The sequence below is a fragment of the Schistocerca piceifrons genome, chromosome 2 (genome assembly GCF_021461385.2).
Source record: "Schistocerca piceifrons isolate TAMUIC-IGC-003096 chromosome 2, iqSchPice1.1, whole genome shotgun sequence".
NCBI lineage: Eukaryota > Metazoa > Arthropoda > Insecta > Orthoptera > Acrididae > Schistocerca > Schistocerca piceifrons.
The window spans coordinates 736,667,154-736,811,332 of NC_060139.1; the positions used below are offsets into that span (position 1 = coordinate 736,667,154).

At 40.8% G+C, this 144,179-nt stretch overlaps 1 protein-coding gene across 1 annotated transcript; it reads left to right on the plus strand.

Moving 5' to 3' along the window:
* The first annotated feature begins 23,281 nt into the window (after positions 1–23,281).
* On the plus strand, positions 23,282–99,725 carry LOC124775807. Its single transcript, XM_047250638.1, has 6 exons — positions 23,282–23,345; positions 37,425–37,517; positions 53,999–54,143; positions 79,962–80,095; positions 94,056–94,205; positions 99,580–99,725. Exons 1-6 carry the CDS (start codon positions 23,282–23,284, stop codon positions 99,723–99,725), a joined length of 732 nt encoding a protein of 243 aa, XP_047106594.1.
* Positions 99,726–144,179: the final 44,454 nt, after the last annotated feature.

Consider the following 144,179-nt stretch of genomic DNA (forward strand, 5'->3'; position numbering starts at 1 on the left):
AGTCTAATATGTCCATATCGATTGAACGTGTAACATCTAGGTGTTGATGACCACCCACTTTGCACTTTTTATGATCGCATCTGTCTGGACTGGTTTATCACAGCTCTTTGCTCCTTCCTTTGTTGTGGGGGTCGCTACCAGTTGTAACTTAGCGCTCATGTTTGGAATCCTACAGTCTCTGGCCACATGACTCCTGTGCCCACAGTTGTAACATCTGATTATAACAGGTTGCTTAGAATTTTAAATTCCTTGTGAGCCACCCATGCGCACTGACCCATTTCTTTTATAGACAATAGTGAGCTTTTACTCATGCAGCGCTTCTTTCTCTGTCTGAATCCCATTGCTAGCTAGGACCTGTATGAAGCAAACCCGTCCTAGTGCACATACCAGTTCCAATGCAGCTTGTAGTTGTGCCAGCCTCTAGCTCTTGGGAACGCCTCTCTGAATGATTTTGCTAATTCATCTGTTCGATATGCCTATGATGCAATTGTTGTCAGGCCTGAAATATTTGACATGTGTAAAAATCTATGGTGAACTTATCTGAATAATTCTCATGAGACTGACTTTACTTGATCCCAGTTGTTAGTACCATCCCGGATAATTAGCTTCGCCCTAGCAAATCCCATAATTTTAGATTTGGTTTATTGAAACAGTAATACCTTATCTTCGGTTAGAACTACTTCAAACACCGTTTCCACGTCTTCAATGAACTGTACGTTTGGACCTAGGCCTACTAAATGACTTACTTACTAATACATGAGTGCTACACAGGGAGTCTTAAAACTATTACTGCTGTTACTTGCCTCGGCTCTTTGTGTCAAAGGTATTGTAGTTCTGCTGGTTTCCCTTGTACTTCCTTCTGCAGGTATGTATTCCTCTGATGGGCTCTGCTTCAACCTGTCTGGCCTGTACAAATTCATCACTTTTTTACTAGGCTCTGCGTCTGCTACTTTTGACCTCTTCCACAGAAATTTGACTGTTACTGTAGCTGGTGATGAAGTCTTCAGAGCTTCGAAATCGATCGTAATAAATGAACATCATCAAATACAGCTGTTTAGAATTACATTCAAAATAAAGAGAATAAATAGTTATTGTATGCGATAACTGGATAATAACTCCTCTATTGCAGCTGGTCGATCACTTTACGTTTCTGTATATATGGTTATTATGAGTAAGTTTTCTGGTGTCTAGGACAGGTCAAATGCGTCCTGTATGTTTTGAGCTACTAACACTGCATTTTTACACCACAGACGCTTATACAGCATTTAATAATCTCATTGACAGTCATCTTCTGTTCCAATGTTATATACAGCCAAAGTTGCAAAGTAGTTCTATTTATTACTTGAAGATACTAGTTTCGCGTTTTTATTCATAACCCATTGTCAAATCATCCTGTGAAAAAATAGGCTAAAATTACAATTTGTTATACAAAGTATCAAACAGCCAATGGATGTCACAAAGTACAACGTATAAGTATAAAAATATGTACCATCAAATCAAAATAAATAATACTCCACATAGCAAACAATCATGACAACCGCTATCCAAGGAATGCACTGCAAGTGATCACAGAGCCAGATACAAACAGAGACTGGCAGCCTAACCTAAGTCACAACGAGGAAATTTTCCTCCAGGTGGCCCCCCTATCGGTCGTTAGGGAAGTCTTCATTGCATACCATAATCTTCCTCAATACTCTTCACTTGCTTAGCATGATTTTCCTCAGTACTCTCCTTGTTATCTGATTATAAGGTTCTGCCAGCTGATAGTTCGTTAAAAATGATTTCCCCATAAAATAATGTATCTCACACAACAGGGACCTAAAACAAATCTAAAATCAATTTCTTACTAAGATTTGTATTTCTTAAGTTTTCGTTACAAAAAGATAACATTGGTTATATTGTAAGATTCATTGTGATGTGTCGGCAGCTGGGCCAACACCTTGTAGATCGAGATGGCTGAAAATGCACGCTAGACTAACGCAGACGGGCGTGAAGTACTGGAACAGGCTACGTAATTAATGCTATGAAGAAAAGTACGTAGCTGGATTAATACTTATCTTTAATCAATCATTGTGGTACATCGCTCTTGACTATACACAGGAGACTTTAATTACAATCACTGTAAGGCTAATGGCGCCTTGCTAGTTCATAGCCATTAACTTAGCTGAAGGCTATTCTGTCTCTCGGCTAATGAGAGAGAAAGGCTTCGTACATCTAGTCGCTAGCTAGGTCGTCCGTACAATTGGGACGAGTCCTTGTTCGTATCACGAGACCTGCCTTGTGGTGGCGCTAGGTCTGCGATCACAGTGGCGACACGCGGGTCCGACATGTACTAAATGGACCGCGGCCGATTTAAACTACCACCTAGCAAGTGTGGCGTCTGGCGGTGACACCACACATAGGCTTGTTGATATTGGATGAGTTTTGCAGAAGAGTGTTGTTTCGTTTTCCACTTTATATCTACAGATCATCATCATCATCAGTTTCCTACTATATTAGCAGGTCCTTTGCCTCTCCATTTTCTGCGATTCATTGCTTCCTTCTTAAGGCTGCTGTATGTTGTACCGTTCATCATGTCATCCAGTATCTGAAATCTCTTCCTTATTCGCTTGCTTTACCCTTCTACGTAACCTTCTAAAACTGTTTTTATGAGTCCGTCATTCTTTCTTAATATATGCCCAGTCCAATTTCTTTTTCTTCTTTTTATTACATCTAGTAACTATCTTTTTTCTCGCACTCTTCTCAGTACCTCTTCATTTTTTACTCTGTCCATCCAACTTATTCTTTCCATCCTCCGCCATGTCCACATCTTCAAGAGCCTCCAGCCTTTCTCTGTCTTTTTCCCCAAAGTCTGTGTTTCATCGCCATACAGAAGAACGCTCCATGCAAGACATTTTATGAGTCTTTTCCTGAGTTCTCTTTACAGACTACTGCAGAAAATTCTCCTTTTCTTATGAAATGCCTCTTTTACATTGCTATCCTTGTTTTAATTTCTGTGTTGCACTTCCAGTCGGTGTCTCTCCTGCTTCCAAGATACTTACAATTTTGCACCTGTTCCAATATTTCTCCATTCAGCGTAATTTTTATTTCTTGATTTCCTCCTAGTGCCAATACTTTTGTTTTCTTTGTGTTAATTTTCATTCCATAATTTTTTCCGTTAGCTTCAATGGTGTCCACTAAATCCTGTAATTCTTTTTCCCCTGTGGCGAGAAGGACCATGTCATCAGCAAACCTCAAACAACCTGCTCTTCTTCCTGCAATTTCTACTCCTTTATCATCTAATGAGCATTGGTCAATCATATTTTCGAAGTAAAGGTTGAAAAGAGTAGGTGATAGACAGCATCCCTGTCTTACTCCTTTTCCTAGTCCGATCCAGTATGTACTTTCTCCTATCAGTTTAATTGAGGCTTTTTGATTAATATATAATGAGTTTACAAGTCTTCTGGTTTTCCAGTCCACTCTCTATTCCCTCATTACAGTCGCCAGCTTGTCCCAATCTACAGTCTATTTATGTCACGCAATAATTCTCAGCAGGAGGTTTGTTCTCGTCTATTATGATTGTATATCTCGATCCAATCAAATAAATAGTCTTTATTACTGGCTGTTGTTCTGCAAATTTCATTATTTGGTTCTTGAATGACACACTTATTTTGTTGCTTTTGCGTCCCACACAGCCATTATCTTACTGGAATACAAAGATGTTTACTTGTTAACAATCAGTCTAGACCCACTTTGACATATAAAATTAAGTTCTCTACTAGCAGCATAGTTTCCAAGAAACAGTACTTTACAACAGCGAAAGACAATGTTATTTCCTCTTTTACAAATTTTCCTTTATTTCCAGCGGTACTTTTATGTATTCTCCTGATACTCCCAGAATTGGACATGAGAACTTATCCTTAATAGTGTCATGAACTTCTATAATATTAATAATATATTCCTTCCTGAATCTAAATGGATACGACATTTTCTCCCAAAAATGTCCCCTGCAACAACAACTCTCACAAGCTGTTTCTCAGGTTCCTCACCCTCTACGGCTAGTAACATCTGACGTACGGGTATCGGTTGTTTGAGTGCTACCGTTCGTTTAATATGAGGGCCTAAAGTTCCTTTTTCATGTTCTGGAGCATAATCCCCATAACGTTTAGTATTTTACGTTGATATGTTATGTACGTTCCTGTGAGTTGTAAGGGTGCAAATGCACGTGGTGGTCAATGGCAGTTAGTTATATGTACCCTTACTGCTGAATTGAGAGTGTGACATCGTGTGTGTTTCTGTTTATAGAAATACATACAACGCTAAGAGCTGAATTGCGAAAGACTAGGTTTAAGTACTACTAGTCATAGGCAAGAGGAACTCAGGTTCTGTTTGGAGTGGTGTGGTGATTTAAGTTGGAGATATGCCGGGGGCTCCATACGGCTGCTCGTGACGTCGGACGAGGCACGAGCTCAGTGTCTGCAGAGTGTGATGAAGCTCCATCAATGATGAAGTTCTGTGATCGTGAGGCTTGGTAACTAGGGAGATCTTTGTATAACACAGAACAGAATTTGAGCAGAACCATCGTGAGAGTTTGTTCGTTTTATTACTTGTAAGAAATTATTGTCAATGGAAATGAAATTGATATGTAATTGGGTTAGTAAATGATGTTTGTGAATCTTCAAGCGCCTATTACTACGTAATAGTAATCACTGTCTAGGAAAAGTCTGGTGGAAGGCGGGATCCCTCCGAAACGAGTAAGAAGATCACATCAAGAAGGAGATGTGGCGACCGTGGATTGTGAACCTGTGAACATTGACGGAGACTAACGCTCATAAAAAATACAAACACATGTATGTCGTTTCACAGAAGTAAAGAAGACGAAATAACCAGTCAAACGCTATCCACCGACAAGAATACTGAAAACACAAAAAACAACCCGGGGATAAATATGTGGTACTAATCGGCAAAGTTCCGTTACAACAGCAGTGATAAAAACGGACATCGATAAGGTGATACAGTGAGTACAATTACGACACAAGAAACAGTAAGAATCACATTAAAGTTGTAACTGGATATGTTTTATTCTTTTATACTGCAGAATATCAATTTTCATGATTCAAGAACAATTTAACCATATGGCAAGAATCTCCGACTCGTTGCCACGCATATAAACATTAACGAGTTTATTCGTCGACAATGTGACACATTATAGCCGGTTTGGATCCACGGATTCCTGAATATGAATGAAACAATAGTTCAGTACGTTTCCAGAGCGCCAATTTAAAGCTACACGAAGTCGCTGAATACGTGTACCTCAGATCTCTGCATCTGCACGCAGCATCAGGACCACGCGGTAGCGGGCACCCGTTCCAGCCTTCCGCGTCGACACCTCACAGCGGCGCAGCACGTCATTTAAGACTGCACATCGATATCTACCTTTCCAGCTACAAATACCAGGTGGATCAAAAAGACATATGGTTATTTGTCTGTATGATGATAAAAACGTTGCAGTGGGCGAATTCGGTGCATAACTAGCAATCAGTAACTGAGACATATCCTCCGATCCCTAAAGATCTTTTGAAGTTAAGGCCATACCTGTTTAATACGATAGTACAGTAATAACATCATATCGATATACTAAAGAGTTAGGAAGTGAGTTTAACAACTATGGCTCTCGTAGGAGATCACTGATCAGCCGAAGCGTTGTAACACACATTCGCGCAACCGGTCAACGAAAAGATTTTACAGATGGAATCACGATTTTCACAGATTGCATCGCGTTGTCTTCAGGTTGCAGAAACAATGACAAATCAGATGAATATTAATTTTACGCAATTAGATTTAAGGGTAAACAAAATGGATACCAGGAAACAACAGATGGAATTAAATATCAACAATCTTACGACGCAGATCAGTGGGAGAATGGATAGATTGGAAGCGAGACTCGAACTACGGTTCAAAAACTTTGAAGGAATAGACATATGTTGGAAATTTTAGACGACAAGGTAAGGGGTCGGTTACAACTTACACATTTCGTTAAGACAACACCAGACATGATAAAGGCTCCCAAACGGTACAACTCGTGTTACTAGAGACTAAAACGAATGTGAAAAGATTGACAAATAGGGATACAGAAACGAGATAGTTCTTAATTAATGAAATTATTCATTTACAAACGTTGTAACGCCATAATGAGCAACCTTTTAGAATATTTGTAACAGCTGGATACAACAGAAAGCTAGTCTGTATGTTGGAACAATAATAACATAAAAACAATTAGGGACATTAGACGAGTCCAAACAAACTGCCAGTTTGCGGGACAAAGAGAGCAGAGAAACGAATATAATAACCAACAAAGTAATACATCGACACGTAGGTGGAGTGATGGTAATCGAAGTACTCCTGACAGAGATCAGGACACTCGAGAATTCGTAACAACGTGCAGAGGGAAAACTGATAAGCTTGGAAAGAAAGGCTCGATCTTCTGAAGCTGTTGCAGTCGAGCCATATGATTAGGTATGACGAAGGTGATATGATGATGGATGATTTGACAGATGAGAATCAATGTATAACTAAAAATTACATCCGACAAAAGCTGCGTGCCACAATAGGTGAGGTACCTGTAGATATAATTATAGATTTGGGCAGTGAAATCTGTGTTGGGGACCAGAACTTTTGAATGAGGTATTATCTGATGTACATATTCTTGACGCTGACGGACACCGTACTGAAGTTGATGGGAGTTACAGAAAAAAATAGTGACTCAGTAATGGCAGAAATATTAATTTATTTTTCTACTAGCACATATAAGTTTAGCTACTTAGTGTTCCTTGTATCTGATTTAAACATCCCTACCATTCTGGAAAGAGACTGGCTATTAGACGCTAAAATTATTTGAAACATTCGTATGGATATGCAACTTATCCGTATGGTGACAGTCAGCAACTAGTATCATTACCGTTCGATTCCATGGCACATACTTGCCCTACATAGATGGAAACAATGTCAGTGCAACATATAGTAGCTAATATTAATAAATCATTAGGACATAATGAAGAGGAGGAAGCGATATTATTCAGTTGTTTACCAGTCAGAAGGAGATATTTTCGTTGAAACCAGGAATGAGTAAAGATTTCAAATGCACACTAAAGATAAAATTTCATACTCCATTATGTGAGACAATATAACATAGTTGTTATAGTAACCCACTGGTTGTTGTTAAGAATCCAGTCTGGCTAATGCTTGATGCAAGAACAATAAATAGGATAATAGCACCAGAAAGAGATGGACCACCCATAACAGACATGTTGTTGACAAGATTTGCAGGGGTGAAGTACATTGGTAGCATGGATTTGCCATATGGATGTTGGCAAATTAAACTACATGAGACTCCATGTGAATAACAGCATTTCTGTTTGAGGGTGGATCTTAGCAATTCAAGGTTCTACCATTTGGATCGAACATATCAGTGTTGGTTTTAATAAGAGCTCTTGATGAAGTAATTGAAGTTGATGTTAAAAACAAGATCTTGGTACAAGGAGACGACATCATAATTATACCACAAACCTGAGAGGATCACATATGCACAATAGATAAAGGAATATCTCGATTATATTTGCAGGAAATCTCCGTTTAAGCACGGTTGAGTTTATATTTAGGACATGTGACAAACAGGGACGAAATAAGACCAGACCCACATAAGTCAGATGGGATTAGTAAATATCCACAACCTTCAAACAAACAAAAAAAAAAAACATAACTGCAAGCTTATTTAGGGATAACAGGATTTTACAGACAATTTTTGAACATATCAGTCCAAAATGCATTACATATGACAAAGTTATTGAAACAATATTCAATGTAGCGATGGACACAAGGGTGCACAGCCAAGTTCTTCGCTCTTAGCTGTCAGGGGTAGTGTAGTGTGAGCACCGTTACTGGTGCATCCTGATCTCAGCCAACTGTTTCATTTCACAACAAATGCCTTTGGGTCCAACTGTACCTAGAAACAAGAGTGGGTGTTATAGTTGAATACAAACCTATAGCATATGGAAGCTTTATGCTCAACATACTGAAAGAATTTGTGGTACAATGATAAAGGAGACATTATCAGTAGTATTAGCAGGGTACGAAATTATCGTCCATAGCAATCATAAATCATTAACAGTACTCGCAAACGGTAACTTACTAGACAGTAGGCTCACTAGGTGGGCACTATTATTGCAGGAATTCAATAGTACCAGATGTATTGTTCCAGCTTCCGGTGGGCTTATGACCACAAGAAGACGTGAGAGAATTTGGAATTTTTGTAATATATTAAAAAAAAAAAACAGCGCAGAGAGGGAGATTATAAATTTCGGTCCTAACTGGCAAACAGAACAACACAGAAATCAAGTGCTATTTAAACATAATAAACTGTTAGAAAATTGGTGAGATGAGTTAAACAACAGATGGAAGCTTCACAGAGTGATGCTGTTCCACAAAATCACACTTCGAGTAACTGATTGCTCAGTATTCCGTTCAACCGTACTGAATTAATAACATGGTACATACATACAGATTGTGGTCACTTTGGCCCTAAGAAATGTATCATGCACATTAAGAAGTTGTATTACTTTAAAAACATGTATTGACAAGTTAAAGACATGTTATGAGAATGTGAGAAATCATTAAGCTGAAAAGTGTCTCTGTATTCCTTGTATGTCAACTTGAAGGACCTACCACTCTTGCTACTTACATTATTGTATTCTCGGTGTGTCTGTCCCGTAAGTGTACAGATTATACTCGTATATATCTGTTGCTGTGCACTACATACACTCACAGACTGCATACACCAATTTATTATAGTTTACTTTATCGACTGGACGAATGATGTTCAAGAGCATTATAGAAGACATGGCTAAAACGGAACTAACCACGAATTTTTAATATTGTTATTTGTAGTTGGTCTTACCTTTTATATAAGATTCTTATGGAATAATTTTGATGATGAGGACTTTCTTCTTCGAACCACATCGGTTTTAGTTCTTTTTTATAGTCAAAGTGGACTGTGTCCGCATTTTAACACTAACTTTAATAACCATGACCTCATAAACATTATAAATAAGATCAAAGTTCATTTCTATTGTCCTTTTATGTAGTTGAGAATAAGAACAAATTGGTGACATAGTTTGTCAACCTCTGCGTGAAGAGGAAGGATAATGTTGATGGTAATGATGATGAATTCCTTCGTATTGAGAGGGCTCTGAGCACTATGGGACTTAACATCTGTGGTCATCAGTCCCCTAGAACTTAGAACTACTTAAACCTAACTAACCTAAGGACATCACACACATCCATGCCCGAGGCAGGATTCGAACCTGCGATCGTAGCAGTCGCGCGGTTCCGGACTGAGCGCCTGAACCGCTAGACCACCGCGGCCGGCGCTCTCGTATTGAGAAGTTACATTCTTTTTGTTTCTTCTTTGGAGTTGGATTATGTAAATTCCTTTTCGAACTCAAGTAGTTAAAGATCATAAACCCACTTTTTTAATGAATTGTTTAATTTTTTAACCATTGATTTACTGAAATTTTTGGCATTCCGTAAAGATGCAGGGTGATTATAATTAAAGTTAAACTTTCAAAAAGCAGCAGAAATGACGTCAAATTGCAACGGAATATTATCGGAGAATGGGGAAGACGTATGGCAGAAGAAAAAAATAGTGTGAAAATTGATGGCGCTGTATGTGTCAGAATAAGTAAATGAAAACACCTGTCACGCGCACGACCAATTAAAGTTGGTATAAACACGCCGGGTACATAGCTTTTCCTCCTTTCGCGTCTGCGACGTTCGCCATGTCAGTCTCAATGCAAGATCGCGCTCCTCTTGTAAAGCTGTATTACAAGAATGATGACTGTGCATACGTTGCTCTGCAGAAGTTCTGGACACTGAAGGGTTTGAAAAAAGACGTTGGTCCGGTGACTACCGTGGGTCTGGAGAAAATGGTTTGGAAATTCGAAAAGACGGGTTATTTTGGTGTGCAACCTGGTAGAGGGAGGAAACGGACTGATTCGATGTTAGTGCAAGCAGGGGCCACAGCAATGCAGGAAGAGACGAGTGGTGGTGTGCAAACGTGTGGTTCACGGAGAATTGCCCGAACATTGGACATTCGCTTGAGCACGCTCCGTGAAATCCTACGAAACGTCCTTCTTTGCAGTCCATTCAAGATTACCCTTGTGCACGAGTTGATTCCTATTGACCTGCCACCAAGAGAGAGATTTGCTTTAGAATTTCTTGCTCGCATAGAAGTGGAGAACGATTGGCCATGGAAGATTTTGTGGACAGACGAAGGCCACTTCCATCTGACAGGTTATGTCAATACACAGAATTGTGGAATATGGACAACGGAAAATCCACGTGCAAATCAGCCAATATCACTTCACCCTGAAACGGTCACTGTGTGGTACGGGTTTGCGGCATCATTTATCATAGGGCCATATTTTTTCAAGGGGCAGATGCTTCTGGTCCTGTTACCTGTACCATCACTGGTAAGCACTATTAGTGTCTTTTGCGCAACCACGTCATTCCAGCTCTCCAGCAGCGTGGATGAGTGGACGGGAACATTTTTATGTAAAATGGCGCATCTCTGCACAATTCACATCCAGTTAAGCAGCTGATGAAGCGCCGTTTCGTAAATGCTAGAATTATCAGCCGCCATTGTCCTACAGCCTTGCCGTCCCGATCACCTGCTCTTAATCTTATGACTTCTGGCTGTAGGGCTATCTGAAAGATGTTGTGTTCAGTGTTCCGATTGCAAACTTAGCTGCACTGAAGGCACGCTTTGCGCAACACATTCTGAACCTGACCACAGAAACACTTTGAAAAGTTGTTTCTCGATTTTAACTTCTTGCAGAAAAGGGTGGATAGCATATTGAACATGTTTTGAGCCAGTCACACGGAAATTAATAATGCGATTTGATTTTCAATGACGCTCATTATACGGGTTTTGGCCTCAGGACAATTAAGAACCAATTTTTCCCATACGATGTGATATGACCTTGCTGTGGTGGATGGGCTTACGTAACTAACAGTATCACACCTGTACCCAGCCATGCACACTGAGTAGTACAGTTGATTTAACATCAAACGTACACTTTAGGCATTATTGTATGATTCATATGTCATTTGCAGTCTACAACTATTAAATTATGATTCTTACGGCGCCATCTATTGCTACATTTTGTAATTATTTATTTTTATTCTGCAATACGTTTCCTTCCTTCTCCGATAATATTCTGCTGCAATATGACGTTATTCTGACCAGTGGTGCTGTTTATACAGCGGTTTGAAAGTTTAATTATAATCACTGTGTATATTCAGAAACAGTCTGTAAAATTTATTGTTGTTTATAACATGACTAACTTGTGCTTAATTGAGATTTAAGAAATTGATCACAATTTTGTTCAAGATGAATAATTTGATAGGCTGCTTTTATCAAATATAGATGTAATTTGGTGATGCATTTTATATTCATTTGGTTTGTACATATGATTTCATCCTCCTTCATTACTTATTGAACATTAATTGTTTCATTTATGTCTCTATTACACTAAAGAGCTACAGTAAACTACATTAATTATTATAGTAGTAGCTGCTCACTTTCAGATTTTCCTTCTTCTGCCCAATTTACTTATCATCCTTTTCAAAAGATATTCCCTTCTTCTGGTGAGGACTTTCAGTAGGATACATGTTTTCCATCCCTGTTTATGATGACAACATGTTGAAGTACTGAAGGTTATAATTTAACATTTGAGATGAATCTGTTTGTTTTATTTGTGGTTGTAATGTTTATGGAAACAATATTTCTGATAGTTTAATAGCTCAAGGTTTCCTACAGACATCCCTGTTCCAGATAGTGTCAACCTTTCAGAAGGCTTCTATTTATTTTAAATACATATTTATTTCCTTTTAATATAAATTAAAATATGTTCTGATGTTTGAGTTACTTCTATATCTCCAGGTATTATGAACTCATTTTATAATCCTTTATGTTCAAGGAACATGCAGGAATTGTAAAATCATTTTCAGTCCAAACTATAGTTGAGTGTTATTTTCGGAAAATTGCATTTATTTGTTTGATAACTGATTCTAATTGTTCTAATGGGAAACTTTCTCAAACTGTTTTTTTGACATCTCATTCTTTGTAGCGACCTAGAATGACAAAATTTGACAAGAAGCAAAGGTACATAGCACAAGTGAAGGAAAAAATCCAAAAAATGTTATCTTATAATTATATCACACAAAAAAGAATTTTATACCAATTGTTGTCCACCTGTTAGTACGTCCTCATCTTACGAACTCCTTTCCCTGGGAGCGGGTAGAGGTATCAAGTTGAAATTTACATCAAATGTTGAGGTCTACAGCGCCTTTACGGCGCAAAAAATGTAAGCTTACAAGTCAATGCGATTGCCCCTTTTTCTCAAGAATGGTTAAAGGTATAAGGTTGAAATTTATGTCAAATACTAAGATCTCTGGTTCCCTGACGACATAAAAATTTAAGCTTTCAGTTCAATGCAATCAAAGAATATGGCCATTAATGTTACGTATCTCGATACTCGCAGCTCACTCATGCAAACCAAATGGATACTTCGCAGTGACCCTGAAACTCTGAACAGGATTCGGAAGGTATTAACCCACCATCGTTTTATCCTCAGCGGATACATTCAAGTAGCTCCTCAATTGGCCTCTCAAGGGTTGAACGCACCCCACTTGCCAACAGTGCTCGGCATATTTGGACGATCACCCATCCAGGAGCTAGTCAAGCCCGAAAGTACTTAAATTCGCTGATCTGACGGGAACGTGTGTTAACACTGTGGCAAGGCCATTGGCATAGCATTAAAAATTTCAGGAAGCAAGGTTTCACAGTGCACGTAATGAAAAAATCCGACAGTTGTTGATTTGTAACTATATCATCCAAAAAAGTTTATTCTCTTTTGTTGCACATTTGTCTGCAGACTGTCTGTTTAAACCCCTTCTTCTCAGGAACGGGTGGAGGTATCAAGTTGATATTTGTGTCAAATACTAAGAATTACGGTTACTTTGCGCTATAAAAAATTGAACCTCTAAGTCAATGCAATAAAAAGGCACGGCCGCCTGTTAAGACCCCTGTTTCTCGGGAACGGATAGAGGTATCCATTTGAAATTCATGTCGAATACTAAGGTCTAGGATCCGTTGGTGGTGTAACAAATTTCAGCTTCTAATTCACTGAAATCAAAAGATACAGCTGTTTATGTCATATAGTTTGATACTCGCGAACTTATAAAAACCTATAGTTGAACTATCTATATACATGAGAAAATTTGTGCAGAAACCTCAAGCGTGAATCCTACTAGCACTTTTTTTTGTCCCTTACGTGGTTATGCATCCCTTGATATAGCCGAGACTACAGGTTATCTGGGGAACAAAACGAAACATATACTGATGTGCGTATTTCTCTACTATCTTTGACGGACTTGTGTACTTCTAAGAAGTGAGAACTTCTTGTTCAGTAATATAACGGGATATGTCCATCGACCGTGGTGTCCAGTGGACTGTGGTAATAGTTTCAGCCTACAGTTATTCTGTAGACAGTAAAAGTCAGTGACAGCAATGAGCTACGAATTTTTATATTACATTTTAGCAAGTTATGCTTTATGTATACTATCAGTTCAGATTGAAACAATAATGTTGCAGTGTACAGTCTAACGAAAAGTCACAGAGATCATGAAACATCTGAAATTCATTGTGGAGGAAACAGGTCTCAAATGAGAAGAGAATGAGTGTGTTAACCGATGGAACAATGAAACTGGTAACGTGAAACAGCTACAAATCAGCGTTTATCGGCGAACAAAATGTGTTTGTGACAGTATTACTGAAGTGCCAATTTTAATCTATTGGGCACCATGTCACCTACACGAAGTAACGTTAGAACATATAATGAATGAAGAAGAGAGGGGTTCTTAGCTGAAGATGACGATGAGTGATCCTAATGAAATAAATTCTGTGGAGTCGTGAATATTTGCGTGTGATGTCAGTTTAAGGTATGTGCTACAAAACTTACTGCAATAAAATTGTATAACGTGGAGGTATTATGGGTATCCTCAAAATCCCAGCTGCTATCCAATAGAAGTCAATGGTTATTGCTTCTACAGGAACTATTCAAAGAAAAATATCATTACAACTGTACTTTCCTAATGTTATGATATTCGAAGAAATGTAATAAAATGGCGTTTTCATCTGCATCATTTGTACAACTTGCAATAAACGTAGAAGTCAGAATATGGACGTGGTCCAGTTTTTCTATTTTCTTACTGAAGTGTCCAAAACTGCTTTCAAAAACTGTGCCCCTACTGCTACATGATGAAGGGCATACCTTGCTAGAATATTTCCCTTGAGGTGTTTTTTTTTTTAATTACGAAATCATGTGTTCCCTCTGTTACTGTACTTGTTTTTGCAGTTTCCAGGCGCAACATTCGCCTTATTCTCACTCTCTACGGTTTATGTGGAATATTATGGATGGGATTTTGGTGGCTGTTTAGTGTCATTTTACCGTGGAGTTAAGTATAGCCCATTTATTTTCTGTTTTACGGCTGCATAATTCTGGAAGTATCTTTTGTGTGTCTTGAGTACTTATTGACGTAACGCACGTTACGGCCGGAAAAATTTCCTCGTAACGGTCGTATTACGCTAAATGCATCTGAAGCGATTATAGTCCTTTGTCTAGGTATGTGATAAACGACGTAGCGTCGTGTACTATATTTAGATCATAAAATACTAAATTCTACAAAAGATGGAAGCGAAATAATAGTAAAAGCTTTCGCAGTTTCTTCTGGTCGTCTAACAATGTCACCATTATTTTTATGTTGCGGCCACTACTGCTCTCGCTTCTTATGAAATGTGTGTCATACATCGTCAAACTGACGAAGCTGCGACGAGTAGCGGGCAGACAATGCAGTGTGTGACTTAGTCACGTGCACAGAACAATTATAATGTTGTGATAGGAAAAGTTAGGTTAATAAACAACCGAAGATAGAGGAATCAACAGTATGCAGTCCAGATTTTTCAACGTGTGTACACATTGTGCCAAATTAGACTTCATCCATTTCAGAGTTATTATTACCAGGAGATCATGATCAAGATTGTTTCTTTCCTTCCCTTTCCTTTTTACGCGTCCTCATAGTAATTTATTCTAACCAATTCTTGAGCTGCTAGAAGCGTTATTGTAGCAGCGTGCTAAGCTATAGCAGGCAGCATTGCTGTTGAACAGACCTTGTGAAATCAATGAAAGGAAGTTACTACAAGTCATTTATATAATACTTGGCATCTTTAATTTTGACCAATAGTTATAATAATAACATTGACGCGTCCTGAGAGTTGTCCAACGTGGTGTAAAGCTGGTAGACCCTGTCAGGTGACATGCGGGTCTATTCCCTCTTACTGCAGCTATTTATCATTCAACATTTATGATTCCTTGAAGGTGGAGGGAATAATTTATTTAAGAAATCACCTAGAACAGTCCATGAATACATGAATAGGAACACTCTTTCCTAAGGCGGGGCCGGCCGTGGTAGCCGAGCGGATCTAGGCGCTTTTGCCCGGAATTGCGCTGCTGCTACAGTCGCAGGTTCGAATCCTGCCTCGGGCATGGATGTGTGTTATGTCCTTAGGTTAGTTAGGTTTAAGTAATTCTAAGTCTAAGGGACTGATGACCTCAGATGTTAAGTCCCATAGTGCTTACTGCCATTTGAACCATTTTTGAACCTAAGGGGGGAAGTTAAGCTACGTTATCAAAAAATGGTTTTTAATGGAAAGTGTTACTTCCCATTGACGACTCTGCTCTCGTAAATGCAGCTCAATTTCGATTGTAAATGGAAACATTATGTAGACCAGATAGTAAGTTTTACGTAAATTCTTTTATAGCGAAGATCAGGGCCAAAACTGTTTTTTATTGACCGGTTTTTTAAACTCCTGAAGATGACACTCTTACCTGTCATCTTCTGGAGTTTTAAAAATTTTTAGTTGTGCATCGTATTACATTGTGTGTTCATCATTAATGCCATGTTAATACTTTAGTGGAGAGTATATTGTGCATTCCACACAAATTCATCAAAAATAAAATTACTATACGTATTTGCACTATACGGTATATTTCGAGTGAGAAGGTTCCACAATATGCTGCGCTCGTTATGTAAAATGTACACATTGGCATAAATTTGCACTTTTACTATATATATGTGTGTTTCAACAATTGACAAGCATCAGAGGGGTGATAGATATGCACACATGCAAGTTCCACGAGGTACATTTTAGCTGTGTATATGTTTACTTACGAGAAATCTGTTGGTAATTTTATTTTTGGCGAATCTGTGTGGATGTGCAATACTCTCTGCACTGAAATGTTAACGTGGCATGAGTAATGAATGCACAGTGGAACCTGACAAACAACCAAAAACTTTCCGAAGATCTGAAGATGGCAGTCTTACCTGTCGAAACCGGTCAATGGAAAACAGTTTTGAATGTGATCCTGGCTATAAAACAAAATTCTTTGAAGTGCATACAGATCGCTTCTTCTCATTTCTCATTACGAGAAACTTTATTCAGATAGTGATCTCACTGACCGAAGCTGGTAGCCAACAAAAAGAGGAATCTGCGTATACTGTCGACGAATACTGTTTTCCTGTTTGGAGTAGAAGTAGCCATGTCAACAAAATATATACATCTAAACGATGCAGTTGAGATCGTGAAATGAACTCTTAAATTCACGACAGTAACATGGCTGCCCGTACTTGCCAGTATTGTCCCACGAAATCACAACCAGTGGACATCCATAGTCATGAGAAGAAGGTATATCCGATTATTCAGCCTCCGAGAACTAACCAAAAAAGAAAAAAAAACATGGAGCTCTCTCAACAAAATCACAACTGGCCACACCACGACCAAAGCAACGCTACACAAGAAGGGTACGACCCATGAAGTCCAATGCTACTGTGGGACACTCGAACAAAGAAATTCATGGGTTCCCGGAAAGACTTGCAAATGCAACACCTACAGCAATCAACTGACTGGAGTCCTTGAATATCGAACTGTGACGGTAAATTGCTATCTCCACCTCTTTTTCGCTACTTTCATCATTACCAGTACATACATACTCTATTTACTGTCTGCTTTTACTCTTTCACGTTATGTTATCTTATCTCATACCAATTTTCCTCAGTCTTGTAGTAGGTGGGGAGCGTGATGGTCTAAAGAGAATTTTCCCTGAACTAGTCTTTTCATTGGCCAGCATGCAGATGGCATTTTCTGACATCATTCAGGAATTATATTTTTGTCAGTTACCAGTTTTCTCTTTCTTATATTTGCTAATTTGACATTTAAAACAAAGCTCCTAATTAATAAACAAACAATGAGGACACCATACGTACTATCTGAAATGCACAAGAAAAGTGGAGTACAGGATATGAATTACTGTAAAATCTATTGCATAATAACACATTAGATTGTTATGGAATCTTGTTAAGACTGAAATTAATTTACAGATTTTCAGCAGTTGGTAATCTAGTGCAGAGAGGAGTAAAATAAATGCAACTTTTTACGAATGAACTATTGCATATCCAAGTAATTTTGATCAATTTCTTGTCTTTCCTGAATGTTGTATCATGTTTCTTAATGATGCCATGTCATGCCAGTAACGTCATTGCTTGCATTGGTTTAATGTGCAAATCACACTATACCTGTCGTTTTGCGATTCATCTGTCATTTGTAGCCGAACCCATTTATGTTATGACACTTACAGCGCCATCTAGTGGAAGCATTTTCGTTAGATTTTTTGTTTCCACTTATTCGCTAACATTCCTTTCAAATTTAACGTCATTCTGAGCAGCAATTCTTCTTTTACAGCGTTTGGAAACTGTATTGATTTCCTAAGTGAGTGTAAAAAGAAAACCGAATTGACAGTGCAGTTTTGAGATAGAATAAAGACGAAATATTACCATTACCATTACCATTTCCATTATCATTATCATTGTTGCTACTATTATAGCAAAATAACATAGGATTTTTTTTGCCGAAAAGAGTGAATGGAGGTTTACTCTCACAGAGAAACGTTATATAATTGTAGGAGAATGTTGGCAGCGATGAGCCCAAAGAAAAAACACATATTAAAAACATCTGACACATTTTTAAATAAGAGCAATACTTTTGGGTTACAATGTTTAACTGATGCGCGGTACACAATACAGGCGATATTATTTCGTTGTCTGATTGAAAACGCTCACACCATTTTTTTGTACTGTAATGTTATACATCTCGCGAAATATACTCCGCTTCATTAGACTGTCTGGTACTGCAACTGTATGTATAACATTTGAATTAAAAACAGTCTTGGTAGCAGTTTATTCTTTTATTAACAACGCTATCCACCTTTATGGGGCATCTTCAGATGATCTTAAAATTTTCGTTTTACAAAATTTTAAAAACCAGGAAACGTATCTGTGCTAGACTGAAGCCAACGTCGGATCAGATAACCCCGCAGAGGCCTTAATAAATTTGTACCAGGAAACCACAATGGTGCAGCGGCAGGACCAGACTCACAAAAAAACATTTAAACAGAATACACAGAGATGCCCCTGCAACTACACGGCAGGAGCGTTGAGTGGACAAACTGGCGAACAATACCTGCGATGCCATGCCAGTAACGCCATTGCTTGCATTGGTTTAATGTGCAAATCACACTATACCTGTCTTTTGCGATTCATCTGTCATTTGTAGCCGAACCGATTTATGTTATGACACTTACAGCGCCATCTAGTGGAAGCATTTTCGTTAGATTTTTTGTTTCCACTTATTCGCTAACATTCCTTTCAAATTTAACGTCATTCTGAGCTGCAATTCTTCTTTTACAGCGTTTGGAAACTGGAACTTTAATTATAATTACCCTGTGTATTGTTTCATGCATCAGTTCCATTAGCGACACTAAGAGGTAATTTCAGACGTTGAATAAGGTAAGTCAGGTCTTCTCAAACTGGTGATCAGTACCCTCCCGAGTGTTTCTTGTACATTTTTGGGGCGGCAATGATGTGAAAAAAGCGTTTTTTCGCAATTTTTAATTTTACCCTTTGTCTTCAACAAGATCTGTTGTGTTCGGCGATCTAACAAGATGCTCAGTTTTAATCTCAGTGTTTATATGTTCAGAAGTTCATAAATGGAATTCTGTATAACGTGTTTCAGTGTTTCTATTGTGTTACGATGTACAAAGTTGGAAATTAGTGAGCGAATTGTGACGAGTTACAGGCTGGCATTGTTAAAGAGCCAAAAATAGTCAAAAAGGTCTTATAGCCAGATAAGTGGTTAAATCTCGTAAAGATCAAGATATAAATGATACTGAATCTGTAAACCCTGCATCATCAGGACAGGTATGCACTGAGAGATAAAACTGCAGACACTTTGCTCTTGCACACATACATCCAAAAAATTAAAATTTTCATGTGTCACTAATCATTTGAACAGCTGTTGTATAATTATATTTGCAATTTGCGAATGCATTTTGTTAATTTTATACAGCTGTAAATCATCGGCAGTGTCTGTTTCTTCTGACATGCATGTATGTCTGAAGGACATTGCACTAGACCTATAGGTTTCAACTTTTCTGAGTTCGTGGCTCCCCTGGCCAACTATATTGTTTCCGCGGTTTCCCTGCAGGATATCTTGTAAAAATTGAAATAATTAATAAGAAAGAGTTTTAAATAAAGTACTACTCACCTCAATGTGACCCTTGATCTTGCTTCTTGTTACACAATTCGCTAAATCTTGGCACCGAACGTGAAGCAGCTACCCTCATTTCCTTCTCCACACAAAGTCTTGATCTGTATTTGGCTTTAATGACAGCTACCGCCGAAAACCCACTCTCGCTAAGACAGAAGACTGCGAAAGAAATTAATACCTTCAGTGGTTTCTTGTTCAAGCTTGGAAACTCTTTCCTTACTGAATACCAAAATGTTGGCAATGTTTCTTATCAAAACTTCACTTATAGTGAATAATCAGTTGAAACTTCTATCAACACTTCTTCTTCCGCGATATTGAACTCAGAAGGAGAATCATCACAGAAATGATTTTGAACCCACTGAAATATAACACAGTTCTGGGGGCATATTTTTCAAAATGAACATGAAATTCAGATAAATGTCCTACAATTACAGAAAAAATATCTGCAGTGAGGCCTATCTATTCGTCGTTTATAAAATGCTGCAACGGTGGGAAGTAGTCAGTTTCTCCTCTGTCGTTAATTTTTCTCTTCCGAAGAAGTAGTTTCACTCTGAAAGCTGGAAGTTCTCCAATATTCTGAATGAAATGAGTTTCACTTCCTTGCAGAAACTTATTCAGTGAGTTCAAATTTTTAATGTTTAATAGAAAGTCAGTATCTAGAAAGCATTTGGCGCTGATATGATTTTTTTGTTGCAGGTAAGAAGAGATTTCCCACCGAAGTTGAAAAATGCGCCACAATACATGTTTCTTGGAAGGCAAACTAGTGTTGCTACAAAATAAGAGAGATGTATGTTTAGCTCCCATATAGTGTGATATTTGTCTAAAAAAAGTAACTGTCAGGTGACGAGATTTGATAAAGTTCACCACATTTGTGACAGTTTGCAGTACCTGATTCGGATCAGCACACGAATGTTGCGCAGCATGTACTTCTCTACGTAAAAAGCAATGGGTCCCCATAATATCAGGAGCTTTGTCTCAGGTAAGTGCTTGTAGATCTCTGTTACGCCCCGAGATGGATCGCGCACAGTCAGTGTGCACACCAACACAGTGAGCCCAGTTAATTTGATATTCTACAACGAAATTTTCCATTATTTCGAAGAGATGCCTGTCGTACCTACATTTATTGAAAGAAGATCTTCCACCATTTCGTAACTTTTTTCATAAGTAAATCGCACGCAGCAAATTAAATGAACATCTCTATTGCTATTAAAGGGTTCATCAAATTGCAAACCAAAATACCTCCATCTAACTTTTTCTATAATTTCTTCACGAAGATCACCTCCTAAATCACGAATTCGATAAGTAATTGGTAGTGTCAGAGAAAGGAATGAGCAAAGGCCTTTTGCTATGGACTATCCAAGCATAATGGCCACCACGTCAAAGCACATGGGAGAATCATTTCTTCTGCGGTAGTATAAGTTTTCTTATATTTTGATACTTGGTAAACTGTGTTCTCAATTTTAGCCTGTTTAGAAAATGATGGTTTTTGTCCTTTCATACGATTCAGTTTTCTAGAAAAATGTACTGTTTTTCGACCACGACATTTTTACGAATACTTTGTAAATGATGTTTAAATTTTCTAGGTAGCGTACATTCAACAGAAAGTGTTATCGGATACAATACACACTATGAACACTCTTCAGTGTTCACAACTGCGCACCTGAAACGAAAATCTAATTATTTATCTATTTTCTACACTTGCTTTTGATGTCTTCATTACCATTCCTCGTTGTCCTCAGCAAGTTCTCGCTTCTTACCAAAGCGTTTTCATAGTTTACCGCCTTCATCCACTTCATAAGAAAGTCACAAAATAAAAAGAAACTGGCAGAACATAATAGTTACTGCTGGTGCTAAGTGTAACGGGCGATGTTTTGGATTCGAAATTATGGCTGCTTACGCAGGCTGGCCGCCATTTCAAGTGGAAGTCCTTCGAGGTCACGCAGGTTGATGTTGGAAATGAAATTTCCCACAACTGTCTTCTTTGCCACTAATTACGAAACAAATGCTCGACGCCCCACCAAGTCATTTATGGCGCACTAAGAGGCCGCGGCACACAAGTTAATAACACTGCGTTATACTATACAGACTCTTAACAATAAAGGCACGAGCAACCTATAAATATGTCTCTTTAGCTAAAAAATAATTCGTTTTAAATATTTTCGTGATCACGTGAATTATTGCAGATAATGTGGCTGATTGTGATTTGACTGAGCACATCATAACTGATCATATAGGGAAGTTTGGAAAAACTTTTTCAGAAGAATTTTCTATCAGGTCTAAACAATAATCGGTAAAGCGTAACAGAGATCTACAAGCACTTAACTGAGACAAAGCTTTCGCCATAGACATGAAGCACTGAGACTTCGTTCACTACAATATCGCAAAGAATACATACTGAATTTCTGGGACTTAAAGCACAATATCGACCAGTTTTTGACTTTGTTAAGGCAGAATTTTCGTTACCGTCTGATTTAACGATGACTGATCTTGTGCCGCTGTCTAGCACTTCTTTGCGTAAACCGTCATTTTTAACAATCGTGGTCATTAAGTCAAAGTATTGCTCAAGTAATCAGATGATTGAGGGAGCCGTGGGAGCAGTAGTGGCGGACATTAAACGACGCTTGGCGCTGTTGTTCTTAATAAGCATTCATATCGATTGAATAAACGACATATGGGTCCTTTTCAATAATTTTTTTCATATATTGTTCGTGCTTAAGGATGCATACGATGACGCTTTCAGCAAAGACGGTTGTTTGGGTTGTGTTCGTACAGAAAAAAGTGCCTCAAAACTAATATATCGGGTTTTTGTATGCGCTGTTGGTACTTATTACGTTTACAGCGGTGTAAACGTGTCTCAAAGAAATGCACGTTTAGAGAAAGGGTTGTCGACAAAAATGTCGGCGAAACGTTGACCTAGGTATTTGGACTAATAAGTGAAACACTGGTTACTGTTAATAGCAAAACTCCTTTTAATCAGAATACTCTATTTTACTGATTATTTAAAAATAGACTTACTTCACATACCAGTGGGCAAACAGTTTTTACTATAGGTATGTTGTTGCAACACTATTGTGCAAAATTGTTTGTGTAGAAACATCTGAAGATAAGCTTAAAGTAATTATAAAATAGCACTGTTACACAATTCATTCTGTTACGTATTTATAACAGTGTTTGATGACAGATTACTCGAATTATGTTGATATTATCATCCTAACTCCTGGTTGGAGGCGGCCTGTCTAATCAAATTATATGGAACGCACTGCAAATCGTACCTCATCTGGTCGCAGAGTAGTTTCCATGTGATGGATACCAGTGTGAAACATGAAAAATGTCGAACGAGGACGTGTTCCGAAGTCAGCACATCTGCTCAAGTGCTGGCTGTGTCACGTGTCGGCTATTAACTGCAGTGGTGGGGGGCTGGCCGCCGCAGTTGATAGCGCCCAGAGTGGGTGGAGACGTCCGTACAGGATGGGATCCACAAGTATATAAGCCGGCAGAAAGGCGATGTCAACCACCTCCGCCACAATGTCTGCCCTTCAACTGCTGTTCGTGTTTGCAGTCGCATTCACCGCTGACGCCGCATCACTGGGTGAGTGCAAAGCTATTCTCGTCAGCCGGAGGAGCGATCGAAGTTGCGCCAATACATCCAGCATTGCTGATTACGCACTACTTGTTAAGAGCCTGAATTGTATTCGAGTAGCATCTCGGTAACAGAAGGACAATTATTACCAAGAGCGCCCGTTCCCGTGGCAGGGGGGGGGGGGGGGGGAGGGAGGCTGGGAAACACCGCTAGAACTTAGGAGGAAAAGTATAGTTCAGTCAGATATTTTTCTTTCAAGAAAATGGTTTAAAAGTCGGTATGATGTGTGTTTTTAACGGTGTCGGAACTGGACGTTTTGTGTGGTTACTTTCAAGACGCGATTCATCTTCCAAAATATTTAAAGTACTCCGTACCTCCCCGCTTACAAACGGTCGCACGGGCGCCCTTACTTGTCACGATTCGTTTAGCTCGTGGAAAACAGTGTTTCTGGACCAGAATGAATCCTTCACTCATCAGTAAAGTGTACGATGAAATGAAACGTCTTGGCAGATTACTAAGGCGTTCGGGAACGATTTTTCAAACAAAGACCTTTGCCTTTCATACCTGATGCTCTTACAAAATGTACTGTCACATTAGGTCTCAAAACTTGGCAACAGACTTCATTGTGGTCGTACCTCTTCTGCACACGTAGCACTCCTAGGCAAATGGAGAGTTTCACAGGATTTGGAACCTTTAGAGAATACGTACTGGCATGTTGAAGCTGGTCTTGCCCAGTGGCAGGTGTTTCAGTAATTAAAGTAGTAAGAGCGTTTCCAGCCAGAGAAAATGTCTAGATTTGAGTTCTCATTTGGTAGGAGTTTTTAGGTTGTCACCAAACAGCGGAGTTTATGTTATTTGAATGTTATTACGTTTCCAATGTCAAATTAGTACTAAATTACACTGAAATTATAGGTCTCTGCTATCATATAGTAGTCACAATTAGCAATCTCACAAAGATCGTGAAGTATGGATGATCCATCAGTAGTGTTCGGTAAAGGAGGCATATTAACAGGCAGCTCCAAATCTGACTGCTTTATGAATTTTTTCCTTATCTTTAATTGTTCCAAACCAGTTTCAATTTTGGGCTCAGAATAAAACTAAAAATGTCGTGGAAGCTTGCAGAGAGACCCAGCTGATAGCTTTTCCTTTCTCACTATATATCTGGCCCTGTAAACGTAATCGTTGTGCTGTTGCAATCCTCCTCTTGGCTGAGTAGTCGACACATGAAGACGATTACCTCATCAATTAGAAATCTGCAAAAAAAAAAAAAAAAAAAAAAAAGGAATAGAAAGAGGTCAAGCCTTTTTAGTTGGTTGAAAAGTGCTGCTTGATTGTGAAATAAAATCGTCATAACTTCTGAACAGTTTGCGATAGAACGTTCTAACTACACGGTTAGCCGCGCGACATGATGGGAAGCAGGATGCGCTGTATGGTTTGGTTTAGCGACGAAGCCAACTTCCATTTGGATGCATTCGTTAATAAGCAAAATTGGCGCATTTGTGGGACTGAGAAGCCGCATTTTGCGATCGAGAACTCTCTTCATCCCCAACAGGTGACTGTGTGGTGTGCAGTGTCCAGTTACGGAATAATCGGTGTGAAATTCGTTGATGGCGCGGTGAATACTGGAGGGTATGTGAAGGTTTTGGAAGATTAAAACTGACCCTGATTTTGACAAGATGTGGTTCACGTAATCTCGGACCCCATCGAAGCAGGGGAGTGCTTCATGATTTGGAGGAGCACTATGGGGACCGCATTCTGGCTCTGGAGAACTCAGAGGCCACTGCCATGGGCCTCGATTGGCCACCATATTCTCCGGATGTGAACGCATGCGAATGATTTTGGTGGGGCTATCTTAAAGACAAGGTGTACGAAAATAACTCCACGACCATTGTTCGGCTGAAAACAGCCATTCGGGAGGTGATCGACAGTATCGATGTTCTGACACTTCAGGGAGTCATGCGGAATTTCGTTATTCGTCTGCGCCACACCATCACCAATGACAGCAGGCATACCGGACATGTCATAACCTAAATTATAATATCTGTAGTGACTTTTACTTGTGGAATAAAGTGTGTGCACGCCGTAGTTTGTAACTAATTTAGGTTTTTTTTCATATAGTTAAATAACTGTCACCCTGTAAGTAGCTCCAGGTTTGAGAAGACGGCTGCACAAAAACTTTCGAGCCTGTGGACAGGCAATCCAGGGAACATATTTCCAATGTCGGTTGCTGCGGCGTCTTTGCGGGCAGTTTGTGTCGGCGACTCCATTCATCTGCACTCACTTGTTAACGTTTACCATATCACAGGCGGTGTCCATGTTGTGCAACTGTCTTTCTTTTCTTTCTTTTGCTTGTGATGTTTTTCCCGCCGATACGCAGGGTCGGCATGGTTAATCGGATGTGGCAGTGTTAGTTGAAGGGGTGGCTGGATGCCCTTCCTGCCGCCACCCCGTACCTCACCAGGGGGATGTGGAAAACTGCCTAAAAACCACATCCAGGCTGGCCGGCACACTGGCCATCGTCGTTAAACCACCGGACGGATTCGATCCGGGGCCGGCGCGCCTACCCGAGTCCAGGAAGCAGCGCGTTAGCGCACTCGGCTAACCTGGCGGGCAATGTTGTGCATCTGGAATGTGAGGTAAAAACTTGGGGAGATGCTCAGTTCAGTGATACTTGCGTGTATTTTGAGAGTAACTTGTTTACTTCTAATGTCGATACTTTCTGATATCTTAATAGTTTTAAAGAAATGTGAGTTTACCACTATTTCTAGCAACCTATTTCGCGACCTTTGACGTTTGCGGGATACTCCTCTACCGACTTTGTTTTCTTCATTTTCTTCATCCTTGCTCTCATCTTTTGTTCTGGCCGCACGTCACGTGGCACTCCTTTGGTTCACCGTTGAATACTTCGCTCAGTTTTTCTTTTAGTGCAGCCTAGAGGATATTTCCAGAATGATATTTTCACTCTACAGCGAAGAGTGTACTGATGTGAAACTTCCTGGCAGGTTAAAACAGTGTGCTGAACTGGAACCACATTAGATCTAACCAAGCGAAACATAAAACTGTCTCCGGTACGATGTTCTGTGAGGCTTACCAAACGTATTTTGGTACGACTGTTCAATATCAACATGTAACATGGGCTGTCTATGTGACTTTTGCAACTGCCGGTCTATTTTAGAGCGTTGGCTACGTCTAACAAGAGAATGTATACCACATGAAATTACCCGAATGTGGCAAGAACTTAAAAATCACCAAGAGAACCGCTATTTTTGTATGGTTACCCATTACGAAAGTACCAAGAGCAAAAAAAGTATTCCATATCCTAGCGTACCGTCGTCTATTGCTCAAGTACCATATAATGCAGAGTTGTGAATTCCGTCACCGCAGACACATAATACTACTGAAAAGGGCGTAGAGACGAATTCAGTTGATGACAGTGATTTCAATTTTACTGATGATAGCAGTTTGGTACTACTGCTCTTTACTCAACCAAAGTTGGATGACCTAGTTAATGACTTTCAACTAACCTAATCAAAGACTGAACTTCTTGTTTCCCTTCTGAAGCAATGTAACTTAACATACTCGCGCAGCGCCCGAGTCTCACCGGTGCATAACCAGTACCGGAGTGAGACACGGGCGCCGTCTCGAAAGGGTTAACCTTATTACAAAAAGATAACGTTCACAAGAGCGAAACGATCTTCATCGTCATTAACGAAATCAGTTTAAAGCACTGCCACCTTACCCTTTTTTACAGATCTAATGATGTGTCTGTCACTGGAACTGTCGATAGAACCACAAGGTAAAAAAAATCATAGAATCATCCGGATCTTTATTCCCACTAGGAAAAATCACCGGCAAAAACCTCCGGACGTATATCATATCCGTTCATTTCCTTCCATTTTCTGAATAGGGCGATCTCTAGAAGCAAGAGAAACTACAGAAAACAAGAAACTATTTGAAATATCAAAATACACTCTAAGAAAAAATAATAATAATAAAAGAGACGCACCACGAGGAAATTATCCGAATGAGAGGAAATCGGTAGATGTACAGGTAAGCGAATGATTACAATTTCTGAAAAACTGGATGATTTATCCAAGCGAAAGAGCTTCACAAATTGAGCAAGTTAATAACGCTTTGGTCCATCTATGGCCCTTAGGCAAGCAGGTATTCGGCTTGTCGTTGATTGATAGAGTTGTTGGATGTCTTCCTAAGGGGTATCGAGCCAACCACTCAGGTTCCTCTCAGAGTATGCTGATAAAATAGCTCCATATTAAGGAATTATATACAACCACTCGCTCACAGAAAGATACGCACCTAAACACTGGAAAATTGCTCTTGATACACCAATACCCAAAAAGGGAAGTAGGAGTAATCCGCTGAATTACAGGCCTATATCACTAACGTCGATTTGCAGTAGGTTTTTGGAACATATACTGTATTCGAACATTATGAAGTACCTAGAGGAAAACGATTTATTGACATATAGTCAGCATGGATTCAGAAAATATCGTTCTTGTGAAACATAACTAGCTCTTTGTACTCATGAAGTAATGAGTCCAGGGGATGTCAAATTGATTCCATAATTTTAGATTTCCAGAAGGCTTTCGACACAGTTCCTCACAAGTATCTTCTAACCAAACTGCGTGCCTATGGAGTATCGCCTCAGTTGTGCGACTGGATTCGTGATTTCCTGTCAGAAAGGTCACAGTTCGTAATAGACGGAAAGTCACCGAGTGAAACAGAAGTAATATCCGGTATTCCCCAAGGAAGTGTTATAGGCCCTCTATTGTTCCTGTATTAACGACATAGGAGACAATCTTAGTAGCCGTCTTAGACTGTTTGCAGATGATGCTGTCATTTACCGTCTTGTAAAGTCATCAGATGATCAAAACGACTTGCAAAGTGATTCAGATAAGATATCTGTATGGTGCGAAAAGTGGCAATTGATCCTGAATAAAGAAAACTGTGAAGTTATTCACATGAGTACTAAATGAAATGAGCTAAAATTCGATTACGCGTTAAGTCACACAAATCTGAAGGCTGTAAATTCAAATAAATACTTAGGGATTACAATTACAAATAACCTAAATTGGAACGATCACATAGATAATATTGTGGGTTGAGCAAACCAAAGACTGCGATTCATTGGCAGAACACTTAAAAGGTGAAACAGGTCTATTAAAGAGACTGCTTACACCACGCTTGCCTGCCCTATTCTGGAGTATTGCTGTGCGGTGTGGGATGCGCACCAGGTGGGACTGACGGATGACATCGAAAAAGTACAAAGAAGGGCAGCTCGTTTTGTGTTATTGCGAAATAGGAGAGATAGTGTCACAGACATGATACGTGAGTAGGAGTGGCAATCATTAAAACAAAGGCGTTTTTCTTCTCATGAAATTTCCATCACCACTTTTCTCCTCCGATTGCGAGAGCATTATGTTGCCACCCACTTACATAGAGAGAAATGATCATCACGATAAAATAAGAGAAATCAGGGCTTGCAGAGAAAAATTTAAGTGCTCGTTTTTTTCCACGTGCCGTTCGAGAGTGGAACGGTAGAGAGACAGCTTGAAGGTGGTTACTTGAAACCTCTGCCAGGCACTTTATTGTGGATAGCAAAGTAATCACGTAGATGTAGATGTAGAAATGCTGTCCAATTCGTGCGCTAGATCGTCAAAACACCGAGCTGGTTGATGGGCCCTGCCCATAATGCACCAAATATTCTCAATTGGAGAGAGATCCAGCGACCTTGTGGTCAAGGTAAGGTTTGACAAGCACGAAGACAAGCAGAAGAAATTCTCGCCGTGTGTGGGTCGGGCATTTTATCTTACTGAAATGTAAGCCCAGGAGCGGCACACAGTCTATCACTCCTGGTAGACGGGTAGTATGGTGGGTGACAATTATGTTGGTATCCCATCGCTGTCTGGGGCTTCTCTAGACACGTCTTCGTTGGTCATGGGGCCTGGAACCTCATTAAGCAGAGTAAAATTGTGTTCAGTGATGAGGCCCCCCCTCGAATGAGAGTGTACAATCAAAATAATAAACAAGCAGAATTGTATATGAAGGCCAAGTTAGCTGGCCGCTGTGGTCGAGCGGTTCTAGGTGCTTCAGTCCGGAACCATGCGGCTGCTACGATCGCAGGTTCGAATCCTGCCTCGGGCATGAGTGTGTGTGTGATCTCCTTAGGTTAGTTAGGTTTAAGTAGTTATTATTCTAGGGGACTTAGATGTTAAGTCCCATAGTGCTTAGTGTCTTTCAACCATTTTGAAGGCAAAGTTGATACACTGATTATTGGTGTAAACACATACAAAGACGGAGTAGTTAAAATACAGCAAAGGAAAAAAATTGCAGCACCAAGAAGGAGCTGTATGACGTAAACGAAAGTTGGTAGGCGTGTTTCTACGTCTCAAAGTCGATGTCTATTCGAATTTCGTGCCAGTTGTATAAGAGTAGCGCTCGAAACCCCACTATGAGGATGAAAATCAGGTTTGCATTAAACACTGGTCGTGAGTGTTATTTACTTTTGATATTGGACGTGGTGAGCTGATGTTAGCCAAAAATGCCTTTAAGGCGACAAAGGCACCGTTATCAACACCTCAAGAGATGAAAGGGTTCATGTAACAAGGCTACCAGAAGCTCGAAATTTCTTGTGAGATATTGCAGAAAGTCTCGCCAGGAATGTAGCCACTGTAGGTGATTGCTGGCAACAGAGGTCACGAGAACGTACAGTTGCAAGAAGACCAGCCTCCGAACACATTACCAACAGGGAGAAAGACCATTGTCTGTGGTGTACGACTCTGGCGCATCATACTGTATCTGCAGTACCAATTGGAGCAGCAGTTGGCACCACAGTGACACTATGAACTGCATCGGTTACTTCGAGGACAGCTCTGAACCAGACTCCTAGTAGCGTGTATTCCACTGACCCCAAATCACCACCATCTGGTGTCAGGTGGGAGCTCATTGGAGGGCAAGATGGAAGTCTGTTGTGTTTTCTGATGAAATCTGTTTCTGCCTCTGTGCTTAAAAGGAACCTGTCTGTGTGCTAGACCTACTGATCCTGCACCTTGAGTTATGGCCTGCAGTGCGTTTTCGTATAACAGCAGGACCACTCTCGTGGTTATCCCAGACACCATGACTGCAAATTTGTATGTCACTCTGGTGATTCGACCTGTCATGCTAAATTGGTGATCACTTGATGCCTCAGAACATCTCCTACCAACCGATATCTTCTTCTAGTCAAGTTGTGCCACAAGCTCCTCTTCTCCCCAATTCTATTCAATACCTCCTCATTAGTTATGTGATCAACCCATCTAATCTTCAGCATCCCTTCTCCTAATCAAGTTGTGCCACAAACCCCAATTCTATTCTGTACCTCCTCATTAGTTACGTGATCTACCCACCTAATCTTCAACATTCTTCTGTAGCACCACATTTCGAAAGCTTCTATTCTCTTCTTGTCCAAACTATTTATTGTCCATGTTTCACTTCCATACATGGCTACACTCCATACAAATACTTTCAGAAACAACTTCCTGACACTTAAATCTATACTCGACGTTAACAAATTTCTCTTTTTCAGAAACGCTTTCCTTGCCATTGCCAGTCCACATTTTATATCCTCTCTACTTCGACCATCATCAGTTATTTTGCTCCCCAAATAGCAAAACTCCTTTACTACTTTAACTGTCTCATTTCCGAATCTAATTCCCTCAGCATCACCCGACTTAATTCGACTACATTGCATTATCCTCGTTTTGCTTTTGTTGATGTTCATCTTATATCCTCCTTTCAAGACACTGTCCATTCCGTTCAACTGCTCTTCCAAGTCCTTTGCTGTCTCTGACACAATTACAATGTCATCGGCGAACCTCAAAGTTTTTATTGCTTCTCCCTGGATTTTAATACCTACTCCAAATTTTTCTTTTGTTTCCCTTGCTGCTTGCTTAATATACAGATTGAATAACATCAGGAAGAGTCTACAACCCTGTCTCACTCCCTTCCTAGCCACTGCTTCCCTTTCATGCTCCTCAAGACTTATAACTGTCATCTGGTTTCTGTACAAATTGTAAATAGCCTTTCGCTCCCTGTATTTTACCCCTGCCACCTTTAGAATTTGAAAGAGAGTATTCCAGTCACCATTGTCAAAAGCTTTCTCTATGTCTACAAATGCTAAAAATGTCGGTTTACCTTTCCTTAAGTTTTCTTCTAAGATATGTCGTAGGGTCAGTATTGCCTCACGTGTTCCGACATTTCTACGGAATCCAAATTGATTTTCTCCGAGGTCGGCTTCTACCAGTTTTTCCATTCGTCTGTAAATAATTCGTGTTAGTACTTTGCAGCTGTGACTTATTAAACTGATAGTTCTGTAACTTTCACATCTATCAACACCTGCTTTGTTTGGGATTGGAATTATTATATTCTTCTTGAGGTCTGAGGGAATTTCGCCTGCCTCGTACATCTTGCTCACCAGATGGTAGAGTTTTGTCAGGACTGGATCTCCCAAGGCCGTCAGTAGTTCTAATGGAATGTTGTCTACTCCCGGGGCCTTGTTTCGACTCAGGTCTTTCAGTGCTCTGTCAAACTCTTCACCCAGTATCGTATCTCCCATTTCATCTTCATCTACATCCTCTTCCATTTCCATAATATTGTCCTCAAGTACATCGCCCTTGTATAGACCCTCTATATACTCCTTCCACCTTTCTGCTTTCCCTTCTTTGCTTAGAACTGGGTTTCCATCTGAGCTCTCGATATTTATGCAAGTGGTTCTCTAATCTCCAAAGGTCTCTTTCATTTTCCTGTAGGTAGTATCTATCTTACCCCTCATGAGATAAGCCTCTACATCCTTACATTTGTCCTCTAGCCATCCCTGCTTAGCCATTTTGCACTTCCTGTCAATCTCATTTTTGAGACTTTTGTATTCCTTTTTGCGTGCTTCATTTACTGCATTTTTATATTTTCTCCTTTCATCAATTAAATTCAATATTTCCTCTATTACCTAAGGATTTCTACTAGCCCTCGTCTTTTTACCTACTTGATCCTCTGCTGCCTTCACTACTTCATCCCTCAGAGTTACCCATTCTTCTTCTACTGTATTTCTTTCCCCCATTCTTGTCAATTGTTCCCTTATGCTCTCCCTGAAACTCTGTATAACCTCTGGTTTAGTCAGTTTATCCAGGTCCCATCTCGTTAAATTCCCACCTTTTTGCAATTTCTTCAGTTTTAATCTACAATTCATAACCAATAAATTGTGGTCAGAGTCCACATCTGCCCCTGGAAATGTCCTACAATTTAAAAACTGGTTCCTAAATCTCTGTCTTACCACTATATAATCTATCTGATACCATTTAGTATCTCCAGGATTCTTCCATGTATACAACCTTCTTTTATGATTCTTGAACCATGTGTTAGCTATGATTAAGTTATGCTCTGTGCAAAATTCTAACAGACGGCTTCCTCTTTAATTTCTTAGCCCCAATCCATATTCACCTACTATGTTTCCTTCTCTCCTTTTTCCTACTGTCGAATTCCAGTCACCCATGACTATTAAATTTTCGTCTCCCTTCACTACCTGAGTAATTTCTTTTATCTCATCATACATTTCTTCCATTTATGAACAAATATATTTCCGAAAAGGCATTACTCTACATCAATTACTGTTTTGGTTCAAAAATGGTTCAAATGGCTCTGAGCACTATGGGACTTAACTGCTGTGGTCATCAGTCCCTTAGAACTTGGAACTACTTAAACCTAACTAACCTAAGGACATCACACACATCCATGCCCGAGGCAGGATTCGAACCTGCTACCGTGGCGGTCTCGCGGTTCGAGACTGTAGCGCTTAGAACCGCACAACCACTCAGGCCGGCACTTTTTTGGTGTTGCGATTTTTTTCGGAGTGTATATCACAGCAGATGGTATCCATGGAGAGCACACTAGTTACCTGGCGCGCTATCCATAGAGGATGACGAGCGAAACATTAGTCAGCTCGGGATCCGTCCGCAACATGTTGATCGATAAGTCCTGTAAAATAACAAAATACAGGTTAGTGCATGAGGATTCTGCATGCTCCTAGGAAATGTACAGAGTTCTGTGATGTTTTTGGCGATATTAAGAGTCTGAACACATTAAGTTTACCCATGTACTGGATCAGTAGATTCTATTTCTAAGGTAGTTCAAGCAGAAGTCTCAAAGGTGTCATTCGTTCGAATGGGAATAAGTTTTCTTTAATACCAGTAGCTCACTTCTTGATAAATTACCAGATGAAATAAAATGTCTGACAGATAGCAGTAATAGTTTCAAAAACGAATTGAAATCATACCTCCTTGACAACTACTTCTATACCATAGATGAATTCTTGAATATGAGTAAATAAATCTGGAGACATAAGATATGCATTTTGTGCCATTTAAGGGAATGGGATAGATAATAGAAATATTTAGGTGTAACACTATAATGTTAAAAAAACCTTGTTTCCTGTGCGCATCATAACGGTTTTTCCGTGCTATTGATCAATGGAACACGTAACTAACTAACTAATTAACTAACTGTGCACACGTTAAGGAGACTTACGAAAATATGACGGTGTCCTTGGTAAAACTAAAATATGGATGTTACAAATTGGATGTTTGATTTTAAGATTTTGGGATATCTTCTGAGGTTTAAAAATGGCTATACCAAATATTCCAGCTTCCTCTGCTTGTGAAGTAGCAGTGCAAATGGTCAGCATTGAATCAGGAAAGAATGGCAAGCAGGAAAAGAACACATGCCAGGTGCACACAACATAATCAATAAGCCCCTTGCGCACAGCTAGAAGATTCTGTAACCAGCACTCCACACCAAATTCGGCCTTTCTAAACAACACAACAAAGGTTTAGATACCCATAGTATGATTCTGAGACAAATGTTCCACAAGTTAACCGAAGCAAAAGTAAAAGGTTGAGTTTTTGTGGGACATCAGATTCGTGTGATGTTAAAAGAATTTATAGACTCGATGACTCCTGATGAACGAAATGACTGGGATGCTTTTAGAATGGCAGGGCAACATGTTTAGGACAACAACAGAAGTGAGAATTACATGTAACTCATATACAGTTTGATGCACTTGGATGAATGTTGGTAACTATGCACTATTTATTTTCTCATATTAATTTCGTTAGGCAAAATGTAGGAGCTGTAAGTGAGGAACATGTTGAAAGCTTGCACCAAGACATTTACTTCATGCAAGGAAAGTATCAGGGTCGTTGGTGCTGTGCTATGATGGGAGACTCTATAGTACAGTTGGAGGGATCGGAAGAACATAAGAGGAAAATCTGTTCTAGTGTACATTTTTAAATATCATCGTTTATATAAGAAGACTCAATATTTTTGCACTTATTCCCACCAATTCCTCAGGTACTGTATGTTAAATTTCTTTTATAAGACTCCAGTTGTATTAAATACAGTATTAGTAGCTTTTAAGAAAACAGAAAAAAATCATGATCACGTCCAGAATGTTGATACTTAAGAAAAACTATTTATACGAGGGTTGTACATAAATTAAGGTCGCCAATGCTTTTTCACGTAGTAAACGTCGTTTTATTGCAAAAAAAATTACAGATTCTGAACGCTTGGACTTTTAGCCATTTTTCAATGACGTCCTCGTCACGATCGAAGATTTTTCATACCCACTTCTTACCACTCTCCCGCCGACTTGTGCAGGAAAGAATGGACAGCTGCCTTTAGCTCTTCGTCACTTGAAAATTTCATTTCCCCCAAGTATTGTTTCAAGTTGGGGAACCAAATCAGGGCTGTATGGAGCATGGTCAATGATTTCCTTCCCGAATTTGGCTATGTGATATGTCGTGGTGCTAGCGATGTGAGGGCGGGCATTCTCATGGTGCAAACGAACTCTTAGAGCCCAGCGTAGCTTTCTTAATGTCTCGCAGTACCTTTCCGCGTTGCACCTCTTTCCAGGTAGTCAAACCAGCAGAACGCCTTTCCTATCCCAGAATACCGAAGCCCTCACCTTCACCGCTGACGGCGTTTGCTTGAACTTCTTAACATTTGGAGAATCGGAATGTCGCCATTGTTTTGATTGTTCCTTAATCTCTGGTGGACCTAAGTCTCGTCCCTCATTACAAATGAATCCAGAAATTCCTCACCCTCTTCCCGGTAATGGCGCAGAAACTCGCGGACACTTTCGATGCGCTTTTTTTTCTGTTCATCAGTGAGCATCCGCGGCACCCACCTGTGATACTTCAAAATATCCGTCAAAGTCTTGTCACATGCCGATTCGCAACCAACACTTCTTCGACTTTTGTTACTGTCTCGTCCGAAATTGATGGAGGCCCGTAGCCAGCCTCGTCGTGCACATTTGTACGGCCGTCTACGAGCTCCCTACACCACTTACGCACATTTTTTTACGTCCATACACTTTTCTCCATACACATTAGTCAACTGCCGAGGGATTTCAATAGGGGTTGAGCCCTTAAACCAGAGAAATTTAATCACAGAACGCCGTTTACACCTGGTGGGAGCGTCGATTTTCCCTTCCATGGTTAACGTCCTTCCATGGTGAGCGTCCAAGGTGGCAGGGGGGAGGGGGGGGGCGGCGAGAGTAGTGGTGTGGAAGCAAGGAACAATGCGCTGTTGTCAAATTTAAGCTAGCTCTCTCTGTCCCGAGTGGAGCTCTTTGGAGACCTTACTTTACAGACAACCCTCATATGTTCAAAATCAGCATCACAAAATTAAGCAACAAACACAAAAAAGATAAACAGAAACTTTTTCAAATTCTGTTTCTTACTCTTATCCGAGGTTACTTATGCCTCATTCAAAGTACAGGACTCAAGTAACTGCAGTCTATTCAAAATGGCTTAAAAGGGCGAGGTGTCGCAATCGTCAAGCCATTTGACCTGTTTTCAAAGACCTTGTCGACGGCGTAGCGTTAACCACTGACATTCTTTCCTCTCAATAATGACGAAATCCCACTGACAGTCAGGACATGAATTCTGGTGAAAAAAGATAGCGAAAGTTTTAGCTAGAGGTTCCTTCAAATAAATGTGATTACAATTCGGCTACCAATATACAAAGCCAATGCGAGCGCTATTACTTCGCTTTTTCCCAGTACGCTTGTACGGTTCTTCCCACTGCTGATCCATTTAATCCTCAAGTCTAGTATTTGCTTTGTTTTCCCTCTTTTGCCTTTTCTTGAACGAAATCATTTTTTAATTCTGTTTACCAATGTTTCTGCAGCTATCATGCGAACTACTTTTCTGTATAGAAAAATGTCCACACTGCTTTCAATGAGCGGTTTGAACAGGAGGTTATCATGCCGTTTCCATAGTTGATGTAATACAAAAAGTGGTTTAGTTATCTTTTAACAGCTTTCCGTCTGTCGCCTTAACCTAAATTGTAATTGTATTCAGCTTATAACACGGAAGTTGTGTTATTCGATCCATTTAAAATTTCATTACTTCTTGTTGCCATTTTTAATACTGTATTTTATTGATATTTACGTCCATTCAGAAATTTTATTGTTCTTTTATGTTTTCTTGCTAAGTAGTCGATGTCAGCCCGGTTTTCCCTACGAATAACTTGGTCGTCGGTAGTACTTTAAACCCAGTCACAATTCTTGCGGCGTATGTATTGTATTACACTGATGCAAGGGCGTAACGAGTGACACTATTAATAATATTGTTAGAACTGCATTTCGAATTTCGATAAGGTCATAGGGACATATACGACAGAGTCCCACAACATTGTAGACTTTCAAACCGACGTTGACTTGCAAGCCTATGAATTTACGTTTGAGAGCGCGTTTAGAAGGTGTAAGACTCCTGTTAGTCGTTCAGCGCAGGAAAACGCAAAGCGCCGTCTAGCAGAAAAAAAGAAAAACATCCGTATATAGCTAGTTATGTCGTACATAGGTCATACAGATAACAAACTCTGGAAAAATACCCATACCTAGCAGATTGTACAGCGACGTCATAGGCACTTGATGGAAGTTCTTTCCCTGAAGTGCACACTTTCCAAATTTTTGTCATAAAAAGTAACCGAAAACACGATGTAATACTATTCACCACATCAGTATGTCTGTCTTTGTTACAGAATCCTATGGCGTCTCGTGTCCGAAGGACGACCCACAACTCGACACGTGTTTTGCGAACGCAGTGGAGAAAATGCGGCAGCATCTCATTGAAGGTAACTGCCTATGTAAAAACTGCGATGTACAGAGAACAATATCTTCTACAATTGGTGTGACAACTCACATAGCACTAGACTAAAGTTGCACTTAACGCCATTTTCTTTCTTGTAAGCGTTACACATAAAGAGTTGAGTGTCAATGTCGGCTGAGAGATTCTGAGAGTTACGTCCAGTAACCAAAACGGAAGGTGTCTTTCTTCACATTCAATGTTACCTCTTAAAGCATGACAGTTTTCCTTAAGCGTGACCTGTTGAGTGTAAGTAACTGTAATGAACGTGTGTCATGTTTCTGTTGTTGATAATGATAAGAGAAGGGAGGGAGTGAATCACAATGCTGACACATACCTACTCCTCTCGGCAGCCCAAATAGCCTTGATTTTTGAGGATAATAGGCGAAAGTGTAAGTCCATTAAAGACCAAGAGATTGTGTCGTCACCGCCGCGTGAACATTATGACTACCAGAAACAGTGTGTCAGTGATCTGGATAAGGAAAAATAAATCTGTCTGCGACGTAAATGACACACCATGGATTCAATGATGCTTGTGTTTTACTAATCGAAACTTTCACAAACCTGTAACGTTTCAGATGTCACGTGTCGTTGTAGTGCCACACCTTTAATAATAACATACTGACGGAAAAAATCGCAACACAAAAAAGAATAGAGTAATGAAATATCGGCAGTACATTTCTCTAGGCAACATATTTAACTAATTAACATTGCGAGATCAAGGTTAATGTAAGTGCAAGATAAGTTACTTCAACTGTGAAATGCTGGTACGTTAACAGCCAATGTAATCGCAATATTGTTGAATGCAAGCATGCGGACGTGCGCGCATTTTGTTGTACAGGTACCGGACGTTAGTGTGATGGAGTTCCATGCCTCTTGCACTTGGTCGATCAATACGCGGGCGATTACTACTGTGTGTGGATGGCCGGCCGGTGTGGCCGTGCGGTTCTAGGCGCTTCAGTCTGGAACCGCGCGACCGCTACGGTCGCAGGTTCGAATCCTGCCTCGGGCATGGATGTGTGTGATGTCCTTAAGTTAGTTAGGTTTAAATAGGTCTAAGTCAAGGGGACTGATGACCTCAGATGTTAAGTCCCATAGTGCTCAGAGCCATTTGAACCTCTACATCTGGATCGGAGCTATCACTGAAGTAACCGATTTGTAACAGATCACTGTGTCACTGTGGAGCTAACTGCTGCTCATATTGCTGCTGCATATACAGCACGATGAGCCAGAACCATGGGCCGAACACCAAGGTCTTCTCTCTGGATAGTGCTATGTGACCGTCCGGAGCCCGGCCTTTTTGCGACTGTACATCCTCGTGACCACCGCTTCCAGCAATCATGTACAGTGACTACGTTCCTGTCAAGCCTTTCTGCAACATCGCAGAAGCAAAAACCACCTTCTCGTTGTCCTTTACACGACCTTGTTCAAATTCAGTGAGGTGTTGATAATGACGTCTTTGTCGCCTTAAAGGCATTCTTAACTAACATCAACTCACCACATCCAGTCTCAAATATGACTTACGCCCACGACGAGTGTTTGAAGCAAACCTGATTTGCATCCTCTTAGTGGCGTTGCTAGCGCCACTCTTACGCAAGTGGTGCGAAATTTGAACAGACATCGTCTTTAAGATGTAAAAACAGGCCTCGCAACTTTCGTTTATGTCACACAACCATTCTTGTCTTGCGTTTTTTTTTCCGTCAGTGTAAATTGACATAGTTTCGTTTCAGCGGCTACATTTAAAAATAACCACTGTTTTACTAATTAAATAATAAAAGTAACGGAATTTAATGGTCATATGTATACGTTTGTGTATTAAGCGAATATGACAAGAATCCCAGTCAACGAAGACCACAAGAGGCCATTTCGGGAGAAAAAAAAATTGTGCAACGCAAATTTCATATAGTGGTAGGGGGAGTGTCATGAACAACATAATAAAAATATTGATCAGTAGGGTGACCGTGGGTATGGTGGCCCGTTTAAAGGTCACTTTCTTATGTTTACGTTTATGTTGAAAATCTCGAAATCCCCTACGTCTAGTGAAAATGTTTCCCAGTGATGGAAAAATCACAGATTGTTAAAAACAGTGTTTTATTGGCATAAAATTGACGCTTATTGTTAAATGAAGTGGATGAAGAACAGAAGAACAAACAGCAATAGAGGGGTATTGAGGGATAAATTATGTTCTGGGCTTGTGACGCTCTGAACAGGGGAGGGGGAGGGGGTTGTGTGTGGGGATGGAGAGTGGATGTGTGGGGACGGAAGGTAGGTCCCAGAGTGTGGCCATGCACTCCCCTCCTTTGTAGGTTTGTAAACTGAAGAGCGAGCAGGCAGTTCCCCAATCTGTCTACCCCACTACGTCACAAAAAGCCAGTATAAGGTGTTTCACGAAGTTATAACGACCACACCGCAGCTCGCCCTATGAATCACTGGAGAGCAGATATGAACAGGGGCGTTTATTTTCCACAAAGTGCTCTGACGCTAGAATATAATCACCTACGTAGCTGTACTATTATTCTCAATGTTACATAACTTCTTTGTGAAACACTGATCTTTTATACTGTTAATTATAATCTGAATATTATTTACGGAAGTGAAAACAAGACTGTTACCAGTCAACGATTTACTCATAAGCAAACACGAACCTCGTATTATTTTTACTATCTTCGTGTTCGTCGTCTATATTTAATGAAAATTTTTATGAAAAAATATTTTCCAATCCTAACAGCAAAACTGTTTGAATTATTTTTCGTGTTACGTTGTGGGTGAAGCCCGAAAATCAAGTGATTAATTATATTTCACGAAATAGCTGCCATTGCAGAGAATGGCAGACGGTCAGTGATAAAACTTGAATTCCAGTGAGACTTAATTATTTCCACTTAATTAGTATTGCATGGAGGGAAAAGTATGAAACGTGAGTGAAAGGATTTTATGCATGTATTCTGAAAAAAAACTGCGTAGAATTAACAATATAGTGCGTTCAGAAGCAACCTCGTAAAGAAGCGCCTAGTAGCTTCGAGTGATTACAGCAAAGCGATCATTAAGTGATAATTTTATTCGTCCAAGTCTTCATCATACAATTACATAGAAATTCCACGTCATGATATGCTCACAGTCTTTGTCATGCTTAGTATTTGTTACACAAAAATATATTTATTATTAATATATTTATGTTCAAAATACTTAAAGTTGGTGAGTTTCTCTCGTTCAAAACTAGTATTCCATTATTGATAGCACATTTACATACATAATCCCGCATAGTTTTGTCCGTTATTGACACGGTTCACTGGTGGTTATCGTAATATTTCACTGTAGTTTATAGAAGGTTGTCACATTTTGGCTTAAGGCCACTCAGAATTATTATGTGAATATCATTTCATTGCATTACGTCACTTACCATACTGTGACCAATACAGTTATACTGTAATTTACTACACTCTCACAATCTTGTCATTTACTGTACTGTGGCCAATACAGTTATTTTGCCAATTACTATACCTGACTTTCGCAACATCATAGAATCAAACATACATATGAGAACACAATATTTTACATTTTCTTGAAAGTTTCATTAAAATGGATAACTTGTTCATTGCCCTCTGGCACAGTTGTAGTTCATGTGCACAGTAAGGAATAATTATAGTCTGCTTAACGAGTCATGTTGTTGTTGTTGTTGCTGTAGTGTTCAGTCGAGAGACTGGTTTGATGGAGCTCTCCATGCTACTCTATCCTGTGCAAGTTTCTTCATCTCCAAGTAACTACTGCAACCTACATCATTCTGAATCTGCTTAGTATCTTGGTATCCCTCTACGATTTTTACCCTCCACGCTGCCCTCCAATACTAAATTGGTAATCCTTTGATACCTCAGAACATGTCCTACCAACCGATCCCTTCTTCTAGTCATGTTGTGCCACAAATTGCTCTTCTCCCCAGTTCAATTCAGTACCTCCTTATTAGTTACATGATCTACCCATCTAATCTTCAGCATTCTTCTGTAGCACCACATTTCGAAGGCTTCTATTCTCTTCTTGTCTATTTATCGTTCATGTTTCACATCCATACATGGCCACACTCCATACAAATACTTTAAGAAAAGACTTCCTGACACTTAAGTCTATACTCGATGTCAACAAATTTCTCAACTTCAGAAACGCTTTCCTTGTCATCGCCAGTCTGTAATTTATATCCCCTGTACTTCGACCATCATCACTTATTTTGCTCCCCAAATAGCAGAATTCATCTACTACTCTAAGTGCCTTACTTCTTAATGTAATTCCCTCAGCATCTCCTGATTTAATTCGGCCACATTCTATTATCCTCGTTTGGCTTTTTTTAATGTTCCTCTTATACCCGCTTTGCTAGATACCGTCCATTCCGTTCAACTGCTCTTCCGGGTCCGTTGCTGTCTCTGACAGAATTACAATGGCACGGGCAAACCTCAAAGTTTTTATTTCTTCTCTATGGATTTTAATTCCTAGTCCGAATTTTTCTTTTGTTTCCTTTACTGCTTGCTTAGTATACAGATTGAATAACATGGGGGATAGGCTAGAACCCAGTCTCACTCTCTGCCCAATCACTGCTTCTCTTTCATGCCCCTCGACTCGTTTAACTGCCATTTGGTTTCTGTACAAATTGTCATATAATGTTTTAAATTGCCGTATAACTGCCATTTAGTTTCTGTACAAATTGTCATATAATGTTTTAAATTGTTCTTTGCACAATAACAAGGGATATTCTTTATGCACAGTAAGGTAGAATAAAAGTTTGGTTAACGAGTAATGAATTTATCAAACTGTTCAGTGCTCACTTGCGCACTACAGTTGACTTCAAAAGTTTTATCGTTGTTATGTTTTTGAGGCGACAGTGATGTTAAACTTATTACACAATATAATTCGTTGTCCTAACTTCGTGATATACAAGATTTTTATATTAATAACAAGTTTTAAAATGTCGACGTCGGACTGAGTCGTCGACATGCGCCGTCGCTGATGTGGACGAAGTCGTCTGCCCCGCCGGTGGATGAACCCGCAATCCACCTGGACAGCGAACTCGGAGTGGGCAGCCGTTGGCGATGAGTGTAAATCAGGAACACATCATCCGGGCCGTCTTTTCTAGAAGCTCATCATTGATCCCTGCTGACCTTGGCAACAGCTGATCCGGAACCGCGAACATGAAAATTGCCAAAGTGGCAATAGAGTCTATGACACAGTGTCCTTTGGAAAGCTCTCAAACAGATTAGTAAACTGTTAGTGCCACACAAAAACGTTTATCACATCTTTTTGTGAAGTTTTTATGATGTTTGTGGAGGTTCTTTGTGTAAATAGCGCACCAGTTGGATAAAGTTCATGGAATTCGCTCTCCTATTTAAAATTAGTTACTGTTCTGAACGCAGTGAACCTTGGTTTCACAATTTTCACTGTGTCTGTGAAAATTATTCACATTATGACTACACAATGGCGGCTGAAAATATCTGAACAGTCTTATCGGCGGCACTCAAAAGTTTTCATAATTTATTTTTAGAAATGTCAGACGCCGTTACCCAGAGATTACGAAATGTGTTGCGCTGTCACTGTGACAGACTGTCCCGTAAGTCTCGACACATTCGCTGCACTGCTGTTTTTAATGCATCACGTTCGACGTTAACTTTCACAAATGTTGAAATGTGTGTGAATTCCTAATGGACCGAACTGGTAAGGTCATCGGTCCCTAGTCTTACATACTACTTAAACTAACTTATGCAAAGAACAACACACACACACACACACACACACACACAAACACACACACACACACCCATGCCCGAGGGAGGACTCGAACCTCTGACGAGGGGCGCCGCACGGAAATTTCACAGTCACTTTTGAGTTTGTTCACACGTCACTGACACTAGCTCTGTTTATTCTTTATATATCGAACATACAGCTTTTCTTGCATGACTTATGACATCTTTTTACATACAGTTTGAGATTACACGATGTACGTATATTAGTCATCTGTACATCATGTCGCTTATTATAATCATACAGACGTGTAAATAATATTTTCTGGGTACATAATGTGCTCACATAAGGTTAAATACGTGTCTCTCCACTCCATATTTTATGATCAGTTGATCATCTGGAGTCTGCCTTTCAAGGCTCTGGTTTGACATTTACAAGGTGGTGGGCAGTATATAATTTTTCATGTTCAAGAATACGATCACATGTGTAGAAGACACTAGTACATGTTCCTGTTTACATAGAAAAGGAAGTTACCGGAGCACCAATTGCGAATATCATAAGAAACTCGCCAAAACTACCATTATACCCGGTAAGAAAAACTTTATCTCAAGGCAAAGTCCGCCTCCGGTAGCTGGGTGGTCAGTGCGACAGACTGTCAGTCCTAAGGGCCCGGGTTCGATTCCTGGCTGGGTCGGAGATTTTCTCCGCTGAGGGACTGGGTGTTGTGTTGTCCTAATCATCATCATTTCATACCCATCTATGCGCAAGTTGCCGAAGTGGTGTCAAATCGAAAGACTTGCACCTGGCGAACGGTCTACCCGACGGGAGGCCCTAGTCACACGACATTTATTCATCTTAAAGCAATTCAAACTCTGATAATCCATGGTGCATCTGGTAATGTTTGTGAAGGCACATAAGAACATTTAAGTAAATAATGAATCATTGTTTATTTGTGTGTGTGCAAAATGAAACTTATCCTAATTTTCTTATATTCTAGATTTACATGATGTAAAAAAAGATTACTGTTCTCATCGAAACTTATAAGGAAACGAACCTGAATTAAAAGATGGATTAACCATCAGCAATTTCCATTTCAAGTAACTAGCATTTAGTGGTGTTCTACGCCTGTTCCGAATATTATACGAGATACATAATTCAAAGTGCTTGAAAACCATTTTCAATTCTTAAATGCAATAGACGTTATTTGCCTAGACTGATTTCTGCGTTAGTTGCCGCCTGGGCATCCTATTAACAATTGCAGTGAAACTGTTATGTAAGATAGAAATCTACTATCTACTACTTTGTACTACTTACATACTAGAAATACTTACATGACGAACAACAACACATATACAAAGAAAACAAATATAACCTAGAGAAGTCTTACACTTTTTATTGCAAGTTACTCCATAAATTTTTTCAAGTTCAAAAATGGTTCAAATGGCTCTGAGCACTATGGGACTTAACTTCTCAGGTCATCAGTCCCCTAAACTTAGAACTGCTGAAACCTAACTAACCTAAGGACATCACACACATCTATGCCCGAGGCAGGATTCGAACCTGCGACCGTAGCGGACGCGCGGTTCCAGACTGTAGTTTTCAAGTCCTTGTATGGACACAGGCCTTGACAGTGATACTGTCAGGTGGTGCCAGCCTGTAACTGCCCCACTCGATCTCGAGATGATTCATTAAAAATTCTCTCTCTTAGCAGCTAACTTAATCTCTACTGGGGTACTCCCAGTGCAAGAACGGAGCAAATTATTGTATATTTGCTGATATTCACCCACATAGCCCACCCATCACATATGTTGTCTAGGGCTGTAGGTTCATATAAATCTGTTAAACTCTTTGAACACGCGTTCAATCGGGCTACTTTCCGGATGAAATCTAAATATTAATACCAGTTAGAAATCCTGTTCCTCCAAATTTTTCGGCCTGGTACGTACCAGTACAACTATACTGTTAATACCCCTCGCATCCAACACAAGCCTTACGCTTCCAGCCGCCTTTGCTATAGCCAGTAGTGGGTTGCCATACGAAGACTAGGAAGGCTCTATAATATTCCACTCTAACGTCTTTCTGATTTTTCTAGTTGCCACTTCCTTTTTCGTCCAAGGAACAGAGTAAGTTGCGCAGCAATATGTTTCATGTAGATACACCTCAATGTTATAAACATAACCTTTTATAGTTCCTGGCTTCTCGGAAAAGATTTCTGTACAATTGCTTAGTAAACCCATTAATTGTGTCTGCTGCTGCATATCTAACCATCTGATTCGACAACCTTTTGTTGAATGAGTTCTTTAGTGGCAATTATCTCACTGCTACAGTATCACTGAATGCGTAAATTACTGTTTGTATAAACAACTGAGGTGGGGTATACTGGGTAGTGCGTTCAGAGGCTCCTTCGTACAGAAGTGTATAGTAGGTTCGAGAGGTGACACCAGAGTGATCATTTTATTCTTTGTTGTTCTTAGTAATTGTTACACAGTATATATAGATTATTAGTATTTTCATGTTCAAAACAAATAAAGTTGGAGTGTTTTTATCGTTCTAAAATAATATTCCATCATTGATAGCACATTTACATACATACACACGCATAGTTTTGTTCTTTATTGACACAATTCACCTGTGACTATCGTAATATTTTACTATGGTTTTTAGAATGCTTTCCATGAGACGGTACAGGCTGCAGCATTCTTTCGGGAAAGGCAACTTCCCCCACCACTATATAAACAAAAGCTCATGCAAGTTATTTTGTCTACTTACATAAGTGAATGGGACACGAAATGCTGAGGTGGTATAGCCTCTCTGTAAACTGAAAAGTGAGCTGCTCACTTTTCAGTTTTCAGGCAGACTATAACACCACAGCATTCCCTTACGTAAGTAGAAAAATAACTTGCACGTGATTGTGTTTATAGAGTTTATGAGTACTTACTTGTAGTTGTTAACGAATGACCGGGAAGTGTGCTGTTGTCAGTGACCTGCTAGTGTTGGCGGGAAAGGTGTTGCATTCTCAAATATGGCACCTTGCTGCTGCCTCTCGTCGTAAGCCTATTGTAATGCTGTGTAACCGTGTTGTGGTCTCTTGTTGGTTCAGTGATGCTTAACTACGTTTGTTAGCTGGCGCACACTAACTTCATGTTGACAAAGCCCGTCAGCCGCTCTACAATAGGTGTGGGCAATAAAAGCACAACTGTTGGTGATCTAATCACTTCTGAAGTAACTACATTCTTCACATGTAAGCGTAAAGATTGACAGAAACCTTACACAGTATCTCATCTACGGCTGTAGGTTGCTGTCTTCTTCTGGATACTGGGAAAAGACAGCATCCGCTCTGCTATTAGGCGATGTCCACGTTCAACTTGGGCACTCTCGTTATTGACTCTCACACGCTGTCCATCTGGACGGAATACCATGTTCGGGCCTTTTCCTTTTTCCGTTTTGCTTACTCGTCATCAACGAACTTGGCCTCCTTCGAACAGTAGCCCATGACGATTACTTGGGCCAGCAACGACGAACCCAAAAACAATTGCGTCCAGCACCCTAACACAGTCAGGCATCGATCCTCAGCTTGGACACAGTGGCCTCCGGCAATGGCTCAACAGGTTGTCGTCACGTCTGCTCCATGACGCTGATCCATATCCAGAGCCAGCTTGTCAACAGAGAACCTCAGCCATCACACCAATGCCTTGCCCCTAACGACAGGCCACAGAATTGTCAACAAAATACACATTGGCTATGATGCTGACCGCCCATATGATGGTGATGGCACTTCTCTCTACTGCCAAATACTGTGGTACATTGCTGTGCTGACACAGGAAGCCTCAGAGTGGTGCTGCTTCAGCCTGTATGCCACCAAACGTTCCCTCTGGATCGAGAACAGTGCCTCTCCTGGAAGGGCGGGGGGGGGGGGGGGGGGGGGAGTTGCGCCTGGCTGGGTCAGCTGGAAGAGTGCCGCATAATTCCAGTGCCATGGTGCTGCATACTCTTCCATGTAAAACTGGTCGCCACCATCGCCTGCCAAGAGTGACTTATCACCCTTGGAGATACACTGCAATATAATAAAACAGATTACAAACTCGAAAAGAACTAAACCTGAGCCTGTCAAAGAGGCACCAATAAAAATAAGTATAGGTAACATACATCTGACGTAAAAACTTCGTGTCTTACACTCTTCTATCATTTAGGGCAGCTACGGGCCAAAATATCCACACTATGTCCACGTAACACAACAAGCAGAACCCATGACAACTGCCCAAATGGGATATAATACTATGGCACCCTGTGGTAAATGGTGGAGAGGGGAGGGGAGAAGAGGGTACAAACCTAACAACTGAGGTCCCCACAGACACTTTGCCAGAATTGTAACATCAACCTGCTGTACTAAATTAACCTCCTCTTATCCTGAGATGATAAGACAGACAATAATTCACTAAAACCAATGTCTCCTCATGCTACCCTTTTTAACAATTACTTTAATGTGTTCCTATCCCCTCCATCTTTAACTAAAACAACTTAACTGTTACCTAATTTATCACAATGTGAAACATAGCTGACAGCAGCAACCATAAAAAAATCCAATATATGAAATATACAGTCAACCCGTCGCATAATTGTAATATAAAAAACTTGAGCGGTTTCGATACCAGTGAAGGTATCTACTTCAGAAAGAAGTCGCCTATATTTTTTTAAACATGTTACAAAATAAACATTTAAAATACTCAATACCTGATCACACTGAAAAAGAGAACATGGAATAAAGCAGGCACTTACATAAATTACATGGCACTAAAATTGTAAACATACATGATGAGTTAAGGAGCTCAAGTCAACAGCAGAAAACACAGAATAAAATCTTTCGTGGAGACATCAAAAGTTGTTACAACACATACAACTTTTTAAAAGTATGGCAGCTAATTACGATGCCAGGTAAATGTGATGTAGAGCGTGGCACTTTCTGGGCGCTTGTAACGTAATAAACGCTCAACTGAATGAAATACGCAACCATAACAGTATTACATCAGTTTGATACATATTTAGATGTTTTAAACAAGGCAACTGGTATGTGGTATAAAAAAACAGGATTTATGTAAGACACAAAAGGAACAATTTTTAATGTTTCCACGGAGGATTTTATTCCATATTTCCCGTTATTTGATTTGAGTTCCTTAGCTCATTATGTACGTTTACAATTTTAACGTCATGTAATTTATGTAAGTATCCGTTTTATTCCATATTATCTTTTTCAATGTGGTCAAGTTTTACGTACTTTCGACTTTTATTTTGCAATATGTTTAAAACATTAAAGGTGACTTCCTTCTGAAGAAATACCCTTAGTGTTACCGAAACCTGGTCAAGATTTTGATTTTACACTTATGCAACCTGTTGCCAATATACTTTACATATTGATACTCAGTTTATGTAACGTGTAGCACTAGTATGTAATCTACGCAACTGCACAAGCGAAGATGGCTCACTTATAACATACTTCGGTGATTACTCATGATTGGAGGTTCTTGGCCATGTAATACTTTTTAAAAGAGGTAGTTGCCATTGGCTGTATAAATCATTTATGTACACTATTGTAGTTTTATCGAATGATGTACCTCAAAAAACTGTGCTTTAACACATGTCAAACTCTACAACTTTACATTAGTTGGCATGTAAACAGTGTACAAGAACCATGGGCACCTGCCACATCCCTAGCAGCCATAGCCGCAACATGACGAAGGAAAGCAAGACAGAACTTCCCAAGAAGCTAATGCTACAGCTATGCACACCGCAGCAGCACAGTACACAACTGCTCTCTTCTACCTGTTTTAGCACAGGATTTAGGCGGCATGGAACTTGGACTGGCGGTTGTGCTAGCGTGGGCTTCTTTGAAATAACCTTTATTGACAACCACATATAACACAAAAGACTGAACGATATCAATAAAAATCCTTGATGGGTAACATAAAATAATGAGCAATATTATACCTTTAAATTCAGCATAGCACACAATAATGAAAATGAAAAAGGTTCTTTTATACAGATGCAATCTCCTTAATGGGCTCCGGAAAGGCTCAAAATCATGAAAAGTTCAATTTTTACTTTTTTGCTTTTTCTGAATCTGCAGACTATTACCTTTTAATAGATATATAATTTATTCAATTCCGAAGACTACAACTATTTTTAAATTTTTTTTGAAATGTGTTCTACATGGGCGTGACCCACTGTGGCGCTGTTAAACTGCTGTCAAATGGTGTTATTATTAACGTCCGTGTTCATCAGGTACATTTTAGTGATGTGAGATAAAGTATGTGTTGTGGCTAACCTGTGATGGTTCAATATATATCGCTGGTGTGATTGTCGATTGTTTCATGTTTATTTACTCTGTCGTTATCTCGAAAATATTCGTAATTAATTCTGTTTCTTGAGTCTCTGTTTTGTTGAAGTATAATAATGAGTAAAAGTAAAATTATTAGAAATCCTCTGAAGGCTTTTAAGAAAAGGAGAAATGTTGGAAAGCCAAAGGTATGTGTTATTACTGTAAACAATAAAGACGATAACCAAGTGAGTGAACCTAACCTCTCAAGTGCACCTGCCCATAGCAGTCAAAGTGGGAAAGAAAATACTTCACAGAAGAAGCTTGGTTCAATGAGTGAAAACTATGAATGTTTTATGGGCGAATCGGATGTGAATGAAATATTTGATATGTCGGTTCTCAAAGGAATTTTTTCAAACTGTGTAAGATGTATTCATTGTAGTGAAGTTGGTCTGGAACTCTCCATAATAAAGCACGTAGGACTTGCTAGTGAAACACAACTGAAATGTGATAAGTGTTCATACATGACCACCTTTTTGAACAGTGTTGCAGTAACTGCAACTGAAGAAAATGGTAGCAAAATCTACGAACACAACATTAGATTTGTTTATTCCTTGCGTTCAGTTGGTAAGGGTGCTACTGCAGGTGCAATTTTCTGTGGCATCATGAATCTTCCAAATCCCCCAACCAAGTTTACGACCTATAATAAATTAATAGGGTCTAATGTAGAAGATGTCTGTATAGAATCTATGAAGAACGCTGTGGAAGAGGCAGTAATGGAAAATAATGGTAACAGAGATTTGACTGCAGCGTTCGATGTACCTGGCATAAACGGGGACACACATCTCTTTATGGTGTAGTATCTGCCACCAGTATGTATACAGGGAAAGTTTTAGATGTAGCAGTAATATCAAAGTATTGTAGATGTCCACAAAAATATAAAGGTACACATGAAAATAATTGCAAAGCTAACTATAGTGGCAGTAGTGGAGGAATGGAAGTGGCTGGTGTTGCCAGTATATTCCAGCGTTCTGAGGCGTGTGATAAAGTGCGATATGTTAATTACCTTGATGATGGTGATTCTAAAAGTTTCAAACATGTTCAAGGACTGAAGCCCTATGGTGATGATGTTGTAGTGCAGAAATCTGAGTGTATTGGACACGTACAGAAGCGAATGGGAACAAGACTTCGGCGACTGAAAGCTTCGTACAAAAAACAAAAACTCAGTGATGGTAAAGGGTTGGATGGGAAGGGAAGGTTAACTGACAGTGTAATTGACAAAATACAGAACTATTATGGAATGGCTATTAGGCAAAATACACAAAGTGTCGACGAAATGAAGAAGGCTGTTTGGGCTCTTTTTTTTCATACTTCTTCAACCGATGAAAATCCCCAACATAGCTTGTGTACCAAAGAAGAAGACAGTTGGTGTAAATATAACAAAGGATTGCTAACTGGTGAAGTGTACACTCATAAGCATAGTCTGCCTCATGCAATAATGGAGGTGATAAAACCTATTTTCAGAGACTTGGCAGCACCTGAACTGTTGAAAAAGTGTATTCACGGAAAAACTCAAAACCCCAATGAAAGTGTAAATAGTGTTATATGGTCGAGAATCCCCAAGGCTGTATTTGTTGGATTAGAAACACTTCACTTTGGTGTGTATGATGCTGTTGCGACTTTCAATGATGGCAACATTGTAAGGTGCAAGGTATTTAGAAATATGGGAATGAAGATAGGTTCTAACATGGTACGAGCGATGCTTGCTTTAGACAAGGAACGCCTTCGGGCTGCAGACAGGGCTGTAAAGAGTCTAGAAATACAAGCAAGAGTAAACAGGAGGAGGAACAAGAGGAAGCTGGAGGAGGAGTTTGCAGAGGATGAAGATAATCAATCCTATGGACCTGGAATGCACTAAAAAGTTAATCCAATCTTTGTCGCTCGATTCCCAAAACTTTTATTTTCTCATACTAATTACATGTTTTCTAAGGATCTTCCAAACATATTTGTTTCAAACTTTCAGTAAATGTTACACAGTACCTTCTGCATAATTTAACACAGCCTTTTTCCAAAAAACTGTATATTTTTGAATATATAAATAAAAAATTGCAAAAAAATGTGAATTTTCATTACAATTGAAAAAAAATCATCTTTAATAACTGAACTAAAATTTTGTAAAATCCCTGTGTTAAGTTGTAGCCCATATTCCAATAAATAATCTGTAAAATGTTCAACTTCCTACCTCAAATACTTTGTGAGGGAAGATGTAATTTATAAGCGTTATTTTAACATTGCAAGTATAGGGCGTACCGGAGCCCCTTAAACAGTATCTTATTCGACCCCAGTCTAACCAAGAAGAACAATGCCAGCCTGAGTAGCTTTGCAAGTGGACACAAAGAATAACAATATACACTAAAAATTGAGAACTGTCACAACAAGAGATACACTGTACTAGCATCAATCTTAGCCATTTACCCAACTAGAACTAAAGGCAATACAACTTCACAGGGCTAACTAATGTATTAGCAAAGGAGAACTACATAACACAGAAAGACTTACAATGACTGAGTCATGCCTTCCGTGTGAATACTAAAAACCAAATTGCAGTAAAAACACCCTCTTACGCATCTTGGCCATGCTACACAATGTAAACTTTACTCACTATAAAGACCACACTATGTTTGAAAACACCGCAACAAACACTTGATGACTTCACTTCATTTGGCACCTGCTGCACATTAACTTCAGTCCGATGGCACTTGTCAGCCACCCGGCAATACACTTCTGCAATAGCTAAACTCTTCATAATTCCTTGTCTCTAGCTGTGGACTACCGTCTTCTTCTCGACCCTGGGAAAAGACACCATCCACACCAAGTAGCTGATGTCTCATGATTATCGTTAAACCCTCTAAAAGCAGCCAGGTTCCACCAGATACTATTTTCCACTTTCTTCCTCTTTCCATCTCACTTGTTGGCCATCAATAAACTCACTCTGCTTCAAATAGTGCCTCACAGAAACTGTTTGGGCCAACAACATTGGACACAAAACGATTGTAGTCAGTACCCTAACAGAGCCCAGCGCCAGCCCATATTTTTTCTGATACTGATACCAAAGCCTCCGGCATTGGATGAAATTGTTGCTGCCACATTTGCTCCGTAACGCTGACTGGCATATTCAGGGCCAGCCTGGCAATAGAAAACCCCATCCATCATGATGATCCCGCTGGACTGACAGCCACTCTGGCAGTGACCATGCTGCTGAGCTACAGATGATGCTGTTGGTACCCCTCTGTAGAGCCAACTGACCTTCTGCATTGTTGGGCTGACGCAGGGAGCCTCAGTGGCACTGCTGCAGACTGCACACTGCCAAATGTACCTGTAGGATCGAGAAACAACCTGAGCCACGCATATGCAGATTGTTGGGAAGGAAACTGTGCAGTGACGTTTCAGTTTTACAGTACGTAGTATTAGATAGACAGATGTGCAAACAGATTCTCGGCACGTAGAGAGTAGAGATGACAGCCGGAAATGTTACACAGATGTCAATGGGATACCCATCAATAGGACAGGGAAGGGCAGCTGGCTCTCTCTCCAAACAAAAAAAGGTTGTTATATCAGCCAACCATACTCGCATTCTTCCCCGCCTTACAGATGTACCTGCTCGGCACCACATTGAGGACAGATGATGTAAAGTATATTAATTAATAGCAAGTGTGTCTGGCGACATTTCTTGTGACATTTCAAAATAATTTCACTGTTCACTACTATTCTCCTTGAAACTGCAAAAACAGATTGTTCAGGATTCTGAAAGCGTCCAGCATCATCAGACTTTCTGATTGCAATGTTTATTCTCATGTTACCAGCCAACGTCAGAAACTACAAAAAAATGAGAACACAGAAAGTACTCAGACATATCTGAATGCTGTCTGCATGCACTACGTTAGTATATTTTATGGTTAATTAACTTAATTTTGCAATAGTTCTGAATTTTATCAGTTTTATTTTGCAATAAACTGTGTTGTGTTATTTCCTCTCCACCCTATTCTTCTAAACCAATGAAACTCCCCCTCCAAATTCACCAGTCAGATTGTGGTGCACTCTTGGAATAAGAAGTTTAGTCTATGTAAGTGGCAGAGACATTTACTACTTGTGGAACTCTACTACCAAGACCAGAATGAAATCGTAGTAATGACTACTCTGCAATACCACGTCAGAGAAAAGAAGCATCAAAGCTTAATATCACAGTCATGGTATGGACTAAGCCTCATTTCCCAGGTATTCGTCGATAACCATTATAAATCCAAAAGAAATGAAGCGACAAATAAATAATTGTATGTGGAACTTGCTGATGCGAAAAACTATGACACAAGTCGGTTAACGGTTTATCAAGGGAGCTGTACTTTTATTCAGTTAGAGTAAAATGCTTGGAACTTTTGTTTTAGGGATTCCTGACCTGGGGATGCCAGCAATTGACCCATTGAAACTGGCTGAGGTAAAAGTCGATCCACTTTTCGGCGATTGGATTAAAATACTACTAAAAAACATCAAGGCTGATGGCGCTGGGAAGTTCAGAACCGCCAATTTGAAGTAAGTCGAATATGCACAAGAACCACCCATGAAACATATTTTTCGGTGGATATGACTGCACTGATGATGGATAATAAGGTAGTTTGCATTCAATTAAACACGTTGAACATGTTATGTTATATACTATACTGTTAAATTTTAGAAGAATGTTTATTATCAAAAGTAAATTTTATTGGCTTAACTCTAGCATCTTGTGGCCGATGAGAGTGAGATTTACACTCACGCTCAGTTCGTTGGTGTTCTGACATGTTGCTTCACATTGTATAGATTACATACAATTTCTAAGTTCCTTTTTCTTCCGTGCTTAGTGTTCATCTAAAGTTCGGTAACACAGTGTATCACGTAACAAGTTCAACTGATGCCAAACTATCTTATTATACAGCGTACCATCTATATCATACTGTGTGTGAACATTGTTCTGTCAAACTTTGGACAAACACTAATTATCAAAAATAAATTTAAACGAATATTGGTTCTCCCATTTGGTGGTCAATTATAGTGAGATTTAGGCTCGGTTCATTGGCGCTCTGACATGTTGATTCATGTGGTACACCTTACGTACCACTTGCACATTCTTCTTTCTTGCATGCTTTCTTATGTGAAATTATTATTATAGAAGTTGAAATTACTACAAGACATCCGTCTGAGGTTAACACTTGTTATCTTGAGCAGACTGCAGCTATAATTTGTTTTCGCTATGATTTCTCCTTGTCTTGTAAGCAAACAATACACCTATGTTTTTGCAAGCGCACTCATCAGTACACTCTGTTATGTACAGAGTTTTCTGTACACGCATCAATCCGCAGCATGCCTCAACTTCAGAGAGTGTCCCCCAGCTTATTTTGTGCGATAACACCAAAGATTTAAAAAATTCTCTGCTTAGATAGGTTCAAATTATACGTTGGTTCTAATACAATTTATTTGATGTAATTACTATACTTTTGTGCTGGTAAAAATCATATAGAAAAACAATAAAGAAATGAATTAACAAAAACCATATATAATCAATAAAAATCGCAAATAATAAGGCATTTCACAAAATAATTGTAAAAATGTGCCAGATGTGCATAAGTTGGCAGTGTAGTTACAATGCAAACTGCTTTCACCTTCTAGTTCAGTAATCTGAACATGCTTCAACATACAGTCAGCTTAGTGGCAACAAGTCCAGTTGCACAGTATTGTTTAAAACTCGTGATTTTGATTACTGCCTGTCATATGTTTCCGTTGTTGTGGAACGCTCTATTTCCGCGCTGATGAAAATGGAGATAACAGTGTTCCATTCTTTCGTTGGTTACCGAAGTAATCATCAGGTGTTTAACGCCACATCAATGACTGGATCATTATAGAAAGAGCAAATAATAGTGGGCTAGGAAATCGGCTGCATCCTTTCCAAAGGAAACATTCTGGTGTTCGCATTCATCCCTTTAAGTAAACCACAGAAAATCGACATTTGCATAGCTGCTTTGGGGTTTTAAAGCTTGCATACGCATTGATAGTTCTTCTACTGTGTGCAATGTTTATTCGGTTTTGCGTTTTCCTCACTAACAGTGAAATTTATAGATGCCTGCGCATCAACTTATTTCACAGAGGAAATTTTGTTGCTGGCGAATAGACAGACGTGACCACAATCTTCTTCAAAGACGGCCTTGCTTTCTGCTTCACTACGTCTTAAGCAAGCATAACGTTTCGATTGCTACAAGGCGAGAAGATCGGTTTGGTAGAACACAGATAGTGTCAATAGGGAGGATGATGAAACTTCCTGGCAGATTAAAACTGTGTGCCCGACCGAGACTCGAACTCGGGACCTTTGCCTTCCGCTGCAGAGTGAAAATCTCATTCATGGAGGATGATTTCTGCGAGTAGCAATAGGCAGTAGATGGTGTAATACAACAGTGAGAGTTCTGACACAGTCTGGATTATTGTCAGATTTATGATGACGTCAGTAATGACATCATACACTTTTGCGACATTTACCCCTCCCCTTCGCCCCTCTTTTCTGACATATGCCAGTTTCCTAATGTATACAAAGACAAGAAATTAAAATAGTGATGGGAAATTCAAAATTTGGCATGAAATCCAGATACAGCCCAGTTGTGCTACTGTGTTTCTCCCACTCCTAAGGCATCACTATGGAAGTAGGGCTGTTGTGCAACATATACATTGATGGGAAATCCATGATGATGCATTGTCATGTCACTCATATATAAAGTACAGAATCAAAGAGGCCCACTACGTTTTCACTGGTGTCTTCCACCTTAGACAAAGGTTACTGTTTTCCCTGCAGGTCGAAGCCTGCCTGTTAGGTAGAGATGTTATCTGAGCCTGTTGGCTGTTTCCAGAATACGTTACCATGTCTTCACCCTGCATGTAGTAACCGGTCTGAACTTGCGTGCTAACGTACTTCCAGTGACATGAAAAACCGGTTAGATGTTTTTCTCCAGCTGTTATTCACTCAGACATACAGGGATCTGTAGAGCTATTTATTGCAGTTATGGTAGCCAGATGACTTGTTTAGAGAACAGAAGATGGACACTTGTTCCCCACCCCCAACACCACACATACCGCCTATCCTTAGTTAAACACCATGTTTAAGAAATTCCACTCTGATATCACAGTTTAAACAATTGTCACCGTGAATTTGGATTTGACTCTCCGTTAGCCAGCTTAGGATGCCCTTAACCAACTGCTGCAAATGGATAAGCGATCACCCTACCCCTCTGACGTTACAGCCTAACAATTTCCCCACCCCTTTTCCTTGACAGTGTAAACAATTTACCTCAGTCTAAATTTATAGATTACTTTTCCCAAGTTTAAAAAGGCAGTGAAATTCAATTTAAATTGTCCTAAGTCTGAATGGTGAGAAATTCACTTACACTCTTAAGTTTAAAAAGATGTGAAGCCCTCTGATTGTCAGAACTAGAACCTAACTTTAAAGTTTTGTTGTTCACTGGTACAACATGACAAACACTTACCACTGTCATGCATAGAGTGGGATAGGACTGTGACATACACGCATTTGCATCTTTATTTACACACGATGGTCGCCATGTCATGCCAGAGGATTAAGGGAACTGGCTATGCCAATTCAACTGCCGCCGCCACCTTGCCAGTGTCCTAACATGCCCCACACTGTCGAAAGATTGAGTCCATTGCCATAAGCCTCAGGCAATTAGACTGCATGTGATGTACTCACAACTGACTGCTAGATGCTCCAGCAGGCCACTTTGTCCGTGTACCCAGCCTCTTTCACCTTCACAATACATGTCTGAACTATACAGTGTCACATCATCGGTTAGGAATGACGGTAAACACCTTCTGTTTGCTATGAAAAATACATCACAACACAGTTGGTTACATGGTTTCGCAGTTAACCCTTAACTCGAATTTTAGAACAGGACAACAGCTATGTCATACATCCTGCATCCACCAACACTTTGTGAAAGCGTCAGCCAATCCCAGCAGTGAAGACTGTCCCATACCAATCTTTCTTGTATGAAGCTCTTTTCGTTCGTCAGGAATGTGATAACGTAGGAATGCGCCTCTGCAACGTTTTTGGGAGACATCTGAGGCCTCTTACTCGTTGGGAATCCATTTCCAGCACCCGAAGTAGTTTCATCTAACAAGTTTTTTTTTGTGTAGAGGTCTACACACTTTCGTGGTAAACTTTAAGGGGTGAAACCCTAATGTTGCAACTGAAGAGAACCACCAATGAATCACAAGTCAGAGCTCCATAATGAAACACCAGCTAGTTGAGCCGCCTGTCCAAATGCACGGTAGAATCAGCTGCACAGTACTACTCGGACCTGCTGGAGATCGGCAGACATGTGCTGTGTAGACAGTAGGCTTCTATACTTTTCCTGGAAACACAGAAAACAAGATGGACGACGGAAAGTGGTTTACTATCAAAGATAGATGATAGCACAGTACATCCACTCGAAAGCGTCGCAGAAGTGTCGGACATATACATTACGTTTCCATAGGATTTCTAAACCATTTCGCGAAATGCTGGTGAGATTCCTTCAACAGTACACTTGTTTTGGAAATCTATTGCTTGTCAAAGATGCAGGTGGTCATGATAGTGTGTTCTGCTGTTAAGATTTACACGATACTCCACATGGAAGCTTACGGTGCCGGATGTCCTATGTTTAAAAAGCTTATAATTTATGCGAGGAATCGTTTAAAAATTACGATGCTATTCTGAGTACTAGATCTCTTCTTGCTTATAGGAGGACGACCGATGTGGCCGAGCGGTTCTAGGCACTTCAGTCCGGAACCGCGCCGCTGCTACGGTCGCAGGTTCGAATTCTGCATCGGTCATAGATGTGTGTGATGTCCTTAGGTTAGTTAGGTTTACGTAGTTCGAACTCTAGGGGATTGATGACCTCACATGTTAAGTCCCATAGTGCTTAGAGCCATTTGAACCATCTGCTTATAGGAGGAATGACTGGAGTTTAACGTAAGTCTAAACACGTAAAATTATCGCATTATTCCATGTTAATGACTTTATGTTAAGTTTTCTGTCAAGTAACTTCATCTATACTGCAAGTAAAACATCAAGTATCTATATAGTTCTTATACGTGCGTCTAAAACAGACCTTTGTTGTAATGTCCACCTGTTTTTACTAAAATATAGACCATAGTACGGTTAGATGGTGTTAAATTTTCAACTCATGCGCATTGTGAGTTCTGCATTCTCGGCTTGTGTGCATATGTAGTATTCAATAGGAAACCTTTACATCTGGATATATTTCACTCAGGTTTAGAAAGGTCTAACGGTTCAAAACAACAGACGTCTCATTCATTTTCAACCTATCATGGGCTTGTTCAATCCATGTCAAATTTTATATGTGTAAAAGAGGGCAAAATTTCCGTGACTCACCTAGTCATCTTAAAATGTTCCAAACTGGTATGCTTCTTCCTGACACCACCATAAATTTCCAATGAAATCACCTCTGTATATAGGCCTACAACTATGTGTTCTACTACCAGTTTCACAGCGCTACACACAGTTCACCTTCCTTATCTCAGTTCGCAGAGCATCTCCATTGGACTCTCATTTCAGTGCATTGACCTGTTGTGATCTGAGTAGTCCGCCTCTAAATGCTGTCATGTCTACTTAATAATGACACCAGACCAGCGGATGACTGCTCTATAAATGATCAGATGTAGAAACTGGTGCCATAAACGTTACAGTTTAACAGTTTCCGAGAACTTCCATTTTAAGACCATTAACAGTTCGTTACAGAACTGCAGTAGAGTTTCACAGGGTCGTAGCTACTATACGACCTTAAGGAGTGCTGGCAACCACGTAAGTAACAACAGCACAACTTGTGATCATCTACAGACACTGTATGTGCTTTCCTCAGGTTGGAGTGTGTACTTGGACAAATGCCTTGACTAAATAGTGCATCGTTATGTGTTGAAATGTGTGTGAAATCTTATGGGACTTAACTGCTAAGGTCATCAGTCCCTAAGCTTAGACACTACTTAATTTAAATTATCCTAAGGACAAACACACACACCCATGCCCGAGGGAGGACTCGAACCACCTCTGGGACCAGCCACACGGTCCATGACTGCAGCGTCTCAGACCACTCGGCTAATCCCGCGCGGCAGTGTATCGTTACAGAGCTGTGACACGTGATTCACTTGAACACTGAGGGTTCTTTAGAGCTGCAACATTGGAATTTCACCCCCTTAAAGTTTATCGTCGAATTATGTAGAACTCTATACAGAAGAAACAATGTTAGGTGAAATTATGTTAGATGCTACAAATATATTTCCTACATTGGAATGTTAATAGCGTCACATTCTCGACGCCTAATATTACTAGCTACATTTCACAGGCACTATAGAGGTGTAGCTTTCGAGCATTTCAATGTTACCAGCTTCCTGAAGAGTTCCATTTCATTAACACTGATATGGGACAGTCTCCACTGCAGGGATTGGTAGATGCTTTCACGAAGTGTTGGTGGTCACAGATTGTACGACGCAGCTGTTCTCTTGTTTTAAAATTTGAATTTAGAATTAATTTCGAAACCATGTAGCCAACTGTGCAGGGACGCTCTGTTCGCAGCAAACAGAAGGTGTTTACCTTCATTCCCAATTGATGACGTGGCGCTGGACAGTTCAGGCATGTACTGCAAGGGTGAAAGCGGTTGGGTACACAGGACCAAACAACCCGCTGGAGCATCTAGCGGTCAGTTGCAAATACAGCATGCGCAGTGAAACTGCCTGAGGCTTAGGCCAACGGACTCCATCTCTCAGCAGCATGGGGCATATTGCGGCGCTGGCTAGATGGGGGTGTAGTAAAGTTGGCGACGTGTAGTGCGGTATTGGAACCTTGTTGATTAAATAAAGACGCAAGTGCATATCTACCCACTCCTATCCTAGTGACAAGTGATGGACAACTGGTATAGTTCTGGAAACCAGAGAGCTTCCCCTTATTTTAAAGTTATAGTAAGTGAATTTCTCACCATTCTAAACTTAGGACAATTGAATTTTGAATTTACCTACCATTTTGATCTCCAAGATCAGGATGAGCTGTTTAAAAAGTTTTGTTGGAGCAATGCGGGAAATTGTTAACCTTTAATGTCAGAGAGGTAGGACGATTGTTTAAACATTCTCAGCAGTTGTTTAAGGATGTCATACACTGACCCATGCCTACTACAGTATATGCCAACTAGCTCTGCAGATGACGAAAAAATTGAAGAAATGTGTGATGAGATAAAAGAAATTATTCAGATAGTGAACGGAGACGAAAATTTAATAGTCATGGGTGACTGGAATTCGGTAGTAGGAAAAGGGAGAGAAGAAAACGTAGTAGGTGAATATGGATTGGGGGGAAGAAATGAAAGAGGAAGCCGCCTGGTAGAATTTTGCACAGAGCACAAGTTAATCATAGCTAACACTTGGTTCAAGAATCATAAAAGAAGGTTGTATACATGGAAGAAGCTTGGAGATACTGATAGGTTTCAGACAGATTATATAATGGTAAGACAGAGATTTAGGAATCAGGTTTTAAATTGTAAGATGTTTCCAGGGGCAGATGTGGACTCTGACCACAATCTATTGGTTATGAACTGTAGATTAAAACTGAAGAAACTGCAAAAAGGTGGCAATTTAAGGAGATGGGACCTGGATAAACTGACCAAACCAGAGGTTGTACAGAGTTTCAGGGAGACCATAAGGGAACAATGGACAGAAATGGGGGAAAGAAATATAGTAGAAGAAAAATGGATAGTTTTGAAGGATGAAGTAATGAAGGCGCCAGAGGACATACTAGGTAAAAAGACGAGGGCTACTAGAAATCCTTGGGTAACAGGAGAAATATTGAACTTAATTGATGAAAGGAGAAATAATAAAAATGCAGTAAATGAAGCAGTCAAAAATGAATGCAAACGTCTCAAAAATGAGATCGACAGAAGGTGCAAAATGGCTAAGCAGGGATGGGAATATAAAGAGCTCAGATGGAAACCCAGTTCTAAGCAAAGAAGGGAAAGCAGAAAGGTGGAAGGAGTATATAGAGGGTCTATACAAGGGCGATGTACTTGAGGGCAATATTACGTAAATGGAAGATGATGTAGATGAAGATGAAATGGGAGATTTGATACTGCGTGAAGAGTTTGACAGAACACTGAAAGACTTGAGCCGAAACAAGGCCCCAGGAGTAGACAACATTCCATTAGAACTACTGACAGCCTTTAGAGAGCCAGTCCTGACAAAACTCTGCCACCTGGTGAGCAAAATGTATGAGACAGGCGAAATACCCTCAGACTTCAAGAAGAACATAATAATTCCAATACCAATGAAAGCAGGTGTTGACAGATGTGAAGGCCGGCCGGAGTGGCCGTGCGGTTATAGGCGCTACAGTCTGGAACCGCGTGACCGGTACGGTCGCAGGTTCGAATCCTACCTCGGGCATGGATGTGTGTGATGTCCTTAGGTTAGTTAGGTTTAAGTAGTTCTAAGTTCTAGGGGACTGATGGCCACAGTAGTTAAGACCCATAGTGCTCAGAGCCATTTGAACCATTTTTTGACAGATGTGAAAATTACCGAACTATCAGTTTAATAAGTCACAGCTGCAAAATACTAATGCGAGTTCTTTACAGACGCATGGAAGAACTGGTAGAAGCCGACCTCGGGGAAGATCAGTTTGGATTCCGTAGAAATATTGGAACACGTGAGGCAATACTGGCCCTACGACTTATCTTAGAAGCTAGATTAAGGAAAGGCAAACCTACTTTTCTAGCATTTGTAGACTTAGAGAAAGCTTTGGACAAAGTTGACTGGCATACTCTCTTTCAAATTCTGAAGGTGGCAGGGGTAAAATACAGGGAGCGAAAGAATATTTTCAATTTGTACAGAAACCAGATGGCGGTTACAAGAGTCGAGGGAAACGAAAGGAAAGCAGTGGTTGGGAAGGGAGCGAGACAGGGTTGTAGCCTCTCCCCGATGTTATTCAATCAGTATATTGAGCAAGCAGTGAAGGAAACAAAAGAAAAATTTGGAGTAGGTATTAAAATCCATGGAGAAGAAATAAAAACTTTGAGGTTCGCCGATGACATTGTAATTCTGTGAGAGACAGCAAAGGACTTGAAAGAGCAGTTGAACGGAATGGATAGTGTCTTGAAAGAAGGATATAAGAGGAACATCAACAAAAGCAAAAGGAGGATAATGGAATGTAGTCGAATTAAGTCGGGTGATGCTGAGGGAATTAGATTAGGAAATGAGACACTTAAAATAGTAAAGGAGTTTTTCTATTTCTGGAGCAAAATAACTGATGATGGTCGAAGTAGAGAGGATATAAAATGTAGACTGGCAATGGCAAGGAAAGCGTTTCTGAAGAAGAGAAATTTTTTAGCATCGGCTATAGATTTAAGTGTCAGGAAGTCGTTTCTGAAAGTATTTGTATGGAATGTAGCCATGTATGGAAGTGAAACGTGGACGATAAATAGTTTAGACAAGAAGAGAATAGAAGCTTTCGAAAAGTGGTGCTACAGAAAAATGCTGAAGATTAGATGGGTAGATCACATAACTGATGAGGAGGTATTGAATAGAATTTTAGAGAAGAGAAATTTGTGGCACAACTTGATTAGAAGAAGGGACTGGTTGGTAGGACATGTTCTGAGGCATAAAGGGATCACCAATTTAGTATTGGAGGGGCAGCGTGGAAGGTGAAAATCGTAGAGGGAGACCAAGAGATGAATACACTACGCCGATTCAGAAGGATGTGGCTTGCAGTAGTTACTGGAAGATGAAGAAGCTTGCACAGGATAGAGTAGCATAGAGAGCTGCATCAAACCAGTCTCAGGACTGAAGACCACAACAACAACAACACCGCCTTGGGAAAAGTTTGATGACAATGAGGTTGACAACTGTTTAAACTGTCATGTCAGAGGGGAATTTATAAACATTGACTTTAACTTAGGATAAGTTAAAATGGGTCCAGTGGCCATCCTGAATTCCATACTTAGAACAAGTGATCTGACAACCGTAACTGCTATAAAAAGATCTACAGTTCTCTGCATGTTTAAGTAAATAATGGCTTGTGGTGAATACATTAAGTGGATTTTCATGTCGCTGAATGTAGGTTATAAGACAAGTTCAGAATATTTAGTACTTGTAGGGTAAAAGTATGTTTTATGTATTTTGGGAACAGCCAACAGACTCAGACTGACTGGAAAAAAATGTCTTTGGTCTAGCAGGCAGGGGAGACTATTATTCTTCGTTGGCTCAAATGGCTCTGATCACTATGGGCCTTAACTTCTGAGGTCATCAGTCTGCAATTCTTTGTCTCAGATGAATAACATCAGGGAAAACCCTGTTAGGATCTGGGATTCTGTTGTTGTGGTCTTCACTCCAGTGACTGGTTTGATGCAGCTCTCCATGCTACTCTATCCTGTGCAGGTCTCTCCATCTCCGAGTAACTACTGCAGTCTACAACCTTCTGAATCTGCTTGCTGTATTCATCTCTTGGTCTGTCCCTACTATTTTTACCCTTCACGCTTCCTTCCAGTACTATAATGGTGATTCCTTGATGCTTGAGAATGTGTCTGACCAACCGATCCCTTCTTCTAGTCAAGGTGTGCCACAAATTCCTCTTCTCTTCAATTCCATTCATTATCTCCTCATTAGTTACGTGAGCTACCCATTTAATCATCAGCATTCTACTGTAGCACCACATTTCGAGAGTTTCTATTCTCCACTTGTCTAAACTGTTTATTGTCCAAGTTTAACTCCCATAAAGAGCTACACCTCATGCAAATACTTTCAGAGAAGACTCCCTGACACTTAAATCTATAGTCGATGTTAACAAATTTATCTTCTTCAGAAACGCTTTCCTTGTCATAGCCGTCTACATTTTATATCCTCCCTACTTCGACCATCATCTGTTATGTTGCATCCAAATAGCAAAACCCATCTACTTCTTTAAAGGTCGCATTTTCTAATCTAAATCTCTCAGCATCACTTGATTTAATTCGGCTACATTCTATTATCCTCGTTTTGATTTTGTTGATGTTCATCTTATATCCTCCTTGCAACATACTGTCAATTCCGTTCAACTGCTCTTCCAGGTCGTTTGCTGTCTCTGACAGAATTACAATGGCATCGACAAACCTCAAAGTTTTTATTTTTTCTCCATGGTTTTTAATTACTACTTTAAATTTTTCTTTTGTTTCCTTTACTGCTTGCTCAATATGCAGATGGAATAACATCGGGGATAGGCTACAACCCTTTCTAACTCCCTTCTTAACCACTGCTTCCCTTTCGTGCTCCTCGACTCTTATAACTGCCATGTGGTTTCTGTACAAATTGTAAAAAGCCTTTCGCTCCCTATATTTTACCCCTGCAACCTTCAGAATTTGAAAGAGAGTTTTCCAGTCAACATTGTCAAAGGCTTTTTCTAAGTCTACTGATGTTCGAAACGTAGGTTTGCCTTTCCTTAATCCATCTTATAAGATAAGTCGTAGGGTCAGTATTTCCTCGTGTGTTCCAACATTTCTACGGAATACAACCTGATCTTTCCTGAGGGATGTAGGCTTCTATTAGTGTTTCCATTCGTCCGTAATGAATTCGTGTTAGTATTTTGCAGCCGTGACTTATGAAACTGATGGTAATTTTCACACCTGTCAACACCTGATTTATTTGGGATTGGAATTATTGTATTCTTCTTGAAGTCTGAGTGTCTTATACATCTCGCTCACCAGATGGTAGAGTTTTGTCGTGGCTGGCTCTCCCAAGGCTGTCAGTAGTTCTAAAGGAATGTTTTCTGCTCCTGGGACCTCGTTTCGACTTAGGTCTTTCAGTGTACTGTCAAAGTTTTAACGCAGTATGTTATCACCCATTTCATCTACATCTAAATCTACATCTACATCTACATCAACATCTACATCTATGTCCTCTTCCATTTCGATAATATTGCCCTCAAGTACAACGCCGTTGTAAAGACCCCTTATATATTCCTTCCCTTCTTTGCTTAGAACTGGTTTTCCATCTGAGACTTCGATATCCGTACATGTGGATCTCTTTTCTACAAAGGTCTCTCTAATTGTCCTGTATTTATTTTCCTTTATTTACACGTCTGGTTCCACAGGACCAAATTGAGGAGCAGATCTCCAAGGTCATGGAGCGTGTCAGTACATAAAATTACAGTACAACATAAAAGTAATAGCAGATGAAATAAAATATTTATGAACCCAAAAAAAGTCAAACCGTAAGTTTAAGTAAACGCAATCAACAATGTAACACAAGAATCAGCTTAATTTTCAAGGAATTCCTCAACAGTAATAGAAAGTGTGACCCATGAGGAAACCATTCAGTTTCGATTTGTAAGAGCGTGGATTACAGCTAAGATTTTTGAATTCTAGTTGTAGCTTACTGAAAATACATGCAGCAGTATACTGCACACCTTTCTGCACAAGTGTTACGGAAGTGTGATCCAAATGCAAATTGGATTTCTGCCGAGTATTAACTGAGTGAAAGCTGCTAATTCCTGGAAAGAAGCCGATATTGTTAACAAAAACCGACAATAAAGATTATGTATATTGAGAGGCCAATGTCAAAACACCCAGACTAGTGAACAGGGGTAGACAAGAGGTTTGCTAACTTACACCACTTATTGCCCGAACTGCCCGTTTCTGAGCAAAAAATATCCTTTTAGAATGGGAAGAGTTACCCAAAAATAAATATCATATGACATAAGCGAATGGAAATAAGCAAAGTAGGTTAATTTTCGTGTCGAACGATCACTTATTTCAGATACCGTTCGAATAGTAAAACTGGCCGCATTAAGTGTCTGAACGAGACCCTGAACAACCAGAAATTTGAACTATTCAGTTTCACTAATCATATGCCCATTCTGCGAAATTAAAACGTTGGTTTTGTTGAATTGTATGTTAGAAAATGTAAAAACTGGGTCTTACTGCGATTTAGCTTTAGTTTATTTTTGACAAGCCATGAACTTACGTCATGAACTGCACTATTTGAAACAGAGCCAGTGTTGCTCGCAACATCCTCTACTACCGAGGTAGTGTCATCAGCAAACAGAAATATTTTAGAATTACCTATAATATTAGAGGACATATCATTTACATAAATATGGAACACTGATCCCTGGGGCACCCTCTATTTGACCATACCCCTCTCAAACCCCACATCATAACCATTCTCAACACTGTGAATAATGACATTTTGCTGTCTGTTGTTGAAGTAAGAAGTGAACCGATTGTGAGCTACTCCCCGTATCCCGTAATGGTTGGCCGCGCGGTGTAGCCGAGCGGTCTTGGGCACCTTGTCACGGTCCGCGCGGCTCCGCTCGTCGGAGGTTGAAGTCCTGCCTCGGGCATGGGCGTGTGTGTTGTCCTTAGCATAAATTAGTTAAAGTTAGATTAAGTAGTGTGTAAGCTTTGGGACCGATGACCTCAGCAGTTTGGTGCCATAAGACCTTACCACAAATCTGCAAATTTTCCGTAATGGTCCAACTTCTGGACCTAGCGTTCGAAACCTTTAGTTTAATCCATTCAAAACCCCACAGAGAAAAAAGAATATAGCTTTTTCAGTTATTAAACGCTTCTAAAGCCGAACTGTACATCTGATAGTAAAGTATGTGGTATACATTGATCAATCATACTTACATACATAGCCCTTTCAATAACTGCAGCAAACACTGATGGCATACAAATACGTCTATAATTGACTACATTATCCCTGTCTCCCTTTTTATAAAGCGGCTTTACTGCTGAGTACTTTAATCGTTCAGGAAACTGACCATTCTTAAAGGAAAAATTACAAATATAGCAAAGTACAGGGCTAACATGTGCAGCACAGTACTTGAATACCCTTCTAGGCAGTCTATCATATCCATGAGAGTCCTTAGTCTTTAGTGATTTAATTATTGACTCAATCTCCCCTTGTCGGTATCACAGAGGAGTATTTCAGACACCAGTCTCGGGAAGGGATTTTCCAAGATAGTTGTATGCTTCCCTGCAGAAACTAAGTCGATATTTAATTCACCAACAATGCTCAGAAAGTGATTATTAAATACTGTACATATATCTGACTTATCAGTAAGAGAAACCGAGCGAGGTGGCGCAGTGGTTAGACACAGGACTGGCATTCGGGAGGACGACGGTTCAATACCGCGTCCTGCCATCTTGATTTAGGTTTTCCGTGATTTCCCTAAATTCACTCCAGGCAAATTCTGGGATGGTTCCTCTGAAAGGGCACGGCCGACTTCCTTCCCAATCCTTCCCTAATCCGATGAGACCGATGAACTCGCTGTCTGGTCTCCTTCCCCAAAAACAACCCAACCCCAGTAACAGAAATATTTTTACTGTGAACTGACTTTATATCACGGACCTTGTGCTGTTGACCAGATACGTCGTTCACAACTGAATATATGGTTTTTTTTATCGTGAATTAGCTATTCTATTTGCGTATCACGTAGTGTTTGCCTTCCTAATAACATTTCTAAGCACCTTGCAGTACTGTTTGTAATTGGTTACTGTAGCTTGATTGTGACTACTTCTAACATTTTGATATAATTGCCGCTTTGTTCTACATGATATCCTTATCCAGCCACCCAGGCTGCCTTTTACTGCTAGTAACCTATTTAGAAAGTTTTAATGGAAACCAACTCGCAAAGAGCACATGAAATATGTTAAGGAAAGCATTACATTTATCATCTATGTTATTCGAACTATAAACATCCTGCCAATCTTGTTCCTTAACGAGGTTAAAGAGAGTCTGTATTGGCATTGGATTAGCTTTCCTACACACTTTGTAATTATATGTGACATTTGTTTGAGTACAAAATCCTTTTAGTGTTAAAATTTGTGCATCATTATCTGAAAGACCATTCACCCTTTTACTAACAGAATGCCCATCTACTAATGAAGAGTGAGGAAAAGTATTTTCTATGGCTGTGCTACTGTTCTCCTGCACCCTAGTTGGGAAAAAACAATCTGCATCAGATCATATGAATTTAGAAGATCTCCCAACATTCCTTCTTCTTGCACACTCATATAGAAAATTATAATTGAAGTCACCACATATAACTAATTTCTGGTACTTCCTATAAAGTGAAGTAAGAACCCACTCTAGCTTGAGCAGAAATGCTCTGAAGTCAGAGTTAGGGGACTTATAAACAACAACAATTAGAAGTTTAGTTCCACTCAATTCAGCTGCCTCTGCTCAACATTCAAATATCTGTTCATTGCAGTGCCGTGATACGTCTATGGACCCAAATGGAATACTGAGTTTTGCGCACATGGCCAGTCTGCAAGGAACTCCCAGAAAACAACCAGCTACTCTGTATCATGGTAAAGGAAGTTTCTGAATTGCCCAATTATTTAAGTTGTCTTCCGACATACCAATAATGTTAGAGTCAACATCTATAAACAGTTTACTAACTTTATCTCTAATATCTCTTATATTTTGATGAAATATGCCAATTCCTTCACTACTTGGATACTTGACGTCTTTTGAAGGTGATTCCTTAATTACGGGTACTTCCTTTAAGTAGGTATACCTACCAAATGACTTAAATCTAAAAAAGGTGCTGCTCTAACACCAACTACTACAGAAATTTTGCCATGAGTGATCCCATCACCACCCACTGCACTGCCACCTATAAGGTTTTTCCAGCCTCCTCTTCCCATACCTATTGAGGTGAAGGCCATGCCTAGTGAAATCTGATCTACTGACAGACTCAACTGGCACCACTGCAATGTGACCCATGCCCTGTGCCATCAGTGCCCTCTCCAGCCCCAAGTTAACACGCCTAACAGCCGCATTAAAATGAGGCCTATCATGACCCTGAAACAGTTCCGCGAAATGCACATTAGTGCCACCAGTTTCAGTAGCTATCTTTGCTAGGTCACTATCTACATCATATTCACTGCCCCAACAAGACTATTCCCTGCTCAATCCACAATCACTACCTGATCCTCTTTCGTAAAGTTGCTACATAGCTCCCCTATGCTGTCATCCACCTGAGCCAACACTGCAGTAAGCTTCACAATGCTGGTGACCTGGTACTCACTCCCCAACACTCCCTGCAACTACTGGCCCACACCTCTGCCGTGTGAACTACCTAGCAACAGAACCTTATTCTTTCTATTAGGCCTCCTAACTACAGGGGACTACTGAGGGCTGAAGCAACCCATTCTTCATCTACTGCATTTCTTTCCCCCTTTCTTGTCAACCGTTCTCTAATGAGCTTTCTGAAAGGCTCTGCAACCTTTAGCTCTTTCAGTTTATCCTGGCCCCATCTTCTTAAATTCCCACCTTTTTGCGGTTACTTCAGTTTTAATCTACAGTTCGTAACAAACAAATTGTGGTCAGAGTCCACATCCGCCCCTGGAAATGTCTTATAATGTAAAACCCGGTTTTTCAATCTCTTTCTTACCATTATATGATCTGTCTGAAACCTTCCAGTGTATCCAGGCGTCTTCCACGTATACGACCTTCTTTCATGATTCTTAACCCAATGTTTACTATGATTAAGTTACGCTCTGTGCAAAATTCTGCCAGGTGGCTTCCTCTTTCATTCCTTAACCCCATTATATATTCACCTACTACTTTTCCTTCTCTTCCCTGTCCTAATATCGAATTCCAGTCCCCCATGAGCATTGAATTTTCATCTCCCTTCACTATCTGCATAATTTATTTTATCGTATCATACATTTCTTCAATCTCTTCATCATCTGCGGAGCTAGTTGGCATATAAACTTATACTACAGTGGTAGGTGTGGGCTACGTGTCTATCTTGACTACAATAATGCATGCACTATGCTGTTCATAGCAGCTTATCCGCGTTCCTATCTTTGTATTTATTATTAAACCTACTCCAGCATTACCATTATTTGATTTTATATTTATAACCCTGTATTCACCCGTGCAGAAGTCCTGTGCCTCCTGCCACCGAACTTCACTAATTCCCACTATATCTAGTTTTAAACTATTCATTTCGCCTTTTTAAATTTTCTAACCTACCCGCTCAATTAAGGGATCTGACATTCCATGCTCCGATCTGTAGAACGCCAGTTTTCTTTCTTCTGATAACGACGTCCTCCTGAGTAGTCCCCGCCCGGAGATCCGATTGGCGGACTATTAAAAATTAATTAATATTTTACCCAAGAGGACGCCATCATCATTTAACCATACAGTAGAGCTGCATGCCGTCGGGAAAACTTATGGCTGTAGTTTTCCCTAGCTTTCAGCCGTTCGCAGTACCAGCACAGCAAGGCCGTTTTGGTTAATGTCACAATGCCAGATCAGTCAATCATCCAGACTGCTGCCCTGACAGCTATTGAAAAGGCTGCTGCCCATCTTCAGGAACCACACGTTTGGCTCACCTCTCAACAGGTACCTCTCCAATGTAGTTGCACCTACGGTACGGCTACCTATATCGCTGATGCATGCAACGCTTCCCACCAGCGGCAAAGTCCATGGTTCATGGAAGGGAGGGGGGTTGTCTAGGGTTCTATAGAATGAAGTTTTCACTCTTCAGCTGAATCTGTGTATGAAACTTCCTGGCAGGTTAAAATTACGTGTGGGAACAAGATCTGACTTCAGGAACTTAAGCTTTCACAGGCAAGTGCTCTACCAACTGAGCTACGAAAGCATGAACCCCACCCGTTCTTCACAGTTTTAATTCCGTCAGTACCTCATCTCCCACCTCACTAACTGCGCAGAAGCTGCCTGTAAGAAGGGATGTTGACAAGTGGTGGCTTAGCCCCAGGTTGGGGGATGTTTCTAGAATGAAATTATGATTCCGCAGCGGAGTGTAGTCTGCTATGAAACTTCCTGGCAGATTAAAACTATGTGCCAGACCGAGACCGAGACTCTTTGCAGGAGAACAGCTGTGATGTTTGGGAGGTAGCAGATGTGATACTGGTGGAAGTAAAGCTATAAGAATGGGTCACCCGTCATGCTTGAGAAAGCTCAGTCAGTAGAGCACTTGTCCACAAAATGCAAAGGTCTCGAGTTCGAGTCTTGGTCTGGCACACAGTTGTAATATGCAAGGAAGTTTCATATTAGCGCCGGCCGCGGTGATCTCGCGGTTCTAGGCGCGCAGTCCGGAACCGCGCGACTGCTACGGTAGCAGGCTCGAATCCTGCCTCGGGCATGGATGTGTGTGATGTCCTTAGGTTAGTTAGGTTTAAGTAGTTCTAAGTTCTAGGGGACTGATGACCACAGCTGTTAAGTCCCATAGTGTTCAGAGCCATTTGAACCATTTTTTTCATATTAGCACACAATTCAGTTTGCTGCAGAATGAAAATTACTTTTTTCAGGCTGTGGCTAAGTCATATATCTGCAATATCCTTTTTCCCCGGGAGTACTAGCACTGTAGGTAGGCAGGTGAGCTTCTGTGAAGTTCGTAAGGTAAGGAATGAAGTAGAAGATGAATCATGAGTCATGCTTGGGGGAGCTTAGTCAGGAGAGCACTTGCCCAGGAGAGGCAAAGGTCGCAAGTTTGAGATTTGCTCCAACACACAATTTTACAAGGAAGCAGGATTCTATAGGTCACACAAGTGACCTGCTTCCAGCAACACAAGGATAGCCCATCTTTGATCTCCACCCGATTTATACTTATAACAACAGCCATACTTCCATAATGACGTCATAGGAGTGGGGGTAAACATGTAGCACGACTGAGCTGTTTCTGAAGTTCTTCTGCCACTTTCTGAATCCTGCCATTTTATACAAGGGACAATGCAGCTGTGTCAGAGAAGGAGTAACGGGCATTCCTGGTAACAGTGCATGACGTCGTCGATGACATAATTGGAAATCTGACTGTGTCAGAACTCTCACTGTTTTTCTACTGCGGTGTTGTTAGTGGTGTTGTCTGCGCATATACTATCCTTGTGAAATTAACACATTTGTACCGCAAAGCTGCCCAGTGTGTCAGGTCCCTCAGGACGATAACTAAACAGCAACAGCCCTCTTCAAATATACAGGGTGATCATAATTAAAGTTAAACTTTCAAACCGCTGTAGAAATACCTACACATGTCGGAATGACGTCAAATTGGAGTGGAATATTATTGGAGAAGGGGCAAAACGTATGGCAGAAGAAAAATAAATGGTTACAAAATGTAGCAATAGATGGCGCCGTAAGCATCATAATTTAATAGTGGTCGATTACAAATGCCAAATGCATCCTACAACACCAACTAAGTTGTATGTCTGACGTTAAACAAACTGTACTACTCAGTCTGCATGGATGTACAGCTGTGATACTGTTAGTTACGTAAGCCCATCCACTACGGCTAGGTCATATCACATTGGATGGGAAAAATTGGTTTTTAATTGTCCTGAGGGCCAAAAACGCATAAAAGGCATCAATAACATCGGATTTTAATTGTCGTGAGGCCAAAAATCGCACAAAAAGCATCAATCAAAATAATATCGGATTATTAATTTCGGTGTGACCGGCGCAAAACATGTCAATATCCTGTCCACCGTTTTCTGCAACAAGTTGAAATCGGGAAACAGTATGTTCCACAAGTGGTCGAAGTGTTTCCGGAGTCACATTCAGAATGTGATGCAGAATGTGTGCCTTCAATGCAGCAAAGTCTGCAGTCGGAACACTGAACATATCTTTCAGATAGCCTCACGTAGAAGTCACATGGATTAAGATCAAGTGATCGGGACGGCCAGACTGTAGGGAAATGGCGGCTGCCAATTCTAGCATTTGCGAAATGGCGCTTTCGCAGCTGCTTAGCTGGATTTTCAATGTGCGAATGTGCGCCATCTTGCATAAAAATGATCCATCCACACACCCACGCTGTTGGAGAGTTGTAATGACGTGGTTGCGCAAAAGACACTCATACCGCTTACGAGTGACGGTACAGGTAATATGACCGGAAGCACCTGTCTCTTCGAAAAAATATGGCCCTATGATAAATAATGCCGTAAGCCTGCACCACACGTGACCTTTTCAGAATGAAGTTGGACTGGTTGATTTGCGTGTTATTTTCCGTTGCCCATATTCGACAATTCTGTGTATTGACATATCCTGTGAGATGGAAGTGGGCTTCGTCTGCCCAGCAAAGGTCTCTCTTCCTGGCAGGTCAACAGGAAGCAACTCGTGCACATGGGTAATCTTGAATGGATAGCAAAGAAGGACGTTTGGTAGGATTACACGCAGCGTGCTCACGCGTATGTCCAATGTTCGGGCAATTCTCCGTGCGCTACACGTTTGCACACCACCACTCGTCTCTTCCTGCGTTTCTGTGGCCCCCGCTTCCACTGACATCGAATCAGTCTGTTTCCTCCCTATACCAGGTTGCACACCAAATGAACCCGTCTTTTCGAATTTCCAAATCATTTTCTCCAGACCCACGGCAGTCACCGGACCAACGTCTTTTTTCAAACGCTTCAGAGCGACTTACGCACAGCCACCATTTTTTGTAATACAGCTTCACAAGCACAGCGCTATTCCGCGTTTAGAGTCATGACGAATGTCGCAGACGCGAAAGGAGGAAAAGCCGTTTTTTTTTCTTTATTGTAATTTTAACACCTTATACAAAGGCGGGCTGTCAGCAGCATAATACGCCGCTCTTCAGCCTTGAGTTTGACAACAAGGAGTACATAAAGGTGGCACAGAGTAGACAGTAAAAACGGTGGGCAAAAAATGTAGACACTAAAAAACGAAAAAACATGGAGCCGTTCACGCTGGACGAGAAACATCACTAACACTGGGCGACACGATGCACAGAACATGGATGATGGCGACGGCACGTGAACGTTGGTGGCGTGACGGCGGACAACACTACACACATACGAAGGCACACACACGAAACACTGACGGCGACGATCTCCGGCGCGCGAATGTTCACTGAGCGTGTATGAGTCCGGGGACCTGCCAAGAGAGGAGGTGGAGGAGGAGGAAGGGGAAGGGGAATGGGAGAGGGGAGAGCAGAGATGCCATGGGCAAAGGAGAGAGGGGGAGGGAGGAAGGGAGAGGGGAAGCCTGGGGGAGAGGGGAGGATGGAGGGGGGAAAGGAAAGAGAAGGGAAGGGAAGGGAGGGAGGGAGGGTGCCTCAAGGATAGGACACAGGAGGTGGGGGGGGAGGATCAAAGTTGATAGGAGGGGTAGATGCAGGGAAGGAGGACATCATCAGGGAGGGGGAGCTGGCGGAAGCCACCTTGGGAGAGGGTAAGGAGGGTTGAGAGATGGAGACCGGGTGGGACGTGGGAATACAGGCGCGGCTGCGGGCGGGGGTGGGAGGGGATCGGGGAGACGAGTGGGTGAGGAGGGTCGAGTTTATGGGAGGTGTACAGGATCCATATCCTTTCAAGGAAAAGGAGGAGGTGGGGGAAGGGGATGAGATCATACAGGATCCGCGTGGGGGAGGGGAGACGGATGCGATAGGCGAGGCGGAGAGCATGGCGTTCAAGGATTTGGAGGGATTTATAAAAGGGAGGGGGGGCGGAGATCCAAGCCGGATGGGCATAACAAAGGATAGGGCGGATGAGGGATTTATAGGTGTGGTGGATGGTGGAGGGGTCCAGACCCCACGTACGGCCGGAGAGGAGCTTGAGGAGACTGAGTCGGGAGCGTGCCTTGGCTTGGATTGTCTGGAGGTGGGGAGTCCAGGAGAGGCGACGGTCGAGGGTGACGCCAAGGTACTTAAGGGTGGGAGTGAGGGCGATAGGACGGCCATAGATGGTGATGTAGAAATCAAGAAGGCAGAAGGAAGGGGTGGTTTTGCCTACAATAATCGCCTGGGTTTTGGAGGGATTGACCTTGAGCAACCACTGGTTGCACCAAGCGGTGAACCGGCCAAGATAGGATTGGAGAAGGCGTTGGGAGCGCTGTAGGGTGGGGGCAAAGGCAAGGAAGGTGGTGTCATCGGCAAACTGGAGAAGGTGGACGGGGGGGGTGACGGCAGCGGCATGTCCGCCGTGTACAAAAGGTACAGAAGGGGGGAGAGGACGGAGCCTTGGGGCACACCGGCAGAGGGGAAAAAGGTGTAGGAATCTGTGTTATGGATGGTGACATAGGAAGGACGGCGGGAGAGAAAGGAGCCGATCAGACGGACGTAGTTAATGGGAAGGGCGAAGGTTTGGAGCTTGAAGAGGAGACCGGAATGCCATACGCAGTCATAGGCACGTTCGAGGTCCAGGGAGAGGAAGATTGCGGAGCGATGGGAATTAAGCTGTTCGGAAAGGAGATGAGTGAGGTGAAGGAGAAGGTCGTCAGAAGAGAAGGACGGCCGAAAGCCACACTGTGTGACGGGAAGGAGGCGGTGCTGGCAGAGATGCTGGTGGATGCGTCGGGTGAGGATGGATTCCAGGACCTTGCTGAAGACCGAGGTAAGGCTGATGGGACGGTAGGAGGAGACGGCGGACGGCGGTTTGCCAGGTTTAAGGAACATGAGGATACGAGAGGTGTTCCACAGGTCAGGGTAGTAACCGGTGGACAGGACTACATTGTAGAGCCTGGCCATGTTGGAGAGGAAAGAGGCAGGAGCTTCACGAAGGTGATGGTAGGTGACACGATCGTGACCAGGAGCGGTGTTGCGTTTTGTGCGGAGTGTATCAATGAGATCCTGTGTAGTGGTAGGGGCATTGAGTTCCGTGTGTGTAATGTTATCCAAGTACTGGAAACCAGGAGCGAGAAGAGGGACAGAGGTGTCAGTTCGATCGCGGATATCTGGGAAGAGGGAGTAATCGAACTGGGGATCATCGGGGATGGAAAATACATCGGAGAGGTAGGAGGCAAAGTGGTTGGCCTTACTAAGGGTGTCAGGGAAGGGGTGATCATCATGGAGAAGAGGATAGTATGGGGAGGGTTTAGTTCCGGTAAGGCGATGGAAGGCTGACCAGAACTTGGACGAGTTGATTGGTAGGGTAGCATTTAAACGGGTGCATGTCTGTCGCCAGTCCCAGCATTTCTTAGCCGCGAGCAAATTGCGAATGTGTCGTTGGAGTTGCCGATGGCGTCGTAGTGTGTCCGGATCACGCGTGTGGAGGAAGGCACGGTAGAGACGGTGGGATTCACGGAGGAGGAGGACGGCCTGCGGGGCTAAGGTAGGACAGTGGGGGTGGATGGCGACAGTAGGGACGTGGGCCTCCACGGCCTCAGACAAGGTCTGCTGGAGAAAGGAGGCAGCATGGGTGACATCACTGGGGTGGTGGTAGGTGAAAGGGTGGCTATCGACCTGGGTGGAGAGGGTATCCCGGTAGGCATTCCAGTCGGCACGGGAATAGTCATGGACATACTTAGGGGGAGGCTCAGTACGAGGGTCGGGGCGAGGGCGACGACCGTCTGAAACGGTGGGGAGGACAGGGAGATGGTCGCTACCAATAGGCTCCAGGGCATCCACCGTTATGCGGCCAAGGAGGTTGGGGGAGGAGAGGATAACATCAGGAGTGGAGTTGGATTCGGGACGGGTGTGCTGGGGGATGGGGATGAGGTCGCCTTGAAGGGAGGAAAGGAACCGATGCCACCGCCGTAACTGGGCGGCGGAACGACTATGGATGTTGAGGACGGTGGCGATCACGTAGGAGGAGAAGGTACGGTCAATGTGGGAGAGGAAGTCGAAGGGAATAGGGGCGTTAGGGCGGACATAGGTGGTGGCGCAGGTAACGGTAAGGCCGGGGAAGAAGAGACTAAGGATCAGGTGTTTGGTGGGGTCGGGAAGGAGAGGTTGGAGCTGAACGGGGATCTGGCGGTGGTGACCGATGGCAACTCCGCCACGCGCAATTGGGAGGGGGTTATCGGAGTGGTGGAGGAGATAGGGTGAGGTGTGGATTGAGTGGTGGGGTTGGAGGAGGGTTTCATTGAGGAGGAAGGCATCCATGCGGTGGGTGGCAAGGGTGTGCAGGAAGAGGTTCTTGTTGGCGGAGAGGGAGCGGATATTGTTGAAAAGGATACGTTGCTGTCGCGCCATGACAGGGATTTAGACGAGGGTGTCAAGACGGGAGAAGGTGAAATGGGCCTGGTTGTTGGAGTAGGTGGCGTACATCTTGAGTTGGAAGATGGAACGGGCAGCAAGGGAGATCTGCTGGAGGGTGTGGGGGTGCTGAAAGGGATGAACATTTTGAAGGACGATGGTGATGAACCTGATGATGTCCTCAGCGGTGGGGGTGGGACGAAGGGAGTTGCCAGGAGGGGTGGGGGCGTCCAGGGGGCGGACAGGGAGGGTGAGTTCAGGAGCGGTTGGAGGGGGTCGGGCTTTACACTTTTGGGAGTAGGTGGGATGGGGGAGATTGCAGGTATTGCAGGAAGGAGGGGATTGGAGGTTAGGGCACTGCCTGAGGAAGTGCGCTTGCCTACAATGCGGGCAGGTGGGGGCCTCGCGGCACTCAGCTGTGGGGTGCGCGTTATAGTGCAGACACCTCTGGCAGTGCAGGGATTGAGGAGGGGAATGGGAGGGGTCAAGGTCAACCTTATAACGCTGGTTAAAAAGGAGGGCCCCCTCCTTCAGGAGACGGTCTATGGAGGGGGCGTGCTCAGAAAAAACCTGCATAAGGCGGGTGGGGCCGGCAGCGTTGGAAAAGCCGTGTACCCGGATTGTTTATACCAACTTCAGTGGGTCATGCGCATGACCGGTGTTTTCATTTACATATTCTGACAAATACAGCGCCATCTATTAATCAAGTTTCACACTATTTTTTTCTTCCAAACGTTTTCCACCTTATTCGAAAACATTCCGTTGTAATTTGACGTCATTCTGACGTGGTTTTATTTCTACAGCGATTTAAAAGTTTAACTTTAATTATAATCACCCTGTTTGTTACGAGGTTTTCTCGTAGCGCATTTTTTTCGACTCGCAGTAGTTGAGCACTTTTCATTATAACGTATTTTCCATTCGCATACTCTCCCACTTTCATCGTGTTTCATTAAAATTGTGTTTTATAAATGTTTTACTTAGTGGTCAGTAAACTACGTTCTACAACTAAGTAGCTTTGGCTTGCGTAGTGTTACGGAACTTGATGATTAAATAAAAAGAACAACTAAGCATAAAGATTCGATACAAATGCACTCTCAGTTCCACAGGAAGGTCCCTACTTACTCGTAATGACATAGCACCCGTATATAGTCACTGCTTCGTCCGTATGCATTCCTGTTACTAATGTCCTCTTCTCCAGCCTTACGAAAACAGATAAAATATCTATGGTTGGTGAAGGGAATGATCGTCCATCGATTTTCAATCCAGTACACATGTTGACGTGCTGTCACCAAACGCAAGGTCCCGTATGTACGGTAACTAGAATATAAAATTGTGGAAAAAATTTCGGTCCAGTATTTTGTGATATTATCTGTCTAAAAGTAAGACATGGAAACAGGTTAAAGATACATTTAATGTACCTCTTTTGCGGCACTTGATATCGAATATCATTCGAAGATACATCAAATATTTTTCTAATTTACTTTATTTCTCACTTCTAGAAAAGTTATTTTATAAAACAGCTAACTAATTTTTTTGAATTGTTGCTGTTGTCCTGTGCTCAGAAAGCATGTACTTATTGTTACCTCATTTGGTTTCCTACCGTCTTCTGTCCTCGGAATTTCTCGAATTTAGTACTCGATTCGAAGGAAACTATTTTGTTGTTAACTATCACACCAGTTTTAATTATAATGTGCAGAGGACTACATCCTGAAGGGATAAACTTTGTGACACTCCATTTACTGAGCTAGCATCTCGTGAAATATTGTAATTTTCCCTCAAATCACTAATTAAGTTTTTCTTTCTAACCCCGAATACACTAAAATTACACCTCTCGCTGATCTGTTCTGTAATTTATACGGAATCTCGTTTTTGCTCCGCTCAAACGTTTGGCCGAAATCGTGGCCGAACGAATCACATACTTCCATCTCAATGAAGTCTAATGTCCACTGTGTGTGAAAACAGCACTCCTGAAAATCGGAAAAATGTCAATGAAACCAGGGGTGCTGGAATTTCAGACCATGTCCTGCACTTTCGTAAAACCAAGTACTGGTCACGACCATGCGGACTGCAGCGTCCCTTTTTTACGTATTGATTGGAGTGTTTCCTGGTGCTACGGCGGTAACAACACACAAAAATGTAATATCAATTGCTTAATATATTACTGAATTATTGTTATCTCTTGTACTCTGCACTGATTTATGGAAATCAATGTACCACTAAGACAAGAGGCAGGCATGAACCCGTTTATTTGCCTGGAATGCGTCCATTTAATAGGGCAGAAATGAAGTTTACATGTACTTTTATAAACAAGTACGTCGTGTGATTGGACTTTCCACGGTATTGCATATACATCTATCATACATAAATGAAAGTTGAAAGTAAAAGGTGAACTATTTAATTTTTTGCAGGGTCAATTTAAAGGACAACGAATTTCGTGGAGAAGTACATATTCCTTTTTTAGCGTTTGAGGGAGATTACAACGTGGACGCCACCGTCTTGAATCTCTCCTTGAAAGGAAACGGATCTGTAAAAGGAAATACAAGTAAGTATTGGACTCTTTGAGTGTTGTTATTTTTTGAAAAACGTACTTATCCAATTACAGTTCTGCTGATTTGAAAGCAAATGTGCGAATTAGGAAATGGGCTTCACAGTGTAGATCTTTCTATTCAACAGCAGGTGATGTATGCAGGGTCGATTCCATGAACAGGCCATCTGCTTGATAGCCTTCCAGAATAAGGAGCTATGAACCAGAAACCTGGAAAGTGTCTTCGGACACAACTAGTATGAATGCAAGGAGGGAATCAACTATCAGTTTTCATTCCCTTTCTGAGGCCACATCCTCACCAGTAGATGGCCGAATTTCGGATATGTGCATTTATTTCATATATTAGATTTTAAACGTATATCATTTTTTAAGTGAATATTCAGACGAATTTTTTTGTTATTTCAGTGAATGTAAAGAAGGATGTCGTTTGCAGAAGGAAAGTAGGTGCTTAGTATACCTCACGTGGTCCATATTTACGTCCAAAGAACTTGTAAAGTATTGGAAATTTGATGCCTCTTATGCGTTACTTCTTTTTAAAAAAAGAGATCAGTTGTTCTGTTGGAACGAGCAATGAAAACGAGTAGTGTGAGGCATGGTTAGATACACTATGTGATCAAAGGATCCGGACACCCCCAAAAACATACGTTTTCCATATTAGGTGCATTGTGCTGCCACCTAGTGCCTGGTACTCTATATCAGCGACCTCAGTAGTCTTTACACATCGTGAGAGAGAAGAATGGGGCGCTCCGCAGAACTCATGGACTTCGAACGTGGTCAGGTGATTGGGTGTCACTTGTGTCATACGTCTGTACGCGAGATTTCCATACTCCTAAACATCCCTAAGTCCACTGTTTCCTATGTGACAGTGAAGTGGAAACGTGAAGGGACACGTACAGCACAAAACAGTACATGCCGATCTCATCTGTTGACTGCCAGAGACCGCCGACATTTGAAGAGGGTCGTAATGTGTAATAGGCAGAAATATATACAGACCATCACATAGGAATTTTAAACTGCATCAGGATCCACTGCAAGTACTATGCCAGTTAGACAGGAGGTGAAAAAACTTGGATTGTGTGGAGTGACGAATCACGGTACACAATGTGGCGATCCGATGGCAGGGTGTGGGTATGGCGAATGATCGTTGAACGTCATCTGCCAGCGTGTGTAGTGCCAACAGTAAAATTCGGAGGCGGTGGTGCTACGGAGTGGTCATGATTTTCATGGAGGAGGCTTGCATCCCTTGTTGTTTTGCATGGTACTATCACAGAACAGGCCTACATTGATGTTTTAAGCACCTTCTTGCCTACCACTGTTGAAGATTAATTCGGGGATGGCGATTGCATCTTTCAAGACGATCGAGCACCTGCTCATAATGCACGGCCTGTGGCAAAGTGGTTCCATGACAATAACATGCCTATAATGGACTGGCCTGCACGGAATCCTGAACTGAATCCTACAGGACAACTTTGGGATGTTTTGGAACGCCGACTTCGTGCCAGGCCTCACCGACCGACGTCGGTACCTCTGCTCTGTGCAACACTCGTGAAGAATGGGCTGCCACTCCCTAAGAATCCTTCCAGCACCTTATTGAACGTATGCCTGCGAGAGTGGAAACTGTCATCAAGGCTAAGGATGGGACATCATCATATAGAATCCCAGCACTACCGATGGAGGTCACCACGAACTTTCAAGTCTTTTCAGCCAAGTGTCCGGATACTTTTGATCACATAATGTACGAAACTATCATCGTTACTGTTTCATGGTGCATATTATCTTGAGTTGCGAGTGCGATGCAGTGTGGCGCTAGCTGTTAAAGACTTTACTTCTCATCATTATAGATTGACAAATTTTCTGATGATAAGCCTACAGAAATGGCAAATAATTGATACTTGATTAACTACGGGTAGATTCTCTTCTCGCTGCCAAGCCAGAAGCTGAGGATTAAGTACAAAAATTAAGCTATTTTTTTCTAATTTATTGGTTTTCAGAAAAGCTAGTATTTAATAACAAGTGTAGCACTTGGCAGTGAAACACGCAATATTTACGTGCTACACTTATGAACGCCTCCGTTTCCGTTATAGATACATTGTAAAAGCCGATACCAGATTAAATTTCATTATATACTAAAAAGATGAAAATCTCCATTTAAGATGTGTGTATTGAATTAAAAGTACTAAAGAAACACGCTTTGTGCAAAAGTCTATTCAGAGCACTTTTGTCAGAAAATAGAGCCGGGAAGTATCAGAACAATTTAGAACTTTGCACATTTCCACATTTCTTAAAATAAAATAAAATAAAAAAAGTCCACGGAAAAGATAATTCCCAGAGATCTCACATGGTGGAAGAACTGTCTTGATCCACTTTATTCGGAGGTCAATACTAACATGTCACAGAAGTAAGTACAGAATGTGCTGAATAATTACCTGAGAGAGAGGTAACTGAATTAATTAGGCTGTTTATTATTTTTTCTAATTTTATGGTTGTGCAGAGCATCAGGGGCGGCATTGGCGATGGTGCAAATTTGCTTTCTGCAAATGATTCCACATACTCGTGCGAAAGGCATATTTGTAGAGTGGTCACGTTATTTTTGTAACGTACTACAGCATATTAATGTTACTAGAACTATGTGTTATGCACTGCGTACGTACAAATTAGCTCTTTGTAACTGATGTACAACTTTCAGTAAAATTTCCTGTAGTAAGAGGAGGCGTGTTTTCTTTTGGTTTTATCTTTAAAAATATTTTGCAGTGTTATTAACAGATTCAGGGTTTTAGTTTTTAGATTCTATATAGCCGAATGAAGAAAATGAAAACAAGTTCCTCGCCATAGTGACAGACGCGGTCTCATACATGGACAAAGGACAAGTGCTTACGGTTTTCCATTTCAAGTTCCAGAGTAAAGACGCAGTTCGTTGAAGGTCGTTCAAGACTACATCTTTTCAAGTACTTTGTGACGTCAACACGCTACCAGCTGCCAAATCAGAAAAACATTTGAGAGGTTGTTGTGATAGAGCCGTTGTTGCAGTGGATTGTTCAAATGATTCTGAGCACTATAACAATGGCTCTGTTCACTATAACAATGCATTCGTAATTAGTCTAAATATGTTCCCTAGGTTCTTGCCTGGATAGTTGACTTCAAAACATTGTTGCATGTTAACAAATGGTTCAGATGGCTCTGAGCACAACGGGACTTAACATCTGAGGTGATCAGTCCCCTAGAACTTAGAACTACTTAACCTAACTAACCTAAGGGCATGACACACATCCATGCCCGAGGCAGGAGTCGAACTTGGGACCGTAGCGGTCTCGCGATTCCAGACTGAAGCGGCTAGAACCGCTCGGCCACACCTTCAGGCTGCTGCAGTGGAGTTGTGCCATCTAAGACAGGAGTTTACAACAGAGAATTGGAAAAGAATACTATATTGATAGCAGAAATGGTTGCTGTTGACATTAGAAATTATTTAAAAAAATAAAGAGTTCCTACTTTGTATTGGCTCGTTTCTAACACGTGTGGTTGATAACAATGCCTGACATTTTCAGGAAAAGAGGAAGAGATCTTACGTAATTTCTTAAAATTAAAAAAATCTGTTTTTAATAATTTCTTAATTGCCTAGGCCGCGTACATAAGGAAGTAGAAATCAAAGTATGATGCCTGGACAAGTTCCAGTTGCCAACGCGTCCAGCTTATATCTACGAACAAGCACAAAAACAGAAATTTGTTTTCAACAAAATAATCTTTCGGCTTAAAATGTGCGAAGGTGAACGGAAATACAAATATAATAACCTACCGTTCATGGTAAAAAAGTCAACATAGAAGTTGCGGAACGAGCATCATATAAATATTATACGAACGTAAACTACATGCAACAATACAGTGTAACACCAACAAGAAATATTTAAATATACTATGCTCATATGAGACCCAAGTTGAACAAAAGTTGGGTGTATCTGTACTAACCATACCATGCAATGACCCGCACTTGTACGAGGGGCAATAATGCAACACATTCTTTTTCCTCAACCAGTTTTGGTTGAAAAAATGCAGAATTTGTTGTGGAGGTGGTGCAAACCTGTCCGATCTCCGCATTCCGGCCAGCCGCAAACAGCTGTGACTCCTGCAGTGTTGGAACGTGCGGGCCGTGTGACTCGAGGTGATTGCAGGATCGCGTTCAGTCACCTCGCTGCATAATTGGACGTCTCTCTTGGTAGCTTTGACACACATCTCCACCAGTGGGGATACTCAGTGGTGTGTTCCGGCTGGGTTCGTCGCCTCCTAACAGAAGACCACAAAGAGCGATGAAGAACTATCTGTGCATAATTGCTTATGCACTACGAGGCTGGTAGGGACATCGCTTCTAACCGTAAACGAAGCCGCAATCCCTAGAGTGGCGACACACCATTTCAAATCCCAAGGAAGAGTTCAAAGACGCACCTTCACGTTATGGTGCCGGTCTCCTGGAACTCTAAAGGGGTTCTGTTTGCTAACCTCCACCATAGTGCAAACATCAGCTAGGAAGTGTATTGTGCTGACCTCAAGAAACAGAGGAAACGACTAGCAGGGTGGACGTCGCCACAAAAATACAAACGAATCTCCCTCTCCCTGACAACACGATGGCTCGAGCAATTCTGTGCACCCCAGAGGAGCTCACAAAAGTTCATTGGAGTGTCCTTCCTCGTCCACCTTACAGCCCACATCTCGCACCTTCCGATTTACATGTCTGGCCCAATGAAGGACGTCCGCAGCTCGTGGTCTGGAGGGTACCGTTGCTGCCTCTAGATCACGGGGTCCCAGGTTCGATTCCCGATCGCGTTGGGCATTTTTCTCTGCCCAGGGACTGGGTGTTTGTGTTGTCCTCATCATTTCATCATCATTATCATCATCATTCGTGACAGTGGCTAAACTGCACTGTGAAAAAAAAAGTTGGACCGTGTAACAACTGGGATTTTGTATGGGCGCTGATGACCACGCAGTTGAGCGCCCCACAAATCAAACATCATTACTATCACCAATGAAAGGTGCACTACGCGGAAGCAGTGCATGGGTGATGCAGAGGTCGTTTACGTTGCAGTAACGCTAGCTCTGACGTCGACCAGTACAATGTTACCACGCGGGCTTGTATGCCCTCCCAGTAAGGTGATATAAGGCCGTCGAACTGAACGGAGATTATCTTGAAGCCGAAAGAGTGGAGAATAATAAGGAGTATTGGAATCCTGAATAAAACTTAATTTCTCTCAGATAAAAATGTATTGCACTACTTATTGAACGCCCCTCGTATAATAGGCAAGTACAAAACCAAATGTGGGATCTAGCAGCACAGTAGAAACAAGACTGGTTCTACACCTCAAAACCGGTGGCTCGTTTTTTTATTTTACAGGTTACTATTCCTTGCTGTAAGGGCTGTGATTTGTTTTGATATTTTTTGTCTAAACTAGCAGGGTAAAACAGAGGCCACTACTTCCACCACATCAAGTGGATTTAGTGCTCCCGTACTCATACTGAGCCGTAAACACTTCCCAGTTTATCAATGGGGAACATGATTACTACTGTTATAGATGCGTCGGCCGGTGTGGCCGAGCGGTGCTAGGCGCTTCAGTCTGGAACCGCGCGACCGCTACGGTCGCAGGTTCGATCCTGCCTCGGGCATGGATGTGTGTGATGTCCTTAGGTTAGTTAGGTTTAAGTAGTTCTAAGTTCTAGGGGACTGATGACCTCAGATGTTAAATCCCATAGTGCTCAGAGCCATTTGAACCATTTTTTTGTTATAGATGCCATGCGTGCAATGCTCGAGCCAGGTGCGTGATATTGAATCTTTATACTATCGTTAATGGCTCGAGATCTGCACGACCTTATAGCAACCGTTATAGTTCTGCATTATTCTGGTACACTAGGGGTGAGTTCACCTAATGAAAGAGAGAAAATGTAAGATTAACGGACTCATTTATTAAACAGTTGAGAATCGAACAATAATACAACCAAATCGTGGGGAGGGGGGCGGGGGGGGGGGGGGGGGAGAAAGATTCGAGTTCAGCAGCCTGCCCCAACGTACGTTCATAACAAGCCACGATAGCAGGAGGGAAGGAATTTTAGTAACGATCGCCGTATTATCAAATAGAAGCCCATTAATAAAGGAAGGGGTTGCAGGCGTGCGACGACCACCACCAGAAATTAGCCAAAGAGGATGCTACTGATACTGTGCGTGAATCGCTTGGTAGCCTCCCGTACTAAAGCAATAAAACCCGCAAGACGCGAAACTATTCAGAATGACCTATCAGGTTCCCTCTGGGCCGCAGGGCGCTAATCTACAGGGCACGTCGGCGCTCATGCTTACCGAACTTCATCTCGTGGAAACGGCACCTCCGGTCTCCGACACGGTCACACTAGAACTGAACTACTGCCCCTTTGTCCACCACCCATCCGCGGAGGGCGGTTGGCGCCCGCCCGCGAAAAACGGGAGCGCACCTGAACTGGTTAATCATAGGGCCGGAATTTCACAGGGAGGCGACCTCGCGACGTTAAAATTGAGCAGAAATAGCGTCTACAAGGTTGGTAAGGCAGGTTGGGGAACTGAGAAGAGGAGAAACTTTGGTCACTACTGAATGTTCAAACGACACCACGTGCTACCCTGGCGATCGTAAAAGGGATGGGAAACGGGAAGCCATCATGGCTGCTAGGAAGACTGCTGCCCTCGCCCATAAATAAAGAAAATTTCTAGCGCCAAGCTCCTCTCACAGATCAGTGTGAGACAAGCTGTAATAATCGTCAAATAAATCAGGCAACCCATAGAAATTATTAATATTACCTTCAGGTTATTACTTTACCGAGTACCAGAATGCTGGGAATGAACTACGAGCACTGAATGGTGAACGAAGTGCACGTCTTTCAACCTGTGGCAATAAACGAATCAAACTAATACATAGCAAACAGTAAAAAAACAAATCCAAAAGCTGTGACAATGTTCAAAAGGAAGAACATCCCATAGATAACAAAATCAGAGTTAAACATAAAACATAAAAAATTCTTCGTTACGCCACATAATTCGTCGATACCGAAATGAAACGTTTGTGCGTTCAATAGCACTAACTTGACAAATACCCATTCACAGCCATAACTTAACTGAACACTGCATGCACTCGCACAGGCCGAAGAAAATGTTGACATAAGACCAAACAGGTGACGCGCAATGTATATAGGAACTCATAAAAAATAACAAAATGGCTCTGAGCACTATGGGACTCAACTGCTGAGGTCATTAGTCCCCTAGAACTTAGAACTAGTTTTACTAACTAACCTAAGGACATCACACACATCCATGCCAGAGGCAGGATTCGAACCTGCGACCGTAGCGGTCTCGCGGTTCCAGACTGCAGCGCCAGAACCGCGCGCCCACTTCGGCCGGCTAAAAAATAACAAGTAACATAGTAAAAATTCTGTGCAGAAAGAACAATGTAATAATCAATGTACTTGACAAAGAAATCTAGAGCGTGAAACGTTAAACAGCAATATGACCTATAACAAAAGATTTAAAAATCATTAGTCTCAGCTTATCGTATTACAGAGTCAAACCATAGTGCCAACATATCTTATTACAAAATCAAATTAGCAGTTACGGCGAGGAGACAGCTGATGCAGGTGGGAACGCCACCTCACGTGACGTGAAGGTAATCCGTCTTGCAGTCGTACGCGCAAGCGTAGCTGAATGGAGGGCAGAAACGGCAGAAGAAGCACACAGTCATCGGGCCGAAATATTGAGGTGTATCATCATTATAGCTTACCAAAAAATTCCTTTGAAGTTCGTGAAAAATACTAAAGAGAAATTCTGATTAAACTCTCTCCGCTCGGACGGCGGTCCATTTCATACAACTGTCGATCCCCTATTCTTCGAGTAGCTTCCTTCCTTTAGGGGCATTATGCAACACTTTGAAGCCGTGCTCTGCATCTTCCACCCTGTGTCTCTCCATAGCGATGTGCGTACCAAGAGCTGCCATATTTCGCGAATAGGTATGTTCTGGAAAGCGCACCGAAAGGAGCGGCCCGCCTGGCCGATGCAGTAGAGGTCACAATCATTACAGGTGATCTTGTAAACTTCTGACTTATTAAACTTATTACATTTTGGGCCTGTTCGGTGTCGTAAGTGTGTAGTAAGCGAATTTATTGTTCGGAAACCAATTCTAACACCGGTCTTATGAAACCACTGCTCGACTTTTTGTGAAACCTGACCATGATATGCCATAGCCGTAAATTTAGTTTTTGTTTCATGGCTGCTATTATTGTTAGCCGCGACCTTATTATTATTATTATTATAACATTAAATTATCTGTTTTTTTATTTTATTGTAACAGCAACATCGGATATTTTATATGTATTGGCCAGTGCAATTTATTTAAGGATACTAATTTCTTCATCAGTTTTATCCTGCTGTAATGTCAGACACAATAGTCGATGAATCATTTAACGGGAGAAAGCTCCTTTAACCCGTTGGTTACCATCAGAATTAAAAAAGACTGCAACATTACCTTTGTCTGCAGTGTATCCATAGCGTTTTCTGTTTCAAGCTTTAAATTTATGACACCAGAGGTACTTTTTACAGACCACGGATCTTAATTAATGCCAGAGCTTATGTAGAAGTTGTTCTGACTCCTGCATATTCAGAAGCTGTGAACTAACGCACGCCATCCTAGAAATGGGAGATCTGAGCATGTGGATAGCACAACAGACATAATGTGAAGTCATTTTGAAAAGAGGCACTACATCCGTTTGGAAGACCTGCTGCATGAGTTCGAGTGTGGACCTGTCGCGAACTATATGTCCGGACCTATGTTTGGAGGCGGAGCCATCACATCTCACAACTGCGATAGGCTTCGCGGGTGGACGTAGCACGCGTTACGTCCGGAAACGTATTCTATGTTCGAAGTTCGGTCCACCAGCAGAGGGGACTGGGTCATGGGAGCCGTTCAGTTGAGACAGCGATCTCAACATTTAATTCCAAGTATAATGATAAAAGATATATGTGACCGGTTTTCTAGAAGGATTCCATGTATACATGGCCTGTTGTGGGAATGTTTCACGTTTCCCATTAACGGCAACATCCGTCCGAATGCAAAAGCCTGTTGGAGTGTAGGAATGTACCTGCGTTAACTTTGCCATACTCTAGACGACCGAATAGCGAACTAATACTTAGTATGTGTTGGATAGGTTTCGTGATCAAGTGGAAATTTGAGAATGAATATGGATGTGTGTTTGTGTTGGACTGTTATTCTCTCCCATGTAAATTGTTCGGTTGACTGCTTCTGCAGATTTCACGCCTTTATTTAGTTGAGAGAAGATCGACTGTGGGGCATGCATCTAGCAGGTGAAAGAGACGTTCGCTTGTTGTCTAGACATGAGAAACACCTTAGTTGGCTTGTAAATTATATGGATGATTTGGAGTCCGTTACATAAGCGAGATGGGTATTCGTGGGTGGAAATATCATTTTTCGTCTATATGTTTCTAGTTACTCAGTGGTCTAGAGCACACTCCACCTAGCTAAAGTTTCGGGTCTGCAGAGAAATAATTTCCAGTCTATACCTTCGGAATTATGTTGCATGAGCGATCGGAAGGCTACTTTTGGGTGCTAGATATCGATAAGTACCTCGAAAATGATATAATATTATGGTAAACCATGCGAAAATACTTGTGTTCTTGTATTCAAGCTCCTGTCTTCAGTGGAAGAGCAGTGTAATTGAGTATTTTCATATTTGACGATACGTATGGCACTTTGCGAGGTTTAGTTGTCGTAGCAATTTGGCGATTAGTGTAAGATAGTTTATTGCCGCTGAAAGCCTCGTCTGTAGAAAGAAAGAAAAGGCAGACGGTGCTTCCCTAGGACTGAGGAGCATCGTGACATATAGCCAGTGTAAGTGTAGGTATGCCATAATGTTTTCTTGTGCTCTACAGATATAAAAGATAACTGCACTGTTATGTGCATATTTTGCATTGTAAAGTTACTGCAGCTTATGTTGTGTAAAATGAGTATATATTGCATTGTAAAGTTATTGTGGTTGATGTTGTGGCATGACTAGAGAGGATGAGTGTGTGTCCTGTTGTGAGGTACGTATAGATTCACCACATCGATAACTGCGAGAGACTTTTTACGGGAAAGTACATCGATCGGTGTCAGACTGTAGCAGAAATAGTAATGTATAATTGTAGTTACACTGGTAAATATGTTCCTGGGTTCCAATATCATTGTGTATCTTGTACGTAATTGATGATCTATAGCCAACATTATGTGTTTAACTGTCAATGCACTTTAGCGATCTGTGCAAAATAATTGTACCACTGAACGTCTCATCTGCAGAAAGGAAGAAAAGGTGGATGGTGCTTCGATACCGGTGGCATCAGTAATTCGTCGGGTAAATTCGATAACAGCCAGTCATAATTCTCGATTAATTCACATCCTTTGTGCTGGGATATAGGGGCTTTTACGTAGCGGTGGGAACATATGTGTACGTTGAGAGCAGGGAGGGTAACACGTTATGCAGTGGGTACCACATTACGAGCGCTGGGGAGAGTGCATTCGACGCTATTTTCGTAAACAGGTTCTGTTAGGGCAAGAATTTTCGTGAATACAAGCTGAAACATCAAGAAAGCGAGGAGTAACTATTTCTGCGACAGTATACAATTTCCACAAGTTCGACTGAGTTCTTCTTTTTTATATAGTCACGTGACATGAGTATAAGATTGAGAACCTTTTAGATGGCGAGTCACCACGCGGACTTTCTGCGGGGTTGTTAAGCATGGTTAAACGGGTGTGTCATGTCATGCTAGGAGAAATGCGCCCTGTGCTACTCTGTCATCAACGGTAAAGACACATACTGCCCAGAGGTGTCTCACATATTGGGGCTGCGCCCATGAGTTCTGCGATGTCAGTATAGCAGTGGCCGTATATCTGAAAATACATGCAACTTTCACATGTGTCCGTTGGCGGCTCGTGACTATGACAGCGCGTGCGTTCCTGGCCAGTCACACCAGCACCTGTGTCTAGGTGAACATGTATTTTGATAGGAATTTCTCTGGTGTCAAGTATGAAAGGGGCGCCACGGCCTCATGTGTGCAGGACCTTAACAGGATTCTGTGTGTCGTTTGACAGCTGACGGCTGCATCACTTGGTGGGGGTTGCTGCTAACCTCCTGTGTGGTCTAGTGGACAGGGGGTTGTGGATGGTGCTTGTGCGTGTTGATTGCATTATTTTGTGTGCTAGTCTGTAGGCTGTGCTATGCGTTATTTGGACAGTTTACAAGTACTGAGGATGTCTACACATCACTGTGCTGTATTATTTAGGGGGAATCTGTATGTCTGTACCGAATTTATTTCAGTAAATTAGGAGTTGTTGCATGTCTGCAGAATGTGTATTGTGACCCCAAGGATATCAGGGCGAGTGTTTTGTGTCAGTGTGATAAATATACTCCATTTCTAAATAAAATGTTCGAAAATAAATAGAGTGCACTTCTTTGTTACTCTCCCAAGCAGATCAGTGCAGCCTGAGTCATTTTCACGTCATTTTCACCCTACAGACCACCATCTGGGATTAGGACACAGGAGGGATGACAGGACCCTCTGGTGGCAGTAATGTGTACTAGGTCAGTTGCAGTCTAGATCTCATGGTGGAGACATTGCTTGCAAACTAAAAACTTATGTCCATCATAGGCAGAGTCGTTTTCCTGCTATTTCCCCCCATCATCTTGTATGATGTCATGCACTGTACACATTAGTACACGTTAGTGCACGTTAGCACACGTTAGTGTATGTTAGTGTACGTTGGCCCGACATCATGGATTGGTAAGGGAACATGGCAGTCAGCTGAGGATCATGGTGGAGACTTTAACTATTTCAAGTCCAGGTGGGCGTGGCATTCGCAACAATCCATTCCAAGTTCACAGTGGCGCTCTCTGGTGGTGTCATTATAGATGAGTTATTTAGGAGCAGTTTGCAGGTCTGTATGCTGTGTGGCATGTCAGAGAATGTGCTTTGTATCACTGTGACAAATATACTCCATCCCTAAATAAATTGTTTCTTTCTTCACCAACTCAGTGCAGGCTGAGTCTTTTTCCCATAGGTCCCTAGGAAGAGGTGGTGGTAGGGTGACTTAGGTTAGTGGTGGTAGGCCAATTGATCATCTTTCCGTAATTTTCTTAGGTTTGATGAATTATCCTGTTGGAATTTGAACTTCCCGCCGTTTTTCTGGGGAAGGGGGGCATGGCACATTCCCACCAAAATTCGACTTCCCGCCAAAATCCGCCATCTTGAATGACGTCATGGCCGCCATCATGGGTGACGTCATGCCCTGTTGCCAAGTTTACAAGCCGCCGTCTTGAATGACGTCATCGCCGCCATCTTGGATACATATGGCAACAATGCCGAGTGGACCAGTAACTGCTTTGTTCCAACACTCTGGGTTTCCCACAGTCCATGTTTGATTACCATACAATGCTGTACTCCAGAGATACATTCTCAGAAATATTTTCCTCAAATTAAACCTGATATTTGATATTAGTAGACTTTTCATGGCCACAAATGCCCTTTCTGCCATTACTAGTCTGCTTTTGATGTCCTCCTTGCTCTGTCCATCGCTTGTTATTTGACTACCTAGGTAGCAGAATTCCTTAACTTCATCTACTTCGTGATCAACAATCCTGATATTAAGTTTCTCGCTGTTCTCATTTTACAACTTCTCATTACCTTCGTATTTCTTCGATTTACTCTCAACCTATGCTCTGTTCTCATTAGACTGTTCATTCCATTCAGCAGATCATGTAGTTCTTCTTCACTTTCACTCAGAATAGCAATGTCATCAGCAAATTATATCATTGAATCCTTTCACCTGAACCTTTCCTTTCTTCCATTATTGCTTCCTCGATGTACAGATTGAACAGAGGGCGAAAGACTACATCCTTGTATTACTTCCTTGTTAATATGAGCACTTCGTTCTTGGTCGTCCACTCTTATTATTCTCTCTTGGCTGTTTGACATATTGTATATGAACCGTCTCTCCCTGTAGCTTACCCCCATTTTTCTCAGAATTTCGAACATATTGCACCATTTTTCATTGTCGAACGCTTTTTCCATGTCGACAAATCACAAATATAGGCTAACGAAAAGGTGGGATAGTATAGCGTTCTTTGTCCTGTGGTAAACCGTGTAACTGTTGTAATAGCTATTACCGTCCAGCCATTAATCTCTCATTAACTGCACGTTTTGACAATACCATTTAATTGTTAGTTTTACGTACTATATAATTTAGGTACTAAACGTCTTTGTCATTAAAAGATATTATGGAAAGCACAACAGAGTATGCAGTTAATTGCTTACAAGCTTTACTGTTAGGTGGTGGTACCTTACAGTACAATATCAGTGCGTACGATCCCAATCCATTTATTCTTAATAATGGCTCTAGAGATAGTAAGCTTTCACACAGCCAACAGCCATACATACGTCCGAATTCTGACATATGCCCGCACTACGTACTCTTGTTGCCAATGCATAAAACGAAAAATGATTTTGAAACATTTGCAACGGTGGTAGTTTGCGTACGTATCTGCGTTGGTCATCTAAGTTGATTTCGACTCGATACCGAACTGTCAGATATGACACCTCTGTGTGCTAAATTTCGCACTCAGAGTACCGTCAAACCACCTAAAATTTAGCCATGTATTTTTTGTACTATACTGTAGATGCAGAATAAGAAAAATTTTATTATTCATATCGGTCCTTGTCTAATTTTAATCGGTAGCAGCATAGAATGTGCTGTCAATCGAGCAGGTCAGAAAAACAAACAAAAAAAAAAAAAACAGAATTTCTGATATGTATACAGCAATCCTTTACGAGGCGATTGTATACGTAGGCTGTTAATGGTTAAACATTTTAGAAACCTTTTAGAAACGGCCAATGGTGAACCATGTTCTTTTTCTGTTACAGCTGAGAACTGTTCAGAATTTGTACTCAAAGGGGATCTGGAGAAAAGAGATGGAGGGAGGTACTTCAATTTCAAACAACTGAAGATTAAGCTCATAGTGAAGCAGTTGAAAGCTTGTGTTAATGGGCTCATCAATGGTGAACTAGTAATTGGTAAGTTCAGGACGTGCTCACGTCTCTTAATTGCCCGTGTGCTGGCAGCTCTAAATATAAACAACTTAGTGAGTCATGATAATATCATAATGAAGTGTGTGTATTAAAGGAGGTGCCGAAAACAGAATGGAATTTTAGGATAGCTTAGTGTTTTTTTTTATCTACTTTGTGATAAATTCAAGCATCATCCTAATTGTCAACAGCATCAGCCATTTGACATCTGCTGCTGAATAAATGCCTCCTCAGGGCTTTCATTGTATTACGAATTTCGGTTATAAGCAGCCCTGATGCTGTTATTTACTTCCTAAAACGCCTTCCACGAAGTTGCCATTTCGAGTCCGTCAAAGAACTTCTTTGGCCCATTTACCATTGATTCATCTGACTAGAAGTTCCTCTCATCTCTATCCCAAAAATTGCATCTTCGTTTATTTCTTTTAATGTCAATCCATCCATTGTCTTCAGCTGTAGTAAATAAGAAAATCATTGATGATCTGTATTATGTTTCCGCTGTGCTTTTATTTTACATTAATATGACACGACTATAAGTGATTTTACCTCTCATAGTTTAACTTTTTTTTCCACTCTTAAAATACACTAACGGGTAGCATGAAGTTTAAGAGACTACTCAGCAGGAGGTGGGATATGAAGGTACTAAGGAATGAAGAGATACGCTTGATGTTCTCTGCGACAATGAATAGCTCAGCAGACAGTACAACGGAAGAGGAATGGACATCTCTAAAAAAGGCAGTCACAGAGGTTGGAAAGAAAAACATAGACACAAAGAAGGTAGTTGCGAAGAAATCATGGGTAACAGAAGAAATACTGCAGTTAGTCGACGAATAACAGAGAAGTTAAGGCGAAATGGGTGCATGAAAAACACGAAGGAATCGAAAAAGAAATAATTATCAGAAGGACCCACTCAGCACACAGAAAACAAGCTTAGGTGAATTTAAAAGCAAGGGTGGTAACATTAAGAGCGCAATGGGAATTCCTATCCGAGAGCGGAAAAATGGAAAGAGTACAATGAAGCCACCTGTGAAGAGGAAAAATTATCTGATGTTGCGATAGAAGGAGACAGTGATGTCAACACAGAAGTCATTGGGGATCCAGTATTACAGTCAGAATTCAGAAGAGCTATGGTAGACTTGAGATCAAATAAGGCAGAAGGGATCGAAAATACTCCATCAAAATAACTAAAACCATTGGGTGAGTGGCAACCAGACGATTATTCAAGTTGGTGTACAGAATATATGAGACTGGCAACGTACGATCAGACTTTCGGAAAACTATCATCCACACAATACCGAAGATAACAAGTGCCGATAAGTGCGAGCACTGTCACACACTCAGCTTAATAGTTAATGCAGCCAAGCTGCTGACAAGAATAATACTCAGACGAATGGAAAAGAAAATTGAGGATCCGTTAGATGAGGATCAGTTTCGCTTTAGGAAATATAAAGGCACCAGATAGGCGGATCTGATGTTGCTTTTGATAATGGTCGCAATAATGAAGAAAAATAAACACACGCTCATAAGATTTGTCGGTCTAGAAAAAGCGTTCGCAATGTAGATGCAAGAGGTTCGAAATGCTAAGACAAATATGATTGATCCATAAGGAAAAAGGGGTTATATACAGTACATACTACAATCAAAGAAGAACAATGAGACTGGATGATCAGGAACGAAGTGCTCAGATTAATAAGAGTGTAAGGCAGCCTTCCGCCCGTACTGTACAATCTACACATCGAAGAAGCAATGGCGGAAGTAAAAGAAAGAATCAAGTGCGGGATTAAAATTCAAGGAGGAAGGATTTCAGTGGTAAGATTTGCTGATGACGATACTATCGTCAGTGAGAGTGAATAAACGTCTGATTGGTACAGAATATGGCTTGAGATTAAATCGAAGAAAGACGAAAGTAATGAGAAGTAGCAGCAATGAGAACAGTGAGAAACTTCACATCGGCAGCAAAGTAATCCACGACGGACGGAGCATGGAGGGCATAAAAATCAGAGTAGCAATGGCGAGGAAGGCATTCCTGACCAAGAGAAGTGTACTAGTACCAAACATAGGTCTTAATTTGAGGAAGAAATTTCTGAGAACGTACGTTTGGAGCACAGCATTGTGTAGTATTGAAATATGGACTATGGGAATACTGGAAAGAAGAGAATCGAAGCATATGAGACGTTATGCTAGAGAAGAACGTTGAAGATCAGGCGGACTATAAGGTAAGGAACGAGGAAGTTCTCTGCAGAATCGGAGAGGAAAGAAATACATAGAAAACACTGACAAGAAGCAGGGACACGATAAAAAGGGCTCTGATAAGATATCAGATATCAGGGAATACCTTGCATGGTACCAGAGGGAGTAGTAGAGGGCAAAAACTCTAGAGAAAGACGGAGATTAGAATGCATTCTACAAATAACTGCCAACACAGGTTGCTAGTGCTACAATGACATGAAAAGGTTGGCACGAGAGAGGAATTCGTGGCGGGCCGCATCAAACCATTCAGAAAACCAGCGTAAGAAATACGCAGTGTCCCTCTGGCACTGGCGCTGGATTTCTGCTAGGGATATTCATCTTTTTGCTGACCGCATGAACCGTTAAGGTTACCCCAAATACTTTCAGAATGAATAAATATATTGAGCTTCGGTTTTTGCTAATGTTGCAGGCGACAATATGCCAAATTTCGTGTAGTTCGCAAGTCATGTTTTATCGGTTATAGTAGGCGAACCATGACACCGACTTTGTTTCTCTATAATGGAACTATAAACATTTTTTGTGGCATTTGAAAGAAACCTCTAAGAGAACTTCAGCGACATGACATGTACGGGACTTGAGCAAATAGTATCAATATAACAACGCTGCAAGCCACTCTCCCGTCTTTAGGAGAAGAGGTTCCTCAAATGTCTGTCCCGTTACACCAAAAGTAAGCAAACATGTAACTCGGGTGATATGGTTCGTGTATGTATTATCACGGATGTGATACCAAGTACTCAAAATGTTGGCCTTGTGCAGTGCTAAAAGCTATAATGTGACTCTGGAGAAACAATACTACACGCTGAACTTCATCTGGAGTTAACTACAGGGACGATCCGTTTTACAAGGCATTTCGGGCCTTCAAGAGTCGTCTTTGTTTGCTACTAGTCATCTTGTTTTAATTTTCGCCGTAATAAAAAGTATAGATGTGTTTCGTTTTGAGAGTCTACAGACCCATGTTCTCTCAAGACTGTCATTACAGGTGTGGAATGTGAGGGACATGCCTCATGTTGGTACCACACTTGTTGCCTTACGTCTAATCGAGTGTCTTCCAATAACTGCTGCAGCAGCAGCTCCAGATATTGGAGTGTATTTAGATTCCCATCAATAAAGCAGGGACGAATTACGTGAATCCTGAAAAACACGCAACAAACGTTGATTGACAAAGAGCGTTGTTTTTATCCAATTCTCTGAGGCTGCGTGGATTTACACTGACGATTAGTGCGTATTGTGAAGACTGACTTGCCCGTGATTTGTACCCGATGCTTGTTCCTTAAACAAAATGTACGTAAATATGCCGCATCAGTTTGCGCATTTCGTAGATAACATTCGCAAAACTGTAAACAGTTTTGGAAGTCGTTAGCATGACTCAGTAAATGCAGCGAAATGTGAAGAGGATGGAAGTGATGGTGTGTAAGCAGAACTCTCGTTTGGTTGATCCGTCTGCTGTTTCCGAGATGCCTCTTAGTGACATGTGTATTGTGCGTTACTGCTGCTAAAATGTTAGTTTTATTCCTTTCATTATTTGCTCTTCTTTTTAGTTGATGTATTTTGTTCTGCACCCTTCCATTTCTACTGCTTTTTGAAAAGAATTTTTACAAAGGCAGATCGTGAGTTCTTGGCACGATGTGGATACTCTTCAGTATACAACCGCACCACTGCCCTACTAGTTTGGCGACATTCACCATGAACAATATTCACTTTTTTGACTCTCCTGTACTTTGTCGATGGCTCAGTAGCTTTGCGAGGAAGTCACTTCAGTGCTACAATAGCAGAACAAAGCCGAATGAGCTTCAACCGCAGAGACAAACACAAAAACTACACCTGAGTTAGGCGTCCGCTTACGTTTGGTATAACAGGGTAGACGCTTCTGGAACATCTTGTCGTGACGGCGGTACAGCGGTCGGCGGCGTTGTTATCTTGACACTGTATGATCAAGTCGCATAATGTTGTTGAAGTTCTCTTAAGAGCTTTTTCAAATGCCACAGAGAAAAACACGTTGTTCTGTCAGCAAGAAACAAAGTCGTTGGTGTAATTCGGGGACTATAAAAGATAGAAAAATACTTGCGAACGTCAAGAAATACGCCATATATCCGATATACCTTGCCAAAAGCCGCACCTCCCTATATTTATTCGTTTTGGATATATATGATGTAGTCTATCTTAGCTTCCTCGCGATGTCACATACTTGTGACAGTCTTTTTACAGCTATGAACTCTCGCTGAAGTTGTGTGGACTGTCTGCTTGATATTAAGTTATCTGTCGATGGCCTAGAAAGCCGAAAGTCGGTTCACTACGACCTCTTCAATAAATATTATTTTGTAACACCGGTAATTTCCAAGAATTATTGCCTCTCCAAGTCGCCGGGTCCAAACGATACATGTCGAACGTGCGATCCTAAATCGATCGCGCGACTCTGGTGGCGGGCGTTATGAGTATGTTTACGGTGGTCATTACAGCAACGACAAAAGAACAGCGTTACAAAAATACTTGTAATTACAAAGGAGACGAGTTTCCTTACTCGTTGTCGGAGTTGTCGTCGTGTGAAAGTCCATGGGATGTGTGCGCTACGGGAACAGTTCCCTTTTTGCCATTAATTCGCGGCGGTGTGTAACTTAGAGCAACTAAGGGAACGACGGAAAACAGACAAAAATGACGATCAAAAATAATTTATCATAACGCCCGCCACCAGAGTCGCGTGATCGATTTAGGATCGCACCTTCGACATGTATCGTTTGGACGCCGCGACTTCGAGATGCAATCATTCTTGGAAATTACCGGAACACCGATACTGTATATTTAAAGTTTTTAAAATTAATATATTAGTTGAGTATCGACGAGAGAACATCTGTGAATATTAGGAGATATGAACGTAGTGGATAGTCACTTCTTACGTAAGTTACCCATTCTCGGCCACTTGCTGAAAATTTTTATCTGCACAGGATGGTTTCGAGACAATAGTAGTTAATGAACGGTTTACTTCAAGTATCAGACGAACGAGGGATTGGTCTGACCCTACTGATTTCTTGAGAATACAGGCCATAAGAAAGCTCTTACATTCCAATACCTTTAACGTAGATAACGACGATGTAACGAGTTTATCACTGTTTCGTTTTAGGTGACGCTGTTCGTGACACCACTGGGCATCAGCTGGACTTATGGAAGTTCATCAAGGAAACCATCGAACAAACTCTATCAGAAGTTGCACTAGAAGTGATCAACAGCGTAGCCAAACAAATCAACGTCGATGAACTGTTCCCTTAGTGAACTAACGAACTCTTTTTCTTGGTTGTGATATTTAAAATATCTCTGAAGTTAGTAATCCAGTTCATTATTTCAGCAAACTGTACAACTTGAAATCGCTTTTTGTGTCTGGCATCCCCATGGCCGCTGAAATAAAACTTTCTGAGCAAATGCGTTAACTACATTGTTTTTTTTTTTTTTTTTACATATTTCCGTTCCCACACCAAACGGGTATTTTAAATATAAATTAGTAGCCATTCCTTTCTTTTTTCTTTCTGTCAACTTTACGTGTGGTTCCAATTTCATGTGTTTGAGATCGTTCAGTTCCTTCAAAAGAGCAAACAGTTAATTTGTTTCTACGTGGTTTATACACCTGTAGGTAGATCGCAAGAAACCTGATTAAAATAAATTATTTTCCAACGCTTACTATTGTAAAAAACGTGTTCGTACTTTTTGTTTCGATTGCTGCCGCAATAGTCGGAGCCAATAATACTGAAACTCCTGTGTACAATTAAGCAATCTGCTTCCATACCGTTTTTTAATTTCTCCGTTAACATGCTGCAAATTAGAAACCCGTGTTGGTTTTAAATGCTTTTAGTATTATTTTAATTATGTGTCCTCAATAATTAATTACATGGATCTTGAACTACATACCACAAGCGCTTCGCCAAGAAGAACCTCTGCATATTGCATTACAGACAAACAAGTAACTTTAACCTTTATTTCTACTCGTAAATAAAACTATTCATCGGATTGCACTACGAGAATTGAAAACATGTTGTAGTGTAAGTAACATGGCAGATTTTCCAATGGGTCAGCGTTTCTGGAGACTTTCAACGGTCGTCCATCATATTCTAACAGTGCAAGTACGTGGTTTTGGAATGCTGATTTGAGACTCGATGACTCTTTCCGATCATGTTGACCTTTCCAAACCATCACTGGATGAAATGTTGCCAATTTAATTAATAAGGATAGCGGCTTCAGCATCGCAAGGTCAAGGAATTCGGCACATTCTGTAATAAACTTGCAAAGAAATCACCACAGTGCATCTCACAGAGAATACATCGACATCCTAGTGTGTATCGAACACGCAACAGCGAATCTAATTCATGAATATGCGTATTTATTTGCCACCGATGAACATCTCGGACGCCTGTGTATCTGTGGACTCATGCACACTGGTGCAGTCTGCAAGTTTAAAAGGACGGAGCGAGAGCTGGAACGTCAATATTTCGGCTCCCTTTTATGATGGCTGTTCGGTATGCGGTCGAAAAATTAGAAACAGATGTCAAATTCAGGTGGCTGCACACCAGCAGTGAATCTTTATCCACACTACTGTTTTGGTGTCAACCTCTTATTTTTAAATGAAAAACAATTTTTTGATGCAAAATTTAGTCTAGGTTTTAACAATTTCTCGTTGGTGCACTTCGAACTTCACATATGTGCCAGAATGGAAATGTATTTGTTTGTCCTGTACAAAACCACGCTGTCCTTTTCTGGATATTGACCCGCGCATTTCACTACGTACACGTCGCCCTTTCGTGTTTGCGTTATTATAAGCGTGTGTTCAATATGTGTTGTACTATTAACTAATGCAGTGCATTTACCTGTTGTCTTTTGCCTGTGGTGTGGTGGCTGCATGCGGTTGTTTGTGCGGTGTGTGTGTGTGTCTGTGTGTGTGTGTGTGTGTGTCTTATTGGGGGAAGGGAGAGGCTCAGAGTGGGTGGAGAGTATGGTGGCTATAGTTATGGTTCTTTACAGTACCTCAGTTGGTTATTTCTTCAGCGGCTAACATCATAGTTATGTATTACTCATTATAAAGGCTTATTACATATTTATTCTGCAACGTCAGCAGATTTCTCTTGAATATGTTCTCTCTAATGAGTTTCCTAGGTTGTTTCGTATTTGATGGTTCATAGCCATGCTTTCAGATGTTCAGAAAAGTTAAGTGACTGTTTAGTTTTCCAGATTCTCCTGTGTTTTTTGTATCTTGTTTTAGAATTTCTGCATGTCATCGTTAGGGAAATGATTTGTGGTAGGGATTAGAGGCGATTCATCAACATAACGGAAGTGGTACGCGATAAAAGCACAACGATAATGGGGACCTAGTACCATACTAGTTAGCGCATTGTGTCGTATTTTTGAAACACTGGAAATAATACATCATTCACATACAATTGTGCTTGCATTTTCGAAAGTATGAAGAATACATTTCACGTAACTATATTTTATTAAACAAAATTTTATGTGTTACATACTGGCACGTTGCAGTGTGATCATCTGTGTATTATTACGTAAGTGAGCAACAATATTGTCAACAGGGATTATTTGTGCTACAGTGGTAACACACCTCGCTTGAAAATCATTTTTCGATATACTCCTGCACCCGATGATTTACGCCAGATCACTAAGAGGCATCTCGGAAATACGATAGGGATCAACCAAACGAGAGTTCTGCTAACGCTACATACGATCACTTTCATCCTCTTCACATTTCGCTGCATTTACTGAGTCATGCCAATGACTTCCAAAACTGTTTACAGTTTTGCGAATGCTATCTACGAAAAACGCAAACTGATGAAACATATTTAAGTAAATTTTGTTTAAGGAGCAAGCATCGGTTACAAATCATGGGCAAGTCAATCTTCACAATACGCACTAATCGTCAGTGTAAATCCACGCAGCCTCAGAGAATTGGATAAAAACAACGCTCTTTGTCAATCAACGTTTGTTGCGTGTTTTTCAGGATTCACGTAATTCGTCCCTGCTTTATTGATGGGAATCTAAATACACTCCAATATCTGGAGCTGCTGCTGCAGCAGTTATTGGAAGACACTCGATTAGACGTAAGGCAACAAGTGTGGTACCAACATGAGGCATGTCCCTCACATTCCACACCTGTAATGACAGTCTTGAGAGAACATGGGTCTGTAGACTTTCAAAACGAAACACATCTATACTTTTTATTACGGTGAAAATTAAAACAAGATGACTAGTAGCAAACAAAGACGACTCTTGAAGGCCCGAAATGCCTTGTAAAACGGATCGTCCCTGTAGTTAACTCCAGATGAAGTTCAGCGTGTAGTATTGTTTCTCCAGAGTCACTTTATAGCTTTTAGCACTGCACAAGGCCAACATTTTGAGTACTTGGTATCACATCCGTGATAATACATACACGAACCATATCACCCAAGTTACATGTTTGCTTACTTTTGGTGTAACGGGACAGACATTTGAGGAACCTCTTCTCCTAAAGACGGGAGAGTGGCTTGCAGCCACGAGGGAGCAGTAACTGCTGCGCAGAAGCAAACCCATTTCTGACGTTCTGCGCATGACGTCACTGAGGAACAGCTCTTGGCCCGCGCGAAGTGTGCGTCTGAGCTTTGTGTTGTGTTTCGTGCGTGTTGTCGTTGCCGTTTGGTTATCTTTGTAGACGTTTTTATGATCATCCATCGCCATTCGAGGTAAAGATTGTTGTTGTTGGGAGCAAACGCATCGTCTGTTGAGTCAGATGAAGAAGGAAGATTCGTGACTGCAATTGTTTTTGGCAATATCCTGCCTGATATGTCTGAGGCGTTGGCAATGGTTGAAGGAGAGAAGGAGATAGAAGATTTAGATTTTGGAGTAGGAGAATCCGATGTGCCTCCAATGTCACTGGCTTCCGATTGTAGCACTGAAGGATTTAAATATCTTGCTGGATATGTATCTTATCGATGCAGACAGTATGACAGATCACTGGCCACACCCACTAGGGAGTTACTGACACTGCCTGAGGAGACATCGAGGGGATGGCTGGGCATGGTTTCTCGTGGCGGTTTGCTTGTGCCTTCAGAAACGTGGCTCGAAACAATTAGCTAATTTGAATTAATTTTTGCCCAGATCCATGGACACGACAGTTTGTCCAGGGAAAGTGGTGTCATCAAGAACCTGTGCGCTATACTTACCGAGCGATTCCCCACTATTCACCCAGAAATCATTAAGATTTACGCTAGGACGAGAACATTTATCCGACTGCGTTGGCTGTCTGCAAAGGACAAGTCAAAGAAAACAGTTGCCGCTCAGCAACGGAAAGGAAGGAAGTGGTATTTGTCATCGCTTTAGAATGTAAATAAACAATATTTGCGAAAGTTAAATAATATATAAACTTAGAGATAGAAGTGAAGGTCCTCTGACTGTATTTGTTTCACAACTAGCAAGACTCTATACTGACAGTGCCAAGGATTGGCTTATTGTTTCCCACACTACACACCAACTTTGCTGAACGGCGGACTCGGTAAGTTAATTTACCACTATTTCCTGTAAATCGTATTTTGCAGCACTTTCTTGATTCAATGCCCTTTTATATAAGTGAATTTTAACAACTAGGGCAAACAATATACATCCACCTTGATAAAAATATAAGCCAAAGGTTTGAGGTGTGAGAAAATTAAGAATGTGTGTGTGTGTGTGTGTGTGTGTGTGTCAGTTCAGGTAGGTAATTCAAATGCTTCCTACAAATGAGGCAATTGCATAATTTCTTGAGTGAAAACGACAGTGTTTTTGTAGACATGATGTAAACAGAATATAAATGAGCGTTACATAGAGCTTGTCTACAAGTTAACACTTTTCCCAGAGCCAAATTTAGATAATTGAATGCTCATTTCGAACGTTTACTTCGTAGAGTACTGCAAAACAGACTGTACTTTGCACTTATTTTTGTATAGTTTGATCTATAGACGCTTGATTTTATTAAAGTCAGCACTCAGCAGTGTCTGTTTAAAGCTGGACAAGCTACAGAATATAGCAGTAACTTTCTAGAAATAGCAGAATAACAATTTACCTTTTACTATTTCTGTAGAAACTGAAACATTTCACAAATACATCGCTTAAATGCGCGGGCTGCGTCTTGTAGCACTGTTGCAGAGGCAGCGGCGGTTCCTTCGTGACGTCACAGCCTCAGCCAATGGCAGGACAGAACGCTTACTGCTCAACCTTATTTTTTTTACGGACCTTGGCTTGCAGCGTTGTTATATTGATACTATTTGCTCAAGTCCCGTACATGTCATGTCGCTGAAGTTCTCTTAGAGGTTTCTTTCAAATGCCACAAAAAATGTTTATAGTTCCATTATAGAGAAACAAAGTCGGTGTCGTGGTTCGCCTACTATAACCGATAAAAAATGACTTGCGAACTACACGAAATTTGGCATATTGTCGCCTGTAACATTAGCAAAAACCGCACCTCAATATATTTATTCATTCTGAAAGTATTTGGGGTAACCTGTCTTAGCTGCCTCACCTTTTATATAAATAAAACATCCATGTCAAATGTAATTGACAAAGAAGCTCTGAACAAATAAATCTCATATTACATTATACTCAAAAGTTAAAAGTATTCGAATGTATAGCCCAGAACGTTCTATAACTGAATAATGCTACAGTCTACGGACAGAAAATGAGCTTGGTGAGGACGAAGTGTAAGTAAAACAAACTGAATATATTTTATAAAAAAAGGGTCGTACACTGTGTGCCAGTCTTAAAAATATAGAAATCTATAGGATAACAAGCGATCATAGCTTGAAGGATGCAGTGTAAAAATGTATACAAAGCTAGAGAGAAATAAATTTATCTAGCAGGAAGATATCAGTAAATCAAGCAGGGAGCTATAAATAGAAACATGGAGTGCATTAAGAATAAGTAGGTATAGCCGCCTAAATGCAGCAAGTTCAGTAACTTAGAAAACGAACACCATACAGTAACAGACAAAATGCACAAGTACACAGAGTTGACAAAAGTCATGTGATAGTGATATCCACATATACTGATTGCGGTAGTAGCGCGTACACAAGGTATAAAAGTGCAGTACATTGGTGGAGCCGTCATTTGTAATCAGGTGACTCATCTGAAACAGTTTCCGACATGATTATGTCCGAACGATGGGAATTAACAGATTTTGAACGCGGAATGGTAGTTGGAGTTAGACACAAGGGAGATTCCATTTCGTAAATCGTTAGTAAATTCAGTATTCCGAGATTCACAATGTCAAGAGTGCGCTTGTAACACCATAGCTCGTATCCTGTACGGATTTATTTTGCTTTTGTGTTATTTAATGTTACATCGTTGAGCTTCTGTAAACATTGTTTGATTGAATAGATAACACAACATTGTATACTCCTTTCTTTGGTAAAACTTTGATGTAATGGTTTGATTCTATGCAGTGTAGTATATCTGTCATTTAAATTCTTTGTCCCACTTGGGGGGAACAAAACTTACTATATATAATTGTAACTTCTGTGTGAATAATTTTTTGTAGAAATGCTAATATGTGCAAATGTTCTGTTTTATTTAATGCGTTTGGTTGCTGTTATGTAAACTGCTGATCCTCACTTAGGGTTCTTAGTTATTCTGTATGTATAAGAGGTAGTGTGGTTCCCTCGGGAACGGAACTGTGTAGCGCGCGCAAAATGTGGTTGGCTTAGGTAGAAAAGGTGGAACAAGAGTCAGTCGGGGACGAGGTACTAAACTGTGAACTGCCGTTTAAAAGTTGCATATTGTGCTGCTTCCGAAAGAGGCTTTTTCTGCCACTTTCCAATGCCTCGGATGTCTGGATAAATATCTGGAACGATTCTGGAATTGGTATCCATCATCGCCACCAAGAAGGGACAGAGTCCAACAATTCTGCCTGAAAATCCACCTACCAACATGCAGTTGCCACCAAATTGCGCAATCAGTGTAACGGAATACTATAATGATGTACAGTGAAGGATCAGCTTATTGGATGTGTTAGTGTGCTCAAATATAAGGTAACTTATAACTGAATTTATGTACCTACCTTGATTTTTTTCCCTATCACAACACTTTTCAGGTTCCTCTCCATTTAAAGTATGATTACCGAGTGTCCTAGTTTGTGGAAAAAATGAAAGCCCCAGAATATTAAATAATGTTGTTTGATCTTTGGTAAGAAGGGAGTGTTCAGATTTACTGTGGATTTAGTGAAAAGACAATTTGCAGTTTCTTTTAAAGATTAAAAGCTCTTAAAACTGAGGCTTATAAAGTGTTGCTTAGTTAATGATCATAGTGCTGCCTGTAGTAAATTTTAAAAGGTGAGTCAGTTTCTTGTAAATTTTTCAACATTGTGTCTCACTGTAGTAAAATTCGTGAACTGCATTTAGAGAAAGTTATACACTTATGCTTGCTAAGCACTTGTTTCTTTTGGGTATTGAAAGTGCATATTAATAGTGTAACAAAATCCACAGGTTATCCTTTACCACTATTTATGAAAACAATAATTTCTTTATTCAAAAGATATTGAGAAGTAACTTGTTAGTGAATTCCATTTAACTTTCATTCTAAACAGAATAGTATTTAGTTGAGAGATACTTAACCTGTGACTAGTTCATAATTTTGCAGTGAACTACATTTATAATTTCATGCCAGCTAGGAAAATGTTTGAACAATAATACTTAACCTATGTCCAATTAATGATTCTGCAGTGAATGCTAATAGTACTGTTATAAAGACCATTCAATTTGAACAAGCCCTGAAAGTAACAGCGTGTTTCGGTATCTGTTATATTTTTGCAAATAGTTTGTGTTGCTCTAGCTGTTAGCTTCAATCTTACCGTAAATATATGTATGTGTCAGAGTTCATTGCACTCGCGTGTGGCCAAGTATAGGTTGTGTTTGTCCGTTAAAGTTACTCATACCTACTTTCTTAAACGAGAACGTTAATCTTTCTCTTGCCTAATTAGGCTGGCGACCGTTTTCCTTATTCTTTAAACAGTATAGCTAGGCAAAAGTATTGTTTGTTACTGTTCGAATATTTACGTAATTCTGACTTTCATTTCCGATAAGCCACATCCGTTAGGTACAACACGGTCAACCTAGCAAAATTCCTCTCAGAGGGTAACACTGTTCTGTTGCGTTATACCATAATTGCTTTAATAAGATAGTTTTATTTCACAACCTGCCTTCAGCTTCGAGGTTATGGTATAGCTGTAGCAGAAAGGAGTGTTATACGCTGAGAATACCAAATTTCAGGCATTACCTCTCACCAAGTCCAACGCCCTTAACGAACTAGAGGAACGTCGTTTGTCTAAAGCTGTCAGTGCTAACAGAGAAGCAACTCAGTGGGAAATAGCCGCAGAAATCAGTACGGGGCGTGCGAAGAACGTTTGCGTTAGGACAGTGTCGTGACATTTGCCGTTAATGGCTATGGCAGCAAACGACCGAAGCTAGTTCCTTTGCTAACAGCACATCATCTGCAGCGCCTCTCCTGGGTTCGCAACCATATCGGCTGGAACCTAGACGACTGGAAAACAGTAGTCTGGTCAGATGAGTCCCGATTTCGGCTGGTAAGAGCTATTGGTAAGTTTCGAGTGTGGCGCAGACACTACAAAACCATGGACCCAATTTGTCAACAGGGCACTGTGCAACCTGGTGATGGCTGCATAATGGTGTGGGATGTGTTTGCATGGAATGGACTGGATCCTCTAGCTCAACTGAACCGATCATTGACTTGAAATGGTTATGTTCGGCTACTTGAAGACCATTTGCAGCCATTCATGGACTTCCAGTTCCCAAACAACGATGGAATTTTTATGGATGAAAATACATCATGTCATTGGGCCACAATTGTTTGCGACTGGTTTGAAGAGCATTCAGGTCACTTTGGGCGTACGATTTGGCCACTTATCGAACATTTATAGGACAAAATGGAGAGGTCAGCTCATGCACCAAATCCTGCATCGCAGCTATGGACCGCTATAGAGACAGCATGGTTCAAAATTTTAACAGCGAACTTCGATCGCCATGCCGAGTTTCTGCATTATGCCAGGCAAAAGAAGGTTCGACACGAAATTAGGAGGTGTCCCATGACTTTTATCGCCTTACTGTATTTAATACAAATATAGCAAAATATGTAACTGATATAAAGAAAAGAAAAGAAAAGAAAAGAAAATGTCAAATGCAGAAAAGCAGTTATTACAGAGAAGACAATAGTTTTTAAACGAGCAGTGATAGAAACGACCTAGAACATGCTCATTTAAATGAAACTATTTGAAAATGCCTTCGAGATAATTTGAGAAGACACAATAAAAAGTTTTCTGAGCGAAACGCTTTAAACGACAGGAGTATGAAGGAAATGAGACAAAAATGACATTTGGGCTGAAATGAAAGATCGTCACTAAAGATGGCACGTGATACAGTAATTAACAATGCCTAGAAAATTGCGCAAGGCTCCGAAAAGTTCTTAAAATAATTATGTAATTATATGGAAGAAAGGGAAACACAGACAGTGACTGGAGTGTACATCGAGCTTTAACTTGTCACGAAGAGTTTGGAACATGTTAACAATTAAATCAGTACCAGTGTCTCTTTTCGTGTGGAATAGGACTTGGTGACGCATTAAACCAAGCAAGAGGGATGATTTGATTAAATTTCATAGTAGCGGACAGGGTGCATTGTGGAAATGCAGACATCACACAACATATCACTTTCAATGATGTCAGCAGGTGTCATATATATAGATGAGGCATTGTTCTTCTTTGTTATGTTCAAGGTCACCGCTGGAGGGGGAGAGCACGGAGGTGAGGAGGAGGTGGAGAAGAGGAAGAGGAGGGGGAGGGGATGAAGTCAGCCAGTTGCGTTATGTCACTCTTATTCAATAGGCACATTCGATGACTGTGCTCTGTAGTGAAAGGGTCATGCCAGCAGCAGTGTCCAGGTACTACCTCCATAAAGTAGAAGAAGACTGGAAGTAAGTATTTATCCATCAATTAGTAATGACAATCATAGTAATAATAATAATATATCCGTTTATGTTTAAGTTTTGTAATTTTTTATCCAGCAGTGCAACGGGCCCCAGCTGAAACACTGCAACCCACAGACGGTCTTCCAGATTTGTCGAGCCTACTGTTGTTCGACTATTCTGTACCACCACTACAGCAACAACCTCAGGAACGCAGCAGGCATATGCGCACCAGGAGCAATAGCACAGCACTGGTGTATGTGATATACAGCATCTGTTCCCAGACAGTTATTCAGTATAATGTACAATGTAAATGCATGTGGCAGTAAACGTTTGCTTGTAGGTTTAGCCTCAGATCATGAGTTCAAGGCAATGGTGAAGCTTGAAACTCCTCAATATAATGGCATGAATGTAATGCTTTTATACAATTAATGGTGTGTATTATGTCAGAATTTCATCAGCAGCAGCATGTACATTTTCGGGTTAGAAATGTTTCTCTGTTCCGATATCAAGAAATTTAAAGCTGGTCATGCCATCTTCATCAGAGTGTTCCTATTCTCCTTCTACCATTGGGTCTGTAGTCATAGGTTTCCTTTGGAATCTGGCTTTGCTCCAGTGTAGTAGATGGTTATGCCGATGTCTCTGTATTGTTTTCTGTATTCTTGGATTTTTTATACTATTCCTACAACATGGATCTCCTGCCTCATCTCACTGTTCTTGTGATCTTCTAATTTATATTCTGCCAAACGCCTTTGAAGACTCAGTTCTCTGTTATTGTTTCTTTGTTAGTCCATATGTCTGATCCATAGAACATTAAAGGAACAGACAAAGTATTATAAAATTTTAGTACTATCTCCTGGTTTTATCCAGGCGAGTTCCCTTAATCGTACATACGTGTAAATGCCTTGTAGTTTCTTTCCACGATCAATAACGCAAGCATAAGAGATATCACAGCTTAGGTAATTGAATATATGGACTCTTTCCAATATGTTCTTTTCTGTGATGATTTTAGCTCTAAGACATCCCTTTCTAAAAAAGGATATAACATCATCCAAAATGACCTTGCTGTGTTGGTGCTGCGAACAGCTGAAAGCAAGGGGAAACCACAGCCGTAATTTTTCCCGATGGCATGCAGCTCTATTGTATGATCAAATGATGATGGCGTCCTCTTGAGTAAAATATACTGAGGTAAAATAGTCCCCCATTCGGATCTCTGGACGGGGACTACTTAGGAAGATCTCATCATCAAGAGAAACAAAACTGGTGTTCTATAGATCTGAGTGTGGAATGTTAGATCCGTTAATCAGGTGGGTACGTTAGAAAATTTAAAAAGGGAAATGGATAAGTTGAAGTCAGATATAATGTGAGTTAGTGAAGTTCGGCTGCAGGAGGAACAGAACTTCTGGTCAGGTGACTGTAATAATGAATGATAAAATATGAATGCAGATAAGCTACAACAGCTATAAACAGCACAGTGAACTCATTGTTGTAGCCAAGATAAACACGAAGTCCAGGCCTTCAACAGTACCACAAGTTTACATGCCAATTAGCTCCGCAGATGACGAAGATATTGAATAAATAGATGATGAGATAAAAGAAACTGTTCAGAATATGGACTCGGAGAGAGGAATGAGAGGGGAAGCCATCCGGAAGAATTTTTCACAGAGCATAATTTAATCATCGCTAACTCTTTGCTTAAGAATCATAAAAGAAGGCTGTATATGTGAAAGAGACTGGGAGATACCAGAAAGTTTCAGATAGCTACATAATGGTAAGACAGAGATTTAGGAACAGGATTTTAAATTGTAAGATATTTCTGGCGGCAGATATGGACTCTGACCACAATTTGTTGGATTGAACTGTACATTAAAACTTGACAAACTGTAAAAAGTTAGGAAATTAAGGAGATAGGACCTGGATAGGTTGAAAGAACCACAGGTTGTTGAGAATTTTAGAGAAAGCATTAGACAATGGTTGACTAGGTCAGAGGCAAAAAATACATTAGAAGAAAAATGAGTAGCTTCAAGAAAGGAAATAGTGAAGGGGAAGAGGAGCAAATAGGTAAAAAGACAAAATCTAGTAAAAATCCTTGGATAACACAAGATATATTGAATTTAATGGATGAAAGGAGAAAATGTAAAAATACACCAAATGAAGCAGGTGAAAGGCAATACAAACATAAAAAAAGGAGATTGACAGGAAGTGCAAAATAGCTAAGCAGGAATGTCTAGGGGACAAATGTGGGGGTTTAGAAGCATATTTCACTAAGGGGAATGTAGGTACCGCCTACAGGAAATTTAAAGGAGTCTTTGGGGAAAAGAGAAGCAGCTGGGGAATACAAAGAGCTCGAAAAGGAAAACGATACTAACAAAAGAAGGGAAAGCGGAAAGGTGGAAGGTGTATATAGAGAGTGTATACAAAGGAGATAAACTAGAAGGTAAATTATAGAACGAGAAGTGGACGTTGATGAAGATGAGATGGGATATAGAATACTGAAGAATCTCATACAGCTCTGAAATATCTAAGTCGAAACGAGGTCCCAGGAGTGGACGATATTTCGTTAGAACTACTGACAGCCTTGGCAGAGCCAGCCACGACGAAACTCTTCCATCTGGTGTGGAAGATGTATTAGACAGGCGAAATAACTGAGCAGTTCCCGATAGGTATGAAAATTACCGAACTATCAGTCTAATAATTGATGGTTGCAAAATACGAATTCTTTACATGAGAATGGTAAAACTGGTAGCAGCCGACCTCGAGGAAGATCAGTTTGGATTTCGGATAATACAGGAATACGCGAGACAATACTGACCCTACGACTTATCTTACTTTAAGGAAAGGCGACTCTACGTTTATAGCATTTGTAGGCTTAGAGAACGCTTTTGGCAATACTGACTGGAATACTCTCTTTGAAATTCAGAAGGTAGCTGAGGTAAAATACATGGAGTTCAAGGCTACTTAGAACTTGTACAGAAACCAGATGGCAGCTATAAGAACCGAGGGGCATGAAAGGTATGCAGTGGTTGAGTAGGGAGTGAGACAAGATTCTAGTCTATCACCGATCTTATTCATTGTGTACACTGAACAAGCAGCAGAGGAAACAAAACAAAAATTTGGATTAGGGATTAAAGTTCAGTAGGGATTAAAGTTCAGGGAGAAGAAATAAAAAAATGAGGTTTGTCCATGATATTTAACTCTATCAGAGACAGTAAAGAAGTTGGATTGCATCTTTCAAGACGATCGAGCACCTGTTCATAATGCACGGCCTGTGGCGGAGTGGTTACACGACAAAAACATTCTCGTGATGGACTGACCTGCACAGAGTCCTGACGTTGTCAGTTTATATGATTTTCATGTAGAATAATTTTTTTCACACTGTCACATAACAGTGAGAACTAAAGAGAGAGTTTCTGAGTGTCATCTGATCAAAACTGTATGTCACTGACGCATGTAGGCTCTCAGCCAAGGCCACCACAATCCTCTCTGAGGCAGACCAGCAGGCAATGTGTTCACACTGTATGCTCATGGCTTCCATGTGAGATCCTGCGTGACATTGCGGCGAGGTTGCTGGAGGTTAAGCTATAATTATGCAAGTCTCTTTGTGTACAAAAATAATGTAATGTCATTCATCCATGTGTGGTTATGGGATATGCATTTGGAAGAAATGTACTTTGTAGATACTCTGGCTGGTTGAGGGCTTACACCTCCAATGGCTGATCAGTTAGCTGGGCCAGGGCACTCCCTGCTAGTTTAATGGCAGCTAAACTTACATACATCTTTCAGTCATTGATCAGAGTGGCTTGGGCACTCCCTAGTGCTCCATTAATGACAGCTACCCTCCTCCTGTATCCAGCAACATCATTGACTAGACTGGCCAGGGTACTCACTAGCAGTAGATCGAGTACTACTACTCTCCCAAATTCCACACTTCACAGCCAGAGAAAAAAAGTTAATAACATAATTATTAGTTAAATATATTTTTCCATCTACATTCTTAATACGTTGGTGATAATGCTCACATGGCAGCTGCGTTGCAAATCAGTGAGAGCTGCATTCCCTTCGAGAGCTCACAGTAGGTGGGTATATTTGAATTTGGCGCAACACAATGGTCTACAGTGACAATAGCAGCGGTTATGGGGCCATGAGCACCGACTCCTTGGTAAACAGCTCTTACATTAATATTTATTACCATTATGCTGAATATGCCATGACATCATTAATTTAGATGGTATATTTAGGTTTGAACGAAATTTAGCAAAGTGACTGATATGCCAGTCTATAAACTTTTTTATTTTTTTATTTTTTTTATTTTCGGCAGTCAGTAACGCATACGCTTTACACAATTCTGATCCTTTGATGTATGTTTTTGATACATTTGAGCTCAGCTCAGATGGGGATACACTGTAAGAAGGAATTAATAATTGTTGTGTAGAATATGCTATAACATCATAAAATAATGGTAATTCGAACTCACACTATAATGTCCATTAATACCTATGATGACATTCTACAAAGTATGTTGTGACGTGACATAATTAATTTATACACACAGAAAACCGTCAAATGATCTTACCTCGCATATTATGCGCTAAATTTCCTCATACAGCAAATCAGGCATGTGCTGTGGAGTACAGCAACAATTTATTTAACTGATGGACTGCGCATTAGATACAGTCAGCTTGTTTTTTGTAATTTCGGCTAGAATTGTAATATATATACCTACAGCAGGTAACGATTATTCACCATACATACTGTGTACATAAGCGCAACTTTTGTTAGTATTCTTTGCAAAAAAGCTCTCTGAGGTGTTCAGATGAGTGAGTTCTGTATAAGTGTACCTGCACCATACATTTCCTACAAAAATTCATACACATACTCACGCCTCCTGAGACGCTCATTCACAGCACTCTGAGGCTGATGGTTCAAATGGCTCTGAGCACTATGGGACTTAACATCTGAGGTCATCAGTCCCCTAGAACTTAGAACTACTTAAACCTAACTAACCTAAGGATATCACACACATCCATGCCCGAGGTAGGATTCGAACCTGAGACCGTTCGGTCGCGCGGTTCCAGAGTGAAGCGCTGAGGCTTACCTAGCACACCAAGGTTTCTCAGTGTTCTTTCTGAAATCGAGTGCACTCCTTAATATTCCAGCTGCTATGTATTTTAACTGTTCTTTGGTAGCGTCTTTAGGTTAGTTAGGTTTAAGTAGTTCTAAGTTCTAGGGGACTGATGACCTCAGCAGTTAAGTCCCATAGTACTCAGAGCCATTTTTTTTTTTTTTTTTGGTTCTTTGGTAGTCACCAAAACACACTCTCTAGTAATCTAGTAACACAGGAGCCATTTGACAGCTGAAACAACACAGATACGTCTGAGAAGTTCTTACATAATACATTCCATTAAGTGCGTTAAAGAATTTTTTTGTGCCACTATACCATCGATTTTCAGTACTAACTACTATGTAGAAAGCACAATGTGAGGATAAACCTACAAGCAAAGCTACAACCCACATGCATTTAGGTTGTACGTTATACAAAATAACACAACCTTCATAAGCGAAGTATGCTGTGAGAGATCAGACAAGTCCTGCACGTGTTGACAATAATGGGAAGTCACCCTTTACATATGCCATCTGGTTTTCCTGAGATATCTGCATCTCTGGTGGTGGTACAGAATATTCAAATGACAGCAGATCCGATAAATCTGGAAGACCGTATGCACTGCCCGACAAAAAATTATAAAACGTGTGGATAAACGAATATACTATTATTATTATTAATTTATGGATAAATACTGATTACTTCTGCTTTTTTGAGGTAGTGGTTGGAATCTGCTGATGGCACTTCATGACGATCCTTTCACTACAGCGTACTGACCTTAAATGATCACTATTGCTTGAGAGCTGCATGATGCAATTAACTCGCCTTGCATCCCCCCTCCCCCTTCCCTCCCCCCCCCCCCCTCGCCATCCCTCTCCATGCAGCCAGGGATGATCTTGAAAGTAATAAGAACAATTGCCTCAGCTGTAATAGACACCTTCCGACATCAACGGATGTGAAGCATTAGACGATGACTGCACATCCAGAATACCAACTGCCCTCCTACTATCCATATTTTCTTCCGATGACCTTGAACGCTGAACATGAGATTAAAATTTGTTTATTTCATCTTTATCCTATCCTGCAATTTTTTTGGTTTTCACTGTATTATCTATTGCTGCATCAGGACCAAAGCACGTCGTATACCTCAAAATAATAGCAACAATGCATATAAAGATCTGCCAAAACTTCTGAAGGCGCGATTAGCTTTGTAACATCCACGTGATAAATTTTTGGCTACAGTGCGACGAGAGGAAATTATGCCTCTAACAGTTATAAACATTATCTATTCGACGTATGAAAAAACAGTGAAAACTTATAAATATTAATTATTTATATAATATTCTATGATATAATTGGACATATCGATGTGTATCATACAAAGACAATGATAATTGTAAATTCCTTTTATGATCTGCGTTTGTCTTCCTTTGTTTTTACCTTTTGTTGGTTGGCTTTTGTAGGTTGCGGATGCGTATCAAACTGAGGTCTGTTAAGAAACTGTAATTATTTGTTAATTATTACTTGAAAATAGAGTTCATTATTATTATAAACATGAGTGAATAATTATTTGTAACTATAATTCCTCTCTCAGTAAGCATTATCTGTGTTAATTATTTCTTTCCGCTGCAAGGAGCGCAGCCATTGATGATAGCGATTTGTATGTTTTCCTTAGAAAAAAAAAATCAAATGTTTGCTTGATGAAGTCTAAATAGTTCACAATACGAAAATAATGTTTAATAATCATTTAAAATACTTACTTATTTGGTCTAACAATAGAAAGTCTCTATCAATTGTCTCCCGCCACGTCGGTGTTGTGCGCGGCTGATATTCGGTGGTTTTAATGATCATTTTGCTGAAATACCTGCTTCCATCTTAATCAATAGTTGTATTGAATCTGTTGTATGAAGTGTGATTTAGTGACACTTACACAACTTACAGACAACACTTTAACACGACGTTAACTTGGAGTTCTTTAGCAACTTGATCAAATCTTTGGCAGGGAGAAAAATTATTTAGTAATTACGCAATGCAATAAAATAAGATGATCATTTCCATTTACAAATTAGTTAAATACCAAACCACTGAATAACACAGCGAACGCCACACTGGTGCCCAACGTGGGGCCACCAATGCATGTTTATTCATTTTAATGATTGAAATTGTGATCTATTACAGGTACAGGGTACCAAAACAAACTATTAATCATTGTTTATGTATTTGTTTCATGAGCACTGACATCTTCCTACCGAACTGCTGTACGAATCTGTATCTGCACTGGTGCCAGACACAAGAGTAACTCCATATAAGCAGTGCAGTGCACCACCCTCACACAGGTAGGAACAGATATTCATGTTCAGTTATTACATAGCAGCACACTGACAACGTTGGCTGCGTGTGCAATTTTAAATTAATATCAGTACCTGCAGCCATAAGTAGTAATAATTGAATATTCTGGATGCTAGAATAATATTTTTGAGTGTTATTTGTGTATATGTGTTAGTTATAAGATCATTTTGTGTCAATTGGTGCTTGTCAGTGATTTATATATTTGTTGTGCTATATTGGTGATAGAATGGTTAAACAAAAGAAACAAAACAAAGCGAATGAGCATATTGATGCAGAGATGACATCAGAGTCTCAGGTAGATCAATCTACCCATATTTCTGTCGAATTATTAGAAAATTTAATTATTAATGATAATTTAGTAACTGATGTCCCGAGTGATAATAAAACCGAGGAGTTGCCAAAACAAACTGACACTCCTGCATTCAGTCAGTTAGGAATTAATGACAATATTTCTTCTGGGCAAGGGGCAGAAGTTAGCAACGCTCAAGCTATGTCCATAAAGGATATGCTAACAGCATTATTTGAAAAGTTTACTATTAAAGAGCAGGAGTATGAAAAACAACGCGAGCTTAAGGAGCAGGAGCGTGAAAGGTAACGTCAGCAGGAAAAGGAAAAACGTAGACAGGAAAAGCTTGTAGAAAAACAGCAACAGGAGCTCAGGGACCAAGAAAAGGAAAAGAAATTTATGGAAAATATAAAGAATATTTTTCTGGAAAGAGATAAAGAAATTGTGCGTACGATAAATCAGATGTTGGTCGATCGTGATAATGCTATTACTACCCATTTTAAGCAGGAGATCGATGCAGTAAAAACCACTTTTCAACCGTTAACAAACATTCCAGTTCAGGTCAATAGTCTTCAAACTGAAGAAGGTAGAGTAGAGAACCTATTGAAAGCCTTGGCCACCGCTGTGGAAACAGTGCAGGAGGACATTCCCTCGGAAATCCGAAAGCAAGTCCGCACAGAAGTAGCCAGGGTGCTAAGATCTGAAAATCAAAACTTTGAAAATCTGACAATATGCAGTAATGACAACACTGGTACTGACAGGCAAAAGATCGCAGATAATCTGACTGCGAATATTAATGCACCACAAGGAAGACCAAATTTTGGTAATCAACCGATATTACCAGAGCAATATGTGACACCAAGGAACAATAATAGTGGAATAGAATGTACTTGTAATAAAGTAACCACACCACCTGCGAATGATAGCAATTCCATGCACTTAACTACTTTGATGCATGAAGAAAGCCTGATTAAGCATAGACAGTTTCAAATATTTAACGAAGAAAGCAAGAAAAACATAGCCTACATCCAGTAGTTTTCATTCGAAACTTCAAAAGTGTTCTTCCAAAATCATGGTCGGAAGAACAGAAAATACAGTTTGTGGTTTCACATATTTCTGGTGATGCGTCGCTCTGGGCATTAAATGCAGTAGAAACTTGCAAGACTTTACACGACTTTGAGAAGGCGTTCCTTGATCAGTTCTGGTCAGCGTCTACTCAAGAGCGATTCCGTAAAATTGTTTACAATGCAGAAATGTACAATCCGAAGTCAGGTTCCTTAAGAAATTACTTTGAAAAATATATTAACATGACCCGGTACTGGGATGAGCCAGTAACCACCAGAGACTTATTGCGAGTGTTAAAAGCTAGATTACCCATACATATTAGAGAAAAATTATTTAATGTTACAGACACCGATCTGAAAGAATTTCTGTCTGTAATTGATTCTCTGGATCTAGTGCAAGAAGACGCCAGAAAAAACTCTGACTTGATCAGCAATAATAATAGTCCTAATAGAAAAAATTCATGGAATGGAAATAATGGAAATAGGGGCGAAGGTAGTCCAAAGAAAAATAAAAGTAAAGCTAATAGTAATGGAAAATACAATAATAATAATAGTAGTAGGAATCCCTACAACCAAAATTTTGGCTATCCTAATAATAATAACAGTAATTATCAAAAGGCCGAAGAACACCAACAACCGAATGGTAATCAGAGGCCGTAGAACAATGAAAACCCAAACAATAACAATAGCAACCGAAAGAGACGAAATGACAACAGGTCAGACAGTCCATATAAAGACAAGCATAAAAATATGCGGGGTGGCAGTGAATATTGGCAGCCGCAGCAAAATTCTATCAATTCAGGTCAGCCAATAAATTATGTACAGGCTATACCTATACCAAGCAATCAATATCCACCGGGGTGAGATCCAAGCAGGCCTCCTCCGACTGAAAACTCACAAAATGTTAGAATAGTGGAGGTACCTTCGGAAACAAAACAAAACACTCAGAAGCCAACAAACTAATTTCGGTCCCTGTAGGCCTTCGCCAGGTGACCGAGGCCAACAATGAAGGCAATAGGTCGACAGAACAAAAAATAGACATGATACGGTATCAGGATGGCAACAGGATCGAAGATGAGCTATATCAGGAACCTGCTGTCTCTGATAAGCCACAAAGGGAAAATATCCAAGCAAGTGTCACCGGAGCTGTAAATCGTGTAACAACTACTATTCTGCTTGACACAGGTGCGAATGTATCAATTATGAACACGCAGTTTTTCAAGAAGGTATCGGAGATAAGAAGATTGCCGATTTTGCCAGTTGCAAATTGTAAGGTTATAAGGGCATTGGGAAAAAAGGCACAGAGTATAAAATACCAGACACAGGTGGAAGTTTCCTTGGGAAATGATCGCTTATTATGCACGTTCCTACTAATGGATAACTTGTCAGTACCGGTGCTTCTGGGTCTTGAGTTCCTTCGGGAAAGGGAAGCTGTAATTGATCTCGCTCGTGGGACATGTGCAATTAAGTACCAACAGCGACCCATAACATTAATGCTGAATCGGGAATTCGGTGCGAACCTTCCGCTGATGAGAAAGATGAATCTTTCTGTCAGCAAACAGAAGTTGTTAGTGTTGGATCATAAGCACCCACAGATGTGTCACAAAAATCGAAATAACGATGCACCCAGCAACGTGAGTGACATCGTCACAACAATAGAAGAGAAAGTACAGGAGGCAACTTGCATTAATGCTTCAGAAACTAGACAATTAACAGAATTATTATCCGGATACCTCGAAGTATTCACTGAACGTCCTGGAATCATAAAAGATTACCAGTATAATATGAAAGTATTTCCGCACAAGACCTATTGCAGAACATCTTACTCGGTCCCCTGGACTAAGAGAAACGAGGTGATACAAAGGACCAATCAGAAGTGCAAGTGCACTACCCCATAACTGTAAATATAATGTTTATGGTAAAATAATTAGCAGTAATAATGTGATAATCTTATGTATGTATTAGTTTACAAGCTTTTATGCAAAGCATTACACTGTAATGTTCTTGAATTATTTGAACAAGAAGTAGAGAATCCCCATAATAAATGTATTTTTGCTCTAAAAGGGATCAATAACTTGATAAACACTTGAGTGTTACTGCATTAAATGTGAGGATTTTTACCTTTCTATACGTAGCATAGAAATGATTAAAATGCTTAAATAATATATTTTTTCGTGTGTAAGAATGGATATTAAAAAATATTTTCATAAGATTAAGTCATGTAGTCCCACACATGTAGCGAGTGTTGGTGGTGTGTGAGCTGTGTGACTGAAAAAAATATAAATAAATAAAAAATAAAATAAACTGCTTTTACCACTAGTGAAGCGAAATCTGAATGTGTACTGATTTACGTACACGATTTCATTACAAAGTCATTTACAATTCTCTTATGAGCAACATTCCGGTTAGATAAACCGAACATGGAAATCTGTCCCAAAAGCATGGTAAATAACAACCCAAAAAAACAATAAAAAAAATAAAAAATATAAATATGTAAATATATGTATCTGTAATAAAAATGGAAATGTACTGTTATCTGGACAGTTCAGTAATGAGCTCATGGTCAAGATAATGTAGCAGATTCTGAAAGTTTTATATTGTCTCATGTTTATGTGACAGTGTAAAATTTTAAATTTTGTTATTCAGTCACGGTAATATGAAGTTATGTGCAAGTGTACCAGACCTCATTACTTGAAAAGTGTCATTTGCATATAGATTGTCTGTTAAGTACTGTGGAAAACTGCTGACATCAATCAGAACAGTGAAACGTATTTCGCAGGAACTAGTGGACGCGTGAAGAACTGTGATTTACATAGTGAATAATGATGAACAGTGATAAAAACTGATCACGTAACCTTATGAACGCTCTTGGAGTGTCAAAGTTAGCAGCAACGCTATGAACGTTGAGTACTGTTGACTGTATTAATAATCAATTTGAACTGATAACCTTTAGTAGTTTGATATGAAGCGTCTCCGCGTGCCAAATTTAATGTGACAGACTGTACAGCCAGCCGCGCAGCAAAACAATAATGCAACGTTGGCTACAGAGCGCGTCGCGAAAATATTTACATTCCGCTTAAGTGAACGAAGCACACTACGGACACTTGTTTGATTAACGGTGCAGTGTTCAAAATGTGCATATTGTGATAAACTTACATGTGAATCACTACATTGTGTTGAACAGTGTCAAAATGCAGAACATACTCCATAAAACAGTCTAATTCCATCCGTGTGAATGCAAGTGAAACGGACACTAATAAACTTTTCCACAGGATGAGAATAGTAATTATCTTGTCACTGATGCTTATATTTTGACATTTCATGTACCCATCTTAAACTGAGGGACGTGGGAAAGGAGAAACAAGACCTGCTGCAGCGCGGCTTCTAGCCAGCAGCACATCCAAACCACGATGCATCCGACGGCAGCCGACGCACGACCGACTCGGCCGGGGGCGGTCCAGCAGCAGCCACTACCTGTCTGCGGTCCAACGGCTCGACACGAGGGCAGTCTTACGACGTCAGCAGCAAATTGTTATGACATTCGATAAAAGAGTGACTTTGGAAATTTTATGATATACCACCATGAGAAAACATTCATTATCTCAGATGCTTATAAAAGAGTCATAAATTTGCGTTTTCCAGCATATTTTATTACAATCATGTCAAGCCTGTCTGTTGAAAGTAGGTGTCTGTATTTTCTTGAAGCCCCTTGGACGGTTTTATTCCTGGTTTTCCGAGTCCAGTGAACCCAAATGGGGGGGGGGGGGGGATAAGTTAATCCGGGAAGTATCCGCAGCAATTTCCGAGATAATACAGTCACTGAAGTCATTTAAAGTACTCGATTCAACTATAATTTTGTCATGTCTAAAACAACATTGAAACTAAACATTTGCATCTTGAGAGTAGCAAATCTACGTGGACTACGTGGACTGATAAAAAAAATACAATAGATAAACTATTTTTTTTCTCAGCCCAAGGGGCATTGTAACATCCACGTGATAAATTTTTGGCTGCAGTGCGACGAGAGGAAATTATGCCTCTAACAGTTATAAACATTATCTATTCGACGTATGAAAAAACAGTGAAAACTTATAAATATTAATTATTTATATAATATTCTATGATATAATTGGACATATCGATGTGTATCATACAAAGACAATGATAATTGTAAATTCCTTTTATGATCTGCGTTTGTCTTCCTTTGTTTTTACCTTTTGTTGGTTGGCTTTTGTAGGTTGCGGATGCGTATCAAACTGAGGTCTGTTAAGAAACTGTAATTATTTGTTAATTATTACTTGAAAATAGAGTTCATTATTATTATAAACATGAGTGAATAATTATTTGTAACTATAATTCCTCTCTCAGTAAGCATTATCTGTGTTAATTATTTCTTTCCGCTGCAAGGAGCGCAGCCATTGATGATAGCGATTTGTATGTTTTCCTTAGAAAAAAAATCAAATGTTTGCTTGATGAAGTCTAAATAGTTCACAATACGAAAATAATGTTTAATAATCATTTAAAATACTTACTTATTTGGTCTAACAATAGAAAGTCTCTATCAATTGTCTCCCGCCATCTTAATAATTATCTCAGCGGCAAATTCAAATTACGCAACTGTGCAGACATAAATGCCGAACGTAATACAAATGTGTAAAAATAAATGTGCACCGGTGGTCCCGAACTCATTTTAATGAAAATAATTCGAATCAGATTGGTTCTTTAAAAACAGTGCTCATAGCACGATCGTTACAACAAACTTTTCTAGCTGATGTATGGAGCCGAAATTAATTACGCACGAGTTGTGAAGAATATTGTTTCAGGTAACACGTCGGTGTTGTGCGCGGCTGATATTCGGTGGTTTTAATGATCTGTTGCTGAAGATAACTGCTTCCATCTTAATCAATAGTTGTATTGAATCTGTTGTATGAAGTGTGATTTAGTGACACTTACACAACTTACAGACAACACTTTAACACGACGTTAACTTGGAGTTCTTTAGCAATTTGATCAAATATTTGGCCAGGAGAAAAATTATTTAGTAATTACTCAATGCAATAAAATAAGATGATCATTTCCATTTACAAATTAGTTAAGTACCAAACCACTGAATAACACAGCGAACGCCACAGCTTGCTGAGCAATGTACAGCTGAAACGACCAATGGAGTAGACCTTAACGCTTCATGCGGTCAGCAAAAAGATGAATACCCCTAGCAGAAAGTCAGCGCCTGTGCCAGAGGGACACTGCGTATTTCTTACGCTGTTTTTCTGAATGGTTTGATGCGGCCCGCCACGAATTCCTCTCTCGTGCCAACCTTTTCATGTCAGTGTAGCACTAGCACCCTGTGTTCTCAGTTATTTGCAGAATGTATTCCAATCTCCCTCTAGAGTTATTGCCTTCTACTACTCCCTCTGGTGCTGTGCAAGGTATTACCTGATATCTTATCAGAGCCCTTTTCATCCTGTCCCTTCTTCTTGCCAGTGTTTTCTATGTATTTCTTTCCTCTCCGATTCTGCAGAGAACTTCCTCGTTCCTTACCTTATAGTCCGCCTGATCTTCAACGTTCTTCTTTAGCATAACGTCTCAAATGCTTCGATTCTCTTCCTTCCGGTTTTCCCATAGTACATGTTTCACTACAACACAATGCTGTGCTTCAAACGTACGTTCTCAGAAATGTCTTCCACAAATTAAGGCCTATGTTTGATACTAGTACACGTCTCTTGACCAGGAATGCCTTTCTCGCCAGTGCTAGTCAGATTTTTATGCCCTCCTTGCTCCGTCCGCCGCGGATTATTTTGCTGCCGAGACAGTGCTGCCGATGTGAAGTTTCTCACTGTTCTCATTGCTGCTACTTCTCATTACTTTCGTCTTTCTTCGATTTAATCTCAAGCCATATTCTGTACCAATCAGACGTTTATTCCATTCAACAGGTGCTGTTATTCTTCTTCATTCTCACTGAGGATAGTATCGTCATTAGCAAATCTTACCACTGAAATCCTTCCTCCTTGAATTTTAATCCCGCACTTGAATCTTTCTTTTACTTCCGCCATTGCTTCTTCAAATGGTTCAAATGGCTCTGAGCACTATGGGACTTAACATCTGTGGTCATCAGTCCCCTAGAACTTAGAACTACTTAAACCTAACTAACCTAAGGACATCACACACATCCATGCCCGAGGCAGGATTCGAACCTGCGACCGTAACAGTCGCGCGGTTCCGGACTGAGCGCCTAGAACCGCGAGACCACCGCGGCCGGCATTGCTTCTTCGATGTGTAGATTGTACAGTACGGTCGGAAGGCCGCCTTACACTCTTATTAATCTGAGCACTTCGTTCCTAATCATCCAGTCTCATTGTCCTTCTTTGATTGTAGTATGTACTGTATATAACCCCTTTTTCCTTATGGATCACTCATATTTGTCTTAGCATTTCGAACCTCTTGCATCTACATTGCGAACGCTTTTTCTAGACCAACAAATCTTATGAGCGTGTGTTTATTTTTCTTCATTATTGCGACCATTATCAAAAGCAACATCAGATCCGCCTATCTGGTGCCTTTATATTTCCTAAAGCGAAATTGATCCTCATCTAACGGATCCTCAATTTTCTTTTCCATTCGTCTGAGTATTATTCTTGTCAGCAGCTTGGCTGCATTAGCTATTAAGCTGAGTGTGTGACAGTGCTCGCACTTATCGGCACTTGTTATCTTCGGTATTGTGTGGATGATAGTTTTCCGAAAGTCTGATCGTACGTTGCCAGTCTCATATATTCTGTACACCAACTTGAATAATCGTCTGGTTGCCACTCACCCAATGGTTTTAGTTATTTTGATGGAGTATTTTCGATCCCTTCTGCCTTATTTGATCTCAAGTCTACCATAGCTCTTCTGAATTCTGACTCTAATACTGGATCCCCAATGTCTTCTGTGTTGACATCAGTGTCTCCTTCTATCGCAACATCAGATAATTTTTCCTCTTCACAGGTGGCTTCATTGCACTGTTTTTCATGCACGCATTTCGCCTTAACTTCTCTGTTATTCGTCGACTAACTGAAGTATTTCTTCTGTTACCCATGATTTCTTTGCAATTACCTTCTTTGGGTCTATGTTTTTTAGAGATGTCCATTCCTCTTCCGTTGTACTGCCTACTGAGCTATTCATTATCGCAGAGAACATCAAGCGTATCTCTTCATTCCTTAGTACTTTCATATCCTACTTCTTGCTGAGTAGTCTCTTGAACTTAATGCTACCCTTTAGTGTATGTTAAGAATGGAAAAAAAGTTGAAGTATGAGAGATAAAATCACTTATAGTCGTATCATATTAATGTAAAATTAAGGCACCGCAGAAACATAATACAGATCATCAATGAAGCTACAAAACCATTTGATTATTTTCGTATTTACTACAGCTGAAGACAATGGATGGATTAACAGTAAATGAAATAAACATAAGAGTAAAAATGGCAGCGACACTTTCCAAAGGTATATTTGTAGTGTCATTAAAATAGAAAGTTTTCAGCCAGTGAGTATCAAATAAGTGCTGAAACTGAAATTGTTACTTAAACAGCAATGGTAAGATGCACGTTGGGAGTCAGAGATAGGGAAAGGAATAGAAAGGGAAGAGTGGAAGAAGCAATTTTTGGAATAGGGATGAGAGGAACTTCTAGTCAGGTGAATCAATGAAAATGGTCGAACAAAGTTCTTTCATGGACTCGAAATGGCAACTTCGTTCAAGGCGTTTTAGGAAGTAAATAAGAGCATCAGGGCTGCTTATAGCTGAAATTAGTAATACAATAAAAGTCAATAGGAGGCATTTATCCAGCAGCAGATGTCAAATGGCTGATGCTGTTGACAATTAGGGTGATGCTTGAATTTATCACAAAGTAGATAAAAAAACCATTACGCTATTCTAAGATTCCATTCTGTCTTCCGCACCTCCTTTAATACACATACTTCATTATGTCATTATGATATTATCATGACTCACTAAATTGTTTATATTTAGAGCTTCCAGCACACAGGCAATTAAGAGACATGACCACGTCCTGAACTTACCAATTACTAGTTCACCATTGATGAGCCCATTAACACAAGCTTTCAACTGCTTCACTATGAGCTTAATTTTCAGTTCTTTGAAATTGAAGTACCTCCCTCCATCTCTTTTCTCCAGGTCCCCTTTGAGTACAAATTCTGCACAGTTCTCAGCTGTAACAGAAAATGAACATGGTTCACCATTGACCGTTTCTAAAATGTTTAACTATTAACAGCCTACGTATACAATCTCCTCGTAAAGGAGTAGAGGACTGCTGTATAAATATCAGAAACACAGAAATGCGTGGTATTTTTTTCTTTTTTTTTTTTACCTACTCGAGTGACAGCACATTCTACGCTATGCTGTTACCGATTAAAATGAGACCAGGACAGATAGTGAATAATAAAATTTTACTTATTGTGCCTCTGCAGTATAGTAGAAAAAATACATGACTAAATTTTTGGCGGTTTGACGGTACTCTGAGTGCGAAATTTAGCACACAGAGGTGTCATATCTGACAGTTCGGTATCGAGTCGAAATCAACTTAGATGACAAACGCAGATACGTACGCAAACTACCACCGTTGCAAATGTTTCAAAATCATTTTTCGTTTTATGCATTGGCAACAAGAGTACATAGTGCGGGCATATGTCAGAATTCGGACGTATGTATGGCTGTTGGCTGTGTGAAAGCTTACTATCTCTAGAGCCATTATTAAGAATAAATGGATTGGGATCGAACGCACTGATATTGTACTGTAAGGTACCACCACCTAACAGTAAATCTTGTAAGCAATTAACTGTATACTATGTTGTGCTTTCCTGGAAAAAGCGTTCGACAGTGAAAACTGGTGCAATATGTTCGAAATTCTGAGAAAAATAGGGGTAAGCTACAGGGAGAGACGGTTCATATACAATATGTCAAACAGCCAAGAGAGAATAATAAGAGTGGACGACCAAGAACGAAGTGCTCGTATTAACGAGGAAGTAATACAAGGATGTAGTCATTCGCCCTCTGTTCAATCTGTACATCGAGGAAGCAATAATGGAAATAGAGGAAAGGTTCAGGTGAAAGGATATCAATGATACAATTTGCTGATGACATTGCTATTCTGAGTGAAAATGAAGAAGAACTACGTGATCTGCTGAATGGAATGAACAGTCTAATGAGAACAGAGTATAGATTGAGAGTAAATCGAAGAAATACGAAGGAAACGAGAAGCAGTAAAATGAGAACAGCGAGAAACTTAATATCAGGATCATTGATCACAAAGTAGATGAAGTTAAGGAATTCTGCTACCTAGGTAGTCAAATAAAAAACGATGGACAGAGCAAGGAGGACATCAAAAGCAGACTAGTAATGGCAAAAATGGCATTTGTGGCCATGAAAAGTCTACTAATATCAAATATCAGCGTTAATTTGAGGAAAATATTTCTGAGAATGTATGTCTGGAGTACAGCATTGTATGGTAGTCAAATATGGACTGTGGGAAACCCAGAGTGTTGGAACAAAGCAGGTACTGGTCCACTCAGCATTGCTGCCAGATGTATCCAAGATGGCGGCGATGACGTCATCCTAGATGGCGGCCTGTAAACTTGGCAACAGGTCATGACGTCACCCATGATGGCGGCCATGACGTCATTCAATATGGCGGATTTTGGCGGGAAGTTGAATTTTGGTGGGAAAGTGCCATGTCCCCCTTCCCAAGAAAAATGGCGGGAAGTTCAAATTCCAACAGTATAATGCATCAAACCTAAGAAAATTGCAGAAAGAAGATCAATTGGCCTACCACCACTAACCTAAGTCACCCAACTGCCACTTCTTCCTATGACCCGGTGCCAAGTTTGAATTTTGGCAATAAACAAAGGTCAATTCACATATCAGTACTAAGCTAAGAAAATGGCGCGAAACAAAGGACACTTGCACTAACCTCAGTCACACAACTGCCACTTCTTCCTATGAACTGGCGCCAAGTATGAATTTTGGTGGTAAACAAAGGTCACCTGGGGTTTCGCTACCAAGCTAAGAAAATTGAGGGAAGATAGGTCACTTGGGCTACCTCCACTAACCTAAGTCATCCAACCACCACTTGCTCCTACAAACTGGCATCACGTTTGAATTTTGTTGGTAAAGAAAGATCACTTGGCGTTTCGCAACCAACTTAAGAAAATTGTGGGCAACAAAGCTCACCTCCACTAATCTAAGTCACCAGACCACCACCTCTTCCTAGGGACCGATGGGAAAAAGACTCAGCCTGCACTGGGTTGGTGGAGAGAGGAACAATTTATTTAGGGATGGAGTATATTTGTCACAGTGATACAAAACACACGCTCTGACATGCCACACAGCATACAGACCTGCAAACTACTCCTAAATAACTCATCTATAATGCTCTACACACGTGCCTGCTAATTTTAAACTGTCAAAATAACGTATTGCACAGCCTACATACATGCAAACCACTCGTACATAATACAATACATTTCCATCCAGGGAGCCAAACAACTCATAAAGTGCCAAAACAATAATCCATCTAAAACATTCTGCAAATATGTTTGTTAATCGTCAACTATCGAAATCATGCACCAGTCTTTATTTAACAATTAGAGACAAAACCGCCATCCAGTGTTTTCGCCATGAGGCCGTACTCAACTGATTTAGTACACAGTAACAGCACCAGAAGGCACTACTGCGATGTTAGGTGATGATGCAAGTACCGTTATCCAATACAGCGGCATACAATATGATCACCAAGAGCTCCAGACTACAACTGACTTAGTACACAGTACCAGCACCAGAGGGTGTTCTCATCTGTGACATAATCCAGAATGGTGGTATACATTGTGTTCACCAAGAGCTCCAGACTGTCATCCGTGATGTCATCTGTTGACGTGACTACTGTTATTCAAGACGGCGGTATAAATTATCCTCACCACGAGGCCTATTACACATGGACACCACCAGAGAGCGCTACTGTGAACTTGGAATGGATTGTTGTGAATGCCACGCCCACCTGGACTTGAAATAGTTAAAGTCTCCACCATGATCCTCAGCCGACCGCCACGTCCCCTTACCAATACATGTTGTCGGGCCAACGTACACTAACATGCACTAACGTGCACTAACGTGTACTAATTTGTACAGTGCATGACATCATACAAGATGATGGGGGGAAATAGCGGGAAAACGACTCTGCCTATGATGGACATAAGTTTTTAGTTTGAAAGCAATGTCTCCACCATGAGATCTAGACTACAACTGACCTAGTACACATTACTGCCACCAGGGGGTACTGTCATCCCTCCTGTGTCCTAATCCCATATGGTGGTCTGTAGGGGGAAAATGACGTGAAAATGACTCAGGCTGCACTGACCTGCTGGGGAGAGTAACAAAGGAGTGCACTCTATTTATTTTCGAACATTTTATTTAGAGATGGAGTATATTTATCACACTGACACGAAACACTCGCCTCGATGCCCTTGGGGTCACAATACACAGTCTGCAGACATGCAACAACTCCTAATTTACTGAAATAAATTCGGTACAGACATACAGACTCCCCCTAAATAATGAAGCACAGTGATGTGTAGACACGCTCAGTACTTGTAAACTGTCCAAATAACACATAGCACAGCCTACAGACTGGCCCACAAAATAATGCAATCAATATGCACATGCAACGTCCACAACCCCCTGTCCACTAAACCACACAGGATGTCAAAGGACACGCAGAATCCTGTTAAGGTCCTGTACACATGAGGCGGTGGCGCCCCTTTCATACTTGACAACAGAGAAATTCCTATCAAAATTCATGGTCACCTAGACACAGATGCTGGTGTGACCGGACAGGTACGAACGCGCTGTCATAGTCACGAGGCACCACCAGACACATGTGAAAGTTGCATGTATTTTCAGATATACGGCCACTGTTATACTGACATCACAGAAATGGGCACAGTCCCCATATGCGAGACACCTCTGGGCAGCTCGTGTCTTTACCGTTGATGACAGAGTAGCACAGGGCGCATTTCTCCTAGCATGACATGACACACCTGTTTAACCATGCTTAACAGCCCAGCGTGCCTGACATCTCACCGCAGAAAGTCCGCGTGGTGACTCGCCATCTAAAACGTTCTCATACTCATGTCATGTGACCATATTTTTTTTTTTTTTGTCATCAGTCTACTGACTGATTGATGCGGCCTGCCACGAATTCCTTTCCTGTGCTAACCTCTTCATCTCAGAGTAGCACTTGCAACCTACGTCCTCCATTATTTGCTTGACATATTCCAATCCCTGTCTTCCTCTACAGTTTTTGCCCTCTACAGCTCCCTCTAGTACCATGGAAGTCATTCCCTCTTGTCTTAGCAGATGTCCTATCATCCTGTCCCTTCTCCTTATCAGTGTTTTCCACATATTCCTTTCCTCTCCGATTCTGCGTAGAACCTCCTCATTCCTTACCTTATCTGACTATATAAAAAACAAGAACTCAGTCGAACTTGCGGAAATTGTATAGTGTCCCAGAAATAGTTACTCCTCGCTTTCTTGATGTTTCAGCTTGTGTGCACAAAAATTCTTGTCCAAACAGTACCTGTTTACGAAACTAGCGGCGAATGCACTCTCCCCAGCGCTCCTAATGTGGTACCCACTCCATCACGTGTTACCCTTCCTGCTCTCAACGTACACATATGATCTTACCGCTATGTAAAGGCTCCTATATCCCAGCACAAAGGATGTGAATGAATCGAGAATTATGACTGGCTGTTATCGAATTTACCCGACGAATTACTGATGCCATCGGTATCGAAGCACCATCCACCTTTTCTTCCTTTCTGCAGATGAGACGTTCAGTGGTAAAATTATATTGCACAGATCGCTAAAGTGCATTGACAGTTAAACCCATAATGTTATCTATAGATCATCAATTACTTACAAGATACACAGTGATATTGGAAGCCAGGAACATATTTACCAGTGTAACTACAATTAAACATTACGATTTCTGCTACAGTCTGACACCGATCGATGTACAGGTAATGTCCCCTCTTGATGGCTGTGCTTCTGGAACCAATCTCAGTGTATATAGCACTCATAATTTTCCCGTAAAAGTCTCTCGCAGTTATCGATGTGGTGAATCTATACGTACCTCACAACAGGACACACACTCATCCTCTCTAGTCATGCCACAACATCAACCACAATAACTTTACAATGCAATATATACTCATTTTACACAACATAAGCTGCAGTAACTTTACAATGCAAAATATACACATAACAGTGCAGTTATCTTTTATATATGTAGAGCACAAGAAAACATTATGGCATACCTACACTTACACTGGCTATATGTCACGATGCTCCTCAGTCCTAGGGAAGCACCGTCTGCCTTTTCTTTCTTTCTACAGACGAGGCTATCAGCGGCAATAAACTATCTTACATTGATCGCCAAATTGCTACGACAACTAAACCTCGCAAAGTGCCATACGTATCGTCAAATATGAAAATACTCAATTACACTGCTCTTCCACTGAAGACAGGAGCTTGAATACAAGAACACAAGTATTTTCGCATGGTTTGCCATAATATTATATCATTTTCGCGGTACTTATCGATATCTAGCACCCATAAGTAGCCTCCCGATCGCTCATGCAACATAATTCCGAAGGTATAGACTGGAAATTATTTCTCTGCAGACCCGAAACTTTAGCTAGGTGGAGTGTGCTCTAGACCACTGAGTAACTAGAAACATATAGATGAAAAATGATATTTCCACCCGCGAATACCCATCTCGCTTATGTAACGGACTCCAAATCATCCATATAATTTACAAGCCAACTAAGGTGTTTCTCATGTCTAGAGAACAAGCGAACGTCTCTTTCACCTGCTAGATGCATGCCCCACAGTCGATCTTCTCTCAACTAAATAAAGGCGTGAAATCTGCAGAAGCAGTCAACCGAACAATTTACATGGGAGAGAATAACAGTCCAACACAAACACACATCCATATTCATTCTCAAATTTCCACTTGATCACGAAAGCTATCCAACACATACTAAGTATTAGTTCGCTATTCGGTCGTCTAGAGTATGGCAAAGTTAACGCAGGTACATTCCTACACTCCAACAGGCCTTTGCATTCGGACGGATGTTGCCGTTAATGGGAAACGTGAAACATTCCCACAACAGGCCATGCATACATGGAATCCTTCTAGAAAACCGGTCACATATATCTTTTATCATTATACTTAGAATTAAATGTTGAGATCGCCGTCACAACTGAACGGCTCCCAGGACCCAGTCCCCTCTGCTGGTGGACCGAACTTCGAACATAGAATACGTTTCCGGACGTAACGCGTGCTACGTCCACCCGCGAAGCCTATCGCAGTTGTGAGATGTGATGGCTCCGCCTCCAAACATAGGTCCGGACATATAGTTCGCGACAGGTCCACACTCGAACTCATGCAGCGGGTCTTCCAAAATGATGTAGTGCCTCTTTTCAAAATGACTTCACATTATGCCTGTTGTGCTATCCACATGCTCAGATCTCCCATTTCTAGGATGGCGTGCGTTAGTTCACAGCTTCTGAATATGCAGGAGTCAGAACAAGATCCGTGGTCTGTAAAAAGTACCTCTGGTGTCACAAATTTAAAGCTTGTAACAGAAAACGCTATGGTTACACTGCAGACAAAGGTAATGTTGCAGTCTTTTTTAATTCTGATGGTAACCAACGGGTTAAAGGAGCTTTCTCCCGTTAAATGATTCATCGACTATTGTGTCTGACATTACAGCAGGATAAAACTGATGAAGAAATTAGTATCCTTAAACAAATTGCATTGGCCAATACATATAAAATATCCAAAGTTGCTGTTACAATAAAAAAACAGATAATTGTATGTTATAATAATAATAATAATAATAATAATAATAATAAGGTCGCGGTTAACAATAATAGTAGCCATGAAACAAAAACTAAATTTACGGCTATGGCATATCATGGTCAGGTTTCACAAAAAGTCGAGCAGTGGTTTCATAAGACTGGTGTTAGAATTGGTTTCCGAACAATAAATTCGCTTACTACACACTTACGACACCGAACAGGCCCAAAATGTAATAAGTTTAAGTCAGAAGTTTACAAGAGCAACTGTAATGATTGTGACCTCTACTACATCGGCCAGGCGGGCCGCTCCTTTCGGTGCGCTTTCCAGAACATACCTATTCGCGAAATATGGCAGCACTTGGTACGCACATCGCTATGGAGAGACTCAGGGTGGAAGATGCAGAGCACAGCTTCAAAGTGTTGCATAATGCCCCTAAAGGAAGGAAGCTACTCGAAGAATAGGGGATCGACAGTTGTATGAAATGGACCGCCGTCCGAGCGGAGAGAGTTTAATCAGAATTTCTCTTTAGTATTTTTGACGAACTTCAATGGAATTTTTTGGTAAACTGTAATGATGATAGATCTCAATATTTCGGCCCGATGACTGTGTGCTTCTTCTGCCGTTTCTGCCCTCCATTCAGCTACGCAGCTACGCTTGCGCGTACGACTGCAAGACGGATTACCTTCACGTCACGTGAGGTGGCGTTCCCACCTGCATCAGCTGTCTCCTCGCCGTAACTGCTAATTTGATTTTGTAATAAGATATGTTGGCACTATGGTTTGACTCTGTAATACGATAAGCTGAGACTAATGATTTTTAAATCTTTTGTTATAGGTCATATTGCTGTTTAACGTTTCACGCTCTAGACTTCTTTGTTAAGTACTTTGACTATTACATTGTTGTTTCTGCACAGAATTTTTACTATGTTACCTGTTATTTTTTATGAGTTACTATATACATTGCGCGTCACCTATTTGGTCTTATGTCAACATTTTCTTCGGCCTGTGTGAGTGCATGCAGTGTTCAGTTATGTTATGGCTGTGAATGGGTATTTGTCAAGTTAGTGCTACTGAACGCACAAACTTTTCATTTCGCTATCGACAAATTATGTGGCGTAACGAAGAATTTTTTATGTTTTATGTTTAACTATGATTTTTGTTATCTATGGGATGTTCCTCCTTTTGAACATTGTCACAGCTTTTAGATTTGTTGTTTTACTGTTTGCTATGTATTAGTTTGATTCGTTTATTGCCACAGGTTGAAAGACATGCACTTCGTTCACCATTCAGTGCTCGTATTTCATATTTCTAATCCCAGCATTCTGGTACTCGGTAAAGTAATAACCTGAAGGTAATACTAATAATTTCTATGGGTTGCCAGCTTGTCTCACACTGATCTGTGAGAGGAGCTTGGCGCTAGAAATTTTCTTTATTTATGGGCGAGAGCAGCAGTCTTCCTAGCAGCCATGATGGCTTCCCGTTTCCCATCCCTTTTCCGATCGCCAGGGTAGCACGTGGTGTCGTTTGAACATTCAGTAGTGACCAAAGTTTCTCCTCTTCTCAGTTACCCAACCTGCCTCATCAACCTTGTAGACGCTATTTCTGCTCAATTTTAACGTCGCGAGGTCGCCTCCCTGTGAAATTCCGGCCCTATGATTGGCTAGTTCAGGTGCGCTCCCGTTTTTCGCGGGCGGCCGCCAACCGCCCTCCGCGGATGGGTGGTGGACAAAGGGGCAGTAGTTCAGTTCTAGTGTGACCGTGTCGGAGACCGGAGGTGCCGTTTCCACGAGATGAAGTTCGGTAAGCATGAGCGCCGACGTGCCCTGTAGATTAGCGCCCTGCGGCCCAGAGGGAACCTGATAGGTCATTCTGAATAGTTTCGCGTCTTGCGGGTTTTATTGCTATAGTACGGGAGGCTACCGAGCGATTCACGCACAGTAGCAGTAGCATCCTCTTTGGCTAATTCCTGGTGGTGGTCGTCGCACGCCTGCAACCCCTTCCTTTATTAATGGGCTTCTATTTGATAATACGGCGATCGTTACTAAAATTCTTTCCCTCCTGCTATCGTGGCTTTTTATGAACGTACATTGGGGCAGGCTGCTGAACTCGAATCTTTCTCCCCCCCCCCCCCCTCCACCACCACCACCGCCATTTGGTTGTATTATTGTTCGATTCTCAACTGTTTAATAAATGAGACCGTTAATCTTACATTTTCTCTCTTTCATTACGTGAACTCACCCGTAGCGTACCAGAATAATGCAGAACTCTAACGGTTGCTATAAGGTCGTGCAGGTCTCGAGCCATTAACGATAGTATAAAGATTCAATATCACGCACCTGGCACGAGCATTGCACGCATGGCATCTATAACAAAAAAATGGTTCAAATGGCTCTGAGCACTATGGGATTTAACATCTGAGGTCATCAGTCCCCTAGAACTTAGAACTACTTAAACCTAACTAACCTAAGGACATCACACACATCCATGCCCGAGGCAGGATCGAACCTGCGACCGTAGCGGTCGCGCGGTTCCAGGCTGAAGCGCCTAGCACCGCTCGGCCACACCGGCCGACGCATCTATAACAGTAGTAATCATGTTCCCCATTGATAAACTGGGAAGTGTTTACGGCTCAGTGTGAGTACGTGAGCACTAAATCCACTTGATGTGGTGGAAGTAGTGGCCTCTGTTTTACCCTGCTGGTTTAGACAAAAAATATCAAAACAAATCACAGCCCTTACAGCAAGGAATAGTAACCCGTAAAATAAAAAAAAAACGAGCCACCGGTTTTAACGTGTAGAACCAGTCTTGTTTCTACTGTGCTGCTAGATCCCACATTTGGTTTTGTACTTGCCTATTATACGAGGGGCGTTCAATAAGTAGTGCAATACATTTTTATCTGACAAGGGGAGGCCGTCAATTGTGAAATGCAGATTCGATTCATACTGCGCATAATAAAAGCTCATGGCCAGAGGTGTAATGTGGCAAAGCACCAAGATGCACTTCTCAGCCGTTGTCGAGAAAATCGACAGTTAAAAGAAACCGTTGCGGTGAAATACTCGCTACGATTAATAATTCTTTACAACGTCGTGGCGCAGCGGTAAGCGCTCGGATTCGTAATCCCAAGGTCGCCGGATCGAATCTCGCGCTATGCAACCTTTTTTTTTTAGTATTTGTTTTTTATAATTCAAATATATATATATATATATATAAATAATTCCCGGCAATCATTCGCAACAATTATGCATATGTTGTTGAAAGTCGTTTGTCGTGGGAAAACTGGCGACTTCGAACATCATTATGTTTTCCGCAAACAAAGTTGTATTTCACAAATGTTATTAATTGTCTTCATAATGTTAACCACGTATAGTTAACGGAAGACGTAGAAACGATATTCCGAAACGAATACGTATAGCGTAAGTCAAACGTTCGAATTAGAATAGGGACCCCACGAACACAAATTTGCTGTGGCAGGTATGAAATATAAACTCCGTTACTCGCTCGTTACACTTGAATGACAGATGTTGAATGGGCCGAAACGAGCCGCCGCATGACAGCGTAGTTGCCTGCTAACTTCGAAAGAAGGTAGATGCGGTCCCTAGCACAACTTATAACAGTGTCGAAAATCAGTGCGGACGGGAGAGCTTTGGTGCACCCTGTTAAAAAAAACGGAAAAATAGAGGCGGTCCAATTGGAGAGCGATCCGCCTTCACCAACATGCATAAGAAATTCATTAATACTTTGTATATATATATATATATATATATATATATATATATATATATATATATATATATTTGAATTACAAAAAACTAATAATAAAAAAAATTGCATGGCGCGAGATTCGATCCGGCGACCTTCGGATTACGAACTCGAGCGCTTACCGCTGCGCCACGACACTGTGGAGAATCATTAATCGTAGAGAGTATTTCACCGCAACGGTTTCTTTTAACTGTCGATTTTCTCGACAACGGCTGAGAAGTGCAACTTGGTGCTTTGCCACATTACACCTCTGGCCATGAGCTTTTATTATGCGCAGTATGAATCGAATCTGAATTTCACAATTGGCGGCCTCCCCTTGTGAGAGAAATTAAGTTTTATTCAGGATTCCAATACTCCTTATTATTCCCCACTCTTTCGGCTTCAAGATAATCTCCGTTCAGTTCGACGGCCTTATACCACCTTACTGGGAGGGCATATAAGCCCGCGTGGTACCATTGTACTGGTCGACGTCAGAGCTAGCGTTACTGCAACGTCAACGACCTCTGCATCACCCATGGACTGCTTCCGCGGAGTGCACCCTTCATTGGTGATAGTAATGATGTTTGATTTGTGGGGCCCTCAACTGCGTGGTCATCAGCGCCCATATAAAACCCCAGTTGTTACACGGTCCAATTTTTTTTTTTCACAGTCCAGTTTAGCCACTGTCTCGAATGATGATGATGATGATGATGATGATGATGAAATGATGAGGACAACACAAACATCCAGTCCCTGGGCAGTGAAAAATCCCCAACGCGATCGGGAATCGAATCTGGGACCCCGTGATCTAGAGGCAGCAACGGTACCCTCCAGACCACGAGCTGCAGACGCCCTTCATTGCGCCAGACATGTAAATCGGAAGGTGCGAGATCTGGGCTGTAAGGTGGACGAGGAAGGACACTCCAATGAACTTTTGTGAGCCCCTCTCTGGTGCACAGAATTGCTTGAGCCATCATGTTGTCAGGGAGAGGGAGATTCGTTTGTATTTTTGTGGCGACGTGCACGCTGCTAGTCATTTCCTCTGTTTCTTGAGGTCAGCACAATACACTTCCTAGCTGATGTTTGCGCTATGGTGGAGGTTAGCAAACAGAACCCCTTTAGAGTTCCAGGAGACCGGCACCATAACGTGAAGGTGCGTCTTTGAACTCTTCCTTGGGATAAGAAATGGTGTGTCGCCACTCCAGGGATTGCGGCTTCGTTTACGGTTAGAAGCGATGTCCCTACCAGCCTCGTAGTGCATAAGCAATTATGCACAGATGGTTCTTCATCGCTCTTTGTGGTCTTCTGTTAGGAGGCGACGGACCCAGCCGGAACACACCACTGAGTATCCCCACTGGTGGAGAAGTGTGTCAAAGCTACCAAGAGAGACGTCCAATTACGCAGCGAGGTGACTGAACGCGATCCTGCAATCACCTCGAGTGACAGAGCCCGCACGTTCCAACACTGCAGGAGTCACAGCTGTTTGCGGCTGGCCGGAATGCGGAGATCGGACAGGTTTGCACCACCTCCACAACAAATTCTGCATTTTTTCAATCAAAACTGGTTGAGGAAAAAGAATGTGTTGCATTATTGCCCCTCGTACAAGTGCGGGTCACTGCATGGTATGTTTAGTACAGATACACCCAACTTTTGTTCAACTAGGGTCACATATGAGCATAGTATATTTCAATTTTTCTTGTTGGTGTTACACTGTATTGTTGCATGTAGTTTACGTTCGTATAATATTTATATGATGCTCGTTCCGCAACTTCTATGTTGACTTTTTTACCATGAACGGTAGGTTATTATTTTTGTATTTCCGTTTACCTTCGCACATTTTAAGCCGAAAGATTATTTTGTTGAAAACAAATTTCTGTTTACGTGCTTGTTCGTAGATATAAGCTGGACGCGTTGGCTACTGGAACTAGGACAGTCATCATATTTTGATTTCTACTTCGTTATGTACGCGGCCTAGGCAATTAAGAAATTATTAAAAACAGATTTTTTTTAATTTTAAGAAATTACGTAAGATCTCTTCCTCTTTTCCTGAAAATGTCAGGCATTGTTATCAACAACACGTGTTAGAAACGAGCCAATACAAAATAGGAAGTCCTTACTTTTTTAAATAATTTCTAATGTCAACAGCAACCATTTCTGCTATCAATATAGTACTTTCTTCCAATTCTCTGTTGTTAACTCCTGTCTTAGATGGCACAACTCCAAAGCAACAGCCTGCAGGTGTGGCCGAGCGGTTCTAGGCGCTTCAGTCTGGAATCGCGAGACCGCTACGGTCCCAGGTTCGACTCCTGCCTCGGGCATGGATGTGTGTCATGCCCTTAGGTTAGTTAGGTTAAGTAGTTCTAAGTTCTAGGGGACTGATCACCTCAGATGTTAAGTCCCGTAGTGCTCAGAGCCATCTGAACCATTTGTTAACATGCAACAATGTTTTGAAGTCAACTATCCAGGCAAGAACCTAGGGAACATATTTAGACTAATTACGAATGCATTGTTATAGTGAACAGAGCCATTGTTATAGTGCTCAGAGCCATTTGAACCATCCACTGCAACAACGGCTCTATCACAACAACCTCTCAAATGTTTTTCTGATTTGGCAGCTGGTAGCGTGTTGACGTCACAAAGTCCTTGAAAAGATTTAGTCTTGAACGACCTTCAACGAACTGCGTCTTTACTCTGGAACTTGAAACGGAAAACCGTAAGCACTTGTCCTTTGTCCATGTATGAGACCGCGTCTGTCACTATGGCGAGGAACTTGTTTTCATTTTCTTCATTCGGCTGTATAGAATCTAAAAACTAAAACCCTGAATCTGTTAATAACACTGCAAAATATTTTTAAATATAAAACCAAAAGAAAATACGCCTCCTCTTGCTACAGGAAATTTTACTGAAAGTTGTACATCAATTAGAAAGAGCTAATTTGTACGTACGCAGTGCATAACACATAGTTCTAGCAATATTAATATGCTGTAGTACGTTACAAAAATAACGTGACCACTCTACAAATATGCCTTTCGCACGAGTATGTGGAATCATTTGCAGAAAGCAAATTTGCACCATCGCCAATGCCGCTCCTGATGCTCTGCACAACCATAAAATTAGAAATAATAATAAACAGCCTAAATAATTCAGTTACCTCTCTCTCAGGTAATTATTCAACACATTCTGTACTTACTTCTGTCACATGTTAGTACTGACCTCCGAATAAAGTGGATCAAGACAGTTCTTCCACCATGTGAGATCTCTGGGAATTATCTTTTCCGTGGACTTTTTTTATATTATTTTATTTTAAGAAATGTCGAAATGTGCAAAGTTCTAAATTGTTCTGATACTTCCCGGCTCTATTTTCTGACAAAAGTGCTCTGAATAGACTTTTGCACAAAGCGTGTTTCTTTAGTACTTTTAGTTCAATACACACATCTTAAATGGAGGAGATTTTCATCTTTTTAGTATACAATGAAATTTAATCTGGTATCGGCTTTTACAATGTATCTATAATTGAAACGGAGGCGTTCATAAATGTAGCACGTAAATATTGCGTGTTTCACTGCCAAGTGCTACACTTGTTATTAAATACTAGCTTTTTTGAAAACCAATAAATTAAAAAAAATAGCTTAATTTTTGTACTTAATCCTCAGCTTCTGGCTTGGCAGCGAGAAGAGAATCTACCTGTAGCTAATCCAGTATCAATTATTTGCCATTTCTGTAGGCGTAGCATCAGAAAACTTGTCAATCTATAATGATGAGAAGTAAAGTCTTTAACAGCTAGCGCCACACTGGATCGCACTCGCAACTCAAGATAATATGAACCATGAAACAGTGATCAAAAGTATCCGGACACTTGGCTGAAAATGACTTGAAAGTTCGTGGTGCCCTCCATCGGTAGTGCTGGGATTCTATATGATGATGTCCCATCCTTAGCCTTGATGACAGCTTCCACTCTCGCAGGCAACGTTCAATAAGGTGCTGGAAGGATTCTTAGGGAGTGGCAGCCCATTCTTCACGAATGCTGCACAGAGCAGAGGTACCGACGTCGGTCGGTGAGGCCTGGCACGAAGTCGGCGTTCCAAAACATCCCAAAGTTGTCCTGTAGGATTCATTTCAGGATTCCGTGCAGGCCAGTCCATTACAGGGATGTTATTGTCGTGGAACCACTTTGCCACAGGCCGTGCATTATGAGCAGGTGCTCGATCGTCTTGAAAGATGCAATCGCCATCCCCGAATTGCTCTTCAACAGTGGTAAGCAAGAAGGTGCTTAAAACATCAATGTAGGCCTGTTCTGTGATAGTACCATGCAAAACAAGGGATGCAAGCCTCCTCCATGAAAAACACGACCACTCCGTTGAACGTTAATATGGACCACGTTAAGTATACTAAGCACCTACTTTCCTTCTGCAAACGACACGCTTCTTTACAGTCACTGAAATAACAAAAAAATTCGTCTGAATATCCACTTAAAAATGATATCCGTTTCAAATCTAACATATAAAATAAATGCACATATCCGAAATTCGGCCAACTACTGGTGAGGATGTGGCCTCAGAAAGGGAATGAAAACTAATAGTTGATTCCCTCCTTGCATTCATACTAGTTGTGTCCGAAGACACTTTCCAGGTTTCTGGTACATAGCTCCTTATTCTGGAAGGCTATCAAGCAGATGGCCTGTTCATGGAATCGACCATGCGTACATCACCTTCTGTTGAATAGAAAGATCTACGCTGTGAAGCCCATTTCCTAATTCGCACATTTGCTTTCGAATCAGCAGAACTGTAATTGGATAAGTACGTTTTTCAAAAAATAACAACACTCAAAGAGTGCAATACTTACTTGTATTTCCTTTTACAGATCCGTTTCCCTTCAAGGAGAGATTCAAGACGGTGGCGTCCACGTTGTAATCTCCCTCAAACGCTAAAAAAGGAATATGTACTTCTCCACGAAATTCGTTGTCCTTTAAATTGACCCTGCAAAAAATTAAATAGTTCACCTTTTACTTTCAACTTTCATTTACATATGATAGATGTATATGCAATACCGTGGAAAGTCCAATCACACGACATACTTGATTATAAAAGTAACACGTAAAGTTCATTTCTGCCCTATTAAATGGACGCATTACAGGCAAATAAACGGGTTCATGTCTGCCTCTTGTCTTAGTGGTACATTATTTTCCATAAATCAGTGCAGAGACCAAGAGATAACAATAATTCAATAATATATTAAGCAATTGATATTACATTTTTGTGTCTTGTTACCGCCGTAGCACCGGGAGACACTCTCATCAATACGTAAAGAAGAGACGCTGCAGTCCGCATGGTCGTGACCAGTACTTGGTTTTACGAAAGTGCAGGACATGGTCTGAAATTCCAGCACCCCTGGTTTCATTGACATTTTTCTGATTCTGAGGAGTGCTGTTATCACACACAGTGTACATAAGACTTCATTGAGATGGAAGTATGTGAGCCGTTCGGCTACGATTTGGGCCAAACGTTTGAGCGGAGCAAAAACGAGATTCTGTATAAATTACAGAACGTGTTCTTGTCAGACTCTACATAGCCAAACGAAGAGTGAGAAATGGACAAACAGGGTACCAAACAGATCAGCGAGAGGTGTAATTTTAGTGCATTCGGGGTTAGTAAGAAAAACTTAATTAGTGATTTGAGGGAAAATTACAATATTTCACGAGATGCTAAGTAAATGGAGTGTCACAAAGTTTATCCCTTAAAACAGTTGTGATATTTGACAATAAAATAGTTTCCTTCGAATCGAGTACTGAATTCGAGAAATTCCGAGGACAGAAGACGGTAGGAAACCAAATGTGGTAACAATAAGTATATGCTTTCTGAGCACGGAACAACAGCAAAAATTCAAAAAAATTAGTTAGCTGTTTTACAAAATAACCTTTCTAGAAGTGAGAAATAAAGCAAATTAGAAAAATATTTGATGAATCTTCGAATGATATTCGATATCAAGTGCCGCAAAAGGGGTACATTAAATGTATCTTTAATCTGTTTCCATGTCTTACTTTCAGACAGATAATATCACAAAATACCGGACCGAAATTTTTTCCACAATTTTATATTCTACGTACCTCACATACGGGACCTAGCGTTTGCAGACAGCACGTCAACATGGGTACTGGAGTGAAAATCGATGGACGATCATTCTCTTCACCAACGATAGATATTTTATCTGTTTCCGTGAGGCTGGAGAAGAGGACATTAGTAACAGGAATGCATACGGACGAAACAGTGACTATATAAGGGTGCTATGTCATTACGAATAAGTAGGGACCTTCCTGTGGAACTGAGAGTGCATTTGTATCGAATCTTTATGCTTAGTTGTTCTTTTTATTTAATCATCAAGTTCCGTAACACTACGCGAGCAAAAGCTACTTAGTTATAGAACGTAGTTTACTGACCACTAAGTAAAACATTTATAAAACACAATTTTAATGAAACACGATGAAAGTGGGAGAGTATGCGAATGGAAAATACGTTATAATGAAAAGTGCTCAACTACTGCGAGTCGAAAAAAATGCGCTACGAGAAAACCTCGTAACATACAGGGTGATTATAATTAAAGCTGAACTTTCAAAACGCTGTATATACAAAACCAGGTCAGAATGAAGTCAAATTACATCGGAATATTTTCGGAGAAGGTGGAAGAAAAAATAGTGTGAAACTTGATCAATAGATGGCGCTGTATGTGTCAGAATATGTAAATGAAAACACCTGTCATGCACACGTCGCATTGAAGTTGGTATAAAGACTCCGGGTACACGGATTTTCCTCCTTTCGCCTCTGCGACGTTCGCCATGACTAAAAACGCAGGATACTGCTGTGTTTGTGAAGCTGTATTACAAAAAATGGTGACTATGCGTAAGTCGCTCTGAAGCGTTTAAAAATAGACGTTGGTCCGGTGACTGCCGTGGGTCTGGAGAAAATGATTTCGAAATTCGAAAAGACGGGTTCTTTTGGTGTGCAACCTGGTATAGGGAGGAAACAGACTGAGTCGATGTCAGTGGAAGCGGGGGCCACAGAAACGCAGGAAGAGACGAGTGGTGGTGTGCAAACGTGTACTGGACGGAGAATTGCCCGAACATTGGACATACGCGTGAGCACGCTGCGTGAAATCCTACCAAACGTCCTTCTTTGCTATCCATTCAAGATTACCCATGTGCACGAGTTGCTTCCTGTTGACCTGCCAGCAAGAGAGACCTTTGCTGGGCTGACGAAGCCCACTTCCACCTCACAGGATATGTCAGTACACAGAATTGTTGAATATGGAC

Coding starts and splice junctions, on each gene's coding strand:
- LOC124775807 (XM_047250638.1), top strand. CDS start 23,282: ATGTCTGCCCTTCAACTGCTGTTCGTGTTTGCAGTCGCATTCACCGCT. Junction 37,518..53,998: donor GCGGCAGCATCTCATTGAAG/GTAACTGCCTAT, acceptor CTTTTGTTTTAG/GGATTCCTGACCTGGGGATG. Junction 54,144..79,961: donor TTCAGAACCGCCAATTTGAA/GTAAGTCGAATA, acceptor AATTTTTTGCAG/GGTCAATTTAAAGGACAACG.